General features: G+C 44.2%; 1 protein-coding gene across 1 annotated transcript; it reads left to right on the plus strand.

The window, feature by feature from the left end:
• The first annotated feature begins 9,675 nt into the window (after positions 1 to 9,675).
• RHAG (Rh associated glycoprotein) lies at positions 9,676 to 100,478 on the plus strand. The gene is made up of 10 exons (XM_073586422.1): positions 9,676 to 9,908; positions 59,591 to 59,774; positions 77,499 to 77,646; positions 85,151 to 85,298; positions 90,342 to 90,508; positions 92,795 to 92,932; positions 93,111 to 93,232; positions 95,633 to 95,706; positions 98,590 to 98,663; positions 100,158 to 100,478. The coding sequence occupies exons 1-10, from the start codon at positions 9,743 to 9,745 to the stop codon at positions 100,224 to 100,226; spliced, it is 1,290 nt and encodes a 429-aa protein (XP_073442523.1). The 5' UTR covers positions 9,676 to 9,742; the 3' UTR covers positions 100,227 to 100,478.
• The last annotated feature ends 43,701 nt before the right edge of the window (positions 100,479 to 144,179 follow it).

A 144,179-nucleotide genomic window follows, 5' to 3' on the forward strand; every position in this document is an offset into this window, starting at 1 on the left:
GAATCTCACTTTGGGATACGGTGTACACAGGTGTTTCTGTGGCTGCTGTGCTTTAATACCTTGTCCCTGGGTGCTGGTCTTCTCTGTTCCGGAGGAGTAGGAACCTCCATGGCCATTTCTCTTCAGGCCTGCTTGCTTCTCCATGTTTGCTGATGTCATCACAGCAGCAGACAAAGGAGCTGAATCACCGGCTCTCACCCAATCCTTCCTTTGTCCAAATAAAGTATTTTTTCTTCATTAAATTCACTTGATTTCCATTAAATATCATTCCTGGCATGCTCCAGAAGGTTTTCCAGTACTTTTAGTCCAAATAAATCCACTTTAATGTAGGCTAAAGAAGCTTTTTTTTAGATGAATCACATGAGCGCTTGCAGAACATGTCTGCTCCTGACCTCTCCAAACCAAACCCCCCACCAGGTGGACACAGGGACAACTGAAGACAGAATATGTACATGATGCATTTGCTTGTTTACCTTGGTACCTCACAGAGATGCTCCCCAGCAAGTTACCACCTGCTGTTACATTATCCCATCCATTCTTATCTCCACTGTTTCCCCTTGCTATGCCAATCAGTGATGGCAACTACACATGTGTTTGCCTTACCATAGGATTACACCATTTTCAATTGATCTTGATAAAGGTTCACATTAACATGCTCTAGGCACTTTAGCTAGCTATCTTATTGCTGTATTGGACAGCTTTCTTCTGGGTCCATCCTTATCTTGGATCTATTATGCCACCTCTTGTGCTAACAGAACAGTTTACACTTACTAAGAAGAATTCTTTGGAGGATAGGATGTCTGGATTCATATGTGTTGGAAAGCATATCCCTGTGTCTTTCACACTAAGAGCACATTGTTTTAGCATGTTCATGTTTTTCATATGTTAATGTTCTATTTGTACATATATTGTCGAAATTAATCACTGTGTACACCTGGTCTGTGTGCGATAATACCCCCCCAGATGTTACACTTTTGATTTTATTTCATCAGGTCTTGGCACAAACAACACTGCAAAATCTGATACCTGCATTTTTGGAGCATTTTTATCAGTGTTTCTTCTCCACTCATTACTTTCAATGGGTGAAAAACACTGAAAAAAAACGCTAAAAGAAGTGGCATGCTCCATTCTGCAAAAAAAAAAACCTAAGCAAAGCACAAAATACTGAGTATACAAAAAACATGCTATGTGCGTGAGATTTCTGAAACGGTCCTGAAAAACGCCTAGTGTGAACATAGCCTTTTACACTATCAATTCTAATAGTGGAATCACCGAGATGTTCTATGGGCACAAGTCCTGGCAATTTTGAAGTGACTTCTAATATTCTCCACTTTCTTTCTGTACTGGTTACATGATTCTTGATACTAGATTGTCCAAATTAAAGGGCGTTTTTTTAAAGGGTTTTCAGAGAGAGAAAATCATGGTTGAATCCATTTCACACCTGTCCATTCATTGTTTTTGGTACTGCACTGCAGCTCAAAATATATTGCAAAGGTTTGTTTTAATACATATTTTCCTGGTGGATAGGAATTCCCTGGCATTGTACTGGAAAATAATGGATGTGCCAAAGTTTTCAGACATTTTGGAGAAAATCTCTTCGCACTACTCTTTGTAACGACTGTGATGAGCGTCGGCTTACGCTGAGTCGTTTCTTCTTTGAATGAGTGGACCCTCTGGGCCGTGGCACCCATCCACCTAGGGCGAGCTAACCTAGTGAGAACCACCCCCTATACAGGGAGTGTCAGGGGCAAGACCAAGGGGGTGAGCCACCACGGCAGCTGGACCAGATGGCCGGCTCAGGGAAACAAGACAAGGCGAAACAAGACGTTCATTTAAGGAAGGCTTCAGGGATAACATCAGGTACAAACATAACCAGAACAGGGACAACATAGCAAGGTGCGTGCAAGGGCACGCCAAGGTCCAAGCATGGTACGTGCAGATGGTAGGCGGAGGCACAATGACATCAGACTCCGGATAGCAAGCGAAGACCAACCGCGACATCAGGTTCTGAAGCTCTGTAGGCAATCATCAGGATCTGGACATCCGAAAGTCAACCAGGGTTCCATGCAAGGAAACAAGACAGGGTTAACGACATGATGCAAGTCAACGGACACGCCAGGTTCGGGTTCACAGGACAAGACCTGCGCATGCCAAGGAGCATGCCAGGGAGAGACACATGGATGGTGGGGTGCGCGTGCAAGAGCACGCCAGGGAGAGACACAAGGATGGTGGCCTGCGTGTGCGAGGGCATGCCAGGGACAGGTACAATGGCATCGGAAACCGAGGTACTGGCATCGACCGACAGGGTCCAGGTATCTGGCTACGGACATCAGCTCCAGGACATCAGGTCGCAGTCATCTAGGTCTGGACCTCTCGCAGCGGTCGGCAGGTTATGGATTTCGGCAGGCAAACTAGGGTTAAGAGCAGAGCAAAAGAGGCAAAAGGCTTTGTGCAAGAGTAGCACGACAAGGCACAGTGCGAGAACCAGCGTGCGTGCAAGAGAGCACGGAGACCACGGCGGGGGCACTGGCAGGCGGTACCGACTATGGCAGTTGCAGGCAGGCACTAGAGGCGACACCGCTGCAGGGCCACACAGCCGGGAACCACTTTAGCACTGGACGGGGGCACGGCAGAGGCACACAGGCAAGCATGGCTAGAGGCGGCACGGCTGAGGCACACCAGGCACAGATGACCAGGCACGTGCACGGAGGCACGGAGCCACAAGGCAGGGCTAGGAAAAGGTACAGGACAGAGACGAGTGCGATACCGCACGGCAAAGCCTAGTATGAAAAGTGCAAGAGCGCACGAAACATCAGGGACAAGACAAAGAACGTGGCAGAGACCTGCGCATGCAGAGAGCATGCCAGGGACAGGGACAGTCTAGCAGCGGAGCGTAGGCCGAAGCCCAGAGCCGGGCTTAGGGAGAATCTTGGGACTAGACAGGGTACAGAGCGAGGCCTGCACGTGTAGAGACACGCCACGGAGAGGTTCAGAGCGGAGGCCTGCACGTGTAGAGACAAGCCAGGGACAGTCTAGCATCGGAACGTAGGCCGAAGCCCAGAGCCGGGCCAAGGGAGAACCTTGGGACTAGACAGGGTACAGAGCGAGGCCTGCTTGTGTAGAGACACGCCAGGGAGAGGTTACAGAGATGGGGGCCTGCACGTGTAAGGAGACACGTCAGGGACAGGGAACAGAGACGAGGCCTGCACGTGTAGGGAGACACATCAGGGATAGGGTACAGAGACTGAGGCCTGCACGTGTAGGGAGACACATCAGGGACAGGGTACAGAGACTGAGGCCTGCACGTGTAGGGAGACACGTCAGGGACAGGGTACAGGGAGGGATAACTGAAGCCACAAAGCAAAGCGAGACAGGAAACATGGAAAGAAACACGGAACAGAATCAGAGCAAACAAGGACTACAAGGCAAAGCAAGGCAAAGACAAAACATGGCACGAAGGACAAACACAAGACAAGGCACGAGACAAGAGACGGAATATGAGCACGGAACATGTGCAGAGACACACTACAGAGCTAGGTGCAAGGGCACAGAACAGAGGGAGCACCCCACAGACCAAGCAGCCATGCAGGGACACAGCACAATACTCAGGCCTTGAGCATAGGAAGGGGAGGCCTGATATAGGGCACAGCACCTCCTCTTCTGGGTCAGGACCAGGGGAGAACTTCCTAGTTCAGATGCTCCAGGATCACAGAGCGCAGTCACATGATCAGGGTTTCAGACATGACGAGATGATCGCCAGACAGTGCAGGATCCTAGGAAGGACATATGATCAGGGATTCAAGACATGACGAGATGATTGCAGAACCAGACAGTGCAGGATACTAGGAAAGGTCACATGATCAGAGTTTCAGACATGACGAGATGATGGCAGAACCAGACAGTGCAGGATCCTAGGAAAGGTCACATGATCAGAGTTTCAGATATGACGAGATGATTGCAGAACCAGACAGTGCAGGATCTTAGGAAACGTCACACGATCAAGGTTTCAGACATGACGAGAAGATCACAGAAGGCAAAGCAGAAACGCAGGCATCTTGCAGCTCAGCAGACATGAGGTGAGTGTGCACACTGCTCTAGGGAACAAGCAGGATAGCAGACAAGATATGCGCATGCACATCGCTCCAGGAGTTCTTGAGACAAAACAGACATGGCAGACATGACAGACATGGCGGACATGACAACTACGCTTCACTTATTCGCTCCTCACCAAACTGCCTCCAAGACTTCTCCCGAATAGCCCCCATCCTCTGGAATTCTTTGCCCCAACATGTCTGACTATCAACCACATTTGTATCCTTCAGAAGGAACCTGAAAACCTATCTCTTCAGGTAAGCTTGCAGCCTGCAATGATCCCCGCTACCTCCTCACCAATACTGGAGATATCACCTCAACCAACACCGGAACTGCTGCAACCCCCCAACCTACTGTCTTCTTCCCCATCATCCTGTAAAATGTAAGCCCGTAAGGGCAGGGTCCTCTCCCCTCTATATCAGTCTGATTGTTAGTTTGTTTACTGTAAGTGATATCTGTAATTTGTATGTAACCCCTTCTTATGTACAGCACCATGGAACCAATGGTGCTTTATAGATAAATAATAATAATAATAGTAATCTACTATATAATCATCTAATTCTATCCTTCTGTCTGTTTGTAACGGAAATCTCGCGTCGCTGATTGGTTGCGCATGGGGGGAGGGGGGCGCGACCAATCAGCGACAGGCATAGTCCGGCCGCGAATTCTGGTACGCCACCAACGGGAGGAAGGAAGGAGAGAGAGAGAGAGAAAAACTACATACATATTCTAGAATACCCGATACATTAGAATCGGGCCACCATCTAGTTGTTAATAATAACTTAAAGAAATGCGCAGAGAAATGGGACAAATTTAAATCAATTCCTGTTACAGCTTAAACCAAAGATATACTTTAATGTTCAAATAATAAACGACATCTGCGCTACGGTATGGCTGAGGGAATACTCCCACAGATCAGGTCAACACAACATATGGTAGCCCCTTTTTTTTTTATTATACTGGTCATTAAGTGTCTACAGTTTTTTTATGATATATAATTAAGTTAGATACAGTTTACATCTGCATTACATCATATGCAAAGCTATGGAAATCTATATTTGGAGTTTTCTAGCTTTTATTTTCACCCCATTTCCCTTCCCTTCCCTCTCCTTCCCCTATCCTAATTGTACCCCCTCCACCTTTTCCTAAAACCTTTCATTTCCCTCCTCACTCCTCCCCTTATTAAAATTTCCATATCAATAAACACAGTTAAAAAAAAAAAAAAAAAAAATATATATATATATATATATATACATATATGTATATATATGACCCGTTGAAGTGCTGTTTCAGTGCGAAACGGCCATTGTCAGCTTTCTGTTCACTCCTGCTCTCACTCCCCCGGCCAACATGTATCGCATGTGCCAATAAAGTAGCAGCATTTCTTCGCCAGCCGGATTAGTGCTGTCCTTCTGTTTTCCTTTGGATTTGGATGTTGCTGTGGTTTTCCAGGATGAGCACTCATGGCTGCAGGCTAGCCAGCATTCCAACTACCGCACACAACTTGATCCTGCAACGGTAACAGCGGTGCCATCCGCGTTTTTTCCTTTTTTTATGCATATATATATATATATATATATATATTGCAATACCACACACAACCTGTAGACATGTGTGGCGCTGTGTTTGGAAGTGAACAGCCTTGACTTAATTGCTGTCAGAGAAGCATTGTGCATTAACAACTTCTCGTAGAAAAAAAACAGTTCATCTGCACTGCTCCAATGAATAACATTATTCAGATCGCGGTCCGCTTTTTCAAGGACAGCACTCGGACCAAAAATACAGTTGTGTGAAAAAGCTCCAATATTGATATTAAACTTAGAGCGCAAGAGAGTGAAGAGGGTCAAAATGTATTTAATCTCTGGTCACCCGGGCTACCTCACAGTTGCAGGGAGGAGAGACACTGAGGAGCTGTCAGTCATACTATGTGGGCAGAGATTCAACAGCACGGAAGGCGTTAAAGAGATGTCAATCAGGCTAAGTGGGTGGAGATTAACCAGAGAAATGGACCTTATCAATCAGGCTGGGTAGTGGGAGACTCAGCAGCAGAGGAGGAGCTGAGGAGCACTCAGTCAGGCTAAGTGGGTAGAGATGCAGCACAGAGGAGGAACACTGAGGAGCTTTTAATCAGGTTCAGTGCATGGAGATTCAGTAGCAGGAAGGAGATTAGTGGTGTTCAATCAGGCTAGTAGTGTGGAAATGCAGCAGCAAGGAAGAAGGACACGGATAAAGAGTCAGTAAGCCATAAATATGGAGATTTGGCAGTAGAAAGGACACCTATGAGCAGTCAATCATGTTTGGTAGACAGAGATTCAGCAGCAGCAGCTGGAAGGTGAGACACTGAGGCAATAGCAATACGGCTAGGTGGGAGGAGAATCAGCAACAGGGAGGAGGAACATTAAGGAGATGTCAATACTGAGGGGTGCTAAACAGGTGGTTTTAATGGTTTGGCTTAGGCGTGAAGATAGATATGTAAAGTGGACCAGAGAGGAAGGCATGACAGAGCTGCTGTCTGATTATGCTGTGGCAAATAACAGACAAACTGTGTCCCAGTCCCAGTGTGCTATGAGGTGTGTGGTGCAATGGACTAATTTTTAGGCTGCAGGCCTCTGCTGTCTCCAGGCCTCCATCCTCCAGAGGAACCAAATACACAATTCAGGGGTCACCAAGTTCTTTACAACAGGCAAACATTTACTGGTCAGTTAAAGTTCATCAGGTGGTGACATGTGGGAAAGGGCACAGCATTACATATTTCTTCCTTTCTCAGTACAACTACTCCAGCCCTACCACTCGTTCTTCCTGGACTATCTCTAAGCTCACTGACTCTGTCTGCTTCAGGAATTTCCTGTTCACTTCAGCAGTGCACCTGGGATTCTCCACCTTCTATCGCCATGGGTCCTTGCCCATCTTCCACTGCACGCCAGAGGACATGATGTGTCCGGTAGCCCCTTTTTCAGACCTTCTGCTCTGGATGCAACTAGGGATTCCATTAGGAATTCCCACTGTCTGTAACGACTGGTGCATGTTGACCCTAGCAGTTGACCCTGCACTTCTCGATCTCCATTACTATCAGGAAGTGCCCACCTTTTATTAATGCTAGTTCCCACCCATTCATTAACTGCATCATAGCTGAGATACTAAACCTATTGTCCTTATTTTATATCCTATGCTATTGCTAAAATGCTTACTATATAAAGTAAACTTATGCTATCCCAAGTTTAATCCTGTGCTTATGACTCGCCCCAGAGGCCGTGGGGTACTCGGTGCTGGGCCCGTTGATGTCAATGGGAGATGTCACAGCGGCAGTGACCCAGTCCGTGGCCTCAGGCGGTCAATGTAAAAGGGGTAGAGTGATGGGGATAAAGTTATTGAGATGATTCGTGACGCCACCTGTGGTCTCTGGTCAGTTTGACCATCACTGCAGGGTTGCTTCTCAGGGACAGATGTTGTGGTGCAGCAGTGATGTTGAAGCTCCCCACAGGTGGAGCTGTAGTCCCAGGGCAGAGTAGATGAAGGTGGTAAATAGGGAGATGGTGCAAAGACGTAAATGTAGCAGAGCCGGGTGTAAGGTGCAAGAATAAGTTGAGGACACAAGGGCATGTAGTTCCAAGGCTTTACTCACAGTCTGGTGCACACAGATGCCCGCTTCGGTGCCGTGTCCTCCAGGTCAGGGGCTCAGCCAACTTCCAGGCAAGGTAATGTACACCTTTCCAGCACTCCTCCATCATGTGCCTTCTCTGAACATCTCCACACTAGCGCCTAATCTGAAGTACTTGCAGTTGCGTATTAAACTCAAGTTCCTCCTTCTTGATGTTACTTAGAACTCTACTTGTATGGCAGACAGCTGTAGCCTGCTTCGAGGACTTCTTGCTATCATGTCCCGGCTCACCCACATTGCTGTTGTGCCCCCAAGTCTTAGATGGGAATAAAGTGGTGACGACTTCTATTACTCCGGTTTCTGCTGCAGGAACATCAGTATCCATACAACCTCGGAGACCGGACTCCGGCCATGCGCTTCAAACTTGAGGATGGGCTCTGCTCTGACCCTAGTCCTTAGTTCTCTTCTTCTCCTTACGTTCCGTACTAAATTATCTTCCTTCTGAAGAATCTGGCTTTCTATGGCTCTTTCCTGTGCCAGCAGCTCCAGGTCACAGGAATCTGCTGCAGCACCTCCTTCACTTCATCCCTCTCGGGGGATCTCCTCTCACAAACTGACCTTTTCCTAATATTCTCCCACTCTCTTGTGCAGTCTAAGCTCCACCCACCTCCCAGCACTCTTTGTGTTCCAAGCAAGGAGCCACCAAGGTTGCTCTGCTACACTACTGGTGTGCGTGTGGGATGTGAGTGTTGGAGTGTGGTCAGGCGTCTCCACCTTACCTGGATAGTGGGGTACCACATCTCAGAAGGAGGTGCAGTACCTCTGTAGTGACTGAACCCTCAGGGGCGCCACACTTCCCCGGCACTATTCACATTCGACATGACTTATACGCTGTACTTTACCATAACACATGATACAAGACGCACATCACTATTCACATTTCATGTAAAACCACATGACACTGTACACATAGCACGATTTTTGTCTTCAGGGGCAGGAACAGAGTAAGACAGTCCACCATTATTACAGATATACAGTATGTCACGAAATCAAGGTGATGATGCCTTTCTTAAAGGGATCTGTCACCCCATTTTTGCCCTATGAGCTGCGGCCACCGCCATAAGGGGCTTATCTACAGCATTCTGTAATGCTGTAGATAAGCTCCAATGTAACCTGAAAGATAAGAAAAACGAGTTAGATTATACTCACCCGGGGGTCCGGTCCGGTCCGATGGGTGTCGCGGTCGAGTCCGGCGCCTCCCATCTTCTAGTGATGACGTCCTCCTTCTTACTTCTGCCGCGGCTCCTGTGCAGGCATACTTTTTCTGCCCTGTTGAGAGCAGAGTAAAGTACTGCAATGCGCAGGCGCCGGACCTCTCTGACCTTTCCCGTTGCCTGCGCACTGCAGTACTTTACTCTGCCCTCAATAGGGCAGAAAAAGTACACCTGTGCAGGAGCCGCAGCAGAAGTAAGGAGGACATCATCGCTAGAAGATGGGAGGCGCCGGATCGGACCATGACACCCATCGGACCATGACACCCATCGGACCGGACCGGACCCCCGGGTGAGTATAATCTAACTCGATTTTTCTTCTCTTTCAGGTTACATCGGTGGCTTATCTACAGCATTACATAATGCTGTAGATAAGCCCCTGATGGCAGTGGCAGCATCTCATAGGCCAAAAATGAGGTGACAGATTCCCTTTAATACATGACTTAGTGAAGAAATGTTTTAGTATCTCCTGGAACTTTTTTCCACCTGTAAGTCATGAATTAATAAAGGCATCTTTACTGTTTTTACTTGGACATTGGAGAGCTGCCATTTTTTAAATATATCTACTAAATATGTTTTTTCTATGTTGTTCCTTTTCTTATTACTTTTCTTTGTATTATTCATCACGTCTTATCTCGGAGGGAGTGTCTCTCTGACCAGACCCCTTTTCTTTCTGCAGTGTCATCCATATCTAGTGAAACCCATTAAATAGAGGCTGCACACTCTCCCTTTATCAGTTTCTTGCAGGACTTGACAAGAACAAAGTCACGTCACCGTCATCATGGCATACGACACTAATATGAGGTTTAAATTTTCCATCTTGGCCATCGGACTCCAGATCCTGCTCATTGTATTATTTGGAATATTTGTTCAATATGACACACAAAGCCATTCACCTTCTCGCAACGCCACGCACAGGGAAGATGAATTCATTGACTTATATCCATGTAAGTATCACTTTAAATTCTTGTTTGATTATTCGGAAATAAGTGAAAAAGTTTGGATTTTTGTTCAAATATTTTTTTTTACCTTATAGTTACTTCATAATTTTCTATTATTGTTGTTTATTTGTAAATATTAAGACTTATAAAAATACATGATATATGAATAAAATTAATAAAATAATGCAGGTTGCACATTTAGTAAATACTTATAGACATATTGATATTGTATAGAGCAAAAAAGTTTTTTTCAGTTTCATTACAATTATATATATATATATATATATATATATATATATACTTGTTTACATTAATTAAATATTGTATTAATTTATTTAATATTATATTTATGATTAATTACATTATTTATTTATTCATTTTAATTTCTTCTGTTATTTTTTTTTATTGTTGGTTAAATTAATACATCATGTTTGACTGCCAAAAAGAAAAAAAAATACATTCTTATCACGGGAAGTATTGCAGAAGAGAATAGTCTGACTGTGTCTAATTACATCCATGAAGCAGGATTTCCTCTTATATGACACCTTTCCAAAGTCTGAAATTTATATTAAGATAAAAGCCGATAAGTGATAACCTATGTTAGTAGCAAAACAATGAGTGATTTTTTTTAAAGCTACTGTAAAACAAAAAAACAAAACTAAAATTAAGAGACTACTGGTGGAAAGCATGCCAAGACGCATGAAAGCTATGATTAAAAATCTTGGTTATTCCACAACATATTGATTTCTGAACTCTTCCTGAGTTAAAACATTAGCATTGTTGTTTCTAAATGATTATGAACTTGTTTTCTTTGCATTATTTGAGATCTGAAAGCCCTGGGTTTTTATTTAATTTTGAACATTTTTCTTTGTTAGAAAGTAAATACAAAATTTTTTGCTTGGAAATTCGGAGACATGTTGTCAGAAGTTTATAGTATAAAAGGGCAATTTACATTTTACACAAAAATATACCTATAAAGAGAAAAATCAGACAAACTGAACATTTGAAAGTGGTCTCTTAATTTTTGTATATACTTTATATATACAGTGGGGGAAATACCGTATATACTCCAGTATAAGCCAACCCAAGTATAAGCCGACCCCCCTAATTTTGCAAAAAAACCTGGGAAAACTTATTGACTCGAGTATATGCCAAGGGTGGGAAATGCAGCAGCTACTGGTATATTTCAAAAATTAAAATAGATACCAATAAAAGTAAAATTAATTGAGACATCAGTAGGTTAAATGTATTTGAATATCCATATTGAATCAGGAGACCAATATAATGCTCCATACAGTTCATGATGGGCCCATAAGATGCTCCATACAAAATACACCCCATATAGTAATCCACAAAGGTTAATAATGACACCATAAGATGTTCCATGCAATAATATTCCCCATATGCTGCTCCATAAAGGTTATGGCCCCATAAGATGCTCCATACATTATGCCCCATATGCTGCTCCATAGATTATGCCTAGGGATGAGCGAGTATACTTGCTAGGATACGGTACTCCGCAAGTAATGCGGTACTCGCGGTACTCGAATCCTCGCGAGTATTTCACTACTCGCCTCGCAATATTCGGCACAGCCCGCACAGTCCCCGCACAGCCCAGCACAGTCCCGCACAGTACCTGCACAGCCCAGCACAGTCCCACACAGCCCGGCATAGTCCCTGCACAGTACCTGCACAGCCCAGCACAGTTCCCGCACAGCCCAGCACAGTCCCCGCACAGCCCAGTACAGTCCCGCAGAGTACTTGCACAGCCCAGCACAGTTCCGCACAGTCCCCGCATAGTTTCACACAGTCCCACACAGTATCTGCACAGCCCAGCACAGTCCCACACAGCCCAGCATAGTCCCCATACAGTACCTGCACAGCCCAGCACAGTCCCGCACAAGCCAGCACAGTCCCACACAGCCCGGCATAGTCCCCGCACAGTAGCTGCAAAGCCCGGCACAGTCCCGCACAGTACCTGCAAAGCCCAGCACCGTCCCACACAGCCCGGCACAGTCCCGCACAGCCTAGCACAGTCCCACACAGCCCGGCATAGTCCCCGCACAGTACCTGCAAAGCCCAGCACAGTCCTGCACAGCACAGCACAGTCTTCACACAGGCCAGCACAGTCCTGCACAGCCCGGCACAGTCCTGCACAGACCGGAACAGTCCCCGCACAGGCCAGCACTGTCCCACACAGCCTGGCACAGTCTTCACAGTCCCCACCCAGCCTAGCACACACTCACAGCCCATTAATCGCATTTCCCATAGACTTACATTGGACTCGCTACTCGTCACGAGTACCCGAGTATTAGGAGGTACTCATAATGAGTACAGCAAGTCCAAATACTACACTACTCGCTCATCCCTAATTATGCCCCATAAGATGCTCTATAGATTATGCCCATATGCTGCCCCATATACTGCTTCATAGATTATGCCTCATGTGCTGCCCCATAAGATGCTCCATAGATTGTGCCCCATATGCTGCTCCATAGATTATGCTCCATATGCTGCCCTATAAAATGCTCCATAGATTATGTCCCATATACTGCCCCATATAATGCCACATAGATTATGCCCCATATGCTGCCCCAATTACTGCTCCATATATTAAGCCTCATATGCTGCCACATAAAGGTTATGGCCCCATATGCTGCTCCATATATTATTCCCCATATTATTCTCCAAATATTCTGCCCCATATGCTGCCCCATAAGATGATCCATAGATGATGCCCCATATGCTGTCCCATAAGATGCTCCATAAATTATGCCCCATATGCTGCCCCATAAAGGTTATGGCCCCATATGCTGCCCTATATGATGCTCCATAGATTATGCCCATATGCTGCCCCATATACTGCTTCATAGATTGTGCCTCATATGCTGCCCCATAAGATGCTCCATACATTATGCCCCATATGCTGCCCATAAGATGCGCCATAGATTGTGCCCTATATGCTGCTCCATAGATTATGCCCCATATGCTGCCCCATAAAATGCTCCATCTATTATTTCCCATATACTGCCCCATATAATGCCCCATAGATTATGGCCCTTATTCTGCCCCATATACTGCTCCATAGATTATGCCCCATATGCTGCCACATTAAGGCTATGGTCCCATATGCTGCTCTATAGATTATTCCCCATATACTGCTCCATAGATTATGCCCCATATGCTGCCCCAAAAGATGCTCCATAGATGATGCCCCATATGCTGTCCCATAAGATGCTCCATAAATTATACCCCATATGCTTCCCCATAAAGGTTATGGCCCCATATGCTGCTGCAAATAAAAAAAAAGACATACTCAACTCTTGTCGCTGGGGACCAGGCGCTGGTGTTGCCGCTGGCTCAGGGCCCTGGCACCTGCAATATTCACCTGCGCTTGTTCCACCGCCACGTGCCTCTCTGTGTTCCGGGTCCTCTGTCAGTGACTTTTCAGCCAGAGGGCGCACACTAAACACATCATCGTGCCCTCTGACTTGAACGTCACAGACAGAGGATGCAGAGGACAGAGCGGCGCATGGCAGTGGAACAGGGACAGGTGAATAACTCATATACTTACCCCCTCCTGGCGTGTCTCTGCAGCCCCTGCTTCTCCCACAGTCTTCGGCACCTCAGCTCTTCCTTCCTTCAGCGGTCACGTGGTACCGCTCATTAAAGTCATGAATATGCGCATATTCATGACTTTAATGAGCGGTACCATGTGATTGCTGTACTCAAAACACCCCAGTCCAGTGTCCTTCTATCAACCAGCATCTAACTGAAGCCCTGCACAATCTCATTAAAGAGGTTTTTTGAAGAATATTCTTCAGTGGCGCAAAGGCTTACTGCTTGCCAGAAAGGAGTACAATCCTACATGATTGACAGTTCAGGCCAGTGGGATGATGGAGCCTCTAGGTTGAACTGCGTGTGCATACAAAATGACTGTGAATTGACATTGATCTGGGGCACCATACAAAATCTCACCTCATGGGGTATCCTTGATCATGAGGAAGGTTAGAGATCAGGCTAAAACTACACGGGGGAACTTGTTAATGATCTCAAGGCAGCTGGGACCAAAGTCACCAATAAAACCAGTGGTAACATTATGCCGTAAAGGTTTAAAATCCTATACATATATATTCTATATATATATATATATATATATATATATATATATATATATTTACTGCTCAAAAAATAAAGGGAATACATAATACATCCTAATACATTGTGTTGTTTAAGTGTTCCCTTTATTTTTTTGAGCAGTACCACAGGCTGATTGTCTCCATGCCACGCCGCATTGATGCAGTAATTGATGCAAAAGGAACCCAGACCAAGTATTGAGTGCATTTACTGATCATACATTTCCGTAGGCCAACATTTCGGATTTTAAAATACATAACAGCAGAGGAAGCTACAGGAGCTTCTCACAAAATTTGAATATCATCAAAAAGTGAATTTATTTCAGTTCTTCAATACAAAAAGTGAAACTCGTATATTCTATAGAGTCATTACACACAGAGTGATCTATTTCACGTTCTTATTTCTGTTAATGTTGATGATTATGGCTTACAGCCAATGAAAACCCAAACGTCATTATCTCAGTAAATTAGAATACTTTATAACACCAGCTTGAAAAAATTATTTTAAAATCCGAAATGTTGGCCTACGGAAATGTATGATCAGTAAATGCACTCAATACTTGTTCTGGGCTCCTTTTGCATCAATTACTGCATCAATGCGGCATGGCATGGAGGCGATCAGCCTGTGGTACTGCTGAGGGGTTATGGAAACCCAGGTTGCTTTGATAGCAGCCTTCAGCTCGTCTGCATTGTTGGGTCTGGTGTCTCTCATCTTCGTCTTGACAATACCCCATAGATTCTTTATTCTCTATGGGGTTAAGGTCAGGCGAGTTTGCTGGCCAATCAAGCACAGTGATACTGTTGTGTGTCCAGGTATTGATGCTTTTGTTCGTGTGGACAGGTGCCAACTCCTGCTGGAGAATTAAATTTCCATCTCCAAAAAGCTTGACGGCAGAGGGAAGCATGAAGGGCTCTAAAATTTCCTGGTAGACGGCTGCTCTGACTTTGGTCTTTTTGTAAAACACAGTGGACCTACACCAGCAGAAGACATGGCTCCCGAAACCATCATTGATTGTGGATACTTCACACTAGACCTTTGAAATCAATGTCCCAGAGTCTGGAGGAAGAGTGGAGAGACAGACAATTCAAACTGCTTGAGGTCTAGTGTGAAATTTCCACAATCAGTGATGGTTTGGGGAGCCATGTCATCTGCTGGTGAAGGTCCACTGTGTTTTATCAAGACCAAAGTCAGCGCAGACATCTACCAGGAAATTTTAGAGCACTTCATGCTTCCCTCTGCTGACAAGCTTTTTTGGAAATGGAAATGTCATTCTCCAGCAGGACTTGGCCCCTGTCCACACGAACAAAAGTACCAATACCTGGTGTACACACAACAGTATCACTGTGCTTGATTGGCAGGAAACTCACCGGACCTTAAACCCATAGAGAATCTATGAGGTATTGTAAAGAGGAAGATGAGAGACACCAGACTCAACAATGCAGACGAGCTGAAGTCTGCTATCAACCCAACCTGGGCTTCCATAACCCCTCAGCAGTGCCACAGGCTGATCGCCTCCATGCCACGCCGCATTGAGGCAGTAATTGATGCAAAAGGAGCCCCGACCAAGTATTGACTGCATTTACTGATCATACATTTCAGTAGGCCAACATTTGGGATTTTAAAATCATTTTTTCAAGCTGATGTTATAAAGTATTCTAATTTACTGAGATAATGACTTTTAGGTTTTCATTGGCTGTAAGCCATAATCATCAACATTAACAGAAATAAACACGTGAAATAGATCACTCTGCGTGTAATGACTCTATATAATATATGAATTTCACTTCTTGCATTGAAGAACTGAAATCAATTAACTTTTTGATGATATTCTAATTTTGTGAGAAGCACCAGTATATAATAAGGGACAGCATCATACAGTATATAACTAGAGAGGATGGTACATAACAAGGGACGGTGTTATACACAATAAAAGAGGAAACTATGTAACTAAGGATGGTGTTATACAGAATTAGTGAGTACACTATAGGACTGTGTTAGGCTGGTTTCACACTTGCGTTTTTTTCCCTATACTTTACATGGGTGCGCATACACATGCGTTTGTACGCGTTTGTATGAGCATGCGTTTTTTTGTAGTGTGCGCTCGGGCGCACAAAATGCATCCTGTTGCATTTTTTGTGCGTCCGAGTTGTCCCAAAAAAACGCATGCCCACGCAATGTGCACAAAATTCACCCAAACACCCATTATAGTCTATGGGTGCGTTTTAAGAAAACCATGCGCAAAACCGCAAGAAAACACAGACAAACGCATGATGCATTTTTTATGTGCTTTTGCACTGCGCACAATGCGCAACGCAAAAAAACGCAAGTGTGAAAGTAGCCTTAGACATAATAAATACATATACTATATACTAAGGGACTGTGTTAGACATAATAAGCGATATTAATGTCTTCCTCCACCCCCTGCTCCTAAGTCCATTATTAGTCTCCCTTCCTTCTATCCCAATTCCCCACACCCCTCATTGTCCTCCTCCCCCCACATCCCGTTATTGTCCTCTCCCCCACCCCATCATTGCCCTCTTCTCCACCTCCATCATTGCCTTCTCCCCACCACTATCATTGCTTTCTCCCCTGCCACCCCTTCATTGCCCATTCCACCACCTCCATCATTTCTCCTCCCCATCACTCCCATCATTGTCTCTTCCCCACTACTCCCATCATTGCCCAATCCACCACCACCACCATTATTGCCCTTTCCACCACTATCATTGCATTCGCCCCCACCACTCCCATCATCATTGCTTTTTCTCCCACCACCCCATCATTGCCGTTTCCACCACCTCCATCATTGCCTTCTCCCCTACCACCCCATCATTGCATTGTCCATCACCCCATCATTGCCCTTTAGCCCCTGCATGTCCCCCCTCCACCTCCAGGCCCCGGTGCAGCCGCACAGGCTGCACAGGTGGTATCTTCGCCCATGGTGTGTTTGTGTGTTTGGCATTAGGCCCATGTCTTAATGCTGTCATTCTCTATACTCACTGCTGACTGAACCCCCGCTGGCATGACTCAAACCCAAACGCTATGTTCATTTCCTCCAGGTAGCAGGGCTTTAAATGCAGGTGCCGGGCTGATCAGAATGCTAATTTACCTGCTGATTAACCTCATGTCTGTCTGTAGATTAATACCATTTTTTCATATGACCGGTTTCCTGTATAGTTTTCTCAACACCATAAATGGATAAAATTGCAAAGTGCTTGCATAAATAAGTACCTTTTTATTTTACCTCTTATTAAAAATCCTTCTGTTTTCAAGAACAGAAGGATTTTAAATTTTATAGTGTACATATTGTTGCCTGTGGTACCGACCATTCTTCGGTATACCAATGCTTGGCCAGTTTTCAAGGCATGGAGCTCACAAATAAAAGATCTTTGCTTTAGTACTTGCCTTCACTGCTCTAGATATGTCCATCTTCAGTCTCCCGGTGCGCCTCCGGTGCTACGAAGAGCACACGCAGTTCAACCTAGTGGCTCCATCATCCCACTGGCCTGAACTGTCAATCATGTAGAATTGTACTCCTTTCTGGCAAGCAGTAAGCCTTTGTGCCACTGAAGAAAATTCTTCAAAAAACTCTTTAATGAGATTGAGCAGGGCTTCAGTTAGATGCTGGGTGATAGAGGGACCCTGGACTGGGGTGTTTTGATGCAGGGTAAGAGCAGGAATCACTAACTGTTACCAATGGGAAATCTACAGTATATAATCTATATCTCTCTTATTAATATGTTAGTGTAGACATATAGTCATTACCTATGGCCCGAGAGATGGATGTGGCCCTTACAATGGCTACTGGCTTGATTATATCCTGCACATTAATATTTATATCTTCCTATAATTGTTGGGTGGGGGGAGTAACAACAAAAAGGTCCACTATTTTTTCTATTCCTTAAGATCCATATTTCTCAGACAACATTATTGTATTTTTTTTGCATTGGACGCAGTACAAAGTTAATGATTTGAGATGTTTTTTCCCATCCACCGAATTCTTTGAATAATAAAGCAATTAAGTCGTAAGGTCTTTCGGTTCTTATCATTAATTCTTGGAATGAATGTGGGTAATTTAAGCCGCATCCCTTACAAATGAATTTCCTTCCCTTTCTGGCACCAGGACAAGGAAACTCTTTCAGGGACACAATGGCTTCTTTTTTTTTTTTTTTACTAAGGTCTTTCCTAAAAACATTAATCATGACGCCCAAGAATTATGACATGAGTTTCATAGATTACTATAATCAGGTGTATACAAACAAGTTATAGATATAAGCTCCTGCAATGATACAGCTGCAGATACACAGGAGTGGACACCTTGAACATCCTACACAGTTAAAGCCTATCTGCCAACCATTCCAGATGCATCAGAACTGTCCTGATTAGAGTGAGCTGTGCTAGGCATCAGGTTCCTGCCTCTGCACAGGAGGAATCCTGAGATTTGCCATCTGCAGTCTCCCATTCCTCTCCAGCCGCAGAAGAGCCTGCTCAGCAAAGATATCATTCTTGGTGTCTTGCTCAGTCTACTACTGTTGGCTTGGTTACTGCTGCTTATCAGGGTTCAGCTATTGTAACCTGCAATAGCCAGCAGCGAGCAGTCCATCTTTCGGTTCACTGAGCATGCCCATGGGAAGTCCTCTCAGTGGAGGTCTGAGGTCACATGCTCAGGTCCTATTGCTGCTCCCATTGGACCACTAGGAAGGTCCCAGAAGGACGCTGCTATAAAAGAGTCCGCCATGTGTTAGTATAGACTCTTATGGTATTTTGTGTGAGTGATGATGGATGCATGTATCTGGTGACTGACTCATTAAGACTCCCCTCCCTTGTATACGTATGGTTTAGGGCTATTAGAGTCAGAGTCAGCGCCTTGTAGTGGCTAAGTCTAGTGCCACATCACTCCCAGTTCACAGCACCTCTCTTAAAACCATATTGTGCCATCCTACCTAAGGCACTACCGTACAGCATGTACAGCAGCTCCCATTTGAGCGACGCCGTGCGCAACAATAGCGCTTTCCAGTCCTAAGTTTAGGCTGGTTAGTGGCGTCCACCAGAGCTGCGCTGTACATACCTAGTGTGGTACGCGTCTTTCTGCTGCACCCTGTTAAAGCTAACAGGGCACAGCGTCCATAGCGTCTTTCCCTGGCGCCACAGTAGTGGCTCCTTGCGCAAGTGGGTCTAGAAGCCCTCAATCCCCGTGTCCTTGGGGCCGAGTCCTGTGACCTCGTCACTTGTGCTCATCTTATGCCACAGCAGCCCTGTGAAGTAGCAGAGTTCGCCTCTTATACACCGGGTCAGTGGTTACTCGCCGGTGTTCATTTAGTTCTCCGCCATTACCGAGCAGCAGCTTTCCATCTCTGCACGGTGGACCCCAGGCTGCAAACGCACCTTATACCATTTTCATTATTTGGTGCGTTCCGCTAGCCCTTAACAAGCTGTCTCACTGTCCAGAGCTATATTGTAAATTTCATTTACTCTGTGCATAGTTACACGGTTATATAGGCTGAAAAAAGACCTCAGGCCATCAAGTTCAACCTTTCTCCACCAATTATACATTTTGTCACTAAATTAACTATGACTCGCAATGTTATCTGTATTGAGGAAATCATCCAGCTCTTTTTTAAAAGCTGTTATAGTGTCGGCTATTACTACCTCCTGTGTTCGGCATTCAACAGTCTGAATTCACTAACTGTAAAGAACCCTTTCCTATTTAGCTGTCGGAATCTCCTTTCTTCCACCTGTAATGAGTGCCCCCTGGTCCTCAGTATGGTCGTTGTAAGGAATACGTTATGTGCCGTCCTTTGTACTGACCACACATATATTTATACATATAAATGAGATCTCCTCTTAGACGTCTTTTTTCTAAACTGAACAAGTCCAACTTTTCCAACCTTTCATCAGATGAGCGCCATCTGTTGTAATAATCTAGTTGCCCACCTTTGAACTGATTCTAATTCCTTAATATCCTGGATCTCATATTCTAGATGTGGCCAGTGATTTATACAAAGGTAACAAATTTTGTAATTGCAGGAGTTTGTCTCTTTTTAAACATCCTAAAATCTTGCTTGCCTTTTCGGCTGCTGCTTGATATTGAGTGCTGCTGCTCATCTTCCTTGAAACAAGAACCCCCCATCCTTCTCATGTTCTGTATCCTGAGTATTCTTCCATTTATTGTATATGCAGCAATAGGATTACTCCAGTCTAGATGCATTAATTTACATTTATCTACATTACACCTTATTTGCCAGGTGCTTGCCCATTCAGTCATCTTATCCAGATCATTTTATCATTTTGCAATATTGTAATGTCAAGGTCAGATTTTAATATCCTAAATAGCTTGGTGTTATCAGTAAAGACTGACACTTTACTCTCAATCCCAACCACAAGGTCATTAATAAAAAGATTAAAAAGATTTGGTCCTTGCACAGATCCCTGCAGTCCTCACTGATCCCAGTACAGATCCCTGCGGTCACCACTGTTCCCAGTAGAGATTCCTGCAGTCCCCAGTGCTGACTATATCCCATTTAGAGAACGTACCATTTATGATGACTTTTCGTCTCCTGTCATTTAACAATTCCTTACCCATCTGCATATAGTCTCCCCAGTCCTTGCATTTTTAGCTTAGTTTTTGAAGCAGCAGTTATGCATCAAAAGTTTTAAGCCAGACTTGGTTGAATCTCAATAGCATCACTATATTGCTCCTGCAGTGTAACCAATCCATCTGAGGTGTGCAAATTTTCCTGCAATAGAAATACTGCAATTTTTTTTCAGCAGTGCAATTTTATGCAGCATTTATTGTTCTCAAGTTGTGCCTCAAAACACTCAAAAAATTGTTTGGTTACAAATAGCATTGCTATATTGATACTGTGGTCTTATGCGTCCATCTGAAATGGGCACATTTTCCTGGCACTGTAATACTGCATTTTTTTCATCAGTGAAATTTTATGTGGCATTTATCATGCTAGAAAAAACTTCACCCCCCCAAAAATATTTGTTATATAAATTGCATTGCTATATTGGTATAAAATGACAAATATACACCGGCACTTCCTAATGCAAGTGGGGGTGGATATGCGCAATACAGCCGCTGCTGGTAAATGTCCTGGGTCTGTGCACACCCAAAGGAAAACCAATTGCAAATAGAAAAAGTAAAAAATACCTGCGCTGGCTGATTATATCCTGAGGCCACCCATACAAATGGATGTAAATGAGTGTACCACTTACTTCATGCAAACTGTAGGGCTGCAGATGGATCCAGCGTGCGCCACGTGTGGAGATGGCTGTACCATGGTGGTGAAAACAGAGACGCAGCACCAAGGAGGCGTCCCTCCTATGAGTGGTGGTGCAGTAGCGTCTCTGAAGCTGACAGCCGCTGGGCGCAATAGATAATGGCGGCTGAGGATGAGGTGACGTCACCGGGAGGAAAGGGAAGGGAGCGCGTGCCAGTTTGGCCTGCACGCGCTCCCTTCCCTTTCCTCCCGGTGACGTCACCTCATCCTCCCCCTCCTCAGCCGCTGCACGCCAGCGGTGCCTCTCGGCCGGAGAGCGCCGCCATTATCTATTGCGCCCAGCGGCTGTCAGCTTCAGAGATGCTACTGCACCTCCACTCATAGGAGGGATGCCTCCTTGGTGCTGCGTCTCAGTTTTCACCACCGTGGTACAGCCATCTCCAGATGTGGCGCACGCTGGATCCATCTGCAGCCCTACAGTTTGCATGAAGTAAGTGGTACACTCATTTACATCCATTTGTATGGGTGGCCTCAGGATATAGTCAGCCAGCGCAGGTATTTTTTACTTTTTTCTATTTGCATTGCTATATTGATACTGCAGTCTTTTAGCTGCAGTATTAATATACGTCCATTTGAAGTGGGCACGTTTTGCTGGCATTGTAATACTGTAATTTTTGTCTACAGTGACATTTTATATGGCATTTATCGTGCTAGAGTTGTGACTTGAAACACACAAAAATATATTTTTTTCTACAGTGACATTTTATACGGCATTTATCGTGCCTTATAACACACAAAAATGTTTTGCTTACAAATGGCATTGCTACATTGATACTGCAGTTATATACGTCCATTTGAATTGGGCAAATGTTGCTGACGTTGTAATATTTCCTTTTTTCAGCAGTCAAATATTATACGGCAATTATCATTTTCCTGTTATACCTCAAAACAGACAGAAAACTTCTTTGGTTATAAATAGCATCACAGTAATGATACTGCATGCAATCTTATTCGTCCATCTAAAATAGGAACATTTTGCTGGCATTTTAATACTGCAGCTTTTTTCTGAATTTTTTTTTTGTGTGTTTTGATGCCCAACTCTATCATGATAAATACTATGTAAAATGTCCCTGCTGGCCCCATAAGTTTCAAACTATTTCAATATTAATACAAAAAAGAAAATTTGTCCCTCCTTCATAAATTAAACAGGATGTGTCTGATCAGGTCTCACACACCAAATGGACAGATAGGGTAGTAAAATGATAAAATTACATTTTCTGTAGAATGTTTATTTCACGATTGAAAGCAATGCAAATTTGCAAAAACGCAGCAAGAACACCATGTGTGAACATAGCCCAAAGTATAGAGGAGCATTTTTTTCTATTATTTATTTTGCCTTATATACTTGTCATTCTTCTGGAAAGAATGTTTATTAGCCTGTTTTCCAGTGAATTAAATTTTAACTGCAGTTTTGTTTGTTTTAGTGTCAGTCCATAAAAGTGGACTGACAATCTGGGCAATCTGGGATTCAGCGATGCTTCCAGGGGTCTTTCCCATGCTGTTCCAATGCCATTTCAGCACTGGTTCCATAATTTTTAGAAATTTTTAGACTCCCCCCGACATCCGTGAGTATTATTCATTGAATAACTGCGATAAAAAAAAGTTAAAATAATTTCTCTCTCTTCTGACAATATATACATGTCAGAGGAGAAAGAAATGAGGTCTTTCGAGTGTCCCCTGTACCTCCGTCCCTCCTGCTGTCTCCCTGCCTTCCATGTCATCTTTCTGGAGATAAAAATGGCAGGTGTATGCATCAATATAGAATTTTTCCTGTTGGTTCCTTTTGATCACTGTGATAGACCCTGCACCTCTACACGAGTCAATTGTCCCAGAGCGCTGGCAGGGGATGGGGAGTGGCGGAGCAGGGGGTCACAGGAGGCAGGAGCCAGCGGCTGCGGCTGTAACTGTGCCCAGTGCTAAAGAGAATTGAATATTCATTTTTCTTACAGTGCACACAGTGACACCCTACTCGCCTTCCTGCGTGCCCTCACTGCATCTCATTGGTTCCGGCGACAGCAGCAATTCCGGCTGAGCAATCACGTGGCCCCATTCATTAAGGGTATGAATATGCATGCCTCTCCAATAGGCATGGAGTGAATATTCATTACCTTAATGAGTGGGGCCATATGATCGCTGGGCCACAGGAGCTGCCAGCGCCGGAACGAGATGCTGCAAGGGCCCGCAGGAAGGTGAGTAGGATGTTAGTTTGTTTTATTTTCAATTGGAAACATACATACAAGGAGAGTGGATAAGGATCCATGCGTACAGGGACGGGGAGCAATGCATTCAATGACAGAGACCAGGCAGCCATGCAAACCAGGACAGTGATGGGGGATACATGTATACAAGGATAGGGGATAAGAAACCATACATACAAGGACAGGGATGGGGAAGCCATGCATACCAGGACAGGAATGAGGGGATAATGCATACCCGGCTTATACTTGAGTCAATAAGCTTACCCAGTTTTTCGTGGCAAAACTAGGTGCCTTGGCTTATACTCGAGTATATATGGTAATTTTTAAAGACATTCATTAAAAGTTAATTTTTATTTGAATACGCTATAATTCAGTAGACCGAGCTGGTTATAATAACCGTCTGCTATATCTCACTTTAAGCCAATAGTGTAGCAAAAAACTACACATTTGGTATTCCTGTAATCAAACTGATCTGGAGATTTACAATGAAAATGCAAAAATGAAAATTGGCTGTAGAGAGAAAGGGTTAAACACAGAAATCTCATTGACTTTCAATCCATCCAGTGAGGCTGGCTTCTCCTGAGCCTCACTGACCTGGATCAGGAAACAGGAGCCTGGAACTTGGCTCTTTTGAACACCTAAGAGACCCACACCCTCCATGGAAAATAAACAGAATAAGACCCTGGTGGAGAGGTCTTTCTTCTCAGGAGCACACATCAATCTTCCCAGTGACCATGCCCACAATGAGCAACACCTGGCCAGAGCTGCACTCACTATTCTGCTGGTGCAGCTGTAAGCTGGTGTAAGAATGCAGTACGCAGGGATTGCAGAGCAATGCGGTTTAACAATATTGTTTAATTTTAACAGTAGGAATGCAAGTAATCTCCTCGCAGGGAGTTGATAAACAGTAAAAGAAGAAACAAAGGTTAATGCAACAGTCTGAGGATTAAACGGCACTTATCGTAGTTCCACTGGCCCACATCCACATTCAGTCTGATGGGGTGGTATTATCAGCAACGACCGGCGTGGTGTCCTCAGATGGGGTTCATAATTAACAATCCAACTTCTGGTGGCAATCGGCGGTCACCGGTTTTTCCCGCTGAGACCCTAGTCCATAAGTCTGTGCAGCCAAAGTGAGGAATGCTTCCAGAGTCCCTGCACAGAGCATGGGCGTGGGCACACCTGTCAGCAAAGGAGTACACACCTCAGAGTCATGTAACCAGTCCACGCTTCTCTGCACGAGTGCTGTCCTAAGTGTAGCTGGGCACATGGCGCTCCCCACTCTTACTGTCCCGCTGGAGTGCTCTGGAGATGTCGGCCACAGTACGTCGTGGCGCTGTTGCTCAGGGTGCTGAGTGCGCTGCACACCTTCCTGCATTCTCCCTGATGGCGGAAAACTGACTGCTCCTTCGCGTTCTTTCTGTTCTCAACCTGGCTTAGACTCACCCCCTCTCCCCGGGTGATGGGGCCTGTCCTTTCCCCTATTCCATCCCCCAGGCAACATAGGATGCAGCCTCGACAATTCCAGTCCCGGGATGATGCAGGTACCCGCAGCCCGGTCTTCCTCCTTACACAGTCACTGTGTACATAAATTACAGAGTGGGCCATGTATATGGATACACCTAAATAAAATGGGAATGGTTGGTGATATCAGCTTCCTGTTTGTGCCACATTAATAAATTGGAGGGGTAAAACTTTTCAAGATGGGTGGTGACCATGGCAGCCATTCTGAAGTCGGCCATTTTGGATCCAACTTTATTTTTTCCAATGGGAAGAGGGTCATGTGACACATCAAACTTATTAAGAATTTCACAAGAAAAACAATGGTGTGCTTGGTTTTAATGTAACTTTATTCTTTCATGAGTTATTCACAAGTTTCTCTTTGTTTACAGCAATTGACATGTCGCAGAGGTTAACACGTGAGGAGCGGACAGAAATTCTGTTGATGTCTGGTGAACGCAGTACCTGGGTCATTGCAGCAGATTTCAATGCAAGACACCCTACGCAAGAAAACTGTCACCATTCCCGTTTTATTAATGTGTATCCATATAAATGGCCCACCCAAAAATGTTTGCTTCATCACTGAACATAATGTTCTGTGTAAACTGAGGGTCCTGTTCCAATTTTTGTTTTGCCCATTCTGCAAAGTCCAGGGAGCTGATCTGGGTCATCCTCGTTGAGATGCTGCCGCAGCTGGATTTTGTAAGGGTAGGTACCATTTTTGAGTAGCTAATATCCGCTGAAGGGATGATTAACTGAAGCCAGATCGGCGCGTTGAAATTGCAGAATGGGCAAAACAAAAATTGGAACAGGACCCTCAGTTTTCACAGAACAATATGTTCAGTGATGAGGCAAACTTTTTTGGGTGGGACATTTATATGGATACACCTTAATAAAATGGAAATGGTGACAGTTTTCTTGCATTGAAATCTGCTGTAATGACCCGGGTACCGCTTTCACCAGACATCAACACGTGTTGACCTCTGCGACATGTCAATGGCTGTAAACAAAGAGAAACTTGTATATAACTCTAGAATGAATGAAGTTACGTTAAAACCAAGCACACCATTGTTTTTCTTGTGAAGTTTGCAATAAGTTTGATGTGTCACATGACCTTCTTCACATTAGAAAAAATAAAGTTGGATCCAAAATGGCTGACTTCAAAATGGCTACCATGGTCACCACTCATATTGAAAAGTTTCCCCCCTGCCATATACTAATGTGCCACAAACAGGAAGTTGATATCACCAACCATTCCAATTTAATTTAGGTGTATCCATATACGTTGTACACCCTATACATTACTTATCCTGCACTGATCCTGAATTACATCCTGTATAATACCCAATACCCAAGAGCTGCACTCACTATTCTGCTGGTGCAGTCACTGTGTACATACATTACTGATCCTGAGTTACCTCCTGTATTATACCCCAGAGCTGCACTCACTATTCTGCTGGTGCAGTCTCTGTGTACATACATTACATTACTGATCCTGAGTTACATCCTGTATTATACTCCAGAGCTGCACTCACTATTCTGCTGGTTCAGTCACTGAGTACATACATTACATTACTGATCCTGAGTTACATCCTGTATTATACTCCAGAGCTGCACTCACTATTTATCACGTTGCCATCAGACACTTGGGGCCTGCTGTCCTGGCCTCGGCCACTAGGAGGCACCGGACGGTCACGTCGCCATCAGACTCGGGGCCTGCTGTCCCGGCCTCGGCCACTAGGAGGCACCGAATTGTCACGTTGCCTTCAGACTCGGGGCCTGCTGTTTCTGCCTCGGCCACCGAGAGGCGCCGTGGTTCGCCCCCGAGTGATGGCGGCGATAGAGAAGGGGCTCCTGCGCAGGCATCTGATGGACGCAGGCTCCGCTCCTCTGTCAATCATGAAGGGGTTGGTGCATCACCATCTGGCCTGGTCCTGGGGGTGGTCCTGATGACATCTTCAGTCCGGGAGCCTGTGAGGGATGACCTGATCCCTCAAATACCTTGGGACTGGTCTTGCAAGCCGCCGGATATATTCTTGGTTCCCCTATGTGCTACTGAGTGAATTGCTATTGTTTGACTCTGACCTCAGCCTGGATTTCTGACCCCTCTACTGCCTGACAATTTTGTACCTCTGCCATTCTCCTGGTTTGTGACCTTCGCCTGGAAATTCAACTCTGCTACTGCCTGCCATTTTTGTACCTTGCCGCCCTCCCGGTTTATGACCTTGGCCTGGTATTCGACTCTGCTACCGCCTGCCGTTTTTGCACCTTGCCGCTCTCCCGTTTTGTGACCTTGGCCTGGACTGTCTACTCTGCCACTGCCTGCCATTTCTGTACCTCCGCTGCTATCCCGGTTTCTGACTACGTTTTTGGTTCCCCGCCTTCTTCCCTATTGGCGACAGTCCTGCTCTGGCGCACTGCTCCACCAGACAGCCACCCCCTGGGCCTTGCTACAATTCCAGATCCCTGTATAGGGGTTAAGGGTCTCGGGGTTTCTCGGCGTGCTGTCCCTACTGCAGTCCAGATTCGGGAAGGACGTCACACTATTCTGCTGGTGCAGTCACTGTGTACATACATTACATTACTGATCCTGAGTTGCATCCTGTATTATACCCCAGAGCTGCACTCACTATTCTGCTGGTGCAGTCACTGTGTACATACATTACATTACTGATCCTGAGTTACATCCTGTATTATACTCCAGAGCTGCAGTCACTATTCTGCTGGTGCAGTCACTGTGTACATACATTACATTACTGATCCTGAGTTACATCCTGTATTATACTCCAGAGCTGCACTCACTATTCTGCTGGTGCAGTCACTGTGTACATACATTACATTACTGATCCTGAGTTACATCCTGTATTATACTCCAGAGCTGCACTCACTATTCTGCTGGTGCAGTCACTGTGTACATACATTACATTACTGATCCTGAGTTGCATCCTGTATTATACCCCAGAGCTGCACTCACTATTCTGCTGGTGCAGTCACTGTGTACACACATTACATTACTGATCCTGAGTTACATCCTGTATTATACCCCAGAGCTGCACTCACTATTCTGCTGGTGCAGTCACTGTGTACATACATTACATTACTGATCCTGAGTTACATCCTGTATTATACTCCAGAGCTGCAGTCACTATTCTGCTGGTGCAGTCACTGTGTACATACATTGCATTACTGATCCTGAGTTACATCCTGTATTATACCCAGAGCTGTACTCACTATTCTGCTGGTGCAGTCACTGTGTACATACACCACATTACTGATCCTGAGTTACATCCTGTATTATACTCCAGAGCTGCACTCACTATTCTGCTGGTGCAGTCACTGTGTACATACATTACATTACTGATCCTGAGTTACATCCTGTATTATAACCCAGAGCTGCACTCAGTATTCTGCTGGTGCAGTCACTGGGTACATACATTACATTACTGATCCTGAGTTACATCCTGTATTATAGTCCAGAGCTGCACTCACGATTCTGCTGGTGCAGTCACTGTGTACATACATTACATTACTGATCCTGAGTTACATCCTGTATTATACCCCAGAGCTGCACTCACTATTCTGCTGGTGCAGTCACTGTGTACATACATTACATTACTGATCCTGAGTTACATCCTGTACTATACACCAGAGCTGCACTCACTATTCTGCTGGTGCAGTCACTGTGTACATACATTACATTACTGATCCTGAGTTACATCCTGTATTATACCCCAGAGCTGCACTCACTATTCTGCTGGTGCAGTCACTGTGTACATACATTACATTACTGATCCTGAGTTACATCCTGTATTATACCCCAGAGTTGCACTCACTATTCTGCTGGTGCAGTCACTGTGTACATACATCACATTACTGATCCTGAGTTACATGCTGCATTATACCCCAGAGCTGCACTCACTATTCTGCTGGTGCAGTCACTGTGTACATACATTACATTACTGATCCTGAGTTACATCCTGTATTATACCCCAGAGCTGCACTCACTATTCTGCTGGTGCAGTCACTGTGTACATACATTACATTGCTGATCCTGAGTTACATCCTGTATTATACCCCAGAGCTGCACTCACTATTCTGCTGGTGCAGTCACTGTGTGCATACATTACATTACAGATCATGAGTTACATCGTGTATTATACCCCAGAGCTGCACTCACTATTCTGCTGGTGCAGTCACTGTGTACGTACATTACATTACTGATCCTGAGTTACTTCATGTATTATACCCCAGAGCTGCACTCACTATTCTGCTGGTGCAGTCACTGTGTACATACATTACATTACTGATCCTGAGTTACAGCCTGTATTATACCCCAGAGCTGCACTCACTATTCTGCTGGTGCAGTCACTGTGTACATACATTACATTACTGATCCTGAGTTACATGCTGGATTATACCCCGGAGCTGCACTCACTATTCTGCTGGTGCAGTTACTGTGTACATACATTACATTACTGATCCTGAGTTACATTCTGTATTATACCCCAGAGCTGCACTCACTATTCTGCTGGTGCAGTCACTGTGTACATACATTACATTACTGTTCCTGAGTTGCATCCTGTATTATACCCCAGAGCTGCATTCACTATTCTGCTGGTGCAGTCACTGTGTGCATACATTACATTACTGATCCTGAGTTACATGCTGTATTATACCCCAAAGCTGCACTCACTATTCTGCTGGTGCAGTCACTGTGTACATACATTACATTACTGATCCTGAGTTACATTCTGTATTTATACTCCAGAGCTGCACTCACTATTCTGCTGGTGCAATGACTGTGTACATACATTACATTACTGATCCTGAGTTACATGCTGTATTATACTCCAGAGCTGCACTCACTATTCTGCTGGTGCAGTCACTGTGTACATACATTACATTACTGATCCTGAGTTACATTCTGTATTTATACTCCAGAGCTGCACTCACTATTCTGCTGGTGCAATGACTGTGTACATACATTACATTACTGATCCTGAGTTACATTCTGTATTTATACTCCAGAGCTGCACTCACTATTCTGCTGGTGCAATGACTGTGTACATACATTACATTACTGATCCTGAGTTACATCCTGTATTATACTCCAGTGCTGCACTCACTATTCTGCTGGTGCAGTCACTGTGTACATACATTACATTACTGATCCTGAGTTACATCCTGTATTATCCTCCAGAGCTGCACTCACTATTCTGCTGGTGCAGTCACTGTGTACACACATTACATTACTGATCCTGAGTTACATCCTGTATTATACCCCAGAGCTGCACTCACTATTCTGCTGGTGCAGTCACTGTGTACATACATTACATTACTGATCCTGAGTTACATCCTGTATTATACCCCAGAGCTGCACTCACTATTCTGCTGGTGCAGTCACTGTGTACATACATTACATTACTGATCCTGAGTTACATCCTGTATTATACCCCAGAGCTGCAGTCACTATTCTGCTGGTGCAGTCACTGTGTACATACATTACATTACTGATCCTGAGTTACATCCTGTATTATCCTCCAGAGCTGCACTCACTATTCTGCTGGTGCAGTCACTGTGTACACACATTACATTACTGATCCTGAGTTACATCCTGTTTTATACCCCAGAGCTGCACTCACTATTCTGCTGGTGCAGTCACTGTGTACACACATTACATTACTGATCCTGAGTTACATCCTGTTTTATACCCCAGAGCTGCACTCACTATTCTGCTGGTGCAGTCACTGTGTACACACATTACATTACTGATCCGGAGTTACATCCTGTATTATACCCCAGAGCTGCACTCACTATTCTGCTGGTGCAGTCACTGTGTACATACATTACATTACTGATCCTGAGTTACATCCTGTTTTATACCCCAGAGCTGCACTCACTATTCTGCTGGTGCAGTCACTGTGTACATACATTACTGATCCTGTTCTTTTTGTTAAGTACACTCTGTTTATACCCTTGTTGTGACTGCTTTGTAGACATCTCCCATAACTATATCTCTAGTTTTTGCCAACATCTTACCCTAAAATAACGAGCCTCCCACATTGAGCAGGTGTAGAGCTAAAGTGGGAAGGGTGGTAATAGGTCATGTGCCACATGTCCAACATTAAGCAACAACCCAGAATATTATGGCGCAGGATTAGGGCAAGTCCTCTCGTCATGTGACAGGTGACAGTGTTGTCTGCACATTGACAAAATAAAAATATGATGCCTCTAGAGTTTATCTCCTTGTTAGTTACAAACCAATCAAATGGGGTCTCCCTCCAGCTTTGGTTCTTGAGAAAGGAGAGCGAGACGCTCCCAGTGTTTGGCGCATGGCGGGAGCTGCATACTTCAAATGCACGAGAAATATATCTTGATTTTGTATAAACAAAGATATCAGTTATCAGCGAGATACAGGTGGGAGAGCTCTCTGCTTGCAAAGCGATAAGGTGTTATTCCCCTTTCATTACTGCAGTCATCTCATGGGTTTTACAGCTATGTAAAAACATTACGATTTTGTACTTCAGTGTTCTGCAGGTTTCTGAGACAGTTTGATTCTTGATTCTTCCTATTTTACTCTATTTATTGGAGATAAGACGGGAAATGTATCAATGTTTTGCACAAATTAGGCTCGAAAAGTTGCAAATTTCATCACGCATCAATTTTTCATGAAATGTGACTTTCTGCTATTTTTTTACCACTATCATTACTTTTAAAGGACAAGATGACTTTAATTATGCAAGTTCCTCAGATTTATGAATTATGACATTTTAAAAATTCCACAAGAATTCACAAGATCACTCCAGTATGGGGAGTGGAGAAAAAGTGGAATAGCATCTCTAGTCTGAATTGTCATATGTAATGAATGCCAAACTTATCGGACTTGGTTTAACACTTTTTTAAAATTTTGACGCAAATTATAGAAACAAGCAATCATAGAATCATAAAATCATAGAATCATAGAATGGTAGAGTTGGAAGGGACCTCCTGGGCCATCTGGTCCAACCCCCTGCTCAAAGCAAGATTCATGAAATCATCCCAGACTGATGTCTGTCCAGCCTCTGTTTGAAGACTTCTATTGGAGGAGAACTCACCATCTCTCGTGGCAGCCTCTTCCACTCATTGATCACTCGGTCAAAAAGTTTTTTCTAATATCTAATCTGTGTCTCCTCCCATTCAGTTTCACCCCATTGCTTCTAGTCTTTCTTTGTGCAAATGAGAATAAAGATGATCCTTCTACAATGTGACAGCCCTTTAGATATTTGTAGACAGCTATTAAGTCTCCTCTCAGTCTTCTCTTCTGCAAGCTAAACATTCCCAAATCCTTCAACCTTTCCTCATAAGACAGGGTTTTCAGACCGGTCACCATTCTGGTCACCCTTTTTTGAACTTGCTCCAGTTTGTTGATGTCTTTTTTAAAATGTAGCGCTCAGAACTGGACACAGTATTCCAGATGAGGTCTGACCAAAGAGGAGTACAGGGCAATAATGACTTCACGTGATCTAGACTGTATGCTTCTGTTTATATATCCTAGAATTGCATTTGCCTTTTTTGCTGCTGCATCACACTGTTGACTCATATTCAGTCTGTGATCCATTAGTATACCCAAGTCTTTTTCACATGTGCTGTTGCTTAGCCCTATTCCTCCCATTCTGTATATACTTTTTACATTTTAATTGTCCAGATGTAGTACTTTGCATTTTTCCCTATTAAAAACCATTCTGTTAGTTTATTGTTTTTAAAAATTGTCCTCATGACAACTTCACGCTACAGTTGAATCTTGGTTATTTTTATTGAATACGATTTGTAGTTAGTTTTATTTAGTCCTTATCATTTTTCAGCAAATTCATGATTTGGGAATTTTTCAAATGTAGCAAAAATACTGTGATCTAGTTCCCTAGGGGAGTACAAATGTTTGTACTTTTTTTCACATTTACGAAAATGTCCAAAAACATATTACTGCACATATATAGGGACCCTCACCATAGAAGAAACAACCACAATGCATAGAATTATAGGGGTGTGTGAGACTATGAACACCATAAAAACGGATACAAAGTATCCAAACCCACCATTCACAAAGAGTGTTTTAAAAAATAGTGAATGTTATTGCAAAATACAATTCACCAAAAATATCAGAGTCATAGAATGACATCTAAATACACATAGGGAGGATATGAGTTTTTACCCAAGTAAAGTGCACAAAATAGGATAGAGGGAATACATGCAGGCTTCAGGGACTATGTGATGCTTGTAAAGACACCAGCATATTAGAATGCATAAAAATGTCATGCCCATCATAGTCATTTAAAGTGAAGAAGTGCAAAATGCAACAATAAGTCAGTAAAGATATAGTTGCTAACACATACCCACAGTCTGTCCACAATATCACTGCTGCCCCGACGCGCGTTCCGCTTTTTCAAGAGGGAGTCTGCATGTCATGTCTCAGAGGAGGTCAGATATATATGGCATTCATACTCACATATGGGCCAATGATGTGTCGCTCATGGCTCCACCGCCCCCGGGTCTCAGGAGGAGGAAATCCTCCATGACGTCACATCAGCATTGCCGTCAATGTAAGAGGCCTTCAACCAGATGCAAGAGAATCGGGCGCAGTGCGCATGCGCGTCGCCATATTCTTGGAGCCCGATCTTGTATATGGGAAAATCTACCTAGCACCACTGCGCCTGTGTAACGCAATAATAGCACAGGCTAAACCCACAGAATGCAATGATAACAAGTCACTTAATAGTCTATCCAAAAGAATATAATGGGACTCAGTATATTTATAAGAGTATCATACTAATAGCGCTTTTAGCAATTAATCATATACATATATACAGTATCAGCGATGTTAACAGCCCATTATTGCAGCAATACACCACCCATATAAAGTATAACACAAAAGTAAATAAAATTAATCAAAAAATAATAACATGGACCTACAAAATTAATATACAACATAAATGTATACAAAAATAAAACATAATATGCAAAGGTAGGAAGTACTAATGCAAAGTCCAACACTTGAAGACTGAAGTGTGATAAAGCAATGTGCAGAATTTTACTCTAAAAATATGCAAAAGAAGGAAACAAACATCTTTAAACTTTCTCCAAATTTATCTAACATTGTTCACCGGTTGGGTGGATTTGATGCGAACTCCACCATTAGAAATAGAAAAACAAGGTAGAAAAATGACTTTAGAAAAAGAAATCAATGAATGAATTTTTTCCGTTTGTGTTAATTGTTCTGCATTTTTTTAATTACTTGCTGCCATTAAATGAGAACACTCTTATTTATTTCCTTAGGCTTGAGTCACACACAATGTATAAAAAAAAATCGATCTGTTTTATATGGACCAGAATCGCAGAAATATTCCCTGAACAGTGTGTTAGCACCGCTCCCCGTTCCACGGTCCCCGCTGCTGTACTCACCGCCTCCGCTTCCGGCCCGGCTTCCTCCTCTGACACTGCCTTGACGCGCGCCCCCGCTCCTCTCGCTTTCCGGCAGCCGGCTTCCCGACGTGCTCCTCCACTTCCCTCGGCCGCGCGCATGGTACCTCTGCGCACGCACTGGAGGGTTAGATCGTGCGCCTCTGCCATCAGCCATCTGCCTGCATGACCTGACCCGGACCCTTCTCCTAACCTATCAGAGCCTACCACCAGGTATTTCAGGCCGCCCTCCCTCAGTGGAGGCGCCTGACTATTGAGTTATTTCTCACTTGTCTAGGCCGTGCTCGCTGCTGCTTGCAGCTTGCTCCGTTATCTCTCTGTGTTTCCTGCCAGTGCCTCCTGTTAACCCTCTGTGTCTCCTGCCTGTGCCTTGCCTCCTGTTAACCCTCTGTGTCTCCTGCCTGTGCCTTCTATTAAGCCCCTGTGTCTCCTTCCCTTATTCAGTGCGCCACCATTCCTGCCTCCTGCTGGTTCCCGCTGTCCTCCCTCCGTCTCCAACTCCATCCGCCTCTGGACCCTGGTTATCCCGTCTCCTCTCCGGACCTCCCACCACTCCTCATCTGCTCACCCTCTTGAGCCGACCCCTGGTCCTGGCTGCCGTGGCGCTTGAACTCCTCGAGTCTGTTCCCTAGCGGTCCCTGTTTAGGGGTCGGTCCACTTGGTGAGCTCGCTCGGGGAGGGTTCGGTGTCATGGTCCTGTGGGTCCACTCTCGCTTCCGTGATCCGGAGTGTAACACAGTGCTCTGTATGTCATCGGTGTGCAATGCGAGGATGTGATTTTCTCGCATCTAAGCATCCGTATGACATCCGTACGGTGAGATTTTCACGCCGGTTTGCAAAATGGACATATAATTGATCCATGGCCTCAAATATTCGTGAAAACATATATACAATATATGTTTGGGCACACCTTCTCATTTAAAGAGTTTTCTTTATTTTCATGACTATGGAAATTGTAGATTCACTCTGAAGGCATCAAAACTATGAATTTACACATGTGGAATTATATAATTAACAAAAAAGTATGAAACAACTGAAAATATGTCTTATATTCTAGGTTCTTCAAAGTAGCCGCCTTTTGCTTTGCTTACTGCGTTGCACACTCTTGACATTCTCTTGATGAGCTTCAAGAGGTAGTCACCGAAAATGGTTTTCACTTCACAGGTGTGCCCTGTCAGGTTCAATAAGTGGGATTTCTTGCCTTATAAATGGGGTTGGGACCATCAGTTGTGTTGTGCTGAAGTCTGGTGGATACACAGCTGATAGTCCTACTGAATAGACTGTTAGAATGTGTATTATGGCAAGAAAAAAGCAGCTAAGTAAAGAAAAACGAGTGGCCATCATTATAAGAAATGAAGGTCAGTCAGTCAGAAAAATTGGGAAAACTTTGAAAGTGTCCCCAAGTGTAGTGGCAAAAACCATCAAGCGCTACAAAGAAACTGGCTCACATGAGGACCGCCCCAGGAAAGGAAGACCAAGAGTCACCTCTGCTGCGGAGGATAAGTTCATCCAAGTCACCAGCCTCAGAAATCACAGGTTAACAGCAGCTCAGGTTAGAGACCAGGTGAATGCCACACAGAGTTCTAGCAGCAGACACATCTCTACAACAACTGTTAAGAGGAGACTTTGTGCAGCAGGCCTTCATGGTAAAATAGCTGCTAGGAAACCACTGCTAAGGACAGGCAACAAGCAGAAGAGACTTGTTTGGGCTAAAAAACACAAGGAATGGACATTAGACCAGTGGAAATCTGTGCTTTGGTCTGATGAGATGAGTCCAAATTTGAGATCTTTGGTTCCAACCACCGTGTCTTTGTGCGACGCAGAAAAGGTGAACGGATGGACTCTGCATGCCTGGTTCCCACCGTGAAGCATGGAGGAGGAGGTGTGATGGTGTGGGGGTGCTTTTCTGGTGACACTGTTGAGGATTTATTTAAAATTGAAGGCATACTGAGCCAGCATGGCTACTACAGCATCTTGCAGCAGCATGCTATTCCATCCAGTTTTCGTTTAGTTGGACCATCATTTATTTTTCAACAGGACATTGACCCCAAACACAGGCTGTGTAAGGGCTATTTGACCAAGAAGGAGAGTGATGGGGTACTACGCCAGATGACCTGGTCTCCATAGTCACTAGACCTGAACCCAATCGAGATGGTTTGGGGTGAGCTGGACCGCAGAGTGAAGGCAAAAGGGCCAACAAGTGTTAAGCATCTCTGGGAACTCCTTCAAGACTGTTGGAAGACCATTTCCGGTGACTACCTCTTGAAGCTCATCAAGAGAATGCCAAGAGTGTGCAAAGCAGTAATCAAAGCAAAAGTTGGCTACTTTGAAGAACCTAGAATATAAGACATATTTTCAGTTGTTTCACACTTTTTTGTTGATTATATAATTCCACATGTGTTAATTCATAGTTATGATGCCTTCAGAGTGAATCTACAATTTTCATAGTCATGAAAATAAAGAAAACTCTTTGAATGAGAAGGTGTGTCCAAACTTTTGGTCTGTACTGTACGTTAGATTTATATATGTTCCTCACTAATAATGTTAGTAGTGTGTGTGTTAAATTTTGGAGCTGGAGGTATTAAATTAAAGGATTAATTCACGGAAAAAACTGGCGTGGGTTCCCGTGCAATTTTCTCCACCAGAGAGGGCAAGCCAGTGACTAAGGGCAGATATTAATAGCCTAGAGAGGGACCATCTGTAAGATGCACCTATTTCAGCACTTAGCCTCTCTCTTCCCATTGCCCTGTAGTGGTAACATATGGAGTAATAAGAGGTTAATGTCACCTTGCAATTGTAAGGTGACATTAAGCCTGGTTAATAATGGAGAGGTGTCAATAAGACACCTCTCCATTATTAATCCAATAGTATGAAAGGGTTAAAAACAGACATTAAGAATAAATTTTTTTATTGAAATAATTAAACACATTTCTGCCATCTTTAATAAACTCCCAATCCAACTGAAGCCCTTGTTCTCCTGTAAAAAAATAAAAAATAAAAAACAACACTATCCCATAACTGTCCGCCGTACAGTTATGTCCTCTGCCGCAATCCTTCTTAAGGGGTTAAATAGTTTACAACTGGGAGTGGTGCTAATGCGACCGCCCCGGCTGTAAACTACTGCGGAATGAATGAAAAGCTGCCGGCGCAACCTTCCTGCCTGACCGGACATGAACTCATTAGCGTGGGAAAGTTTCTGAACGTTTTCCCACGCTGCCGAGTTCACTGTGGGTCAGGCGGGGAGTCTGCGCAGCCTCAGTGACTACTAGTGCTGAGCGACTTTTGGTTTTTTAGGGGCGAGTTTCGTTTCATGAAACCCGACTTTTCCAAAAGTCGGGTCGAGCAAAATCGGCCGACTATAGGGAAAAGTCGGGTTCGTCCCGAAACACGAAACCCAATGTAAGTCAACGGAGAATTAAAGTCGGCAGTGAGAGGAGGACAGGAAACACACCAACAGTGCCCATTTGAATGCCAAAAGCATAAATTCTTGTTACTGAAGCTTGTCAACCTTAATTAACTTCATAATACTAGTTACGCACTGAAAAATGGGGGTTATTTGGCTACAGATGTGGGGGGGGAGGGCTGGCTCCAGGTTTTCGTGGGCCCAGGGCCAAAGAGCGCCCCTTTAACACATACCACAACTCATGATGCTCCGATACGGCAGAGAAATAACAGTATAGTACAATGAAAAATACTTCACTTCTTACATCTCATGACTGATATCCATTTTAAATTCTCCAATACCGCCAAAAACGGAAAGTATATAACTCCATACAGTATTATGGCCAGCGCTTAGTGCGCTATACAGAGTAATGAGGCCCATATATTTCTCCATACGGAATCATTATTCCCATATAATGTTTCAAACTGTATATGATGAGCTCCACATAATGCTACAGTATATGTTGGTCCCAATGGATGAAGCTCCACTGTCTTATGGGCCCATGCTCCATATATAATGGGCCCCATTTCTACTGCTCTAGTGTATAATGGGCCCTGTAAATGCTGCTCCAGTGTCTGATGTCCACCTTTGGAATGCTCCAGTGTATGGTGGGCCCCATCTATCATTCACCAGAGTATAGTGCTGTCCCAACATTGAAAACAATTACATAAGTCTCCTTGCTAGGGAATCCCTGCACTACTCTGAACTCCTTGTCGTCCCCATCTTCCATCTCACTGCACTTGGCTGTTTAGGCCCTCCCACCTGCAGAGACACTTTTGCTTACTATGCGGTGCCCTGTGCCAGTGCCATCGCCCATGAGTATGTCCCCCAACCTGCTCAAGGAACCTGCACTTTAATCTGCACCTTCCTCTTTGTCACCGTGTAAGGTGGTATAGTATGCTGGAAGGGGAACCTGAGTTTCCTCTGGGTCCGATTCTGGCTGTGTAGAGTGCGAGGGTAATATAGTGGTCTGGGTCAATGTACCAGCAGCAGCATCCAGCAGTGGCTGGGCCTCAGTGAACTTGTGGTGTCCCCAAGAGTACGGTCGCCATTGTGGCATTGCCTTCCTCCTAGGGAGTGTGTTGTCAAGCTTGGGAGCAACGAAGGATCTCTCTAGCAGTGAAACCAACACACAACACATTTCCCACTCCAGGCCAGCAGGGAGACCTCTGAACCTGACTGCTGAGGAGCTGCTCTCTGTGGTCAGGAGGAGGTAAGTTAGGGCACTCTGTGCAGGGAAGGGGAAGTGTGTGGGCGTGAGAAGGGGAGCTGGAGGATGAGCAGAGTTAAGGCTCACTCCTAGCTGGAGCGCATGGTCCGGATTCCGGTCTCCGAGTTTGTAGGGACACTGACGTTCCTGCAGCAGAAACCGGGGGAAGTAGCAGCTATAAATGCTCTGTACCCAACTAAGGCTCGGAGGCCCCTGCATCGACGTGTGCGAGGCAGAAGGAAAAGGCTACAGCTGTCTGCCATACAAGTAAAGTCTGAGGAACATCTGTTAGACAGGAGGCGTTTCAGTGAACCACGGTCCTGTGAGTGCTTCCCCCACAAGCACTAGAAAGGAGACGTCCAGGAAGGTACATGTTGGCGGAGTGTTGGAAGGGAGCTTTCCATTCTGGTCCCGGAGGTTGGCAGAGGTCCTGACCCGGAGGACACAGCACGGAGGCAGGCATCTGTGTAACCTGCAGACTGTGAGTAAAGCTTTGGAACTGCACGCTCTGGTGTCCTACAGTTAATCCAGCACCGCTACATCTGGGTACCAGCACCTACTCCGCCTGTGCCTTTCCCCCATCACTACATCTACACTTCCCTGGGACTCCAGCTCCACTTGTGGGGAGCTTCACCATCTTTGCTGCACAACACCATCAGTCCCAGAGGATCTGCATGCAGCGTCGGCCTAACATCTATGTTGCCGAACACCACAGGTGGCGTCAAACTATCTATATTAACTCTTTACCATTATACCACGCCATTTACATGGGCGCCCAGGGCCACCGTCCGGGTCACCGCTGCTGTGACACATCCCACTGACACCGGCCTGGTACCGAGTACCCCACAGCCCTGGGAGGGCGACCCATATGCCGACTGCTGATCGGGCGGCGTTATTCCCACGAACCTCCAAACAGCGTCCCTGAAAACAAAGTTTTTGGTTTCCGGGGGCAGTATGATTGCAAAGCTGAACCTTAAAGGAATGTCCAAAAGGGCACCACCAGGAGTGGAGCCTGTGGCTTAATTGGACGGCACCCAGGAAACCACTACCATACAAGCTACAGAAAAGATGGACAGATTGCAAGCTTTGTCGATTCTGTGTGTGGTGTGGTGTGTCCATTTGTAGTTGTGCTAGCGATTTCTCAGCTTTATTCCGTTAATGACCGAGACTCGGGCATGGCCCCGCGGTACGTGTCAAGCTTACTAGAGGGATACGCGAGGCTGTGGCACGTGAGATCGAGCAATAACAGGTCTAGCATTCCAGTACATGTCCGGGGCTGCATGCACGCTACACTGAAAGGACCAGCTTTTGTCGCTTACAGGTGCAGATAACCTGCTGAACTCCGTTAGTGATGGGGATCTGGGATTCAGATTATTCCCCGCGAACGAAGATTTCCCAGTAAGTTCAGGTCAACCGCAATTCCGGAGTTAGGCCTAACCGTCATTCCTGAAAAAATTACGTGTCCAAACCACAGGTGCTGTAGCTTGCTTAACAGCTCGGCAGCCATTCTCAGGCCCAGTATGGATTCAACAACATTGTAGAAAGTTGATAAAGGGTACAGTTTCACCGGATAACACGTATATATGTAGCCTAGTTTACACATTAAAAATATATGTCTATAGATCAGGAGGCAGACTCAGATGTTCTCAGGCCCAGTATGGATTTGACCAGATTGAACAAAGTTGAGAAAGGGTACTTTATCACTGGATAGCAGGTATATATAGCATAGTTTAAACATGTAAAATCTCTGTGTTCTCAGTATGGATTACACAGCAATCTAAAAAGTGGAAAAAAGGAAATGCATTTGAGGCGTACACAACTATATACTTTTGGTGTTATTTTTAAATCTTCATATATTTTTCTGTCTCAGTAATACAGTCCAGCCTCTCCGCAAGAGGAAATGAGATGCATACAATTAGTGACATAAAGGCTATTGATTGCAGAAATCTAGGAATTATTATTCACGGGAAAAACTTCCGTCACAATTCTCATAGGCGATGCTGACCCTCAATTAATTTGTGTGTTGAGACAGTGAAAACATTTTTTTGTGAATAAAGTCTTGCTGTATCGCACTTCCGTTAATTCCATCACTGTTACTCATCTCAATCCAATTTTTATCACAGGGAGCGATGCAAACATGGTGCTCACTGGCTATCATGATCTGTCACGTAACTTTGGAGTGCAAAAGACAGAAGCCACAGGCCATAGGCGATTCTATTTGATTGGCATGAGAGGGCACATTTTGAAATGTGCGCTGGAATGTCACACGTTTGTGAGTAGGAAAACTGTGAAAGCTGATGATAAACCACCACTGCATGTAATTGTGAGTCGACGTCCATAAGAAATGGAAGCCACTGATCATCTGGAGCTAGAGCCCGGCCAGCAGGACAGGGCATAGCTACATATTAACCATCATCTTTCAGTTCAATCAATTTGTAGTGGCAGTCCCAGTGAAGGATTTGACAGCCCAGACTACACAGCGGAGGAGCAGGGAGAGGTAAACTTTGCAAATCCTGGGGCCCTGCCCAAGCAAGGGGGGCACACTCGTGGGCGTCGGTACTAGCACTGGGCCCCTCATAGTACGGCGGTGTGTCTGACGGCAGGTGTGCACCACCACTGTCAGAGACACTTGATTGCACTATGAGGGACCCTATGCCAGTGCCCGCGCCCAAGAGTCAGCCTACCCACCTGTCCTAGGCAATGGCACTCGCACGGTTTTGTGCGCTAGTGGTGACCCCGCCCACTTAGGGAGGTTTACAAAGTGGCATATGTAGATGTGGGTCATTCAGCTGCTGCAAAAGGCGAAATAGGTCAAGTTCGCGGAATAGGAGGAGGACCAAAGCAAGCCATTTTTCTGGCAACCTATGTATCATCAAGGGAAGGTGGGACAAAATCCTTGGAAGCCCATGCATGGTTCATTTTCATGAAGGTTAGATCATCCACATTTTGGGTTGACAGACGGGTCCTTTTTTCTGTCAGAATTGATCCAGCTGCACTGAAGACTCTTTCCAATAGCACACTTGCAGCTGGGCAAGCGAGCTCCTGTAAGGCATATTGTGCCAATTCAGGCCAGGTGTCCAGTTTAGCGGCCCAATAGTCAAAGGGGAATGACCTGTGCGGGAGAACATCGATATGGGAGGAAAAGTAGTTGTTAACCATAGTTGACAACTGCTGTCTCCTGTCACTTTCCATCTATGCAGTATTACCAGTTGTGTGAGCGGTCCGTGAAAAATCAGTCCACAACATTGTCATGAAACCCCTGTCTCCAACGCCACTTCTGCTGTGTGCACCACGAACACCTCTGCCAAGCTGCCCCCAGCCCGTACGGCTCGTGTGAGAACCATCACCGCTGCTGTGTGATGGGAATGCCTCAACCAACCGGTTAACCAGAGTTGCTTGTTTAGTAGCCAATATTAGGTCAAGGTTCTCCTGTGGCATGATGTTTTGTAATTTGCCTTTATAGCGTGGATCCAGGATGCTGGCCAACCAGTAGTCGTCATCGTTCATCATTTTGGCAATGCGTGGGTCCCTTTTTAGGATCTGCAAGGCATAATCTGACATGTGGGCCAATGTTCCCGGTGTCAATAATGCACTGCGAGTGCTGGGTGGAGGAGCACTTTCTGGCAAATCCACATCCCTCCAGTCACGTACAAACCCTGTACCAGACCTTGCCACGCCAACATTTTCACTTGCCCCATGAGATGCATCCTCCTCCCCTAAGTAATCATCCACATCATCATCCTCCTCCTCCTCTTCTTCCTCCACCTCGTCCAGGAGAGGTCCCTGAGCAGACAATGGCTGAATGTCATCAAGGATTCCCTCCACCTCTTCCTCCTCGTCAACATTGGCTGCAGACGCCTGCTCCTTAAGGTGTGTCAAAGTTTGCATGAGCAGACGCATAAGTGGGATGCTCATGCTTAGGATGGCGTCGTCTGCGCTTACCAGCCGTGTGCATTCCTCAAAACACTGAAGGACTTTACAGAGGTCTTTCAGCTTCGACCACTGCACACTTGTCAACTCCATGTCTGCTCTCAAAGTGCCTGGCCGTGTATCCTCACACAAATGCATTATGGCCTGCCTCTGCTCACACAGCCGCTCAACCATGTGCAGGGTGGAGTTCCACCTTGTTGCAATGTCGATAATGAGGCGGTGGTTGGGAAGGTGGAGCAATCGCTGCAGCTTCTGCATACGAATGGAGTGTACAGGCGACCGGCGGATGTGCGCGCACAGTCTTCGCACCTTCTGGAGCAGGGCTGCTAACTCTAATTATTGAGGAAGCACTGCACCACCAGGTTCAAGGTGTGAGCCAAGCAAGGTATGTGGCTGAGTTTTGAAAGGGCTATGGCTGCCACAAAATTACGGCCGTTATCACTAACTACCTTGCCTGCCTCAAGATGTACACTGCCCAGCCATGACTCAGTTTGTCGCTGAAAGTACTCGGCCAGCACCTCGGCGGTGTGTCTGTCGCCAAAACACATCATCTGCAACACAGCCTGCTGATGCTTTCCACTAGCTGCTTGATAGGGGGACACCTCGTGTGCAACAGTGGCAGCTGCAGATGGAGTGCTCGTACGACTGCGCTCTGTGGATGAGCTTTTGCTTCTGGAGGAGGAGGAGGAGGAGGAGGAGGAGGGTCGAACGCCTACAGCCAACTGTTTCCTATACCGTGGGCTAGGCAGCACTGTCCCACCACCGCTGTCCCCTGTGTACTCTTCATCCACCACATTAACGCAGTGCGCAGTGATGGACACGTAACGGCCCTGGCCATGCCGACTGGACGATGCATCAGTTGTGAGGTGCACCTTTCCACTCACTGACTGCTTGACTGCATGGACAATGCGGTCTTTCACATGATGGTGGAGGGCTGGGATGGCTTTGCGAGAGAAGAAGTGACGACTGGGTAGGTCATAGCATGGTACTGCATAGGCCATGAGTTCGCGGAAAGCTGCGCTTTCCACCAACCGATAGGGCATCATCTCTAACGAGATTAGTTTGGCAATGTGGGCGTTCAAACCCAGTGTACGCGGAGGAGAGACTGAGTACTTTCTTGACCTACTCATAGTGTCTGGGAGAGTGAGCTGGACTTGAGAGCTGCATATGGTGGAAGTAGCGGTGGACAGGGCGGACTGAGAGAGGGTTGATGATGGTGATGGAGTTGGTGTTCTTTCTGATGGCCTAGATTCAGTCTTTCGTTGATATAATAGTGGGATTCCCTGACTGCTGTGGCCTTGCAATGACACCTCAACATTTGCTGCTGTGCTAACCGGTGGGCTTACAGTGGGGGAAACAATGTAGCGTTGCTGACTACCTTCTTTGTGATCAGTTGCACATGTGGTACTTGAGGTTTGGTGTTGTGTCCACGCTTGCAAGTGCATGCTGGTTAAATGTCTAAGCATGCAACTGGTATTCAAATTTTTCATATTTTTCCCTCGGCTAAAGGTCTTTGCGCACTTCTTACAGATAACCTTGGCCTGATCATGAGGATTTTGTTCAAAAAAATGCCACACTGCACTCTTCCTACTTTGGCAGACATTTTGCGGCCTAGCACGCTGTGATATTTTGACCCTCTGGACAACCTGTCCAGCAACTCTTTTGATTTTTGGAACCTGTCTTTGGAGTGCTACGGGCCTGCCAGATAACAGCTGTTGTGATGTCGATGTCTGCTGTGGATGCTCCTCCTCCTCATCTGAGCTATTGGAAGCAGCACCCTCTTCCCCCAATGGATGCCAATCTGGGTCAACAACTGGGTCATCCATCACCTCCTCTTCAATGTCATGTGCACCTTCCTCTGTGTCACCGTGTATGGTGGTATAGTGTGCGGGAAGGGGAACCTGAGTCACATCAGGGTCAGAATCTGGCTCTGTACACTGTGAGGACAATGTAGTGCTCTGAGTGAATGTACCAGCAGAATCATCTATCAGTGGCTGTGCATCAGTGCACTCCATGTCAGATTCATCTTGGCCTGGGTAATTCACCATTTCACTTGATAATCCAGGCATGGTATGTGAAAACAGCTCCATGGAGTAATCAGTAGTATGGCCTGCGTCATCCTTCAATCTTGGTTGGGGTGAAGGACACAAGGAAAGGTGTGGTTCATGAACATGAGCCTCCAATGACGACTCAGTGCTTTTATTTTTTACAACTTCAGAAGAGGAGGCGATAGAGCTGGAGGTTGAGTCAGCAATGTAAGACAAAACTTTTTCCTGAAGCTATGGCTTTAAAAGCGGTTTGCCAACTCCTAGAAAACTAAGCCTTCGAGGCCTTGTGGAGTCAGACGATGACGCAGGCTCAACACCTCCTGCATTCGGTCCTATTTTGCTTTTGCCACTACCATCAGATCCACCACCAACACCATCATTACCAGCTGCCAACCCCCACCCAATTCCACGGCCTCTTCCACCAGCCTTCCTCATTTTTGGTAGAAATGTAGACAAAATCCAACAAACTATATAGTAATGTAAAACAAGGTACAAGGTGTCTATAGGACAGGGGAGATTTTGAATTTATGCACACACTTGTGGACACTGGACACTTTTGGATTGTGTGAGGCCCACTGAATATCACAGCGCTATGTCACAGGCTCGATGTCGTAGGTGTGAAAAATGTCACTAGAGGATAACGGAGATTTTGAATTTCTGCACACACTTGTGGACACTGGACACTTTTGGATTGTGTGAGGCCCACTGAATATCACAGCGCTATGTCACAGGCTCGATGTCGCAGGTGTGAAAAATGTCACTAGAGGATAATGGAGATTTTGAATTTCTGCACACACTTGTGGACACTGGACACTTTTGGATTGTGTGAGGAACACTGAATATCACAGTGCTATGTCACAGGCTCGATGTCGCAGGTGTGAAAAATGTCACTAGAGGATAACGGAGATTTTGAATTTCTGCACACACTTGTGGACACTGGACACTTTTGGATTGTGTGAGGCCCACTGAATATCACTGCGCTATGTGACAGGCTCGATGTCGCAGGTATGAAAAATGTCACTAGAGGATAACGGAGATTTTGAATTTCTGCACACACTTGTGGAGACTGGACACTTTTGGATTGTGTGAGGCCCACTGAATATCACAGCGCTATGTCACAGGCTCGATGTCGCAGGTGTGAAAAATGTCACTAGAGGATAATGGAGATTTTGAATTTCTGCACACACTTGTGGACACTGGACACTTTTGGATTGTGTGAGGCCCACTGAATATCACTGCGCTATGTCACAGTCTTAATGTCGCAGGTGTGAAAAATGTGACTAGAGGATAACGGAGATTTTGAATTTCAGCACACACTTGTGGACACTGGACACTTTTGGATTGTGTGAGGCCCAGTGAATATCACAGCGCTATGTCACAGGCAGAAATTGGCTAGTGTATGACAAACTACAAGGTGTATATAGAATTGGGCAGAATAGGAATCTCCCTAGAGTGTAGGTCTGTAAGAACGGAACAAGTCCTCGACTTATCCTTACAGAGCGACACACAGCTTCACTGTGGGCGTGATACCAGCCATTACACGGTACTGACAGAGGAGCGTGCACGTACACGGCTGTCCAGTGTACGTAAATTTGTCAAGCTCCATGTTTTTTAAGTATACGGACTGACACACGCTGTCTCTCTATAGTTTTGAATGTGATCAAACAGCAAATATATTTAACTGTTTGAATGCTAGACAAAACTAGAAGGTGCAGGTCTGTAAGAACGGAACATGTCCTCGACTTATCCTTACAGAGTGACACACAGATAGCACTGTGGCTGTGATAACAGCCGTTACAAGGTACTGTGTGAGGAGTGTGCACCGCTGTATGGTGTGAAAAAATGCACACTCAGTACCTCACCAGGACAAAAAAAAAAATTGTGATTGCTTTTAAAAAAGCAGTTTGCACAGCAGTGGGTAAACAGCAATGCAGCCGTCAGGAAGCCTTAGAATGCAGCCTAACAACCAACACCGCTGATCCAGCAAAATATAGCCTCCACTTGCACTGCACACACAGTGACTGGTGTGTTGTACAGGCTAAATCGCTAGCAGCAGAAGCAGTTTTTGGTGTCTTCTTCCCTGCCTAACGCTCTCCCTACAAAATCATCATCAGCAGCAGCTCTCCCTATTCTGAGATCAGCATGAGTAATATGGCGGTCGGTGTGCACGCCCTTTTATACCCCCTGAGATGCCCACCAAAGCAAGCCAATCGCTTGCAAGCCCTTCTGAAAGATGGTGGTGACCCCTGCCTATGTCATCACATTGCCCACAGTGTCCGTGGATCCTGATTGGCTGAAAAAGAGCGCAAAACAAACTTTTGAAACGTGACTTTGGCGCTTAAGTCGCCAACCTCGTGGCCGACCTCATCCTTAGGTCGGGTTTTGTTTCATGAAACCCGACTTTGCCAAAAGTCGGTGACTTTTGAAATTTTTCGACCCCTTTTCGCTCAACTCTAGTGACTACCGTTAATGAGGCTGCACAGACTCCCTGCCTGACCCGCGGTGAACTCGGCAGCGTGGGAAAATGTTCAGAAACCACTCAAATGCTGTGAGTCGTATCTTTGTGGTCACATTCATGATGTTATACAGCTAGGATTACGACAACTAATGATCCTGGCAGTTAAGAATGGAGTAGGCTGTTACTGCTGATATTTCAGGATTAATGATTTCTCCTAAGAAATTAGCTTGACAAAGATGTATATTACAAAGTGATACAGGAAAGATATATATCTTTGTACTGTGTTAGCCAGTAGATAGAAAAATATTCAGAATTGTGAGTCCTCAGTGGTTGATACCTTTTAATGGCTAACTAACAAGATGGTAACACATTGCAAGCTTTCGAGACTACTCAGGTCTCTTCATCAGGCATTGACTAATACAAAATCTGAAGAATCACATATTTATACACAACACAGCACAGAGAAAATGCAATAGATAAGGCAAGTGACGTGAAGCAGAACTATCATTATGGGAGAGGGAGAAACATAAATATTGCACCAGTTCATAGATATGGAGACTGGATGTTTTATAGTCCTCTGATTGGGGTCTCCCTAATGTGTTGTGATGCCCCCACAAGGTCTTAGGAGCAAATTCCTTAATTGATGTAAAAAGACATAAATCCATGCGACACATTCATGATGACCTTTGACATTCCACTTTGGACTCGTTCAAGACCATGACCCGCATTATCGTCAGCCACTTTGGGCTCTTTTGTTCGAGACTGTGAGGAGAGTTGTGCAGGAGACACGTCGGGCTTAAACAGTACAGTGGCCCTTACCCTTGTAGGCATCTTGAGTGTATGGACTAGGGGCAGTCGAAGGTACCGGAGACCAACCACTGTCACCAGAAGATGGGGTATTGTTATTTGCTTGACCCCATTAATAAGGACACCACTTCGGGCGTTGCTGGCGCCATCGAGTTCACAGCAGGGGCTGCAGTTTAAGGACCGCCTTACATTTGGGCTAACAAACTGCCGTCACCTGAACCGTTGTTATATCCTTTGCCTTAATGTACCGTTTGTCTCCCCTTTCTAACCTTTTATCTCCCGACATCCTTTTCCATTTATGCTGTTTAACTCTTTACCTCCCTGTGAGGAGTATTCCCCTGTAGATAAACCTGTTATCCCTTTCTCTGCCTGCATCCCGTCACTGCACCCCGCGTTCCTGCTAGAACCTTACACCCCCATACACATTAGACACCTATAGGCCACACACACAACCAGCGATCTATGCTGACTTCCCATATGCATTCACTTGACTTGGCCGAATGTCCATGTGTTCCCTGTGGGGAGACGAGAGTAGGTAATTGCTCAAGGGCCGGATCGTTCACTCCCCGAATATCTGCCATCAGAGAAGAGTCAAAGGGTCCTCATCAATACTTGATGGTCAGCCGGTCCTATACAAAGGGCTAACACTGATGTAAAGCCTCTGACCTGCATAATATGAAGCTGGAATTTCATTACTTGATTTTCTCATGTCAACAGAGATCCAGACAAGAGTGAAAAAATGTAAAATTTTGGGGGGGCTTTCCATGCTATCTGTGTGTAGGAGGCAGAGAACGCATGGAGTCTGAGTCAGTAACTTACTCACAATGTCCTCTCATCCATAATACTCTCCAGATGGAGAAACTAGCAGACCCACTATAACAACCAGGCCACGGTACCATTATACATCAGGTCTCTAGGGTCTCGCACTGAGCTGCCAGGAACAGGTTACATTTTAGTGGTTTACTATTTCCAATAAATACGATGGCTAACCAACAGGGAAAGTCAGGGATGGATTCCCAAAAAGGTTTATGAGTCATTAACCAAACCTCTGCAGTATTTTACACAAAGTCAGAGAAGGATTCAGGGGAAAGAGGAGTATAAGATCTTCAAATCTAGTTTTTATATTTTCTTACTTTCAGAAATAACTTGTTACTTTGGCTCAAAAATTTACAACAAGCACCACAATGGAATTTTTTTTTGCTTTTTCAGCAATTTTTTTTTCAAAATATTAAATTAAATTTAAATGAATTACTAATATAAAAGTATCAAAACAAAGCTCCCACTTCAGAAAAAAATAATAAAAAAATAATAAAGGGACTATCAGAATACAAGAACACAAAGGTGTATATATATACTGCATATATACTGTTTAAAAAAAAATAAAGGAAACTGAAGTGCTAGTCGGGGCGAAACGGCCGTCGTCAAGTTTCTGTCCACTCCCGATCTCACTCCCCCAGCCAACATGCTTTTTTATTGTCAATAAAGAGTGGAATTTCTTCAAAAGAATGGTGAATGCTTTCTTCTTTTCTTTGGAGTATATATATATATATATACAGTATATATATACAGTTTAAAAAAATAAAGGAAACACTAAAATACCACATCCTTTGTTATAGTGTTCCCTTTGTTTTTTTAAGCAGTAAATATATATATATATATATATATATATATATATCTGAGTTGTATTTAGCCTGGCCCTCAAATGGAAAAAAAAATCTATTCTTAAAGAGGTTTTCTAGGATTTTAATAACAATGACTTTCTAAAGGCAGGGTGAAATGGCTCTTACAAAAGACACTTCGGCCAGAGTGTGATCACAGTGTGCTTTGGTTCTCTCGAATGAAAAGAAGATGGAGAAAAAAATTCTCCATTGTGTCAGTGCACGGAAATCGGACTGCACTCAGATGTCATCCGAGTGTGGTCCAATGGTTTCCTCGGATTCATTGACTTGCATGATCGAGTGCAATACGATAATCAAATGCATCAAAATATTTTCCGCAGACCGAGCCTAAGAAATCTGACATGTGCACAGCCCCATAGAATAACATTGGTCCCAGTGCGATCTGATATTTTGTCAGATTGTACTGGGATCAAAAATAAGGCCATGTGCACAAGGCCACAGGAGAGCTCATCAAGATCAGATCAGTGGAGGTCTGACTTTCAACCCCCCCCAACAATGAGTTGATTGAATGAGAAGTGTCACAGCGCCACACATTTGTAGTGGCTGTGAATGGTACTGCAAGCTCTCTCCTTTACATGTGAATGGTAAAACTGGGAAGAGAATGTCACAGAAACTTTTAATAATTGGTCACTGATAAAATTTGAGTAAAAGCGTTGGTGCGACAATAAAAGATGTGTCTGAACAAAAATGCTTTTGATCCCTCACTAGTCAGGTTCAGGAGGTCATGAAGTTTGCTGTTTAGTTTTGTTTTCCAGTTTAATTTCAATTTTTGCTGCTAACAGTAAGGGCAAGGGTCATAAAAACATATAAAATAACTTTTTTTTCATAAACCGTTGCACATAAATGCTTCAGCACAAACGTTTCCCTATTTCATTGATTTTATTTGATTTAATTAATTTCAGAACTTTAGTGAATTCGTTTATTTGCTTCTGACATATCTATTCGACGTCTGATACACGCGTGCCTGGTGCGTATCGTTATTTTTTAAGAAGGTGCTGCTGACATCACACTGTGCAATATAAATGCAATTCTCTTTTGGATTAACATGCAGAGTTTCAGAAAAGCTGGGTGAGATGTTTTCAAAATGAATAGGGATGTAGTACCTGCATTTGACCACTAGATGTCTGTGTTACAATGGAAAACCTTTGTATTCCCCTGTATAGTTACAATTAGTGATGAGCAAACATGCTCGGATTAGGTGTTATCTAAGCATGCTCAGGTGCTAACCAAGTGACTTCGGCGTGCTTGAAAAATATGTTTGAGTCTCAGTGCCTAGAGATTGCTAAGGTCTAAGGGGTAACGTTTCTCCTTGTGGAGAGTGACATGCCAGCTCTGGCTTGTCAAGGTAAGGAGGCTTATTCGCCGTGCAATGCTCCTCTGGGAAAATAATATGCAAATAACCTCTTCAGAAAGAATGAGGACTTTTACTCTACAGCGCCACCTATTGGTAGTAGCGATCCTACAAGTCACAATCAACCCTTTAACGAGTCTATTAATATGACTTATCCTAAGTCATAGTAAAAGACTCGTTAAAGGGTTGATTGTGACTTGTAGGATCGCTACTACCAATAGGTGGCGCTGTAGAGTAAAAGTCCTCTTTCTGAAGATGCAATTTGCATAGAGATTGCTAACAAACACTGTATCTATATGCATGAGAATCCAAAAGTTTTCCATTGTTACAGTGGCATCTAGTGGTCAAATGCAGATACTACAACCATATTAATTTTGGAACTGTCTCACTCATTTTTTCTACAGGAAAGATAATAATAATAATAATAATAAATTTTATTTTTATAGCGCCGACATATTCCGCAGCACTTTACATTTCAGAGGGGATTTGTACAGACAATAGACATTACAGCATAACAATAATCACATACAGTAGATTATAACAAATACCAAGAGGAGTGAGGGCCCTGCTCGCAAGCTTACAGTCTATGAGGAAAGAGGTAGACACGAAAGGTGGGTGGTAACAGTTGCCCTGATTGTATGGACCAGCCATAATGTTAAGTGTGTAACAGTACAGACACAGAGGGCTAATGGATGCATAAAGCATGTGGGAACATGATGCTGGGAACCTGGTTATGGTAAAATTTTTGGCTCTGCCACACAGGGATAGGTTAGGTTAATGTGTTGAGGCGATAGGCCAGTCTGAATAAATGCGTTTTCAGGACACGCTTAAAATTGTGGGGACTGGGGACTAATCGTATTGACCTGGGAAGTGCATTCCAAAGAATTGGCGCGGCACGTGTAAAGTCTTGGAGACGGGAGTGGGAGGTTCTGACTATTGAGGATACTAACCTCAGGTCATCAGCAGAACGGAGGGCGCGGGTAGGGTGGTATACTGAAACAAGGGAGGAGATGTAGGGTGGTGCTGAGCCATGGAGGGCTTTGTGGGTGAGGGTAATAAGTTTATACTGAATTCTGGAGTGGATGGGTAGCCAGTGTAATGACTGGCACAAGGTAGAGGCATCGGTGTAACGATTGGTGAGGAATATGATCCTGGCTGCAGCATTCAAGACAGATTGGAGAGGGGAGAGTTTTGTAAGAGGGAGACCGATTAGAAGAGAGTTACAATAGTCGAGACGAGAATGAATAAGAGAAACAGTAAGAGTTTTTGCAGAGTCCAAAGTAAGAAAAGGTCGAATTCTAGAAATGTTTTTGAGGTGCAGATGACAAGAGCGAGCCAGTGATCGAATGTGGGGGGCAAAGGAAAGCTCGGAATCAAGTATGACCCCAAGACAGCGGGCATGTTGCTGGGGAGTAATAGTGGAACCACAGACGGAAATGGCAATGTCGGGTGTAGGTACATTAGTAGCGGGAGGAAACACAAGGAGTTCAGTCTTTGATAGGTTCAGTTTCAGATATAGTGAGGACATGATATTAGACACAGCGTTTAGACAATCGCCAGTGTTTTCTAGAAAGGCTGGCGTGATGTCAGGAGAAGAAGCGTATAATTGGGTGTCATCAGCATAGAGATGGTACTGGAAACCAAATCTACTGATTGTTTGACCAATAGGGGCAGTGTACAAGGAGAAGAGGAGGGGGCCTAGAACCGATCCTTGAGGAACCCCAACAGTAAGAGGAAGGTGAGAGGAGGAGGAACCGGCAAAAGAAACAGTAAAGGAGCGGTCGGAGAGATAGGAGGAGAACCAGGAGAGAACGGTGTCCTTGAGGCCAATGGAACGGAGCATAGTGAGGAGGAGCTGATGATCCACAGTGTCGAATGCTGCAGAGAGATCCAAGAGAATTAGCATGGAGTAATGACCATTTGATTTAGCTGTTAGCAGATCATTAGAGACTTTAGTGAGGGCAGTTTCAGTGGAGTGTAAAGAGCGGAAACCGGATTGGAGAGGGTCGAGAACAGAGTTTTCTGAGAGATAGCGGATAAGACGGGAGTGGACCAGGCGTTCCAGGAGTTTAGAGATGAAGGGAAGATTAGAGACAGGTCTATAGTTAGCGGCACAGTTTTGGTCGAGGGATGGTTTTTTAAGTAGTGGATGTATGATGGCATGCTTAAATGAGGAGGGAAAAATACCAGAAGAGAGAGAGAGGTTAAATATTTTAGTTAGGTGAGGGGTGACAGCAGGGGAAAGGGACTGGAGGAGATGTGACGGAAATGGGTCACTGGTGCAAGTAGTTGGGCGAGAAGATGCAAGGAGCCTGCTTACTTCTTCTTCTGTGACTGGTTCAAAATCAGAGAGTGAGTTAGATGCAGTGGGTGAGGGAGGACAGTGCATGGTATGAGGGGATTTGGAGATAATTTCCTGTCGGATCTGGTCAATTTTTTCTTTGAAGTAATTGGCCAGATCGTCAGCTCGGAGCTCAGTGGTTGGGGCCTGTACTCTTGGATTGAGTAGAGAATGAAAAGTGTCAAAGAGACGTTTCGGGTTATTGGACAGTGAGATGATGAGGGTGTTGAAATAGGTTTGTTTGGAGAGGTGAAGGGCAGTGTTGTATGTTCTAAGCATAAACTTAAAATGGATGAAATCTTCGGGTAGATTGGATTTTCTCCACAGACGTTCGGCGCACCTGGAGCACCGCTGCAGGAAACGTGTTTGCACCGTGTGCCAGGGTTGTCGCCGTCTGCGTTGTGGTGTTCTATTTATAGGGGGTGCAAATTCATCCAGGGCAGTTTGAAGTGTTTCATTGTAATGCTTCAATGCAGAATCAGGACATGAGAGGGAGGAGATAGGGGCCAATGAAGACTGCAAGTTCTTCAGAAGTTTCTGGGTGTTAATGGCCTGTGTGTTTCTATAAGTCTGGACAGTGGGGGTGACCTGAGCAGCCTGGCAGTTCTTTATAGAGAATGAAAGAAGATTGTGGTCAGAGAGCGGGAGAGGGGAGTTTGCAAAATCATCCACTGCACAAAGCCGAGAGAAGACCAAGTCGAGGGAGTTTCAAAGATGTATATCTTTGTACCTGTTAGCCAGTAGATAGAAAAATATTCAGAATTGAGAGTCAGGACACAACTGACCTATTGAATAAACTAGCAGCAATAGGTCCTCTACCAGAAGGAACCATCCTGGCCACCATGGATGTGGAATCTTTGTACTCTAATATCCCACACCAAGATGGATTAAATGCCTGCAAATTCTTCATGAAAAACACAGGGACTGATGCTGATGCTGTGGTGAAACTTATAAAATTCATCCTCACCCACAATTACTCTGAATTTGACAACAAGATCTATCTTCAGGAGACTGGCACAGCTATGGGAAGTAAAATGGCTCCACAATATGCAAGTCTTTTCATGGCCAAGCTTGAAAGTGACTTTTTGTCCTTATGTCACATCAGTCCCCTGGTCTACTACCGCTACATTGATGATATTTTAATCATCTGGACGGAGTCTGAGCAACAGCTAAAGACGTTCCACGAACAGTTTAATCAATTTCATCCCACCATCAATTTAACACTCAACTACTCCAGTACTGAGATTAATTTTTTGGACACCATCATTAAGCTAAAAAACCATGAAATAGAGACATCCCTGTATCAGAAGCCAATCAACCGTCCAACATACCTTAAATGGGACAGTTTCCATCCAAAACACATAAAGAACTCGATTATCTATAGCCAAGCCATCAGATACAATCGTATATGTTCCAGCCCCATGGATAGAGACAAACACCTTGGTTGCCTTTTTGAATCAGGGCTACCATCTAAGAACAATTGAAAACCAAATTACAAGAGCCACCAGAATGTCAAGGAATCACCTGCTACATTACAAAGCTAAAGAAGAAAATAACCGGGTGCCTCTAGTAGTCACCTACAACCCAAATCTGGAAGTGCTAAGGGGAGCTGCACGGAAATTACATCCTTTACTGCAAAAAGATGCCCGATTACAATCCATTTTTCCAGACCCTCCACTACTGTGCTTTAGGCAGCCCCCAAATCTAAGAAGCATCATTGTCAGAAGCTCCCTGTCTTCTCCAACAGCTGCAGGAACCTCTCCTTGCAGCCAGAAAAAATGTAAAACTTGTCCATTTATAATGACCACAGACAAGATAAAGATCCCCAACTCACATCAGGACTACAAGATCCCAGGTACTTTCAGCTGCATTACATCTAATGTGGTGTACTTAATTATTTGTACTAAATGTCCTACTGGGGTCTGTATATGGGGGAGACCGGGCAAAAGCTTAGAACAAGGATGAATGCTCATCGTCACACAATAAGAGAAAAAAGAATGGATATACCTGTGGCAAAACATTTTTGTATGATGGACCACAACACCAGGGATATGAAATTACTGGTATTGAAAGGTAACTTCACATCTCAGAGAGAGAGAAGAGTCTGTGAGTATAAATTTACGATGACCTTTGACACTCTCAATGCTGGAATGAATGTGTCACATGGATTTATGTCTTTTTACATCAATTAAGGAATTTGCTCCTAAGACCTTGTGGGGGCATCACAACACAGAACTAGACCCCAATCAGAGGACAATAAAACATCTGGACTCCTTATCTATGAACTGGTCCAATATTTATGTTTCTCCCTCTCCCATAATCATAATTCTGCTTCACGTCATTTGTCTCATCTATTGTATTTTTTCTATGCTGTGTTGTGCATAAATATGTGATTCTTCAGATTTTGTATTAGTCTATGCCTGATGAAGAGACCTGAGTAGTCTCGAAAGTTTGCAATGTGTTACCATCTTTTCAGTTAGCCATTAAAAGGTATCAACCACTGAGGACTCTCAATTCTGAATATTTTTCATTTTTTCTACTACCCAAAAAAGAACGGCATCTATATTACATAGTGTGACATCAGCACATACCAGAAAAAAACCCGTCAAACTATACACACCAAGCGCGTGTGCATCAGACGTCAAATAGACACGTTAGGAACAAATAAATGAATTCACTAAACTCTTGAGATTAATTAAAATAGGGAAGCATTTGCACTGCAGCACATATGCATAGGGGATATGTTTTTGTGAAAAAAAAAGTTCTTTTATACTTTGTTATAGATCTTTTATAGAACCAAGATGGATAACTTTTCAACTTAATGTTAGCACCAAAAAATTGATTGAAACAGGGAAATTAAACCACAATATTCATAACTTATTGACCTTAATGAAAATCCTAGTGCAGGATCAGAAAATGCTTTTTTTCAGACACATCTTTTATTGTTATCAGTATCAGATCCAAACTTTAAACATCATATAGCGATATCAATAAATCTCCTAACTATACGTACAAGATTAACTAGGATACATAGCACTGGAAACGCCACATAAATATAGATCCTAAAAGAGACTCAGAGCGTCAACCAAAGTGTCATGAAAATACAAAATTTATTAAGAATAAACTCGTACAAGGCAAAATTACACATTAGACAATCGCTTTCGTCATGGTGTCAATAAACCTGCACATCCATACATATAAAAGTAGCAAGCATGGGAATGAGCCAATTATATCAGATACATAATTATTGGCAAGGTCCTAAATAATGTATCAATGTAAAAAGATGACCGCCATAAACCATACATAGGAAGACTAATAGGATGATATAGTCCATAGAAAATCAAAAGACAAATAGTATAAAGTAGTCAGAATAAATATATATCTCACCCTTGGTAGCCTGTGTGTTTTGGAGTGCAGACAGCAACAGCCCCAATGCGCATTTCGTGTGGGCTTCCTCGGGTGGCTGTGACTCCCTTTGTGTCCTTTTCACTGGTTTGCACATGTCACTTTAATTATATAAAGATGTACGGTCCTTTATATCATGTATGGAGTTTTCTCCATTTCTAATGAGCTTCCCAGGAGGACATAGCATAGTTCCTGTATTCCACTTTTGCCAGATATTTTGCCCCTAGTTAAAATTGTGGATGGATAGGACGCATGCGCGGTGTACCAGAGCGTCATTGATGCCGCCGATGGCACTTATTTTTGACGCATGGGTCTTTTGAATTCCCCCAGACCCATTGCGTCTCTGTACTGGCGCCGGTTGTCGCGGCGCATGCGCCGTCATTATATCCGCCCCCTAAACTCTGTATGATTGCTAGGTTACTGGGGACGCCGTGGATCACTGGTCACGCAGTGCAGCTGATTCCACCATGTCCCTAATCATTTGTCTCTATATAAAGTTGTCCAGACACTCATGGAGTCACAGCTCCCCAAGGAAGGCCACACGAAACGCGCGTTGGGGCTGTTGCTGTCTGCACTCCAAAACAGTCATCTTTCTACATTGATACATTATTTATGACCTTGCCAATCATTATGTATCTGATATAATTGGCTCATTCCCATGCCTGCTACTTGTATGTGTGTGGATGTGCAGGTTTATTGACACCATGTGTCCTTTGCCAAAAGCTATTGTCTAATGTGGTATTTTGCCTTGTACTTTATTCTTAATAAATATTGTATTTTCATGATACTTTGGTTGATACTCCGAGTCTCTTTTAGGATCTACATCTTTTATTGTTTCTCACACCATCGTTTTTACTGAGGTTTTATCAGTGACCACTAATAAAAGTGGTTTAATAGCAATAGACAGCGCCAATGATGCTTTTATTTTTCCTGAGGCTTTCCCCTATTAATGTGAGTGGGAGAGAGCTTGCAATATAATGTAAGGCCCCCTTCACACCTCAGTGTCTCCAGTACATGCGGTGACAGTTTTAATGTGTACTAGAGACACTTTCACACATAGGCCCATTTAAATCTATGGAGCTGAGCACATGTCCGTGTGTTCACAGGGACCATGTGTCTGTGTATCCCACACATGAACATGTCCATTTTTATCCAGCAGCACAGTCGTCAATGCGTCTCTCACAAGTGCACATGGGTGACATAAAAGTGTGTCATCCATTTGCCGTCCATGTAACATGTACTGGAGCAAAATGCAGAATAGAAATGACAGATGTTCAGGTGTTAGATGTGAAAAGATAAAGAATAGATAGATAATAGATAGGTAGATAGATAGATAGATAGATAGATAGATAGATAGATAGATAGATGTCCATGAGATATATAATTACTGCAAAGCATGTGTAGTTTTCTGTACATGCATTTAGCTAAACCAAAAAGGCATGGGGTCGCCTTTATTTTTAATAACCTGCCAAGGGTAAGCAGACAGCTGTGAGCTGATGTTATTAATCTTGAAAGGGCCCAAAAACCATAGAGCTCCCCAGTCTATTAATGTCATCCCTCAGCTGCCTGCTTTGCATTTACTGGTTATTAAAAATGGGGGACCCAAAAAAAAGAAATATAGTCTCCTTTATTCTTAATAACCAGAAAAGGGTAAGCAAACAGCTACAGCTGTGGGCTGATATTCACAGGTTGTGAAGGTTCATGGATATTCGCCCCTTTCCAACCTAATATGATTAGCTCTCAGGCGCCCCAGAAATGGCGTATCCATTAGAGATGCCAATTCTGGCGCTTAACCTTGGCTATTCCCAATTGCCTTGTAATGGTATTGGTTTTGGGCTAGATATCAGCTGTGTAACATCCGCTGACATCAAGCTCAGGAGTTAGTAGTGGAGTGGAGTCTGGAAAGTCCTTTATTTGTAAAAAATACTCTATGTGACTGCAGACTTGTGAATTCTCACATAGCGTACAGCTGTGAGGATTCTCCGGTACCGGCGGCAGGAGCTGGTGTTCATATGACCACAAGTATGCTATTTGCATGATTACAACCACATTCAGACTAGATTGTTTCTGTCCTTTCTCAGTACACTTGCATTGCGTGAGGCTGCGCCCATCTAGTTGGCAAATGACCGCATGAATGCAAATCACATATTTATGTCACACGCCCACTCCTCCTAGCACCAGAGTGCACGATGCGAGGATTCACAAGTCTGTAGTCGCATTTAAGACCCGACAACCTCTTTAAATCAGCTGATTGGTGGGTGAAGTAGAAGTCGGAGCCAAACAATCTGTTGTTGATGAATCATTGATATTAAAAAAAAAAGAGAAAGAAATGAAAAAAAAAAAACAAAATGGCTAAAATGTAGAACATGGTTTGGTCAGTAAAGTAGATGAATGGACATAGTATGCGTGATCTGGTAATCGAGTCTTCTTTTTCTCTACTCAGTTTTTCAGGATGTGCACGTCATGATCTTCGTTGGTTTCGGATTCTTGATGACTTTTTTGAAAAGATATGGATTCAGCAGCGTCGGCATCAACTTACTTATCGCAGCTTTCGGTCTTCAGTGGGGAACATTAATGCAGGGATTTTGGCACTTACATGGAGGCAAGATTGAAATCGGCATCAAAAGGTAATTTGTGTAAATAAAGCGCCTCCTTGTGGTGGCTTCAGTTAGACAGAATGTTATTATTTTTATCTAAGCTAATGTGAAGGAAACAAGCCGCATGATCTATGGAAGAGTAAACATTAGATTTTCAAGGGGAAACGCTGCCCATAATAATTTTATGATATATAAATATTTTTTACTCACTTGTATGGCACCATTAATTCTACAGCACTTTACAGACATTATTGGCACTGTCCTCATTGGGGCTCACAATCTAGATTTCATCGGCTAACATGTGCCCATAACAGCTGCGGGAGGAATCGTGATCCACCCGCTGCTGTTAATTTGTTAAATGCCGCTGTCAATCTTTGACAGCGGCATTTAACATGCTCACGGCCGAAGCGCATCTCTAATGCCTCCCAACAGTGCTTGTGTCACATGTCCGTGGGTTGCCAATGGGTTGGCATGACAACCTGGGGTGTGTGGTTGTCATAGCCAGATAGCTATGAGTGCTGCCTAGCCATCAATTCTCATAGCAAGTGAGCATTTCTGCCAAACAGGGCAGGGCTAAAGCCAACAGGGCAGGGCTGAAGCCCTCCTATGTGCAGCATAGGCAATCGGATGATCACAGCTCCTAGTCTCTCAAGGAGACTATTGAAGCTTGTAACAAGTAAAAAAAAAGTTTTTAAAAATATAGAAAAATATGTAAAAGTTTCAATAACCCCCATTCGTCCTATTCAAAATAAAACAATTAAAAAAAATACACATATTTGATATCACCGAGTCCTGAATAACCCAAACTATCAAAGTATAAAAATAATTAATATGATCGGTAAACGACGTAACAAGAGAAAAAATCAGAACACCAGAATTGGTTTTTTTTTGCTTGCCGCAAGATTGCATTAAAATGCATTAACAGGCGATCAAAAAATTGTATCTACACCAAAAAGAATGGAGACCAAGAAGGAAAAGAGCGCAAATAATATTGGACACATAGCCCAAATCAAAGATAAAAAAGGCTTGATTCAGACAGAAATGTCAGGAAGGCAATGATGCATTAAAAGCAATTGAAACCATACAAAAAAGACATGCAGGAAAAACAAATGATGAAGAGCAGGCAAGTGAAAGAAAATAATTATCCTATTAATGTAGAGTCAAATACTACAAATCCGCAATGCTAAACACACCAACAGGGTAATAGTTAGCATTTGTGAAATGAATGAACCTCCGGAAGGAATCATACATCTCATGCCCTAATATTTCATATGATATGCTCAATAAGTGGCAAAGTCACAGCAGATTCATCAATGAAAAGTACATAAATATGGTATATCACTCAATGGCATGAGCAGAGACTGAATCAAATATTTACTAGCAAAGAAAAAGTCTATATACTATGAAATATATATGCAACCCTGTTCCCTTTGAAGGTTCACTTTGTAAATCAATGAAACACATGATTATAATTATCCAATGAAGTGTCACAGTGCCTGCTCTGCCCAATGTTTGTTGCTGCCTACAGCAGCTTCATCATTTATGTAATTTTCATTGATGAATCTACTGTGGCTTTACCACTTATTGAGCATATCATATTTCATTACTGCATGGGCAGATACCCTCATGTCTGGGGTGAAACGGATGAGAGAATATCTGAGTGTAATAAGTCTGAACAGTGAGGACGCTGTGGTATCAGGTGAGATGGTACGACTCGGGCACGTACTGAAGGATGTTGGAAAGAGTGCAGGGAAAGTGGAGAATGTGGACTGTATGGAAGCCTATGCTAATGTTGTATCTAGTAAGGATGTGGTGCGAATAGAAAGAAGTAAAGATCTAATGTTTTAAGTTACAACTGGACCGTGTCTCTGTTTGTGCGCAATCATGTGAAAGGGGTCTTCAGCAACTCAGAGGAGATCCTGAAGGTGCAGAGAGGCATGTAAACTAACAAAAGGACATTGTTTGTTTGTGAAGGGAGACAAGTGTGCACAAGAGCCATTAGTCTCAGCCACGACTATGGCTCTGGCGCTCCCTCACACTTACTCACCTCCTGCCACTCCAATGGCATCTTTCTGCTTCTTCACATTCAACTCTTTTGACTTGTCTACAGTAATGACATCATTTCAACACCATGTGACCACTGAAGCCAATCTCTAGGCTTTGCTTTCTTGTGCTGTCTACGATCATCACTGAGCCTACTGCCTCAAGTGTTGATGAACTCTCGGCATGTCATCACTCCTGCCATGCCTACAAAGTCCGATGGGAAGGAGTGGAGAATGGTAATAATGCTATTGATATTTCTAAAACAATTAAGTCGTTGCAATAGTAAAATGTTTCAAAGGTAGGAAATCCCTTAACTAGTAACTACCAAGCTCTATGTTTAATACTATGTATAACGATCCTACTTAGAGCCACATTGGCAGATTGTAACTAGTGATGCGCGAGCACTAAAATGCTCAGGTGCTCGTTGCTCGGGTCGAGCATATTGGAAAGCGCAGGTGCCCGACCCGAGCACTGAGCCCAATGTAAGTCCATTGGAAACTCGTGCATTTCTACCGCGGCCGCCCCGGCAGTCTTTAGAGGGTCTAGAAATAGCAAAAATCAATGGGATCAGTGCTCTAATGACATGGGAACATCATGGGGAAGACCCCTGCAAGCATTTCTGACTCCCAGTGAACTACGTTGTCAGAGTCTTACACCACTTTTACAAACTCACAATAAAACATACAACAACGAAATCATAATGGATTTTCCTGGGAAATACTGTATGTTAAGGAGCATCTTTTCCAGGTCAATGACTTGCACAGTATATAAGGCTAAATAAATAACCAAAAACAGAAATGCTCCTCCACACCTTGGGCTATGTTCACATGTAGCGTTTTTGATGCATTTTTGAACTTTAGCATTGCTTTCTGTCCATGTGGTGTGTGACACATCATCAGACATATCCTGTTTCATTTGTGAAGGAGGGACTCTGAAAGTCACAAAGCCTGTTTTTATAGGGCCATAAGGCGGCCTTTACTATTCATCCATCAGCTGGATAAGCTTTGTTGTTCCCACTATACTGTTATTGCCTATGCAGTGAGTGGCAGGGCTGCCAAAAATTAGGATGCACCCCAATACCCCTTTGAAGAGACATACAGGAGGGCATCCTGAGAACAATGTTCCTATTATTATGAAGTGGTTCTCCCATATTGTTTGTCTATGTGGTGAATGCAAGGCCTGCCCCAAATTCGGATGCACCCCAATAAACTTTTGAACAGATGTACAGGAGGGCCACATGAAAGCAATGTTCCTATTAGGAAGTTGGAGCTCCCAAACTGTTTGTGCATTGAATGCAAGGCCTGCCCTGCACCAAATTTAGATGCAACCAAAAACCCATTTAAAAAGCCATGCAGGAGGACCACCTGAAAGCAATATTCCCAGTATTAGGAAGTTGGTAATCCCATACTGTTTGCCTGTGCAGTGAATTGCAGTGTTGAGGCTGAAGAACCTGCAGTGGAGCATTGCAGTGTTGAAGCTGTAAAACAAGCAGTGGAGAATTACAGTGTTGAGCCTGAAGAACCTGCATTGGAGAATTGCAGTATTGAGCCTGAAGTACCTGCAGTGGAGAATTGCAGTGTTGGGACTGAAAAACGTGCAGTGGAGAACTGCATTGTTGAGGATGAAGAATCTACAATGGAGATTTGCAATGTTGAGGCTTTCATGACGGTGTTTGAAATGGTCGCCAAGAGGAGGAAACTCCTGCCAGAGCAGTGGACAGAGTTACTGGTGCCATACTAGATGGGGGAACCCCAGAAAGCATACTCTGATTTAACTTTGCAAGACGCTAAAGAGAATTGCAATCTAAAAAGGGAGATTCTTGCACGCTTTGGGGTAACAATGACTCTCAGGGCACAGTGGGTTCACTGTTGGGCGTATCACCGGGACAAACCACCACGCTCCCAAGTGTTTGAAATGTTGCACCTGGTCCAGAAGTGGATGCAGTCACAGTCCTCTACGCCTGTGCAGATGGTAGAATGGATGGTGATGACCGGTATGTGCAATCCCTGCCAAGGCCTGTACAGTCTTGGGTTGCCGAGGGTGATCCCCGGAATGCCGATGAATTGGTCGGACTGGTCGAGAGATAACAGGGGATGGAAGGTTCTGTGGAAAAGCAGCCCCCTCCATACTGTGGGTTCCAACAGGGGGGAGGCCCAAAAGGGGGTGGGGCACCCATACTGCTTGCAAGATCTGCCACAAATTTGGACACACCCCAATACCCCTTGGAAGAGACATGGAGGAGGTCCCCATAAAACGATTTTCCCATGATTGTGAAGTGGCTCTCCCACAGTGTTTGCCTGTGCAGTGAAGGCAAGAGCTGTCAAAACTTTGCATGCACCATAATACCCCTTTGAAGAGACGTTCAGGAGGGCCTAGTGAAAACAATTTTCCCATTATTAGGAAATCGGTCTCCCATAGTGTTTGCCTATGCACTGAATGCAAGGGCTGCCAAAAATGCGGGTGCACCCCAATACCCCTTTGACCAGACATGGAGGAGGGCCTCATAAAAAATATTCCTATTAAGAAGGAGCGGGTTTCCTAAGCTTGTAATGCCCATGCACTAAATGTATGGGCTGACAAATAATTGGTACGGACATCATAAGCACCCTTTAAAAAAATTATGTGGATGTTGCATTACAGACCACTGTCACCCTGGTGATCTGGTGGTGTAGGATGAGGATGAGGAGAAGGAGGAGGACAAAACAAAATAGCCACAATCAGGAAGTGTATAACCATGTGTGGGTGTGAAGAGGTGCATGGGAATAGCCCTCCCAAAAAATGACAATGGATTTGAGTTTATGTTACGCTGCTATCATTCAGTGGTGTAGAGAATTCTGGCCCTATCCAACCCTTAGCATTTTCAGTTGTCAGGTGGTTGCGCTTATCAGTTATAATTCCGCCAGTGACACTAAAAACCCGCTCTGACAAAACGCTAGCAGGTCAGGCTGGGACCTCCAAGGCATAGAGAGCCAGTTCATGCCACATGTCCAGCTTGGATACCCAATAATTATAAGGCACAGAGGAATCACGGAAGGCATTGGTACGGTCAGCAATATACTCCCTCAACATCTCCCAAAATTTTGCACTCCTTGTGAGAGTACCCCACGCCTCAGGGCCTGTGCGATGTAAGGATCTGAGAAAACTCTCCCAGAACTTTGCCAGTGTTCCTTTGCCTCTGCTGCTAAATTGAAGTTGTGTCTCTCTTCCCTGTACTGCTTGGTTGTCCAGCAAACTGTGACCTCTGCCGCCAGCGTTTTCAGATTGGAATTTTTTTAATAATTCCACAAGGGCCCTCTGGTACTGCCCCATTTTAGTAGACCTGTCTGCATTTGGAATAAGAGACAGAAAGTTCTCCTTGTAGTGTGGGTCTAGAAGCGTCACCAACCAGTAATGACAGTCACCCAAAGTTTTGAGAACACAAGGGTCACGGGAAAGGCAGGATAACATAAACTGAGCCAAGCATGCCAGACTGCTAACAGGTAAGATTTCCATGTCCTCACCAAACGGACGACTGATCATGCTCTACTCCTCATCCTCTTCCTCCACCTCCTTGTCCTCAGGCTATCCACACTGAACAGACGGTATGACAGTTGTGCTTGTAGTACCATCTACAGCGCATGAAAGTAGCTTCTGTTCTTCCTCCTCCTCCTCAATGTCACCTAATCCACATTGGGATGAGATGAGGCTGGGCTGTGTGTAATCATCCTATATGGTTCCTTGGCCCATTTCATCATGCTCAACCTGCAATGCATCCTCTTAGATTGTGAGCAGAGAGAGTTTCATAACACACAGAAGCGGGATGGTAATGCTAATTATGGCATCATCGCCGCTCACCATCATGGTGGAATTGTCAAAGTTTTGGTGGATGGTTCATATGTCTGACATCCATGTCAACTCCTGAGGTCTTAAGTGTGGAGTCTGAAATGAATATTGACGGCCATGTTGATGCTGGTAGTCAACAACTGTCCTCTTCTGCTCACAAATCCTTGTAAAAATCTGAAGTGTAGAGTTCCAACGAGTGGGGACATCACACAACAGTCAGTGAGCCAGAAGCTGCAAACACTGCTGAAGCACGACAAGGGCAGCGGAAGCTGTAGCTGACTTTCTAAAGTGGGCATACAGGTGGCATATTTTGACAAGCAAATCCGGCAGCTCTGGGTAGATTTTGAGAAATCGTTTAACAATGAGGTTAAGCATATCGACCAGGCATGATTCGTGGGTCGCCCCTCACACCCAGGGCAGCGGGGTTACTCGGTACTGGGCCAGTGTCAGGGGAATGTGTCACAGCAGCGGTGACCCAGTCCGTAGCCCTGGGCGCCCAATATCAATGGCGGTGATGTTAATGGTGTTAAAGTTTATTTAGCACCTTGTTTGGCAAGGGAGATGGTAAGCCAACGCTGCGTGCAGATCCACTGGGACTGATGGCGTGGTGCAGCAAAGATGGTGTAGCTCCCCACAGGTGGAGCTGTAGTTCCAGGGCAGTGTAGGTGCAATGGATGAGGAAAGGCACAGAATAGTATAGATGCTGGTACCCAGATGTAGCGGTGCTGGAAGTGTTAGCGGCGAATGAATGGAGGATACCAGGACTTGCAGTTTCAAAGCTTTACTCACAGTTCTTGGTAATCACTGGTGCCCGCGTCCATGCCGTGTCCTCCGGGGCAGAGACTCAATCAACCTCCCGGGCAAGTCAGGCTTCTCCTCTCCAACGCTCCGCCAACATGTGCCTTTCTGAACGACTCCTCCAATGCGCCTCTGGGGCGAAGCACTCCAGTACTCAGTTACCCTGGATTGCCTCTCTCCAGGTGTTTCTAGTCTCTACTTGTATGACAGACAGCTGTAGCCTCTATCGGGGACTCCTCTCAGAGTCCTGGCTCGCGAATCGGTTGTTGTTGTGTCCCAAGTCTTTGATGGGAATAGTACATTTACAGCCAACTACTCCACCGGTGTCTGCTGCAGAACCATAAGTGTCCATACAACCTCGGGGACCGGGCCCCGGCCTTGTGCTGAGAACCTATAGGCAGGGTACTCTCTCTCAACCCACAACTCCTCTCTGTTCTCCTTCTCCTTCGTTCCACGCTGTTCCTTCACTCTTTTATGGAAGCTTAGGTTGCAGGTCTACTTCTTTCTCCTTCTCTTCTCTTTCCCGTGCCAGCTGACTCAGATCACTGAGGCAGCTGCAGCACTCTTTCTAAACTGAACTCAAACTGAATGCAAGCTAACTTCAGAACTGAACTCCTTCTCGCCTGACCTTCTGTCAGACTGACCTGTAATTCTAAACTTTCCCTTTCTTTTATACTAACTCCACCCACCTCCCAGCACATCTCGTGTTACGAAGCAGGGTTCCACGAAGGGTGCTCTGCTACCCCCAGCTTGGAGCTGCTATGTGGACCTACTGAACTATCCTGTGTGTGGGATGCAGATGTTGGAGTGTGTAAAGGAGTTTCCAACATACCTAGGTGGTGGGGCACTACACCTTAGAAGAAGGTGCAGTACCTCTGTGGCAACTGAGCCTCAGGGGCGCCACATTCGTGTGTGAGCTCACCTCGCTTCAGAGCTGCCACCAGGTTTCAGGCATTGTTACACACGACCATGCCTGGCTGTAGGTTCAGCGGTGTCAATTACAAATCTGCCTGCTCTTTCAGAGCTGTCCACAACTCTTCAGCATTGTGTGGTTTGTCACCAAAGCATATTAGCTTCAGCACAGCCTGTTGCCGCTTGGCTGAAGCAGTGCTGCAGTGATTCCAGCTTGTGACTGATGTGGTCAATTCGGAGATGGAGGCTGAAGAGGAGGAGGATGAGGTGCAGTAGCTGTAGACTGGAGAGCCAGGGATTGCAGAAGCAGGAAACTCATCTGCTTATTTCCGGTGCATTCTGGGAAGAGGAGAAGAGTCGCCTTAAGCTGATCGATCGCTGGGACTTGCCGGGTCTCGCTGTTTGAGGACATCGTAAAACCAGGGATTGGAGAAGCAGGAAGCTCATCTGCATATTTCTGGTACATTCTGGGAAGAGGAGAAGAGTCGCCTTAAGCTGATCGATCGCTGGGACTTGCCGGGTCTCGCTGTTTGAGGACATCGCAAGTTGCCACCCATCATAGACTGCATAAGTAAAAGCAATATGGAAGAGAAGAAAATCCACATGGTCACCTGCAACACATGCTACATGTTCACGGATCTTCTGGCCCAAAAACTCAACTTTACCTGTCAGAAGTGCCAACTTGTTGCCCTCTTAGAGGAAAAGGTGCAGGGACTGGAAGAAAGAATAGCAACATTGAAGGTAATTAAAGAACATGAGGACTTCTTGGATGAAGCAGAAGCAACCATTCAGGATTCGGAAAGTGAGAAAAGCTTCAGAGCACATACAGAGGCTGAAAAATGGAGCCATGTGACGAAAAGAAGCAAACGGATCAAGTGGTCATCACCACCCACACAGCTTAGCAACCAATATGAAGCCCTCTTGCTGGAGAATGAAAATGGCACAGCTCAGGATGATACCGTATCTACAAGAGAAGACACACTATCAACAAAAGAAGTTACTCTGTCAACAAAAGCGGAAACAAATGACACTCAAAAACACTCACGAGCAACAAGCAGTGCATCCGGAAAGAAAAGAAGAGTGGTAGTTATGGGTGACTCACTACTAAGAGGCACGGAGGCAACTATCTGCAGGCCGGACATAACCGCACGAGAAGTATGCTGCCTCCCAGGAGCAAAAATCAAGGATGTGGCCAACAGGATACCAACTATCCTCAAATCCAAGGATGACTACCCTTTCCTACTGATACATGTAGGCACAAACGACACGGCAAGAAATGACCTACCAACTATCTGCAAAGACTTTGAAATTCTGGGGAAGAAAATAAAGGAACGGAACGTACAGGTTGTTTTCTCATCAATCCTCCCAGTCGATGGTCACGGCATCAGAAGATGGAATACGATACTAAAGGTGAACAACTGGCTACGACGGTGGTGCAGGCAGCAAGGATTTGGATTCTTGGACCATGGCATCAATTACCTCTATGATGGACTTCTCGCAAGAGATGGGATACACCTCACAAAACCTGTGAAACACACATTCGCCAGAAGACTTGCCACACTCATCAGGAGGGCTTTAAACTAGAAGAAGAGGGGATGGGAGGGAAAACAGCAGACAAGAACATGCAGCAGAAGGACAAACTAATCAAGGATACTAGATGTGGTACAGAGGACCCAAGACAGGGTACTCAGAAGGAAGCTAAGAAAAAGGAAGCAAAACTTCTTTCCTGCATGCTGACCAATGCAAGAAGTCTGACCAATAAGATTGAAGATCTGGAGTTGGTAATGTATGAGGAAAAATACGACATAGTAGGAATAAATGAGACATGATTAGACGACAGCTATGACTGGGCGGCTAACTTGCAAGGATATGATTTGTTTAGGAGGGATCGTAAAAAAAGGAAAGGGGGTGGAGTCTGTCTATATATAAAGTCCACTTTAAAGCCCACACTAAGAGAAGATATACAAGAGGGAAATGAAGACGTGGAGTCTCTATGGGTGGAGATACAAGGAGGGAAAAGTAATAAAATCCTCATAGGGGTTTGTTATAATCCACCAAATATAACAGAAACCATTGAAAATGTATTATTGAAACAAATAGACAAAGCAGCAAATCACAATGAGGTGATTATTATGGGGACTTCAACTACCCCGACATAGACTGGGAAACTGAAACCTGCGGATCTCAGAAAGGAAACCAATGTCTGTCAGTGACCAAGGATAATTATCTGTCACAACTTGTGCAGGGCCCAACTAGAGGGACAGCCCTTCTGGACTTAATTTTAAGCAACAGGCCAGATAGAATAACAGAAGTACGAGTCGATGGCACCTAGGGAACAGTGACCACAATATAATACAATTCCACTTGTCCTTCAGTAAGGTGCCCTGGAAAGGGGCTACAAAAACGCTGAATTTCAGGAAAGCAAAGTTTGATCAGCTTAGAGAGGACCTTCACCGAATTGATTGGGTCAATGTCCTCAAAAATAGGAGCACAGAAAATAAATGGGAAATATTTAAATCAGTTTTACACACCCACTGCGAGCCTGCCATACCGTACAGAAATAAAAGGGCTAGGAACAGGAGAACACCAATGTGGCTAAATAAGGATGTAAAAAGGGCAATAAATAACAAGAACAAGGCATTTAAGAAGCTAAAACAAGAAGACAATGAAGAAGCATTTAAAAGTTATAGAGAAAAAAATGTGTAAAAAACAAATACATTTAGCAAAAGTGGAAACTGAGAGACTCAGTAAAACAAACCCCAAACTATTCTTTAATTATATAAACAGTAAAAAGATTAAAATTGATGGTGTCGGCCCTTTAAAGAACAATGAGGGTGAAATCATAGAGAGCGATGTGGGAAAAGCAAATGTTTTAAATACTTTCTTCTCAACAGTGTTCACACAGGAAAAGGATTTGCCAGGGGAACTGCAGAGTGATAATGTAAACTCCCCATTAAGTATTACCTGCCTAACCCAGGAAGAAGTGCAGAACCACCTTGGTAAGATTAAAATGGACGAATCACCAGGCCCTGATGGAATTCACCCTCGGGTATTAAGGGAGTTAGGTAATGTGATAGACAGGCCTCTATTCCTTATATTTAAAGACTCTATAGAAACAGGGTCTGTTCCTTTTGATTGGCGGCAAGCAAATGTGGTACCAATATTCAAAATGGGGTGTAAAAGGGAACCTGGAAACTATAGGCCGGTAAGCTTAACATCTGTTGTAGGTAAAATTTCTGAAGGGTTTCTAAGGGATACCATTATGGAATATCTCAATGTTAATAAATGTTTAACTCCATATCAACATGGATTTATGAAGGATCGCCCCTGTCAAGCTAACCTGAGCAGCTTCTATGAGGATGTAAGCTCTCAAATGGACCAAGGAGAATCATTGGATGTCATTTATCTCGACTTCTCTAAAGCATTTGACACTGTCCCACATAAAAGATTGGTAAGTAAGATGAGAAAGCTTGGGCTAGGGGAAAATGTGTGTAGATGGGTAGGTAGCTGGCTTAGTGATAGAAAACAAAGAGTGGTTATTAATGGCGCATACTCAGATTGGGCCAGGGTTACTAGTGGGGGACCACAGGGTTCTGTATTGGGCCCCCTACTATTTAATATATTTATTAATGATCTAGTGGATGGCTTACACAGTAAAATATCAGTATTTGCAGATGATACAAAACTATGTAAGGCAGTTAACACAAAGGAGGACAGTTTGCAACTACAGACAGATTTGAGTAAATTGGAGAATTGGGCTGAAAAATGGCAAATGAGGCTTAACACAGATAAGTGTAAGGTTATGCACATGGGAAGGAGAAACAGATGTTACAATTACTTACTAAATGGGAAACTGCTGGGGAAATCAGACATGGAAAAAGACTTAGGCATCTTAGTCAATAAGAAGCTAAATTGGAGTGCCCAGTGTCAGGCAGCTGCCACCAAAGCAAATAGGGTCATGGGATGCATCAGAAGAGGTCTGGGGACACGAGATGAAAACATAATTCTCCCTCTGTACAAATCACTCGTCAGACCACACTTGGAGTATTGTGTGTAATTTTGGATGCCAGTGCTTAAGAAAGACATTACTGAACTTGAAAGGGTTCAAAGGTGGGCTACTAAAATGATAAATGGAGTTGGTTCACTACAATACCCAGAAAGGTTATCAAAATTAGGTCTATTTATTCTAGAAAAGAGAAGACTTAGGGGAGACTTAATATATATGTACAAGTATATCAGAGGGCAATACAGAGATCTCTCCAATGAACTGTTTGTACCAAGGACTGTGACAAGAACAAGGGGGCATTCTCTTCATTTGGAGGAAAGACAATTTCTGCACCAGCATAGAAGAGGGTTCTTCACGGTAAGAGCAGTGAGGCTCTGGAATTCTCTTCCTGAGGAAGTGGTGATGGCCAACTCACTGAATGAATTTAAGAAAGGAATGGATGCTTTTCTTCTGAGTAACAGTATAGAATGTTATGAATAACAGAATATTATAGGTAGATAGTTGACCCAGCTTAAGGGAAGGAATTTTTTTTCCCTATGGAGAAAATTGGCTTCTACTCTGTGGGTTTTTTGCCTTCCCCAGGATCAACAATGCAGAAAAGCTGCACTAAAAATAGGCTGAACTAGATGGACATAAGGTCTTCCTTCAGCCTTCAAAACTATGTTACTATGTATGTTATTGTGGGGGCAACCATGATTGATGTAGGGCCCACAATCCTTGGCGTGGGGAGGACGTGTTCCATCCCAAGGTCTGACTGGGTCCCGGCTTCCACAAGGGTAACCCAGTGTGTCATCAGGAAGATGTTCCATCCCTGCCCACAAGCACTTAGCCACATGTCAGTGATTAGGTGGAGTTTCTCAGCATTTTTGAGGGCATGGCTAATGTTGTTGAACACGGGCTTGTGTAATGCGGGGACGGCACATCGGGAGAAATAGTGGCGGCTGGGGACCGAGTACCGAGGGATGGCCTCCATCATCGGGTTGCAGAAAGCTTCCATGTCCACGAGCCTATAAGGCAACATTTCGAGAGCAAGCAGTCACGAAATGTGTGACTTTAGTAGTGTGGCATGTGGGGCGTTGGCTGTGTATTTGCGCTTGCATTCCAAGGACTGGGGAATGGACAGCAGAACAATGCTCTGGGACAAGGACGTAAAAGTGCTTGATGATGGTGCTAGTTGAGTGTGTGCAATGACAGGTGCAGGGCAGGAGGCATCTTCGCATGCACCATGGACAGGGAATTGACTTGCATGCACAACAGCGGAAGAAGCAGTGGTGTCACTTGCAGACACTGTTTCTGGACCCTTGGGTTCGTCCCACAAAGTCGGGTGCTTTGCTGCCATGTGCCTGATCATGCTGGTGGTGGTCAGGCTGGTAGTTTTGCTACACCTGCTGATGCTGGCCTTGCAGGTGGTGCAAATAACCCCAAAAAGGCTATCGGCAGAGTCTTTAACAAAACAACCAGACTCGGGAAGACCTAACAGTTGGACTGGCAACTTCCGTCATGCTGGTGTTACGAGGAACAGTTGCCCGCGTTCTGTCGGCAGCCACCACACTGCTTCTTCCTGCCTCTTGGGGTGCTACACCTCCCTCCCCCTGTGTGCTGCTGTCCTCACTCTGCATGTCCTCCTGTCAGCTTGGGTTAGTTGCTATATCATCCACCACCTCGTCCTCCACTTCCGCTCCCTGGTCCTCCTCCTGACTTTCTGGCAAGTGTGTCTCATCATCGTCCACCTCTTGTGACACATTCCCTCCGCTGCCTTCATGTTACCGTGGCTGCTCAAATATTGGGGCATTGCTACATGCAATCTCCTCTTGCCCTGCTTCAAGTGGATCAGGTGAGAGGCCCGAATCTATAAATGGAAAAGTGAACAGCTCTTCGGAGTGTCCAATTGTGGGATCAGTCGTCTCTGAACACTATGCATGGTGGGCGGAAGGAGGATCAGGGTGAGGAATATGCGGTCCAGACTCACAGCTACTTAGACCACTGTGTGGAAAGCAGGGTGGTGGTGGTGGCAAAGTGACTGGAAGCATTATCCGCTATCCAACCAACAACTTTTTGACACTGCTCTGGGTTGAATAGTGGTGTGCTGCTGCAGTCCCCTAGTAATTGGGACAGGACGGTAGGGCGAGAAGATGTGGGTGTTTTTTGTGGCACAATTTCAGCTTGGCCTCAACCTCTGCATTCACCATTACCATCACTGCAGCAAAATTTAAATTGAGGCCTGAAATGGCACAATTTTGACCGACTGATATGCGATCCGTGTAGCGGACAAATATATCTGGCTTGCAGGTAATTTTTTTTTTTTTTCACCAAACTGGAGTCAATAACTTACCTAAGACACTTCCACAAAATTTAAATTGAGGCCTGAAATGGCACAATTTTGACCGCACTGATATGTGATCCGTGTGACAGAGAAACCTCAGTTTAAAATATCTGGCATGTATTTTTTTTAGCAAACTGGTGTCAATGACTTAAATAAGACACTGCAACAAAATTTAAATTGAAGCATGTAATGGCACAATTTTGACCACACTGGTATGTGATCCGTGTGGTGGACAGACCCAGTGTAAAATATCTGGCCCGTATTTTTTTTTCAGCAAACTGGTGTCAACAACTTGGCTAAGACATTGCAACAAAATTTAAATTGAGACTGAAATGGCACAATTTTGAGCGCATTGATATGTGATCCATGTGACAGAGAAGCCCCAGTTTAAAATATTTGGTCTGTATTTTTTTTTCAGGAAACTGGTGTCAATAAATTGGCTAAGACACTGCATGGGATAGATCGCAAGCCTTATCTGCAGTCCCCCATTCGTGTCCGGCCGCTTAGATTGCTGCTCAGCGCAGATGTCGGTCCCAGCGCCTTGCTTAGACTGGTGCTACACACTTGGTTGCTGCTGTCTCTTAAGCTAAGTCTATGGGAGCCAGTGATATGCAGATGCAGTTCTGCGCTCTGAAGTCTAAGGCTATGTGCACACGCTGTGGATTCACCTGCGGGTTTTTCCGGACGGATCCGAAGGTAAAACCGCAGGTAAAGTGACCTGCGGTATTCCTGCGGATTAGCCTGCGGTTTTGCCCTGCGGTTTCACACCTCTACTATGTTAAAGGTGTGAAACCGCTCCGAATTCCGTACAAACAATTGACATGCTGCGGTTTGTAAACCGCAGCAAAACCGCGAGGAAAAAACTCCAGCGTGAGCACAGCGGATTTGAAATGCCATAGGCTAACATGGTACTGTACCATGTCTGCGGAACTGCTGCATTTCCACAGGGCCAAAAACGCTGCGGAAACGCAGCAGAATCCGCAGCGTGTGCACATAGCCTTAGTCCAGAGATCACTTTACTGAGCATGTCAGTGATGTGGCGTCTTCTCACCTGCTCAGGTGATGTGGCAGCTCTGGATTGGCCTGCGAGCGATGTCACGGTTGGTTGGGCGTGAGTGTTTGGGGTTGAGCCTAGTGTATAAAAGGCTCTAAGAGGTGCACGCCGGTGTGCTAGTATCATTTTGAGATTGTGTGTGTGAGTGGATATGCTACCACTCTGTTTGCACGTGTGTGTGTCGCTGTCGCTCTATATCATCAATGACTGTTTGTCTGTTCATGTGAAAAATGAGGACAAATGAACTCATGGAGATCAACATCCAACACTGCAGAGACACCATCACATGTTTCTCAACCCAGTGATTCTAGCGCAATGCCCCCATCCCTTATGGGAAATATGTAAAAACATGCAAAACACAAGCCGCGGAGACACCATCACATGCTTCTCAACGCAAGCAATGACTAGCCAGGTCTTTCCCCGGGAAGGAACAACCATGGGAAGGGCAGTCTCCAATGAAGGAAACCACCTATGCCAAAACATGGTATCCATCCACAGACAGCTGTTTCGGGGTATTGCCCCTCATCAGTGTGGAGTAGGAAACTGGCCTGTAGGAGCAATGCCTAGTAGAAGACTGTGAAAAATGAGGATGAATGAACTCTTGGAGATCAACATCCAACACTGCGGAGACACCATCACATGTTTCTCAATGCAGCGATTCTAGAGCAATGCCCCTATCCCTTATGGGAAATATGTAAAAACATGCAAAACACAAGTCGCGGAGACACCATCACATGTTTCTCAACGCAAGCAATGACTAGCCAGATCTTTCCCCGGGAAGGAACAACCATGGGAAGGGCAGTCTCCAATGAAGGAAACCACCTTTGCCAAAACATGGTATCCATCCACAGACAGCTGTTTGTCTGTTCAGACAGTATAGGGGGGAAACTCTCGCTTGGCTTAGCATCAGTTTCCGTTGTGTGTGTTGTTAGCACAGCTGAGTTAAAATGCAAGTCCACCCATTAGCTTAGACTACCCTGGGAGAGCGATAGGGTCCCACACCTAGTGTCATATTTGCTTTATCCCTGTGATGTTTAACAGGGTATTGCACTTAGTATTCTTTTGTTCAGTACCGCTCAGTGAAGTAACGGAGCGGGGTGCTCAGTATTCCGTTCACACTGTCTGGTGTTAACAGTGTGTTCAAGCAATCGCTCGCTGTTTATGTTCCATCATTGCTCTCTAGCAGCAGTTAAACATCTCTGCATGGTGGACCCCAGGTTTGCGATAGTACTTTATAATTTATTTTAATTTAGTGCAATCCGCCAACATTAACAGACACTGCAACAAAATTTAAATTGAGGCCTGAAATGGCACAATTTTGAGCGCACTGATATGTGATCTGTGTGACGGAGAAACCTCAGTTTAAAATATCTGGCCTGTATTTTTTTTTTTCAGCAAACTGGTGTCAATAACTTGGCTAAGATCCTTCAACAAAATTTAACTTGAGGCCTGAAATGGCAAAATGTTGACCACACTGACATGCGATCAGTGTGGCAGACAAAAATATTTGGCTTGTAGGTAACTATTTTTTTTTCACCATACTGGAGTAAATAACTTACCTAAGACACTGCAACAAAATTTAAATTGAGGACTGAAATTACCCAATTTTGACCGCACTGATATGCGATCCGTGTGGCGGACAAACCTCAGTGCAAAATATCTGGCCTGTAGGTAACTATTTTTTTTCACCAATCTGGTGTCAAAAAATTGCGTAAGACACTGCAACAAAATTTAAATTGAGGCCTCAAATGGCACAATTTTGACCGCACTGATATGCGATTCATGTGGCGGACAAATCCCAGTGTAAAATAACGGTCCTGTAGGTAACAATTTTTTTTTCACCAAACTGGTGTCAATAGCTTGCCTAAGACACTGCAGCAAAATTTAACTTGAGGCCTGAAATGGCACAATTTTGACCGCACTGATATGTGATCCGTGTGGCGGACAAACCCGTTTAAAATCGGTGTTCTCTGGAATGCTTTTAAAGCATAAAAACAGGATTAAGATCGAAAAAAATTATTCTTGGCCCCTGATACCTGGGGCTATGTCTATTTATATCTGTGATAGGCAGCAGCAGACAGAACTGGAATGGACCCTATTGCTATATGCATTGCAGTCTCTACATACACGGCCTACCTGCCTAGCACTGCATGCCTAGCATGTACGTTGACGAGATCTGAATCTGAGCTTGTCCCAGAGGCCACCGCATAGCAGCAATGGATCTGCGGGGGCCTCCGGGCTTTCATGAAATGCCGGTGGAGCCCCGCCGCCCCACAGAGGAGCATCACCACCGCACATGTCGCTAAATGCCGGCGGAGCACACCGCACCACAGAGCACCACCGCCGCACCAGCCTGGGATGGGATTTCCCGGAGGCCACTGCACCAGCCTGGACCACCGAACAACCTTTGTGACCACTCCTCCACCTGTGCCGATACCCCCCTGGTAAGCTGAATTTGGACTTTAAGACGGACCCCCATTTGACACATAATATTTTTTTCCCTATTTTCCTTCTTAAAATTTGAGGTGCCTCTTATGGTCCAGTGCGTCTTATAGTCCAAAAATACGGTAATTTTTGTCTTTGAAAGCAGCAAGACGGTCAACATGGCCATTTACACAGTACAGTCACCCCATCAGTGTCTTACTTCAATCCATTTATAATCGTCCATTTCACAGTTGAACTTGATGGACATGAGTATTTTTTTAACCGTTTAAACTATGTAACAATGTAATAATATTATGCATAAGTTAAGGTAAATCTGTACATTTTATATTTTTTTATCTTTTTATTTTCTAGTATGATTAATGCTGACTTCAGTACTGCGACTGTTCTCATTTCTTTTGGAGCTTTGCTTGGAAAGACGAGTCCTTTGCAGATGCTTATTATGGCCATCCTTGAGATTGCCATATTTGCATGTAACGAACATCTTGTAAACTTCTTGGGGGTAAGTGTTGTCTTCATGACTAGTAGATAGACTGGAGAAAAAATTGCGCAATAGGGTTTTATGTCATAACTAAGCATTCAGAATTAAGAATAGCAAATTATACAAATCTGATCCATAGAATTGTGCGTTTCAGAATGCTATTCAGCTTCCGTTGATCTATGGGTTGTCAGACCACTTGCAAAAAAACCCAGGAAGGATTTGTTGACTTTTTCATGCTGCTGATTATTGAAGATGGCAATTTCAGAAAATTAATTAGACATATTGCTTGTTTGACACTAGAGATGGGCAGACCCCTGGATGTTCTGGTTCGGTGGGTTCAGCCGAACACTTAAAAAAATGTTCTGGTTCAGGTACAAGAACAGTACCTTGATCCAACTCTGAACTTGGATCCCATTCACTTGAATGGGGTGCCCGAACATCCAGTGTTTACCGTGCTGTCATGTGCATGACAGCGCGGAAAACACTGCTTCTAATCAGCGGTAAAATCATTACTGCCAGTCAGACAGCCGCAGTTCCCACACTGTCAAATGACAGCGTGAGCCCGCAGCTGTAATCAGAGGTAAAAAGTTTACCTCTGGTCACTGGAATCGGCTGATGGGACTACTGCTCCCATCAGCCTACGCCTGCTGCCGCTAATAACAGCAAGAGCAGGAGCAGATGATGGGAGTATTCATCAGCCAGTATTCTCAGGTTGGTAAGGGGCCATGGATATTGGCTCCCCCCAGCCTAAAAATAGCAGTCCGCAGCTGCCTAGAAAAGGTCCATCTATTAGATGCGCCAATTCTGGCACTTTGTCCAACTATTCCCACTTGCCCTGTAGCGGTGGAAAGTGGGGCTCATATTTGTGGGGTTGATATCACCTTTGTATTGTCAGGTGACATGAATCCCATGGCTTAGTAATGGACAGGCATCTATAAGACACTAATCCATTACTAATCCTATAGTTATATTGTAAATATACACACAGCCAGAATAAAGTCCTTTATTTGAAATAAAAAAATACACTTTTACTTTTTTAGTTAAAAATAACAAACACAGCTATACTCAACTAAAGCCCACATTTCAAAGTATCATTCACTTCTTCCTCAAGAAAAATGATACAGGCTTTTATGAGTAGCGCATAGAATAATGGCCTGTGGTGTTGTCATAGTTTTCCTTAACCCTGCTGTTCTGTTCATAGTGACCCGTAGAGAATTTTTTGTGGCCCTGTAGATATTTTTCTATAAGTTTCTAAAACTTGAGGTTGGGTCTATTTATTGCATCTACTATTGTATATCAATTTATTTATTTTCTCAAGAAAAATCATACAGGAGCACATAGAATAATGGCCTGTGGTGTTGTCAGTTTTCCTTAACAGGAGTCTTTAGTTTATAATTATACTATAAGTCTAACAATGTGTCGGGCTTATATGGAACGGTATGGTCATTGATAAACATTGCCGCTCCAATCATGTCTATGAGACTGATGGAGATAGCTACAAGCTGTCTCCATCTGTACCAGGAGCAGTCATAGCTGTACCTACATAATTTGCAAAAAGAAAAAAACAAGGAGTAGGTACTAGCTGTGCCTACATGATTACCCGACAAATTGAGCAAGGAAGTACTATTCGTGACTACTTGATTTATATATACAGCGAGAAGCAGCAATTAAGATTATCAATGTAATTATTATTTGTAGAGAGACGGGTCGGTAGTTATATCTGTTTTTCAACATTTTCAGGGAGAGAAGGGTAAGTTTAATTTATGTCTACACCATTTGGATATAGATACAGGAAGGCAGTACTACCTGCATCTTCAAAATGTGGAAATAGAGGCATTAAATATAATACCTTTGTCTATATTATATGTTGGGTGAGGCAGCAAGTCAGCTGTATCTGTGCCTACATGATATTCAGAAATACATAGGAAATAAGGTGTATGTGTGCCTACATGCCATGGTATACAGATAGAGGCAGGGATCTGTGCCTATATGATATGTAAAAACAGACAGAGTGTCAGTTGTATCTGTGCCTACATCTGTGCATGACATACAGAAAGAGACAGGCAGTTGGTTGCATCTGTGCCTACATGACATACAGAAAGAGACAGGGAGTTGGTTGTATCTGTACCTACATGACATACAGAAAGAGACAGGGAGTTGGTTGTATCTGTGCCTAAATGATATTCAGAAATATACAGGGTGTGAGTTGTATCTGTGCCTAAATGATATACAGACAGAGACTGGGAATTGGTTGTATCTGTGCCTAAATGATATACAGAAAGAGACTGGGAATTGGTTGTATCTGTGCCTAAATGATATACAGAAATATGCAGGGTGTGAGTTGTATCTGTGCCTACATGATATACAGAAAGAGACAGGGAATTGGTAGTATCTGTGCCGAAATGATAAACAGAAATATACAGGGTGTGGGTTGTATCTGTGCCTACATAATATACAGAAAGAGACAAGGACTCAGTTGTATCTGTTCCTACATGTTATATGGAAAGAGACAGAGAGTCACTTGTGTCTGTGCCATCATGATACAGAAAGAGATAAGGAGTCAGTTGTATCTGTGTCTACATTTTATACAGAAAGTCTTTGCTTCATTATACACAGAAAGAGACAGGGAGTTGGTTGTATCTGTGCCTATGTAGAGTTCGGGCAGATTCTCAGGATGCAGTGACGAGACATGAGACAGGGTATGACTTGTGTAATCAACTTTTATAAACTGGCGCCACTTGGGCTATGCTGAGCAGGCAAAAGAAGGGATAACACCAATCTGTCCTCGCAGGGACTCAATAAAATAAACAATACTTTTCTAAGTAGTGGGAAGTACCCGGCTAGTCCAGGTGACAAAGACCGAAATATGGCCAAACTATGGTACTTATTGCTATAGTCCACTTATCCTTCCTTGCGTCACTCGGGATCACAGAGGCGGCCGCTTTGAGATCGTCAATGCGGCTGTCTTGATGACTCGATATTCCGGGAAGACTTGGGCACAACAGGACCTGAAGAAGCTGTGCCGTTGCGGCACAACACCCCCTGAAGAAACGGTGATGCCGGGGAGCAACAGGCCCTGAAAAAACAATGCCAGTGGTGCGCAACAGGCCCTGAAGAAACGATGCTGGTAGGGCGCAACAGGCCCTGAAGAAACGATGCCGGTGGGGCGCAACTGGCCCTGAAGAAACGATGCTGGTGGGGCGCAACAGGCCCTGAAGAAATGATGCCGGTGGGGCACGGTAATGACGCAGTTCCCCTAAATGTCCAGCGGCCGTCCTCCGCAAAGGGTCCCTCCGTAGCCGGGACAAGGGCCTCTAATGTCACCTATGCCGAGGTGGCGTCCCCTGAGGCCGGTGATGACAGGGTCACCGTGGTGGGAGAAGGCTGGGGGCAGTGTCCAAGCCTCTGTGGCCGTTTTATGCATAGCCGCAGCCGCGACCTGAGGTAAGGGTTCTGTCTCACAAGGACGGGGGACGGCAGGCATGGCTCTCTGTGAACGTGGGCGGGGAGCGGCCTCCGGTAAAAGTCTCTCACGTCTCACTTGTCGGTGAGTGCGCAGTATCCTCCTCACAGGCCCCTGTCTGTGTCCCCTCAAATCACCCGGCTTCCTGCCTCCTGTCACACTCTCTCCCAACTGCCATTTGAGCGCGCCCCCTGCTCCTTTTGTCCTCGCCCCGCCCCCTGTTGCCCTGACAACTCCAGTCATGTCTCTCCCTTTACTGTTCTCCCAGTATTGTTCCCTCAGGAACCCTGATGGCGGTTCCCTGGGTATCGGCCCAGTCACTGTCTGGGAGTCCTCCTCCCCACACCTACATTTTATACAGACAGAGACAGGGAGTTGGTTGTATCTGTGCCTACATTATATACAGACAGAGACAGGGGGTTGGTTGTATCTGTGCCTACATTATATACAGAAAGAGACAGGCAGTTGGTTGTATCTGTGCCTACATTGTATACAGACAGAGACAGGGAGTTGGTAGTATCTGTGCCTACATTATATACTGACAGAGACAGGGGGTTGGTTGTATCTGTGCCTACATTATATACTGACAGAGACAGGCAGTTGGTTGTATCTGTGCCTACATTATATACAGAAAGAGACAGGCAGTTGGTAGTATCTGTGCCTACATTATATACAGAAAGAGACAGGCAGTTGGTTGTATCTGTGCCTACATTATATACAGAAAGAGACAGGCAGTTGGTAGTATCTGTGCCTACATTATATACTGACAGAGACAGGCAGTTGGTTGTATCTGTGCCTACATTATATACAGAAAGAGACAGGCAGTTGGTAGTATCTGTGCCTACATTATATACAGAAAGAGACAGGCAGTTGGTTGTATCTGTGCCTACATTATATACTGACAGAGACAGACAGTTGGTAGTATCTGTGCCTACATTATATACTGACAGAGACAGGCAGTTGGTTGTATCTGTGCCTACATTATATACAGAAAGAGACAGGCAGTTGGTTGTATCTGTGCCTACATTATATACAAATAGAAAAAATAAAGACGCGCACTCGTGCTGTAGGAGGAGGTGCTGACTGAACGTGGATATACCACAGGTAAAAGTCAACGGGTAGACAGTCGCACTCAAAATTGAATGTCACTTGCATCAGCGTCATTAAAGGAATTATTATGAATTTTATTAATTTTTTTTTTTCAATAAATCAAGAAAAGTGAAAAAACACTGCAAACAGAGATCAGATTCCAAACAAGAGTATTACACGGTTACGTTTCGACCTATACCTAGGTCTTTCTCAAACCATACTGCCAGATAAAAATGCAAAGAAAAATTATTTACCACACTAAACAAAGTGATCAAGATAATGTACAAAAGGCTAGAGACATAGTGGACATAAATATATACAAAATTAATAAAATTTCAAAAGGGTGTATGCTGAAAAACCCTATAGATACAAAATATATAAACATCTATATATGCACACATAGGACTACACATGGATCTGCGCAATAACAGGAATGCAGTGTAAGACAAGAAGATGGTCATAGGAGATATTGCAGACTATTGGCAAACAAATATACAGTACTAATCATAATGTGCTTGGATAAATGGAAAACGAAGCTGGGTGGTGGAGAGAGCGGCTGGCTCAGGAAAGTATAGCAAACATGAGATACTAACCTCAATAGGAGTGTCAAGGTATATGGAAAGAGGACAATTTTTCAGAGTCCCAAAGTCATGTCTCTCCCTTTACTGTTCTCCCAGTATTGTTCCCTCAGGAACCCTGATGGCGGTCCCCTGGTTACCGGCCCAGTCACTGTCTGGGAGTCCTCCTCCCCACACCTACATTTTATACAGACAGAGACAGGGAGTTGGTTGTATCTGTGCCTACATTATATACAGAAAGAGACAGGCAGTTGGTTGTATCTGTGCCTACATTATATACTGACAGAGAGAGGCAGTTGGTTGTATCTGTGCCTACATTATATACTGACAGAGACAGGGAGTTGGTTGTATCTGTGCCTACATTATATACAGACAGAGACAGGGAGTTGGTTGTATCTGTGCCTACATTATATACAGAAAGAGATAGGGAATTGGTTGTATCTGTGCCTACATTATATACAGAAAGAGACAGGCAGTTGGTTGTATCTGTGCCTACATTATATACAGAAAGAGATAGGGAATTGGTTGTATCTGTGCCTACATTATATACAGACAGAGACAGGGAGTTGGTTGTATCTGTGCCTACATTATATACAGACAGAGACAGGGAGTTGGTTGTATCTGTGCCTACATTATATACAGAAAGAGACAGGCAGTTGGTAGTATCTGTGCCTACATTATATACAGAAAGAGATAGGGAATTGGTTGTATCTGTGCCTACATTATATACAGAAAGAGACAGGCAGTTGGTAGTATCTGTGCCTACATTATATACAGAAAGAGATAGGGAATTGGTTGTATCTGTGCCTACATTATATACAGACAGAGACAGGGAGTTGGTTGTATCTGTGCCTACATTATATACAGAAAGAGATAGGGAATTGGTTGTATCTGTGCCTACATTATATACAGAAAGAGACAGGCAGTTGGTTGTATCTGTGCCTACATTATATACAGAAAGAGATAGGGAATTGGTTGTATCTGTGCCTACATTATATACAGACAGAGACAGGGAGTTGGTTGTATCTGTGCCTACATTATATACAGACAGAGACAGGGAGTTGGTTGTATCTGTGCCTACATTATATACAGAAAGAGACAGGCAGTTGGTAGTATCTGTGCCTACATTATATACAGAAAGAGATAGGGAATTGGTTGTATCTGTGCCTATATTATATACAGACAGAGACAGGGAGTTGGTTGTATCTGTGCCTACATTATATACAGAAAGAGATAGGGAATTGGTTGTATCTGTGCCTACATTATATACAGAAAGAGACAGGCAGTTGGTTGTATCTGTGCCTACATTATATACAGAAAGAGATAGGGAATTGGTTGTATCTGTGCCTACATTATATACAGAAAGAGACAGGCAGTTGGTTGTATCTGTGCCTACATTATATACAGAAAGAGACAGGCAGTTGGTTGTATCTGTGCCTACATTATATACAGAAAGAGACAGGCAGTTGGTTGTATCTGTGCCTACATTATATACAGAAAGAGACAGGCAGTTGGTTGTATCTGTGCCTACATTATATACTGACAGAGACAGGCAGTTGGTTGTATCTGTGCCTACATTATATACAGACAGAGACAGGCAGTTGGTTGTATCTGTGCCTACATTATATACAGACAGAGACAGGCAGTTGGTTGTATCTGTGCCTACATTATATACAGACAGAGACAGGGAGTTGGTTGTATCTGTGCCTACATTATATACAGAAAGAGACAGGCAGTTGGTTGTATCTGTGCCTACATTATATACTGACAGAGACAGGGAGTTGGCTGTATCTGTGCCTACAATATATAAAAATAGAAACAGGAATTCTGTTGCATCTGTGCCTATATGATAACCAGAAATAAATAAATAATCAGCACTATTTGTGCTAATATGAGAGGGGAGATTCAGGGAGTCAGCACTATCTGTGCCTACAGCATTCACATGGAAAGTCAATGAGGCAATACTATGTATACATCATTCAGATATTTGGAGTTAGTACTATCTATACTAATGGACTTCAGTAGGCATTGTGACTTCATTTTTCTCTATATTATTCTATATTTTCTATGTGTAATTTTTCAATATTCAATGATGGTCTGATACCTGTATATCGTTTTTAGACAGATTGTCTTAAAGATTAATATATGCAACAATGCACTAGATAAACCTCTCTGCAGCCAACAGGGAATGTACAGAGATTTCATTTCTGAAAACGGCAGAATTATAAATGCAGCTCTGGAGTTCAGCGCAGGTTCTATCTCCGGATCAGTAGGGCGCAGAGGTTTTCATAGTGACTTAGCTTCTTTATGTGCGTTATACAGTATATATAAACTATATATGTCTCAGTAGAAATTCCCTTTAAATATAACATCATCCAATCTTTTTATCTTGAAGGCGACAGATGTTGGGGCATCTATGGTCATCCATGCGTTTGGAGCTTATTTCGGGCTGGCTGCTTCCGCTGTACTATATCGCTCTGGACTGAAAAAAGGACATGAACATGAAGGCTCTGTTTATCACTCTGATTTATTTGCAATGATTGGTAAAGTAACTTAATTTAAAAATCCACAAATCTTTATTTTATCAGTCCTTCCTCACCCTCCACCCTGGTAGTCACAGATGGTCGGACTCTTGGATAGGAACAGGGGCAGGTTATGATCTTCTCAAATTTACTTATCACTAAATTAAAATAATGTAAAAGAAAATGTAAAGTAAAAAGAATAACAAAACTTCAAAATACTGTACAGTATATGCCCTAGATCAAAATTACAGTATCAACTTTGTACTACATGAAAATATGTAGTTAAAAATTGGAAAAACTTTTTTACATGTATACCCCTAAAATCAACAAAAAAACATACTGTACATACAAACATAAAGCTCCTACATCATGAGAAAGAGACAATAGTGTAACAAACTTGCTAAACTTATAGTGTACTTGTTGCCTCTTCATCTTGCCATTGGATGTCAGGCATTGCAAAACTTAACTGCAGAAAAGCATTACATGGTCTATAAGTCTCCTTACACTGGCATGTCACTCTCCACAAGGAGAGGAATTACTCCTTAAGTCCCAGTCAGAGGCTTCGCATACAGCCAAATTACTCCTTATTTCCTTGTCAGAGGCTTCTCTCACAGCCAAGTCAGATCTCTTGCATTACCCTGAGGAGGGGCAAAAACTACAAAACAAGTGTTAGCAAGTAGAGCATCTGCTTTAGCTTTTATACTAAGTCATATATCAAGACTTGTTAAAGGGTAGACATTGACTTTTAGGATTGCTACTACCAGTGGGTGGCGCTAGAGTTCTGGTCCTCTTCCTTTCTGAATAGGCAATTTGCATATTTAATTTATCAAATGAACGTTGCATGGCCTATAAGTCTCCTTACACTGGGACATCAGGCATATCACTCTCTAAAAGGAAAGACGCTAGGTATATTCAATAAAGAGGAAGTTTTTTTCTTTAAGCAAAAGTACAAAAGGCTGGAATTTTTCCATTTAATTTTTTTAGATTTTGTGTTAACCTCTTACAGACATTTGACGACTGCTACGTCATATGCCGGCTCCCTCATTATGATGCGGGCTCTCAAGCCGAGCCCACACCTTGGCTGACAGATGATGAATGAGTTATTCAGTCATCATGTGCCTCTAACAGCTGTGGGTGTAGAGTAGCTCTACCTGTTAAATGCCACTGTCCATTTCCGATGCGTCGGTAGGGGGCATGACATTCTATGCGCACATTGGCGTGCCTGAGATTTGCTGAAAGCCCCGATGCCTGTTATCACTGTACTCCTGTGAAAGCTGATGTTCATAGGAGACTGTGATTTTTGCTATATACAGAAATACTGTGGCAATTCTGTATATAGCACAAGCGATCTGGTGATCGCAGGTTCAAGTTCCCTAAAGGGACTGCTGAATGCAATATAAAAATAAAAGAAATGATTTAAAAATTATGAAAATAGAAACCCCAAATTTCAATTCACCCCATTAAAAATAAAGATAATAAAAAAGATGCACACTTGTGATATCGCCGAGCTCAGAAAAGTCCAATATATCAAATTTAAAAATAATTAATCCCATCGGGAAATCGCAGCAAATGGAAAAAAAAAATCAAAATTCGGTTTATTTTTTGGTTGCTGCAGTACCACAATAAATATTGTAACAAGCGATCAAAACATCAGATCTATCCCCAAATTGAATCAATAAAAATAAGAACTCACACAGCTCCATTGATCGAAAAACGTTATCCAGTCTCGAAAAATGGCAACAACTCCCCCCAATTTTTTTTTTTTTTTAAATACAGATTTATTTTTTTCACCACTAAATTAATAAAAAAAACCTAGACCTTTCAATGTATACTGTACACTGCACACTGTAAAAACAAGCCCCGTGAAACAATGTCAGAATTGCGGGGGGTTTTTCACAATGTCACCAAAACTGGAATTTTTTTTTTTTCTGTTTTCCGGTATACTCTATGGTTAAAATGAATGGAGTCATTCAAAAGTACAACTTGTCTGACAAAAAAACCCCAAACCCTCACACGTCTTTGTGCACATCAAAATGTAAAAGTTATGGCACTGGGAAGATGGGGTGAAAAAAATGAAAGCGCCGATATATTAACTCTTAGGTTAGGGCAATTTTTCATCTTCTATGCTTTCATTTTTTACCCTTCTTCAAAGTGATGTAAGTTTTTTATTTTCCCATCAACATAGCCATACGAAGGCTTGTATTTTTTGCATGACGAGTTGTAGCCTTGGATGAGATCTTTAAATAAAAAAAATTAAACAATTTACGAGCAGTTAAGTAATTTCTGCAATTTTTTGTAAAGTCTTCCATGGGATTCAAACTCACAACCTGTAGCTTGGCAGGCAGCAGCTTTACATTTCCATATACCAGTACATCTCTTATATATGTATTTTGTATTTACACTAAATCATTGAATATTCTTTTAAAATTACAAATAAAACTTTCTGGATCTCTGGACCATGATTGGCTGGAGAGTCAGAGAAAGTAAGGCAAAAGGTAACAATCTAATAATTGACGTTTCGCCAATCGTTTGGGTACACCTTCGGAATTTCTTTCTGTAGCTCTTTCCCTACATAAAGCTCAGTCAGGGTAAACACGACGTGTTTATTATTTGTGAAAGCTAAAGTTTGTACATTCTTTGAGTTCTGTTAATGTCCAAAAGGAAAGCAGCCAGGACATTCAAAGTAAACTCTGTGACCTGTTTCAACACATCACCTGCATCCCTGTCTTCACCACAAACTCCCTGCGGTCACTATCTCCGGAAGGTTCAGATCATTCATGATTTCGCTTCAGCGTATTCTATCACTTTCTGTTGTACACACCGTATTTCTCATCTTCATAAATGGGTAAAATCGGAAAGTTCTTGCAAAACGAATCAACTTTACAATTTACCTCTAATTAAAAATCCTCTCCGTTCTCACGAAAGGAAAGCTTTTTAATACTTTTGGGTACTGCAAGTGATTCTATGAAGTTTTATGGATCTCTGCTTAATAGAGTGCACAATTCGGGCCAGTGGCTTAACCAAAAGGTAGGAAGCTGGGAGGCAAGGGAGCTGAGAGCCACTGAAGTTGTATGTCCTTTCAATACATAACGACAAGACTGGAGTAGTCACTACCTCCCGTAACATCAAAACAATCATCTTCTGCTGCTATATTAATTTGACTGGAAAAGGAAATAGGATGTGAACCAGAGGTGTAAATAAGAGCAACTAACATATATAAACCTATAAAATAATATATCTTTATTTATTACTTTTTAAAAACAGGAGGGATAATTATCCCGAACAGACATAACACATACAGTGGGGAAAAAAGTATTTAGTCAGCAACTAATTGTGCAAGTTCTCCCACTGAAAAAGATGAGAGAGGCCTGTAAGTGACATCATAGGCAGACCACAAATATGAGAGTCACAATGAGAAAACAAATCCAGAAAATCACCTTGTCTGATTTGGCAAGATTTATTTAGCAAATTATGGTGGAAATTAAGTATTTGGTCATTAACAAAAGTTTATCTCAATATTTTGTGATATATGCTTTGTTGGCAATGACAGAGGTCAAATGTTTTCTGTAAGTCTTCACAAGGTTGGCACACACTGTTGGTGGTATGTTGGCCCATTCCTCCATGCATCTCTCCTCTAGAGCAGTGATGTTTTGGGCCTGTCGAAGAGAAACACGGATTTTCATATCCCTCCAAAGGTTTTCTATGGAGTTGAGATCTGGAGACTGGCTAGACCACTCCAGGACCTTCATATGCTTCTTATGAAGCCACTTCGTCATTGCCCTGGTGGTGTGCTTGGGATCATTATCATACTGAAAGACCCATCCACGTTTCATCTTCAATGCCCTTGCTGATGGAAGGAGGTTAATACTCAAAATCTTGCGATACATGGCCCCATTCATTCTTTCATGTACATGGATCAGTCGTCCTGGTCCCTTTGCAGAGAAACAGCCCCAAAGCATGATGTTTCCACCCCCATGCTTCACAGTAGGTATGGCGTTCTTTGGATGCAACACAGCATTCTGTCTCCTCCAAACACGGCGAGTTTTGTTTCTACCAAACAGTTCTTCTTTGGTTTCATCAGGCCATATGTCATTCTCCCAGTACTCTTCTGGATAATTCAAATGCTCTCTAGCAAACTTCAGACGGGTCCGGACAAGTACTGGTTTAAGCAGGGGGACACATCTGGCACTGCAGGATCTGCGTCTCTGGCGGCATAGTGTATTACTGATGGTAGCATTATCAGTGGTCTTGTATGTTTTATATTTTCTTATTTCTTATTTATATAAAATCATGTCCCTTTCTCGCTTAACCGCACTGTTTTCTCGTAAGCCATGCAATTGTATTTAGATTTGTAATCTTTCCTCACTTATCTCCCACAAGAATGGAAAACTCATCCCCAGATGCTACAATTATTCCCATAATTAGTTTTATTGAATACAGTATGTGCTTTCCTTGACATTTCTTTATACTATACCTGTCACGTATTGCCACTTGAGTGAATTGGTCACTGCCTTCTATAAGATCAGATCACTAATCTTCCGCTACTACAATGATTCCCATAGGAAATTCATTTGGTACAGTATATGCTATCCCTATGCATTTTTGGATTTTGTGTCTGTGACATGTAGCTGTCTGAGTGATATGGCTATTGCCTTCTGTAAGATCAGCAAACTCATCTGTTGCAGCTACAGTTATTTCTGTATTGGCTTCAGCATATTTTATTCCCACTGTGACATGCAGCCTTAATTTTCTATAGTAAAGGTCACTTTCTCCTTTAAGTTCAGAAAGCTCATACAATTCTCAGTTTCTTTGTGTACATTATAATGTAGCCCACACATATTTTAGAATTTTCCCTTTCATATTCATGCATGCCTTCAAAGAACCATATTTGTGGAAAAGTCACTGCCCCAACAAGATCAACAGACTCTTCTTCCTCTGCTGAAATTCTTTTTTATATAAATTAACTGACTGAATGTATGACTCAATCAATGAATCATTGCTAAAGCAATGAATCCTCACCCACAAATGATGTGCTCTTATTATTGAAAACTCATGTATTCTCAGGAACCCTCTTTCTGTGGATGTTTTGGCCAAGCTTTAACTCTGCCATTGCGGCACATGGAGCAGATCAGGAAATGGCCATTATTAACACCTACTTCTCATTGGCGGCCTGTGTGCTCACTGCTTATGCCTTCTCCAGTCTGGTTGAACACAAAGGAAAGTTTGATATGGTAAGAAACTGCATAGGTTATGTCACAATGCTTAGGGTGCTTTCACATTGCATTTCTGCGCCCGCTCAGTGGCCCCATCAGTCCAGACGTCCAAAACGCAAGAATAGGGTTCGGATGTATGCGCCAGCAGAACCATACAGTAGTCTGCAATGGTGACAAAGCATGAGCATGCACTCTGCCGTGCATGATTTTTGGGATTTATGCCTACAGGAAGCGGACACTCAGACACAGTCTACTACAGCTGAGAATCCACCTCCAGCAGGCGTACACTCCAGAAGAAGCGCACACTCCCGAGGCATACACTCCCGAAGAAGGGCACGTTCACTTTGCCTTCACCATTACAGTCTATTGTCCCATAGTCTGACAAACTTAGGCTAGTTTCACACTAGCATATGGAGGAGCTGCGTAGGGATGCGAACTTCCTCCGTGGAGCTCCGCACACTGCCATGCCTCCTCCGTTGAGCTCCACCTACGTCGGCATGCGGCCTGCGTATCCTATCTTTAGCATTGAGTACACAGGCCATGCGGATGTATGCGGATGCCTCCGCATGCATCATTTTGATGGTGCGGCGACCGCATATTGACGTAGGAGGAGCTGAACGGAGGAGGCGCGGCAGTGGGTGGAGCTTCATGGATGAAGTCCGCATCCCTCCGCAGCTCATCCATACGCTAGTGTGAAACTAGCCTTAAAAAGGAATCCTTCACCAGGTTTTTTTGCTATAGAAAAGGGTCATGAGGTACAGAGACTCTGATTATGTCGAACCTACTGGGTTGCTTGCTGCAGTTTTGATCAAATCACTGTTTCCTTTGCTGTAGATCTACCGATTATCTAAATGCTGAGCTTTGTATAACCCCACCCCACTACTGATTGGCAGCTTTCTGTGTGCATTATGCATAGGCAGAAAACTGCTAATCATTAGTGGGGTTATACGAAGCTCATGAATATTAGGATCTACATGGCAATAATCTCCTGCTGATAAAACAGTGATTTTATCAAAATTACACCAACAGGCCATACAATTAATACATTGCTGGAAGTAGGATCTCGGCCCCTACATTACACTGTTCTCAGATTAGGTGGCAAAAACCTGGTGACAGATTCCCTTAAAGCACTGTATACACATGAGAATAAAGAGCCCGTCAAGATAAACACATTTTCCGAACAAGTGACATCAGGGGAAATAAAGTTTGAGGCAGTTTGAATGTTAATGCCTGATATACTGTATTAGTTCTCTTTCTTATAAGCTGTAGCGTATAAATGTACACCTTAGATAGCTGTATGACAATCCCTTGTTTGGCCATCATCATTCCCTCCTGAGGCCTTCATTCGTTTTTAGAATAATAAACCATTCTTGCTCTTATTTTGTGTGTAGAGCTTTTCTTACATAATTTGGAGCAAATCTGAGTTAGGACTGAGACTCAGTCCGAAACATGTAGGAAAAGCTCTGACATACAGTGTATATTTTTTTCTATAGTATTGGTATTATTCTGCTTTTTTTCAATTCTACCAATAAGATTTTTGGACATTTTTTATCCAAAAAACATCTGAATATTCCTACCAATTCCTATTTCACACTGGCTTAGGCTAGTTTCACACTAGCGTATGGCCGAGGTGCGGAGGGCTGGGGGCTTCCTCCGTGAAGCTCCGCCCACGGCCGCAGCTCCTCTGGTCAGCTCCGCCTCTGTCAGCATGCTGACTGCGTACTCTATCTTTAGCATTAGGTACGCAGGCCGTGCCGATGAATGCAGATACTTCCGCATGCGTCTTTTTGACGGCGCGGTGACCTGCACAAAATGCAGCATGTTGCATTTTGGTGCGCTCGCTGTACCGTCAAAAAGACGCATGCAGAGGCATCTGCATTCATCGGCACGGCCTGCGTACCTAATGCTAAAGATAGGGTACGCAGTCAGCATGCTGACAGAGGCGGAGCTGACCAGAGGAGGTGCGGCCGGGGCGGAGCTTCACGGAGGAAGCCCCCAGCCCTCCGCACCTCGACCATACGCTAGTGCGAAACTAGCCTTAATCTTTCCTTAAATGTAGACTATAAAGGATATAGTATGACTCTCCAATGCTTCTTATTCCTTGTTGGCTGCAACACAAATTTGACCATGGAATAGCATTTATGGAACTCCATCTTTCTAAAAATTTAATCTTGGGTGATATATATACTTTTAAGTCCATATTTTTTTTAAATAAGTGATTTAAAAATAAATTAGTTAGATATCATGCTTGATATGTCACAATCAGCAAGCCTGAGACTCCTACTCATTGAGTTGTCCATACAGGTCCATATCCAGAATGCCACCCTGGCCGGAGGTGTAGCAGTAGGAACCTGCGCTGACATGAACATTGGACCCTTTGGCGCAATGATCATTGGTTTCATTGCAGGAACAATCTCTACCTTGGGATTCAAGTTCTTAACTGTGAGTTGACGTCTACATTCTCATTCCTGAGTGACAAGGTCTGCAGCTGATAAGCATAATAATGGTGAAATTTGTAGATTGTAAATTTTACCCCGATCCCTACAATGTTTAGATCACTACTACATTATGTAAATTTGCTCTGAAGTAACTTTGTTCCCATCCATGTTATCTCCTTCAGCCAATTTTTGCTTCCAAGCTCAGGGTTCAGGATACATGCGGAGTGCACAATCTGCATGGTTTACCGGGAGTTATGGGTGGGATGGCAGGCGTTGTGGCCACTGCCCTCGGAGCTAAACCCGGGTGAGTAATTCTCCTACCAATACTAACAATTATTTTTGATCATTTCTGCATTTGGACATATCGCCTTATGAATTTATAAGCACACTGAAAAAATCAAATAAGCGCACTAGGAAAAAATACACTATAGTAATAGTATCAAGTCTGATGTCACAATTAAGGGTATGTAATAAAAGACTAAATGTAGGCCAAACCAATAGGGTAACACAAAAGAGCAAAGGAAAATGGTAATAAGCTCAAAGCAATAATCAATATAGAAAAATAATCTTTATGGAATAAAAACAATCATGGTCTCAGCATGAGAACAATAAGAAAGTATAGGCATCATGGTCATCTGGCCATCATTCTGCTCGTCACATGACGCTTCTGGCGGTTTGGAATTAAACTCATGACTGTAAGTTGCATATTAGGCTACATGAATCCCATGAGGAGAAGTTTGATTGGTGGAGATCCATATTTCTACAGCTTTTTGCCATGGTGTTGCCTCCCCAGATGGAGACAATTTTACACCAGCGAAACGCGCTTTGGGGCTGACATCATTCCAGAAAGAGAGGACAATTATGAGTATGTGGTTTGTTAGTTGATTCAGTATCACTGCTGATTTTAGATCTGTTATTTAGTTTATTGAACCCATTTCAGCTTGTCACCAGAAAACGCATGCCCCATTATGTGTCCTCGCTTGCCATATGTGCTGCCCATATTCTACTATTAGAATCATGCTGAGACCATGATTGTCTTTATTTAATAGAGATTAATTTTCTAAATTGATTATTATTTTGGGATCATCCTTACCACTTATTTCTTTCCCTTTGCTCTTTTGTATTTACAAGCACACATACGATCAAATTAATGTAAATATATGTACAATCATGGCCGAAAGCTTTGGCACCCTTGAAATTGTTCCAGAAAATGAAGTATTTCTCCCATAAAAGTTTCATGAGTAAGCCAAAATACAACTGGAAAAGCGTCTTGTAAACAAATGAGACCAAAATTATCATGATCCAGGCCAGGTTTTGAGTCCTGTATCCCTCTTTCCCAGTTTGGTCATGTCAGGGATTAACTTTTCTCTGCCTCGTTCAGGTGTCAGGTCAGGTCGGCTATTTCTCTCCACTGCATCCTGCATGTGGTGTCAGTTATATTTTCTACCTACGGCATGAGTAGCTGACTTCATGTATATCCTGATTTGTCCTGCTATGTTTTGCTAACTGAGCCTGTGTCTTTTCATTCCCCTCTTACCTTACTCAATGTTTCCCTTTGTGTTTGGACTGCCCGGTATCCGACTCTGCTTTGACTCTGACTTGCTCTAGCCTCTTGCTTTTAGTATTTCTGCTTCTGACCAGTAATGACTTTTTTGGCGCTCCTCTGACTCTGTGTTTGATATTTCACTTGGTACTGCGCTACTCTCTGGTATCGACCTGGCTTGTTTGACTATTCTGCTGAAACCTGGTGGTAGCTATGCTGCAGTGCTGCTGGACTGCTCTAAGTAGTATTTTAGTCTCCCCTCCACAATTTTCATAAACCCAAATTTTGCATACCTGTGTAATTTCCTGCCTTTAAAACATTACTTGAAGTACAACACACAGCCTAAAAAGTGCACATCCCTGGAATCAGGATCTCCTGCTTAATATTATGCTGTTTTCAGATCAAACAGCAAAAGTCTACTGATAAATTACCTTTAACACTTCCATAGAATCTACAAGGTCAGTCAGCCATGGAATCTACCTGTCAGGCTGTGCTACTGAGGGTTACTGCAGGATAACACAAACTCCACTAGATGGCAGCAGTGTGGAGAATGAACTGAATCCTGCAATGAAGCAAACCAGCAGTCACACAGCGAAGCAACCACTAGGTGGCAGCGGAATAGTCAGAGAGCCAAATTGATACCAGAGAGTAGCGCAGTACCGAGGGGAAATGCAAAGTTGTAAGTCAGGTCACATGCTAGGGTGAGAATGCCAGAGAAACAGCGGATAAGCAGACGAGCAATCATAAATGGGTAGTCTGAACATGGTCCAAAGGTAAGCAATGGAATATCAGATACAAAGGGGCAATGACAAACGGGTAGTCTGAAAACAGGCAAAAGGTCAGCAAACACTGGTCGGGTCAGACGAACGCAGCACGTCAGTTCAAGAACCCACCAGAAGGTAAGCAGTATAACTTGGCACTGCACACAGATTGCAGCACAGAGATATGGCAGACCGGACACAGGAACGAGACAGGGAATATTAACCGCTGACATGACTAGACCGAGAAAGAAGAGACAAGACAAAAATCTGGCCTGAATCATGACACTACCCAGGTTTTTCTGGGGTTGATGTCAGGCCTGTATATATAACATTCCTATTTAATTCTTATTCTATAAAATTACAATTGCTGCATAACAACAATAGTTTTCACATTTTCCAGGTTTTCTCCTGTTACTCAAGGAGCTGCTTTAGCCGCAACCTTCGCTATTGCTGTTGTCGGAGGCGTCATCACAGGTGTGTAACATCATCATATTAAGTGATCCCTTTCTGTATATGATAACTAAATTCCCACACAGCTTTTACCATAAAGTGAGACTAGGGACATTTTTTTTTAAGTGGCAGAGGAATACAGTGCGGAAGGATACCTACCTTCCGTCATTGGATTCCTGCAGCCCGTAGAGAGCGGCAGCATCAGCTGATGCTGCAGTTCTCTACCCAAGATCGTCGTGGGACACACTCATGGACTGCTTCGGATCATGGGTATTTTTGTGGTTTGTTATGTTAATATTTATTCCGTAAAAGACAATGGCTTCGGGGAACAATGTGACAAGTATTTGTAAGTATGTTACTCTATGTTATATGTACTGTATGTCTATGTATGTATTGTATGAATGTATTGTATGTAGCATGCATGTAGTATGTATGTAGTATGTATGTAACATGTATGTATGTAGCATGTAGTATATATGTAGCATGCATGTAGTATATATGTAGTATGTATGTAGCATGTAGTATGTATGTAGCATGTAGTATGTATGTAGCATGCATGTAGTATGTATGTAGTATATATGTGGTATGTATGTAGCATGTAGTATGTATGTAGCATGCATGTAGTATATATGTAGTATGTATGTAGCATGTAGTATGTATGTAGCATGTAGTATGTATGTAGCATGTAGTATGTATGTAGCATGCATGTAGTATATATGTAGTATGTATGTAGCATGTAGTATGTATGTAGCATGCATGTAGTATATATGTAGTATGTATGTAGTATATATGTAGCATGTAGTATGTAAGTAGCATGCATGTAGTATATATGTAGTATGTATGTAGCATGTAGTATGTATGTAGCATGCATGTAGTATATATGTAGTATGTATGTAGTATATATGTAGCATGTAGTATGTATGTAGCTTGCATGTAATATGTATGTAGCATGTAGTATGTATGTAGCATGCATGTAGTATATATGTAGTATGTATGTAGCATGCATGTAGTATGTATGTAGTATATATGTGGTATGTATGTAGCATGCATGTAGTATGTATGTAGTATATATGTGGTATGTATGTAGCATGTAGTATGTATGTAGTATGCATGTAGTATATATGTAGTATGTATGTAGCATGTAGTATGTATGTAGCATGCATGTAGTATGTATGTAGTAGGTATGTAGCATGTAGTATGTATGTAGCATGCATGTAGTATGTATGTAGTATGTATGTAGCATGCATGTATGTAGTATGTATGTAGTATGTATGTAGCATGTAGTATATATGTAGTATGTATGTAGCATGCATGTAGTATGTATGTAGTATGTATGTAGCATGTATGTAGTATGTATGTAGTATATATGTAGCATGTAGTATGTATGTAGCTTGCATGTAGTATGTATGTAGCATGTAGTATGTATGTAGCATGCATGTAGTATATATGTAGTATGTATGTAGCATGCATGTAGTATGTATGTAGTATATATGTGGTATGTATGTAGCATGCATGTAGTATGTATGTAGTATATATGTGGTATGTATGTAGCATGTAGTATGTATGTAGTATGCATGTAGTATATATGTAGTATGTATGTAGCATGTAGTATGTATGTAGCATGCATGTAGTATATATGTAGTATGTATGTAGCATGTAGTATGTATGTAGCATGCATGTAGTATGTATGTAGTATGTATGTAGCATGCATGTATGTAGTATGTATGTAGCATGTATGTAGCATGTAGTATATATGTAGTATGTATGTAGCATGCATGTAGTATGCATGTAGTATGTATGTAGCATGTATGTAGTACGTATGTAGCATGTAGTATATATGTAGCATGCATGTAGTATGTATGTAGCATGTATGTAGCATGTATGTAGTATGTATGTAGTATGTATGCAGCATGTAGTATGTATGTAGTATTTTTTTTTTTTTACATTTAACACATTAGCCGGATGATGGGACTACTACTGTCCCATCATTGGCTAATGTGTCAATCACTGTCATGGTAGCAGGCATCGCCAGATGGGACTTGTAGTCCCATCGGACGATGCCTGCACAGACCCCCGGACATCAGCACAGACCCCCGGCAGGCCGGCACAGCTCCCCGGCAGGCCGGTACAGACCCCCACAGGGTGCTCAGCCCCCCAGCAGGCCGGCACAGCCCCCCGGCAGGCCGGTACAGACCCCCACAGGGTGCACAGACCACCGGCAGGCTGGCACAGCCCCCCGGCAGGCCGGTACAGACCCCGGGCAGTCCGCACAGCCCACCGGCAGGCCGGCACAGCCCCCCGGCAGGCCGGCAGAGACCCCCGGAAGGCCCGTACAGACCCCCGAGAGGCTGTACAAGGGCAGGAAAGGGTTTTTCCAATTCCGATACCGGAAGTCTCATAGACTTGAATGGGACTTCCGGTATCGGCATCGGCGATACCGATACTTTTTTTAAAGATCGGCCGATCCATTCCGATCCGATATTTTGAAGTATCGGACGGTATCGCTCAACTCTAATGATAACATTAGCTTTTCAATGTTTTTTTTAAATAATGGGATTTATAGCGCTAATATTAAGCATCATTTTCTGACCCATGGGACCCTTTTAGCATGATGTATTCGGTTCTCTGCACAGTGGGTATCTGAGTGCAGCCACATCCCCATTGACGTACTGTATGTGAACTGTTAGACAGCCTGGAATTGGCACAGTGGAGTCATCAGGCCACATTTCCCTGCATCCATCATGCAGTTATGGCGCATCTCGTGAATATCCCATAAATGTCTAAGTTGGGAGTATCAATTTAAGTTCAAATCCAGCTTTGTTCATAAAGGATTTTTGGCTTTAAATGTGTGTCTAAAGTTATTTTTCTGGCCATGACTTCTCTGTTATTTTGTGCCCTATTTTATAGGCTTCATCCTAAAATGTCCGATCTGGGGCCAACCACCTGATGAGAACTGCTACGATGACACCGTGTACTGGGAAGTAAGTAGAGTTACCCTATTAATAAAAGGCATTACATCAAGGGTTCAATATCTCCCTCACTGTTTCCCCAGCTCCCAGACTGCTCTGACAAGATATTGGTTCCGGAATCTGATATTGTAGATTAAGAGAGATTCACATTCCCAGAAAACACTGCAACTTTCCTGTGAATTAAATGACAGCATATACACAAACACCAATGTCTTTCCACTTCCTTATTTTTCTTTCCCTCTCCACGCCCCCTTCCTTTTGCTCTACCACTTTTTCTTTTTTCATTTATTTTCCTGTTTCCCTTTTACTATTTTCATCTTTCTTTCTACCTTTTGCATCTTTCCTTTACTCCTGTTCCTTCTCCCTTTCCCTTCTGTTCCTTTCTCTTCCAATCATCCCCTACTTTTCATCCTTCTCATTCCCATCCCTGAATCTTTATTTTCTACACTTCCTTTAATACCTCTCATCTCTTTTTTCCTTACCTCTCCTCTCTTTCTCACCTTTCCTCTCTTTTTCTTTATCTCTTCTCTCCTTTTCATTACGGGGTTATTCCTTTCCACCAGCTTCACACTCCTTCTTATTTTTTTCCAACCCCCACTCTACACTTTATCTCATTTTCTCTCCCCCACTTACCCCTCTATCCATTTTTATCTCTTTTCTCTATTTCTTCCCTCTAGTCATCTATTTTTACCTCCTCTCTTTAGCTCTCACCTCCTCCATTCTCACCTTTTTATCGCTCTTTTCCCCTTCCCACCTACGGTGGTACTTTTTCAACTCTTCACCCTCTTACCCCGTTAAATTCTTCTCTCTTTCTAACCTCCCCTCTACTCTTTCACTTTTCTACACCTTTTAACACTCATTTCCCTTTTTCATCTCTTTTCACTCTCTTTTATTTCTCTTCTTTCTTTTTACCTGCCACCACTATTCTCCCTCTTCTCCCCTTTTTTGTCACTCTATCACATCTTCTCTCCCATTTTCACCTTTTCTCTACCTCTCTTTCCTCTATCTCTCTTACCTCTCCTCTCGTGTTTTCACCTTTTCTTTCCCACCCTTACCTCTCTTCTCCCTTTTGCACCACCTTTTCTCTCCCCATCTTACCTTTCCTCTATTTTACCTCTTCTTTTTCTTCTAACTATTCTTCTAATTTTTTTTATTGTCCTCACTAATTCAGGTTCTACTGTTTTTTATCCCTTTCTCTTCTTGGATCCAACCTTTCCTCTCCATACTCTCCTTCATCTATCCCGTTTTCCCTCTGTTTTTTGACTACTAACCTCTCAACCTTCTCCCTCTCTCCTCTACCGTCTCCCCTTACCACCTCTCCCACATACCCAACCCCTTCACATTTCAAAAACTTTCCTGATATTGATGAAAACAGATTAGACTGAAAATATTGCAAATGATTGTAAAATTATCATCAATTCAGCTAAGCAAATGGAATAAAAGAAATGATAAATGGACAGCATAGTCTTTGCATGTCTTTCATTGGAACTATATGATTTCATTTAGGTTCCCCTTGAAGAAGAATCGGAAAACCATTACCAAGGAGAACATGGAAAAATCCGTGTAGATGCATAAAGTCACCATTGTCACTTTTCTAAAAAAAAAAAACCAAAAAAAAAAACAATTACACAATAGATAAGACTCTGTGCCAGGGATGAGATTGTTATATGGGACACATGACCTGCAAGTCACCATAGGTACCCTACATCATGATCCTTTGTATTGATTCCATTGAACTCTACATTGGCAAGTACTTTACAATATTTCAGGAGTATATTGAGATTCATCCATTGTGTATAAAGCTTTTAAATAAATCATCAACCATCACCTTTAGGTTCAACAGTCTGTGATTTATTTTAAAACATGATTTTTTCGGTCAATTTGAGCTTTGTTTTTCTATTACAGAGCTAAAAATCCCCATAATGAAAATTGAAATGATTGACAAAATTTGTGATGCTTTACGTCACCACTAGGGGAGGCACCGCAGCAATTGTTACAATGTGTACGCAGTATGCAGTAAACTCCAGAGCTCCCTCTACTGGTGACTTCACAAAGTAGGAATTTTATCATGTAACTCTATGACTATGCTGGGGATTCAGAGATCTTTATCAGAAAAATGGAGATCTGATCCCCTAAAGATATATTACAAAATTAATCAGCACAATATTTTGAATGTATTTAGCAAAAATGATTAATAATACTATAGCTACTATTTTCCACACTCATGGCCATACATCATTGTCACATTTATAGATTATGTTCCTAATGCTTCATAGTCATACATGTATTTCAGGGAATCCTAACTTGTTTTTCTCTCAATATTAGTCACAATGTATTTTATTTTTTATGACACTTTTAACATGTAGTATAATGTTTCCTACAATTAAGTTACAGTATAATATAATTGACTTTATTGTAGTCGCCCTAAAATTTTTTTACGACCTTCCTAATATTCTAGTTTTTTTTTTTCTTAGTTGTGATGCCCATATGTAAATGACTCAATATTTTAGCCAGATGCCATGATTGGGTCAATGGTAGTGATGAGCGAGTATACTAGTTCCTCGGGTTTTCTCGAGCATGCTCGCGTGTCCTCTGATTATTTTGGCGTGCTCGGAGATTTAGTTTGTGTCGACGCAGCTGCATGATTTGTGGCTGCTGGACAGCCTGAATACATGTGAGGCAGCGGCGTAGCAACCGGGGGGCAGAGGGGGCGGTGGCCCCAGGCCCCGCGCTCTGATGTGGCCCACCCGAGCTATGCTATGTAACTATATCAGCGTGCAGATCGCGCCGCTACAATTACATGCTACAGCAGGGAGTGAGTCATGTGACCGCTCTTCTGCAGAGGAGAGGGGGAGGGGAGATCACTCACCCAATCCTGGCTGAGCGCGCTCTCCTTGAAAGCTCCCTGCTGCAGAGAAGTCATCATCTCCAGCAGCAGCCTGGACGCAGGGGGCTCTGCCTCTGCCGGTGAGCTGAGTTCACTGTCTGCTCTGCACTTGATTGCTTCTGAGAGGAGCCTGAAAGCTGAGGAGCGTGCTGCTCCCGGACCAGTGGACACTGCACACAGCATGGGAATTGATGAGTATCTATGTTAATTACTATTTGAAGTGTCTAATCTGTTGCTTTGGATATATACATACAACTTACTGCTATTTGGGTGTAATATTACATGATGCTCTCCTTACGTGTTACATAGTGTTCAGGCACTTTGCAGCGGTCACGGATGCGCTATATGGCGATGCTTTGTCTTGGCCTGGGAATTTACTGCACTTTGGGACTGAGAAAAAAACAGGAAAACAGCAAACTAGAGATCGCACTGCTGGCTGCAGTCATTGAGCTGTGCAGAGAAAGCGGCGCATCCTCCCTGGCAGGCAGAGGGAGGGTTAAACCAGTGTGTCGATCACCTTATCTCGGCTGTTTGTGCTGGCGTGTAATTATTAACCTACCCGTTACCAGGCTGACAGCGAGTCCTGGAGGATTAGGGGATGTGCACACGTTGTGGTAAAATTACTCTGCGGATTTGGTCAAATCCACAGGTAAATCCGCAGGTTAAATGACCGGCGTTTTACCTGTGGATTTAGTGCAGATTTTGTGCGGATTTCCCCTGCGGATTCCTATAATGGAGCAGGTGTCAAAATGCTGCAGATTCCGCACAAAGAATTGACATACTGCAGATTTAAATCTGCAGAAAATCCGCAGCATGTGCACTGTGTTCTTCATTTCTCATAGACTGTACTGTACAACGCAGCAGAAACTGCTGCAGATCCGCAGGACCAAATCCACTGCGGATCCGCAGCAGAATCCGCAACGTGTGCACACAGCCTAACTAGTGTTTGCTGCTCCCAGAGTAGAGCTCCTACTGGGAAGTGAAGTCTGGCACTTGTAGTGCCACAGCAGCAGTTAGTGCTTGATGACAAATAGCTGTGGAATAGTGTGTTTCTATACAGCGATTGTTAGTGGCATGGACATGTTACTAGTCTGATATAATATATTAGTATCAGTAATGCAGGTGACTTATTGTTGGAGTGAATCCTACAATGTGGTGAGCTACAGGGGGGAGGGAGGTCACCTCGAGACCAGCACTTTGAGGGGACCCACCCACAGCACGCCGAGTGTGTTACATTCTGCGGCAGATCAGGCTGAATCGATCTCCCTGCTCTGCCACCCGGCCGCTATGGGGCCCCTGAGCAGGCGCAGGGGCTCTGTGCCAGCAGTGGGTCCCCACCTGCTGTCATTACAAAATCAACTGTGTTGGATGGATGCCATTTCAGCTGACTCCATTGATGAGAGAAGGAGCATTACGCTCCCTCTCCCATCATCCCCCTCTCATCAGCTTCTGATGTCACTAACGCCAACACTGACAAGGGGTCGCAATGACGTCACTACTCGGAGCCTACAGTCCGGAGATGTGCGGGAGCTCGCAGCAGTGAAGAAACCAGGAGGAAAGGTGAGTTTTGGATTTATTTTTTATGAGGCTGCCTATGGGGAGTGCATTATACTATATTGAGGACTATAGTGAACTTGTCTGGCACATTATACTATATGGAGGCTATCTAGCGGGCCATCATACAGTGTGGAGATTACAGTGCTGGTGCTATCAAACAATTTGGGGACTAATAAGTGGTCAGTATATATACAGTGAGGGGGGATTAGACTGTGTATAAGAGAGCATCATACAGTGTATAGGGGAGCATCATACTGTGTATAGGGGAGCATCATACAGTGTATAGGGGAGCATCATACTGTGTATAGGGGAGCATCATACTGTGTATAGGGGAGCATCATACTGTGTATAGGGGAGCATCATACTGTGTATAGGGGAGCATCATACAGTGTATAGGGGAGCATCATACTGTGTATAGGGGAGCATCATACTGTGTATAGGGGAGCATCATACTGTGTATAGGGGAGCATCATACTGTGTATAGGGGAGCATCATACAGTGTATAGGGGAGCATCATACAGTGTATAGGGGAGCATCATACTGTGTATAGGGGAGCATCATACAGTGTATAGGGGAGCATCATACTGTGTATAGGGGAGCATCATACTGTGTATAGGGGAGCATCATACAGTGTATAGGGGAGCATCATACAGTGTATAGGGGAGCATCATACAGTGTATAGGGGAGCATCATACAGTGTATAGGGGAGCATCATACTGTGTATAGGGGAGCATCATACAGTGTATAGGGGAGCATCATACTGTGTATAGGGGAGCATCATACTGTGTATAGGGGAGCATCATACAGTGTATAGGGGAGCATCATACTGTGTATAGGGGAGCATCATACAGTGTATAGGGGAGCATCATACTGTGTATAGGGGAGCATCATACAGTGTATAGGGGAGCATCATACTGTGTATAGGGGAGCATCATACAGTGTATAGGGGAGCATCATACTGTGTATAGGGGAGCATCATACAGTGTATAGGGGAGCATCATACTGTGTATAGGGGAGCATCATACAGTGTATAGGGGAGCATCATACTGTGTATAGGGGAGCATCATACTGTGTATAGGGGAGCATCATACAGTGTATAGGGGAGCATCATACTGTGTATAGGAGAGCATCATACAGTGTATAGGGGAGCATCATACTGTGTATAGGGGAGCATCATACAGTGTATAGGGGAGCATCATACTGTGTATAGGGGAGCATCATACAGTGTATAGGGGAGCTGTACAGGGGGGAGACTCATGACATTATTAAATGTAAAGTGGTCACTTATTGCTATGGGGAACTCAGGTAACTGTGACTGACAAAGGGGCACAAATGGCGCTATTACTTTCTAGGGGACAAAATATGGGCACTGTTTACGAGAGTTGCTTTAGAATTTAGAAGGCACAGAGAACCACACAGCAGGTACAGTTAAAGGGACACAAACAGCTGCAGCAGCTCAGCATAGGGGTATCAGCAGGGTAAGAAGTTTATGCAGGTAGGGAGTAGTCCCATTGGTGACAGTGCTGAAAATATCAGACATGACATGAATCCTTGCTATAATCTCTGCAGACGAGTCCTGGCTGGAAGAAGTTGTCATGTTGGTCTGGGCCAGATGGAAAAGTGAACGATTCCATCAGAAAGAACGTCAGCTGTAAGTTACCATCTGTAACTGTGCTGTGATCTCTTATACGGTATGTTGTGTAGGACAGGTATCTACCACTCACTATATGGCGGTAATATCAATATTGGTCTTTATTTAGAAATTATATTCAGCAACAGCGCGGTCCTCTGCTGAGGTTCTCCTCCACTATTATTGTGCGTCACCGAGCTGTAATCAAGGTTACCTGGTTGGGGGCCCACTCAGAAGTTTCGCCCCCCCTGAACCAAAACCCTAGCTATGCCTCTGAGTGAGGAAGGCCTGTTTGTTAGGGAATTCCCACATGTATTCAGGCTGTCTAGCAGCCACAAATCATGCAGCTGCGTCGACACAAACTAAATCTCCGAGCACGCCAAAATACTCGGAGGACACCCGAACATGCTCGGGAAAACCCAAGCAACGAGTATACTCGCTCATCAGTTGTCAATGGTCATGTCACATTAAAGGGGTATTCTGGTTGGAACAAGTAGTCACTTATCTATAGGTTGTATCGATGGGGGTCCAATCCAATTGATTGCCTGTATGGTGTACTGTTATCCTTATTAGAATGGTAAATATCTTAATCAGACCTTATAATAGGAACTAAAATGTTTTATTAAAACAATAATGTAAATTTGAATTGAATCTTTTCGTCAATAAAGTTTATTTCTTTTGAATTATGTCTTTTAATTTTTTCAAGTTACTGCATAGTAAGAATACAATAATTTTTATTTCTATACCGCCAACATATTCCGCAGCATTTTACAATTCAGAGGGAACTTGTACAGACAATAAAGACATTACAGAAAGCACATAATTCCACAAATAACAAGAGAAGCTGCAATCTATAAGGAAAGGAGGGACACAACACAGCAGCTTGCGAAAATATTCACCCACTTGTCATTTTTCGTGTTTTGCTACCTCACAACCTGGAATTTCACTGTTTCTTTTTGAGAGTTTGTATTAGTTCATGTAAAGACTTTGCTCACAACTGAGAACATTTGGTTTTCTTTTTAATGTGACGCAAACAACAAATAGAACAAAATAAGTGAAAACTTTAGTATGCATAACTACTCACCCCCACCTAAAGTCAGTACTTTGTAGAGCCTCCTTTTGCAGCATTTACAGCTGCATGTTGATTTTCATAAGTCACTATGAGTTTTCCACATCTTGTTACTGGAATTTTTGCCCATTCCTCAAGGCAAAACTGCTCCAGCTCCTTCAGGTTAGATGGTTTCCTCTGGTGAACAACAATCTTCAAGTCTGACCAGATTCTTAATTGGATTAAGGACTGGACTTTGAATAGGCCATGCCAAAACATTAACACATTTCCCTTTAAACCACTTGAGTGTTTGTATAGTAGTATGCTTTGGGTCATTGTCCTGTTGGAAGTTGAACCTACGTCCCAGTCTCAAATCACTGACAGACTGAAATAAGTTTTGCTAAAAAATATCCCTGAATTTATCACATCTTCAACTCGGACCATATCCCTGCTGCTGAAAAACACCTGCAAGGCATGATGCTGCCACCACCATGTTTAACTGTGGGGATGGCGTTCTTGGGGTAATAAGCTATGTTGATTTGGTGCCAGACAGTTCAATTTTGGTCTCATTTAATCACAATACTTTTCTATATACAATTTATTGAATCTCCTACATGCATTTTGGCAAACTCAAAATGAGCCTTACAATTTTTGTGTGTAAGTAAAGGCTTTTTTCTGGTCACTCATCCATAAAGTCCACCTCTATGGAATGTACTACTTATTTTGGTTGTATGGACAGGTACTCCAGTCTCTGCTTTGGAACTCTGCAGCTCCTTCAGGGTTATCTTTGGTCTCTGTAATGCCTCTCTGATTAATGCCCTCCTTGCCTGGGCTGAGTGTTTTAGTGGATGGCCCTTTCTTGGCAGGTTTGTTGTAGTTCTATGTTCTTTCATTTGATGACCATTCTGTTTGAGTGTACTCCGAGGCATCATCAAAGATTGGGTTATTTTTTTTTAACAACTTTGTCCCTGATTTGTTTGACGATCTCCTTGGTCTTCATGGTGTTTCATAGTGGTGCCCCTTGATTCATGGTGTTGCAGCCTCTGTGGCCTTTTAGAAAATGTAAAGTGCATATACTGACAGCCCATGTGACACTTAGATTGCACACATGTGGACTTCCTCTCACTTCTCATGTGACTTATGAAGGCAATCGCATGCACCAGAAACAACACAGGTTGTAATCTAAAAAATAGGCAAAAAATCCAAGGAGGTGAATACTTTTGCACTCCACTGTAGATAAAAAGTGCTTGTATTCTAAGGTTCAGACATCAGTATAATAAATAGGGCATTCACCTAAAGCTGAATGAACCCGTCACCAGCCAGTATCTATCTGTATAATTACCGATAAAAAGTGCTAATGAGTGCATAGAGGGTATGGAAACAAATGATAGGAGGGACCAGATTAGTAATATTGAGCACTGGAGATTACAATTGATCACTGATCTATAGGTCAGTCAAAATGTGGTCTGAAGGACACGATCATTATAGAAATGGTCTGCAATAGGGGTCATGACATGAGAAATGCTGATTAACTTGTTAGTCATTGTTAGCCATATGAACAATCCCTGTGGCGCTTTGCATTTTTATCCATTGTTTGGTTATAACTTACGCCAACCTTAATGGCTTGTTAGACGACACACCATTGCTTAAAATAGACAGTTGGCCTCAGGCCTGTGTCATGAATACTTGTCCTGGGTGAAAGGGCATGTTCACATAAAGATGACCTGAGATGATGATCCTTTTGATAACTTTGTAAATGACCCTTGGCTCTAATCCATTTTGGATACAAGTGTTACATTAGGAAGAGTTTTAACATCAGCCGCCATATACATGTTCCTGAATAACTTGAAGAACCTAGAGACAGAAACTTGATTGTATGGTACTACTGTGAGGAGCGGTTACACAGGGATGGGCCATGTATGGACCATATTTGAGTGTGCGGCTGATGTATAAAAGTAGTACACATGGCAAGTTAGGCACTTTCCACCTTCCTCTATCCTCTCCTACATTTTCCCTTCCTTTATACCTTTATCATTTAGTTAGAAGTCCTTTAGGTATGTTCTTGTAAGTAGCCTTTGTCATAAATGTTATTTTAAAGATACATTAGATCTTGTTGATAAGTATTATTAACTGGCAACCCATTCCTACACTTGGTGTAAATGTGAATGTCCACATGAATCTGCCATTGTGTCTCTTTTGTTCTTACTCTTCCATTCCCTCTGATATAGTCTTGTTTAGCCAAGTAGTCTACTGAGCTCTTCTCTGTGGGCATCTTCTTTAAGACAATGCTCACTAGGCTAGCAAGACTAGATTTATATACAAGGGAGAGGAAGACATATCTCAGGATCGGAGAGGAGCAGGAAAAAAAATCAATAACAGATTCAAGAGAATGGCCAAGTTCAAAATGGCCGCCATGGTCACCACCCATCTTGAAAAGATTCCCCCTTTCCATATACTAATGTTCCACAAACAGGAAGTTGATATCACCAACCATTTCCATTTTATTTAGGGTAATCGTATAAATGGCCCACCCTGTGTCACGATCCATTTTTGGATCTGTGTCAGATTCTGGATTTTCTTATATAAACCTTTTTCCTTTCAGACCATCTGGGGTTAATATTAGTTTTTGCCCCCGGCGGCCGCTGGTGTTACCACAAGTTTAGTTAGTCTGCTGGTGGGTTTTTGCCCCTGGTGGCCACTGGTGTAGTTGCATGGCTGGTCTATCTGTTGGACCAGGTGGAAACCACTCCCACCTTCCTATATAAGCTCACCAGGTGCACCAGCTAACTGTTGGTGATATTATTCCTCTTTGGAGACCAACCAAGCTGGAGTTCAGGAGCTGACAGAGTTCTGTGGTGTTTCAGTTGTATGCTGTTCTCAAGTGGCTAACTCTGCTGTCCTGGAGCATTGCAGCAGAGCAAGCTAAGTTTTGTTTTGTTTTACCCTGTCTGTTGGATCTTTCCTTTGGTTTTGGTGCAGTGCACCTTTTTCCGTCTCACCTCCTGGGGAGGGGGTTGGGGGTTTAGCTCAGGGCTAAACAGGAGACAGGGACAGGTCGGGGACTTGGGCCCTACTCCCAAGTTAAGGAAAGTCAGGACACCCCCCTAGCCTTTGGGGCAGCTCAGGGGCCCTGGTTCCACATCCCCTGTTTTCCCCTTTCTGCCCCGTGACACCCTGTATATTTATGGCAATTGACAGGTTCTCTTTAAAGGGAATGTACCTTAAAAAAATTCTCAACAATTGAAAAAAAATTAAAAAATTTAAAGTATTACTTTTTTTTCCACGTTTTTGACATCGCACGCCAGGTGATGAGATGGAAGTTGCAAACGCTGCTGCAGCACTGCCAGGGTGGCGGCAGCTGTAGCTGACTTGAAGAAATGGGCACACACATGCAGCACACTTCCACAAGTAGCTCAGGCAGATCTGAGTAGATTTTGGGAAACCGCTAAACCACAAAGTTGAGGACGTGGGCCACGCATGGTAAATGTGCAAGGTTGCCAAGCTTCAGAGCTGCCACTGTTACGACCATTGTCACCCATGACCATAGCTCTTTGTATGTTCAGGGGCGAGAGCCACAGTTCATTCTGGTCTGATAGACCTTGGGACAACTCCGCAGATTATCTTCACCAGAGCTTGTTGCTGCTTGGTCGAGTCAGCGCTGCAGTGCTTCCAATTTGCAGATATTGAAAATTCTGAGTTGGAGGGTGAGGGGGAGGAGATGCAGAACCTACTGTAGTAGGTGAGGGTAACCATGATTGAACCAGGACCTGTAATCCTCATTGTCTGTAGCACGTGTTCGATCCCAGGGTCTGACTGACTTTCTACTTCCATCATCTTCACCCAGTGTGCCGCCAGGGAAATGTAGCATCCATAGTCACATGCACATGTCCAGGTTTCCGTGGTTAAGTGGACCTTCCCAGTTGCAGCGTTGGTTAGGCCATGGCTGATGATATGGGACACATGCTTTTGTAAGGTGGGGACGACAAACAGTGGAAAATAGTGGTGGATGGAGACTTAGTACCAGGGGACTGTCACCACCATGAGGCTGTGGAAAGCCTAAATGGCAACATTTCTAGGGCAAGCAGTCTGAAAATGTGGCCATTTAGTATTGAGGCCTGTGTGTGTGTGGCTACGTGTTTACGCTTGCATACCAAGGACCAAAGTAGGTACTACTGAACGCTACTCTGGGTCAAAGACATGGACATGGCTGCAGACGGTAGTTGCAAGTGTGCAGCAACAGGTGCATGGTGGGAGTCATCTGCGCTTACCTCATATACAGGGGATTGAAATGCACACAGAACAGGTGAAGAGGCAGTGGTTTCACCTGCAGACGCTGTTTCTGGACCCTGACATTTAGCCCAAATAGTCAGGCACTTTGCTTGCATGTGCCTGTGCAGGCTGGTGGGTTCAGGCTGGTAGTTGTGCTGCCGCTGCTGATGCTGGAATGGCAGATGTTGCAAAATGGCCTCTTGTGGATTAAATGGAATTTCTTTAAAAAAAACGCCAGACTCGGGAACACCTAACCCTTGGCTTGGCAACTTCACTAGTGTTGGTGCTCTGGGGAACAGTTGCCCACCTTGTGTCTCTGGCCACCCACTGCCTCTTCCTGCCTGTAGATCCCTCCTACTGTACTGATGTCCTTGCTTTGCATGTCACCTTCTCATGTAGGATCAGGGACTTCATCATCCACTACTTCGTCTTCCACTTCTGAACCCTGGACTTCCTGCTGACTTGCTGATGTACAAACATCACTTCTTGGCAATTGTATCTCATTATCATCCACCTCTTGCAACAGTAATTACATTTTCCCACAATCACTGTCTTGTGACCCTGGCTGCTCAAATATTTGTGAATTACTACATGTGATCTCCTCATGCCCCACTGAAATGGGCAGGGTGAGAGGCAAGAATCTATAAATGTAAATGTGAACAGCTCTTCAGAGAGTCCATGTGTGGGATCACTAGACTCCGGGAACTCGACATGGTGGGAGAAAAGAGGATCAGGGTGAGGATTATATGGCTACTGAGACTGGACCATGTGGAAGATAGGTGCTGGCAAAGTGGATAGAAGCATTATCTGCTAACATCCAACATTTTCACACTGGTATGGCTACAAAAGTGGTGTTCCGTGCCCCTCTACAAAGTCGGACAAGGAGCTAGATCAATATTATGAGTGTGTTTGTTGTGCTTCCACAGCTGGCACAGTTTCACCTTGCCCACGGCCTCTGCATCTACACTTACCATGAGCAACACATCTACTTTGCCATCCCTTACCATGAACCTTGCCCATTTTGAATTACATATGATAAATCACTGTTCAGAAAATGTTGCAGCATGCAGTATTACTATTGCAAAAAAATTGATCCTCCTCAGATGGGCTTCTTATGATGCAGTCTGGCTTTTTTGTTTTGAGGCAACACTGGAGCAGAATAAATGCTGTCAAATATTTGACTGCTGAAAAAATTGCAGTATTACAATCGCATGAAAATTTGCCCACTTCAGATGGATTTATTACACTGCATTGTAAATGTTATTTGTAACCAAAGTAAGTTTTTTTTGTTTTGAGGTCCAGTTGAAGCGTGATAAATGCCTTATAAAATTTCACTGCTGAAAAAATTTGCAGTATTGCTATTGCAGGAAAATTAGCACAACTCAGATGGACTGATTACTCTACAGGAGTAATAATAATTTTATTTCTATGGTGCCAACATATTCCGCAGCACTTTACATTATAGAGGGGACTTGTACAGACAATAGACATTAAAGCATAACAATACACAAAGATCAAAACATATACCAAGTAGAATGAGGACCCTGCTCGCAAGCTTACAATCTATGAGGAAAAAGGGGAGTCACCAAAGGTAAATGGTAGCAATTTCTTTCATTGTTCGGAATAGCCATAGTGTATGAATCGGTGTTGATGTAATGCTGCATGAACCAGTTATCAGCCTAAGTATATAACAGTACAGACACAGAGGGTTATTAGCTGCATAAAGCATGTGAGAACATGATGCGAGGAACCTGAATATGGTAAGAAAAAAATTTGAATGGGCCACACAGGGATAATTAGGTTAATGAGTTGAGGCGGTAGGCCAGTCTGAACAAGTGCGTTTTAAGGACAAGCTTAAAACTGTGGGGATTGGGGATTAATCAACCTGGGTAGTGCATTCCAAAGAATTGGCACAGCACGTGAAAAGTCTTGGAGATGGGAGTGGGAGGTTCTGATTATTGAGGATGTTAACCTCAGGTCATTAGCAGATCGGAGGGCACGGGTAGGGTGGTAGCCGGAGACAAGGAAGCAGAGGTAGGTTGGTGCTGAGCCATGGAGAGCTTTGTGGGTGAGGGTAATACGTTTGTACTAGATTCTGGAGTGGATGGGTAACCAGTGTAATGACTGGCACAAGGTAGAAGCATCGGTATAACGATTGGTGAGGAACATGATCCTGCCTGCAGCATTCAAGACAGATTGAGAGGGGAGATTTTGTTAAGAGGGAGACCGATTAGTAGAGAGTTACAATAGTCCAGACGAGAATGAATAAGAAAAACAGTAAGAGTTTTTGCACAGTTGAAAGTAAGGTTGAATTCTAGAAATGTTTTTGAGGTGCAGATAACAAGAGCGAGCCAGTGATTGGATGTGGGGGTGAATGAAAGCTTCGAATCAAGTATGACCCCAAGATAGTGGGCATGTTGCTGAGGAGTAGTGGTGGAACCACACACGGAGATGGCAATGTCAGTCAAAGGTAGGTCAGTAGAGGGAGGAAACACAATGAGTTCAGTTTTTGACAGGTTCAGTTTCAGATAGAAGGAGTGTCATCAGCATAGACCAAGAGTTAAAGGGTTTATTTACAGGGGGTAATATCTCCATGCAGGGAGAAGCAGTGGGGGTAAAAGTAACATAGAAAAAAAAAATACGGTAATTAGGATAGGGAAAAAATAATTAAACAGTAAAGCAGAACTGTAAGGGTTAAACAGGGGATTCTGGTAACTTATCAGTCCAGGGAAAATCCTGATTGAAGGGTCTCACTATCCCACGTTGGCACCATCAGCAGCGGCGCTTGCAGTCTCTGTAGTCACTCTCTTCCTCTTGGAAGGAAACCAGGAACTCCGGGGTTAAATCTCTGCAGCCTCTTCTACGGGTGCAGCTGGAAGCAGGAAGATGCTGCTGATCCTAGTCTCTCCTGCTTTAAGGGTCCCGTCACACTAAACGATGCACCAGCGATGCTGACAACGATACAACCTTGTCAGGATCGCTGGTGCATTGCTACATGATCGCTGGTGAGCTTTCAAACAGGCAGATCCCACCAGCGATCAGGACCAGCAAGGACACTGGTATCTAAGGTAAATATCGGGTAACTAAGCGAGCGCGACACTTAGTTACCCGCTGTGTACCTTAGATACCTGCGTGCTTGCGCAGGGAGCTGGTAACCAAGGTAAATATCGGGTAACTAAGCGCGCGCGTCACTTAGTTACCCACTGTGTACCTTGGTTACCAGCTCCCTGCGCTAGCACGCAGGTATCTAAGGTACACAGCGGGTAACTAAGTGACGCGCGCGCTTAGTTACCCGATATTTACCTTAGATACCATCTCGCAGCAAGTGCTTAAAGCACTGGGAGCTCGCTGATCGTTGGTCTCCAAAAAATGGCCCAGGACGTTCAAGCACGATCAGCGATACCCGGCGGGGGGGCCAGTCGCTGATGCATGTCACACACAGCGAGATCGCTGTGGCGTCACAAAATCAGCGATCTCACTGTGTGTGATGGGCCCTTAAGTCTCTGTATCTCAAGCTGACAGTCTCTCTGCATTAACGATGCTACGCACACTGGGCAGTCTACTTGCCACTCTCAGGGGTCTCGGCTTGCCACTGCGGTCACCGGGGCTGTGCACTTGGCTCACTGTCTCTGCACTGTCAAGGACGGGGTCTCCTCTGGTCATGGAGGCTCCCGAGTCTACGAACTCACATACAGCTCTCACTATGGCTCATATCTCAGCCTCCTCTCTCTGGGAGCACGGTGCTGCAGCCTGCTTTCTGTCTGGTGCGCTCTCCCCTGTCTCTGGCATGCTGTGCTCTGTGCCTGGCGTGCTCTGCTTTCGCGCCCTCTACCTGCACACCTTCCAGTCCATTGCACCTTCCTACTCCTCCCTGCCCCTGGCAGTCACAGTCACAGTCCGTCCAGGGCAGAAAGTCTTCCCCCCGGCAACCCTCCTGTCTGGCTAAGTGGTTCCGAGTAAGGAGCAGGGAAGGCAACCTCCTTTGGGCTCTTCTTCTTCTTCACCCCCTTACATTTCAATATAGCAAAGCTACTTAGACCCAACCAAGTCTGGCTGTATGCTTTTGACGCAACTGCCACAGTAAAAAGGATGTGTAATATTTCCCTGCTCAGAACAATTTGCAGGATTAAGACCAAATTGAATATTTTTAGCCCTGAGAAAGGGTTTTGGTATCAGTTGAAGGCTGCAGCGTGAAAGACGTGCAATTCACTCTATCCTGTCCTACACAATCCCTTCAGCACAATGTCTCGCTAAGTGCTGCTAACAGCAGTATCATCATTAGCCCTAAGAAGGGTTGTTGTTGTACGTCTCAGAAATGTAAATGTGGTTGAATCCCTGGCCACAATTCTGTCCCTCCTTCACCAGCATCTCTCCCTTCTCTGTCTGTCTTTCAGGATACAGTGTGACGTGAATAGCATCACTGGTCTTATATAGACCTGATGACACTATGCAGCCAGCCAATCACAATAATGTCAAGACCAAGATGCTTACGGCATGGCAGGCAATCCCCACATGTTTATTGGATGCCTAAAAAGCGCCAAACATGTGGGGCTTGGACTCGAGATTTTCCCGAGCATTAAAATATACTTGCGAGTTACGAGTAGTGACGAGCAAGCTCGCTCATCGCTAACATTTTTTCTCCATTTAGGTGGAAAATGGGGAAAGGTGATGTTTTGCAAATGGGGACAAAACTGAGTGCTTGGTAAAATGGTCCCATTCAAATAAACAAATTTGGCTTAAATCAATAGTAGAAGTGAATGTAAAAATCATAGTTATGAGAGCAATCTGCTTCTTTCTCTACTTATGAGTCATTTCTTCACTCCTTTTGCCTCCTTGACTCATTATTCACTCTAAAGACCTACTAAAATCTGTCTTGCTCCAGACAAGACGGCTTCCAAATCATCGAGGGATAATTTTACTAGGCCTACTAAAGTCTATGGAGGAGGAAGAGGTAGCAGAGTGAGAGTGGCAGAGAGACACAAGGTGCTGCTGCTTTCTGTAACGTGTTTTTTTTTTTTTTTTAACCACCACTGTGCTGGATTCATAACTAGACTTCTCAGTACTATAGTATAATCTTCTACAAGCTGCTGTGGATTCTAAAAATGTGCTACATAGAGACAAGGATCCCCCATGTCATTGGGTGTGTTATATACAAACACAACGTGCCAGCAAACAGCGATTAAAAAATACTGTCAATGAATTCCACTAAGGCCAAGTTCATATCATCACACCAGCATATTTTCTGTCATGTGAGAGAATCAGGCCAATTATGCTAATCACACTTATCATATTCAGAGTTTGTTCAAAGTGTGATCATAGTGTGATCTGATTTTGTTGGATATGGGGAAGATGGAAGAAAAAATTCTATATCTTCTCCATTTTGTAAGTCCGTGAAAGTTGGACTGCACTAAGATGTCATCAGATAGTTATTTAACAAATCCATTTTCCATTAGTAACATAGTAACATAGGTTGAAGGAAGACTTTAAGTCCATCTAGTTCAACCCATATCCTGTCCTAACTTGCCCTAACATGTTGATCCAGAGGAAGGCAAAAAAATCCCATGTGGCAAACAGTAAGCTTCACATTGGGGAAAAAATTCCTTCCCGACTCCACATACGGCAATCAGACTAGCTCCCTGGATCAACACAATATTAAGGAAACTAGCGTATATACCCTGTAATATTATACTTTCCAAGAAAGGCATCCAGTCCCTTCTTAAATTTTAGTAGGGAATCACTCATTACAACATCATATGGCGGAGAGTTCCATAGTCTCACTGCTCTTACAGTAAAGAATCCGCGTCTGTGAGTATGCTTAAACCTTCTTTCCTCCAGACGTAGAGGATGCCCCCTTGTCCCCATCACAGGTCTAAGAGTAAAAAGATCATTAGAAAGGTCTTGGTATTGTCCCCTCATATATTTATGCATTGTAATAAGATCGCCCCTAAGCCTTCGATTCTCCAAACTAAATAACCCCAAGTGTAATAACCTGTCTTGGTATTGCAGACCCCCTAGTTCCCTAATAACCTTGGTCGCTCTTCTCTGCACCCGCTCCAGTTCAGCTATGTCTTTCTTATACACCAGAGACCAGAACTGTACACAGTATTCTAAGTGTGGTCGCACTAGTGACTTATAAAGAGGTAAAATTATGTTCTCCTCATGAGCATCTATGCCTCTTCTAATACATCCCATTATTTTATTTGCCTTTGCAGCAGCTGCCTGACACTGGCCACTAAATGTGAGTTTGTCGTCCATCTATACGCCCAGGTCTTTTTCAGTGACTGTTTTGCCCAGTGTTTTACAATTAAGCACATAATTATACATCTTGTTAGTTCTACCCAAGTGCATGACCCTACATTTATCCCCATTAAAGCTCATTTGCCATTTATCAGCCCAAGCTTCTAGTTTACATAAATCCTCCTGTAATATAAAATTGTCCTCCTCTGTATTGATTACCCTGCAGAGTTTCGTGCCATCTGCAAATATTGCAATTCTACTCTCTATGCCCCTGCAAGGTCATTAATAAATATGTTAAAAAGAAGCGGGCCCAAAACTGACCCCTGTGGTACCCCACTGCTAACCGTGACCCAGTCCGAGTGTGCTCCATTAATAACCACCCTTTGTTTCCTATCCCTGAGCCAGCTCTTAACCCACTTACACATACTTTCCCCTATCCCCATTGTTCTCATTTTATGTATCAACCTTTTGTGTGGCACTGTATCAAAAGCTTTTGAAAAGTCCATGTACACCACGTCCACTGCATTCCCTTGGTCCAGTCTGGAACTTACCGCTTCATAAAAGCTTATCAGATTAGTCTGACAGGAACGGTCCCTTGTAAACCCATGTTGATATTGGGTCATGAGGTTATTCTTCTCCAGATACTCCGGTATAGTATCTCTTAGAAAACCCTCCAGGATTTTACTCACAGTTGAGGTTAAACTTACTGGCCTATAGTTTTCAAGTTCAGTTTTTGTCCCCTTTTTGAATATTGGCACCACATTTGCTATATGCCAGTCCTGTGGTACAGACCCTGTTATTATGGAATCTTTAAAAAATTGTTAAAAAAGAAAGGTCCAACTGAAATAATTTTTTTAAAAATGGAGAAAAAAAGTTGTGCCTGCACAACTATTTTGCCAATGGATTGCTGCTGGATCTATTCTAATGGATGACTCCTGGACATGTGAACATAGCTTAAGCTGTTGTGGGTATGTACATAAGGAATAAATCAATTTCTGGTCACTTTGGGACTTTTGATCCCCTCTACAGTCTCCATCATTAATTTTCAGTTGTCCCTGAGCTAATGGATGGAGACTAACCACTACTATGTCTCCCATACAGAGCACACCGTTACATATCTTTTCTGAATGCAGGGCTGGATGATTTATTCTTTTTTCTCTCTGTTGTTTGGTGTGTGTGCACCTCACATAATGCCCCCAGGCCTTGTAGATCGACTCAGGTGGTGAACAGTCACCTAAAATGAAAGGTTCAGAAATAGTGTTGAGCATTCCGATACCGCAAGTATCGGGTATCGGCCGATATTAGCGGTATCGGAATTCCGATACTGACTTCCGATACTTTTGTCATATCGGATACCGGAATCGGAAGTTCCCATCATGCTATGAGCCTGCTTGCTTTGATTAAGCCAATGGGAATCCTCCGAAGTGTGGGCACATCCTGTTAGGCATGTAGGCATGTTAACTATTGGCATGGCTGTGATTGGCTGCCGAAATGATGTCATGATGCACTATAAAAGCCACCCCAGCCGCCATTTCTGGTTCACTCTGCTGTGAATTCAGTTAGGGACAGGCTGCTGTAGAAGACTGTGAGGGACAGTTAGAAATAGCGATTCCACCAAACATCTAGTGCTTTACCCACGCTACATAAACCACCACTGTAGCCTTCTTTGCCCTAGCAGCAGTGTTCACAGTTGTCTGCAAGGGCTGTGTGAGTGCAGCTCACGCTGTGGAGTGGGTCCTGCAGCCACGTCAGGTTGTAGGCTGCCCAGCGTGCCTCACTGCTGCCTCATACATCTTTTAATTTTTGAGCTGCATTTTTTACATAATTTCAATCTAGTGTGCTTCCATCCGTATCCATATATGTTGGTTGCAAACACTAGTAGTAGACAGCGGAGCCTTTCTGCAGCCTTTCAGTGCTAGTGTCCACTTTGCTGCACTGTTCACGGCTGTCTGAGAGGTCTCTGACTGTGTGTGAGTGCAGCTCATGCTGAGTAGTGTGTCCTGCAGCTACGTCTGGTTGTAGGACGCTCAGCGTGCGTCAGTGCCTCACACATATTTTTATTTGAGTGCAGCTCATTTTTTCTTCTATTAGTGTGCATCCATCCGTCTCCATCTACGGTGGTTGCAAACACTATATAGGAGTACACAGCGGAGCCTTTCTGCAGCCTGTCAGTGCCAGTGCCCACTTAGCTGCACTGTTCACGGCTGTCTGAGAGGTCTCTTGACTGTGTGTGAGTGCAGCTCACGCTGAGTAGAGTGTCCTGCAGCTACGTCTGGTTGTAAGACGCTCAACGTGCGTCACTGCCTCACACATATTTGTCTTTGAGTGCAGCTCATTTTTTCTTCTCCTATTAGTGTGCATCCATCCGTATCCATCAACATTGGTTGGTTGCAAACACTATATAGGAGTAGATAGAGGAGCCTTTTTTTCTGGCTTGTGCCCTGCCGGCGCAGCCAGATTAGTATTACCCAATTTTTTTGGAGCCTCATCTTTTGCATTGTAGGTTACCTGCCTGCATTGTAATAGCTCCAAAAAGTTGGTGATACTATCAGTTTCAATTCTTTGTTCACATACTTTGAGTTTGTTTCCAACAAAGAAACCACAAAAAAAGTTCACCAAACACTACATTTGGAACTTGTGTAGGCCACATCAGCTCCTATTAAAGTGTAGTCCACACACACACACTTCATAAAATTAGTGTTTCTTGTACCTGTAACCAGCTGTTCAGGAATAAGCACACTAAGGCCCCCCTTTGTACTTTTCTGCCTATCTTAAGCAGTCTGGCAAGATGAAGAAGGCAGGGAGTAAGGCGCGTGGGCGTGGGCGTGGAGTTTCAGCAGGGAGAGGATGTGGGAATTCTGCAGGGAGAGGACGCGGGGATTCTGCAGGTAGAGGACGTGGGGATTCTGGGCCTGCTGCGGGCACCAGTGAGTCAGCATCCCCCAGTTTTATCAGGCAACAGTCCTTTATGCGCAGCTTTGTAGGACCTCAAGGTACCCCACTGCTGCGGGAGGAACAAATTGAAGCCGTTGTCGGATGGATGGCAGCTAACGCATCGACTTCAATTACTTCCACAGCCTCTCAGGACCAGAGCACCGAAGAGCAACCATCTGTCTCTTCACCACCTGCCAAAGTGCCCAGGCAGTCAGAGAGACATGGACAGGAGCCATCACAGTCTCTACTTCTGTTCTTGGAATCTGTTGGCTTGGAAAGAGGGGGCCAGCCAAGCAGCATTCCTGAATGTGAAGAAGAGGGAGTATGCAGTGATGCGCAACTTCTTTGTCCCTTTGAATCTGAAGAGGCGAGTGGGCCAGTGCCTATGGTCAGCACACCTCAGTACGCATCAGATGATGACGAGACTCAGTTGCCACTTTCTGGTGCGTACGGTGCTGGCGAGACAACCCCGGAGAAGCAGCTGTTTGAAGAGGGGAGGGAAGATGATGAGGTCCTTGACCCATCATGGCGTGAGGAACAGGAAGGTGGTGGGAGCAGCTCGGAGGAAGAGATTCCCCTACCGGCCAAAACAGGAGGCAGAGGGAGGGGGAAGACTTGGTTGCCTGTACCCTCCACTTCGGCACCCGTTAGGAGCATTCCTCATTCCAAAGGCAAAACGGGCGCTCCCAAGACTTGCAGTGCGTGGTCCTTTTTTGACACAGTTGCAGATGACATTTGCTTTGTCAAATGCAGCTGTGTCATCAGAAAGTCAAAAGAGGGAGAAATGTCAGCAACCTCAATACCACAAATATGTGGAAACATGTGCGCACCAAGCACGAGTTGGAGTTGCAGAGACACCCTGAAGACGTAGGCCAACGTACAGCACCACCTACCACCTCTTCAGTTCGTGTTGGGGCCTCTTCCTCCAGCTCACACACTGCTGGTTCGGCTTCCTCACAGGATCGCCAAGGAAGAACCTCTGCCACTGTTGTACGGAGACCCTGTCAGATTCCACCCATAGCAGCACGTTCCCATCCATCACAGCCATCGGTAGCACAGGCGTGGGATAAAAGGCGCCCTTACTCGGCAAACCATCCCCGAGCACAGTCTCTGAATGCTGGCATTGCCAAACTTCTGGCAGTTGAAATGCTGTCATTCAGGCTGGTGGACACTGACACCTTCCGGGACTTAATGGCATTGGCAGTCCCCCAATACAACGTGCCCAGCCGCTTTTATTTCAGCAGGCGAGCCGTCCCTGCCCTGCAGAAACATGTTGAGGGCAAAATAAAACATGCGCTACTAAACGCCGTTAGTAGCAAGGTCCACCTGACCACCGATGCGTGGACCAGTAACCATGGACAGGGACGATACCTTTCCCTCACTGCCCACTGGGTCAATGTTGTGGAGCCGGGTACAGATCTGGAGAGTGGCGCTGTACGTGTTCTTCCAACGCCACGGATTGCAGGACTCCAGTCTGTACACATAGACTCCTCCTCCTACTCAAGTTCCTCAGAAACAGCAGAGCAGGAGCCTGTTACGACCGATATGAGCACAGCCGTGGCCAAACGTCAACAGGCTGTACTCAAATTAATTTCTTTGGGGAATCGAAGCCACACAGCGCAGGAGCTCTGGAATGCTATCAAGCAGGAGAGCGATGTGTGGTTTGGGCCAGCGAATCTCCAGCCAGGCTTGGTAGTGTGTGACAATGGCCGAAATCTGGTGGCAGCTCTTGGCCTAGGCAACCTCACACACATCCCATGTCTGGCACATGTGCTTAACTTGGTCGTGCAGAGCTTTCTGAGGGACTATCCGGATCTTGATGCACTGTTGCACAAGGTCCGCATAGAGTGCGCTCACTTGCGGCGTTCCAGCATGGCAAGATCGCGCCTCGCTGCTCTGCAGCGACGATTTGGCCTTCCGGAACATCGCATCATATGTGACCTACCCACCCGGTGGAATTCAACGTTACATATGTTGGAGCGGTTGTGTGAGCAGCAGGCAGCAGTCATGGAGTACCAGCTGCATCAGGCGCAAACAAGTCGCACTGTGCGCCGTTCACACTTCAGCACCATTGAGTGGGCCTCTATGAAGGACATCTGCCTCGTTTTGCGTGCCTTCGATGAATCCACGCGGATGGCGAGTGCAGATGATGCACTAGTCAGCATGACTGTCCCCCTTATCTGCCTGCTTCAACAAACACTGCAAGCACTAAGGGATGAGGTTTCGGAAGAGGTGGAGGATGAGGAGTCCCAAATGCCATCTGCTTCTGGACAGTCTGCGTTACGTGTTTCCTCACAAAGGCCTAGGCAGGGGACACTTTGTGAGGAGGATGAGGAGGAGTCGATGGAGGAGGAAGACATCTCTCCAGAGGAGGGAGGTACACAAACCTCTACTCAGTATGTACAGCGAGGGTGGGGTGATGCAGAGCAGGCCGAGGTCACGCCTCAAACAGGGGACAGCGGTTCTTTGGCAGTTGGGAGTCTGCAGCACATGGTTGATTTCATGCTGCAGTGCCTGAGAAACGACCGCCGCATCGCCCACATTCTCGTCTCGGCTGATTATTGCGTGTACACCCTCCTAGATCCTCGCTACCGGGACAGCGTACAAAGGCTCATACCAACGTTGAACCGGGAGCGTAAACTGCGGGAGTACGAAGAGTCACTGGTGCAGTCCATAATGTTTTCCATTCCACCCGACAGCATTGTTGCTAGTGCTTTACAAAGCAGCTCTGTGCGTCGAGGCAGTGGAGGAAACTCTGCACAAAGAGGGAGCAGAGGCAGCGCCGCAGCACAAGGCAAGACCACTATGGCCCAAATGTGGCAAAGTTTTGTGTGTCCACCACAATTGTCTACACCATCAGCAACGCCTCGAGTCAGCAGGAGGCAACACTTCCGTCAGATGGTGTCAGACTACATGTCTTGCCCTGTCACTGTACTCCCAGATGGCTCTTCCCCCTTCAAGTTTTGGGTCTCTAAGCTGGATACATGGCCAGAGCTTAGCCAGTATGCATTGGAGGTGCTGGCTTGCCCTGCTGCCAGTGTATTATCGGAACGCGTCTTTAGTGCCGCAGGTGGTGTACTAACAGACCGTCGCACGCGACTATGTTCCGATAATGTTGACCGGCTGACTTTTCTGAAAATGAACAAGGCCTGGATCTCCAAAGACTTTGCCATTCCTCTTACAGACTAAATTAGTGGTTGGCAACTGTATCCAGGTCTGCTGGTGTGTTCATTTTTCTACCACCTGAACTATAATCCCTGTGCTTCAACACAGCCAGTTGTCGCTCAGATGTGTCGTCTGCACAGAGAAACACACTAGCTCCTGTGTTAGTGGGGTTCAGTAACGCCAGCTGATCCCCTGCTGTGTGGACGGCAAAGTCACCAGCTCCATCAACATTCAAACCACTACTGATTTTTAACCGTGCCCAACTTAGGTCTCTGGCTCCACTGTCTCTACTATTTCCCCTGGCCTCCAACCCCGCCATCTACATCTCTGAAGTGGCGTCAGCACAATCTACACTTGTTCCTGTGTTCCTGTGGCTCAGTCCCATCAGTTTATCCCCTGATGTGTGTCCGGCAAGGTCTCCTGCTCTGTCCACATTCCCATAACCAGTAGTGGGAATGAGGACAGAGCTGGCGAACTTGCCGGACAAACATCAGGGGATCAACTGACGGGACTGAGCACCAGTAACACAGGAACAAGTGTAGATTGTGCTGACGCCACTTCAGAGATGTAGCTGGCGGGGTTGGAGGCCAGGGTAAATAGTAGAGACAGTGGAGCCAGAGGCCTAAGTGGAGCATGGTTAGAATCAGTAGTAGTCAACAACCTCCATAAAAACCGCTGCCCATTGGCCTCCGCATGCGGCATGCGTAATCCTGGGCTCCAACAGCGTCAGTTGGTGTTCAGAAGTGTCGTCTCCACAGAGCCAAACACATTCGTTCAAGTGTTAGTGGGGTTCAGCACTGCCAGCTGTTCCCCTGCTGTGGAGATGGCAAGTCTCCTGCTGCCTTCACCTGTCAAAAGCAACAGGCCCCAGCCTGCTCCTCGCCTAATCCTGGGCTCCAACAGCGTCAGTTGGTGTTCAGAAGTGTCGTCTCCACAGAGCCAAACACATTCGTTCAAGTGTTAGTGGGGTTCAGCACTGCCAGCTGTTCCCCTGCTGTGGAGATGGCAAGTCTCCTGCTGCCTACACCTGCCAAAATCCAGTAGGCCCCAGCCTGCTCCACGCCTGATCCTGGGCACAAACAGCGTCAGTTGGTGTTCAGAAGTGTCGTCTCCACAGAGCCAAACACATTCGTTCAAGTGTTAGTGGGGTTCAGCACTGCCAGCTGTTCCCCTGCTGTGGAGATGGCAAGTCTCCTGCTGCCTACACCTGCCAAAATCCAGAGAAAACAAAAAGCAAAAAACACAAATATCCTGAACTAAAAGTAAAAAATATACTGCAAATAATGCATAAAGGTAATAATAATAATAATAATAATAATAAGGGTATTTAGTAAACATAATTTTGATCAAAATAATGTACAAGCCATCCCGCCACGTCACGGCAATCCTTGTGGGACAGTCCCTACTCTAGTAGTTAAAACCTTTTCACTTGCCAAGTGGCGTGAATGTTAATAAGGGTCGAGCGGCTGAACCACTTGTAACAGCTTAGGCCAGACTGGATGGCTTTCCCAGCTCAGAAAGTGTTGCCGTGACGTGGCGGGATGGCTTGTACATTATTTTGATCAAAATTATGTTTACTAAATACCCTTATTATTATTATTATTATTACCTTTATGCATTATTTGCAGTATATTTTTTACTTTTAGTTCAGGATATTTGTGTTTTTTGCTTTTTGTTTTCTCTGGTTAATGGTCATGTGTTAATATGCACTTACATTGTGCATACACATTAACTTACTTTTCTCAGTTCAGATTTGTTTTTTATTCATTTCATTGTGCATTCAGTGCATGTATGGGTGTGACCGCCCTCTTTCTGAGCTGGGAAAGCCATCCAGTCTGGCCTAAGCTGTTACAAGTGGTTCAGCCGCTCGACCCTTATTCACATTCACGCCACTTGGCAAGTGAAAAGGTTTTAAATACTAGAGTAGGGACTGTCCCACAAGGGTTGCCGTGACGTGGCGGGATGGCTTGTACATTATTTTGATCAAAATTATGTTTACTAAATACCCTTATTATTATTATTATTATTATTACCTTTATGCATTATTTGCAGTATATTTTTTACTTTTAGTTCAGGATATTTGTGTTTTTTGCTTTTTGTTTTCTCTGGTTAATGGTCATGTGTTAATATGCACTTACATTGTGCATACACATTAACTTACTTTTCTCAGTTCAGATTTGTTTTTTATTCATTTCATTGTGCATTCAGTGCATGTATGGGTGTGACCGCCCTCTTTCTGAGCTGGGAAAGCCATCCAGTCTGGCCTAAGCTGTTACAAGTGGTTCAGCCGCTCGACCCTTATTCACATTCACGCCACTTGGCAAGTGAAAAGGTTTTAAATACTAGAGTAGGGACTGTCCCACAAGGGTTGCCGTGACGTGGCGGGATGGCTTGTAAATTATTTTGATCAAAATTATGTTTACTAAATACCCTTATTATTATTATTATTACCTTTATGCATTATTTGCAGTATATTTTTTACTTTTAGTTCAGGATATTTGTGTTTTTTGCTTTTTGTTTTCTCTGGTTAATGGTCATGTGTTAATATGCACTTACATTGTGCATACACATTAACTTACTTTTCTTGTTTTTTATACCTGCCAAAATCCAGTAGGCACCAGCCTGCTCCACGCCTGATCCTGGGCTCCAACAGCGTCAGTTGGTGTTCAGAAGTGTCGTCTCCACAGAGCCAAACACATTCGTTCAAGTGTTAGTGGGGTTCAGCACTGCCAGCTGTTCCCCTGCTGTGGAGATGGCAAGTCTCCTGCTGCCTACACCTGCCAAAATCCAGTAGGCCCCAGCCTGCTCCACGCCTGATCCTGGGCTCCAACAGCGTCAGTTGGTGTTCAGAAGTGTCGTCTCCACAGAGCCAAACACATTCGTTCAAGTGTTAGTGGGGTTCAGCACTGCCAGCTGTTCCCCTGCTGTGGAGATGGCAAGTCTCCTGCTGCCTACACCTGCCAAAATCCAGTAGGCCCCAGCCTGCTCCATGCCTGATCCTGGGCTCTAACAGCGTCAGTTGGTGTTCAGAAGTGTCGTCTCCACAGAGCCAAACACATTCGTTCAAGTGTTAGTGGGGTTCAGCACTGCCAGCTGTTCCCCTGCTGTGGAGATGGCAAGTCTCCTGCTGCCTACACCTGCCAAAATCCAGTAGGCCCCAGCCTGCTCCACGCCTGATCCTGGGCTCCAACAGCGTCAGTTGGTGTTCAGAAGTGTCGTCTCCACAGAGCCAAACACATTTGTTCAAGTGTTAGTGGGGTTCAGCACTGCCAGCTGTTCCCCTGCTGTGGAGATGGCAAGTCTCCTGCTGCCTTCACCTGCCAAAAGCAACAGGCCCCAGCCTGCTCCTCGCCTAATCCTGGGCTCCAACAGCGTCAGTTGGTGTTCAGAAGTGTCGTCTCCACATAGTCAAACACATTCGTTCAAGTGTTAGTGGGGTTCAGCACTGCCAGCTGTTCCCCTGCTGTGGAGATGGCAAGTCTCCTGCTGCCTACACCTGCCAAAATCCAGTAGGCCCCAGCCTGCTCCTCGCCTAATCCTGGGCTCCAACAGCGTCAGTTGGTGTTCAGAAGTGTCGTCTCCACAGAGCCAAACACATTCGTTCAAGTGTTAGTGGGGTTCAGCACTGCCAGCTGTTCCCCTGCTGTGGAGATGGCAAGTCTCCTGCTGCCTACACCTGCCAAAATCAAGTAGGCCCCAGCCTGCTCCACGCCTGATCCTGGGCTCCAACAGCGTCAGTTGGCGTTCAGAAGTGTCATCTCCACAGAGCCAAACACATTCGTTCCAGTGTTAGTGGGGTTCAGCACTGCCAGCTGTTCCCCTGCTGTGGAGATGGCAAGTCTCCTGCTGCCTACACCTGCCAAAATCCAGTAGGCCCCAGCCTGCTCCTCGCCTAATCCTGGGCTCCAACAGCGTCAGTTGGTGTTCAGAAGTGTCGTCTCCACAGAGCCAAACACATTCGTTCAAGTGTTAGTGGGGTTCAGCACTGCCAGCTGTTCCCCTGCTGTGGAGATGGAAAGTCTCCTGCTGCCTACACCTGCCAAGATCCAGTAGGCCCCAGCCTGCTCCACGCCTGATCCTGGGCTCCAACAGCATCAGTTGGTGTTCAGAAGTGTCGTCTCCACAGAGTCAAACACATTCGTTCAAGTGTTAGTGGGGTTCAGCACTGCCAGCTGTTCCCCTGCTGTGGAGATGGCAAGTCTCCTGCTGCCTACACCTGCCAAAATCCAGTAGGCCCCAGCCTGCTCCTCGCCTAATCCTGGGCTCCAACAGCGTCAGTTGGTGTTCAGAAGTGTCGTCTCCACAGAGCCAAACACATTCGTTCAAGTGTTAGTGGGGTTCAGCACTGCCAGCTGTTCCCCTGCTGTGGAGATGGCAAGTCTCCTGCTGCCTACACCTGCCAAAATCAAGTAGGCCCCAGCCTGCTCCACGCCTGATCCTGGGCTCCAACAGCGTCAGTTGGCGTTCAGAAGTGTCGTCTCCACAGAGCCAAACACATTCGTTCAAGTGTTAGTGGGGTTCAGCACTGCCAGCTGTTCCCCTGCTGTGGAGATGGCAAGTCTCCTGCTGCCTACACCTGCCAAAATCAAGTAGGCCCCAGCCTGCTCCTCGCCTAATCCTGGGCTCCAACAGCGTCAGTTGGTGTTCAGAAGTGTCGTCTCCACAGAGCCAAACACATTCGTTCAAGTGTTAGTGGGGTTCAGCACTGCCAGCTGTTCCCCTGCTGTGGAGATGGAAAGTCTCCTGCTGCCTACACCTGCCAAAATCCAGTAGGCCCCAGCCTGCTCCACGCCTGATCCTGGGCTCCAACAGCATCAGTTGGTGTTCAGAAGTGTCGTCTCCACAGAGCCAAACACATTTGTTCAAGTGTTAGTGGGGTTCAGCACTGCCAGCTGTTCCCCTGCTGTGGAGATGGCAAGTCTCCTGCTGCCTACACCTGCCAAAATCCAGTAGGCCCCAGCCTGCTCCTCGCCTAATCCTGGGCTCCAACAGCGTCAGTTGGTGTTCAGAAGTGTTGTCTCCACAGAGCCAAACACATTCGTTCAAGTGTTAGTGGGGTTCAGCACTGCCAGCTGTTCCCCTGCTGTGGAGATGGCAGTCTCTCCTGCTGTCTCCGCATTCCAAAGACAGTAGGCCTCTGCCTACACCCTCCTATTTCCTGGGCTTCAACACAGCCAGTTGTAGCTCAGAAGTGCCGTCCACATGGAAAGAGACACTTGCTGCCGTGTCTCAGTGGGGTTCAGTAACGTCAGCTGTTCCCCTGCTGTGTGGATGGCAGTCTCTCCTGCTGTCTCTGCATTCCAAAGACAGTAGGCCTCAGCCTACACCCAGATTTTGCCTGGGCTTCAACACAGCCAGTTGTAGCTCGGAAGTGCCGTCCACACGGAAAGAGACACTTGCTGCCATGTCTCAGTGGGGTTCAGTAACGTCAGCTGTTCCCCTGCTGTGTGGATGGCAGTCTCTCCTGCTGTCTCTGCATTCCAAAGACAGTAGGCCTCAGCCTACACCCAGATTTTGCCTGGGCTTCAACACAGCCAGTTGTAGCTCGGAAGTGCCGTCCACACGGAAAGAGACACTTGCTGCCGTGTCTCAGTGGGGTTCAGTAACGTCAGCTGTTCCCCTGCTGTGTGGATGGCAGTCTCTCCTGCTGTCTCCGCATTCCAAAGACAGTAGGCCTCTGCCTACACCCTCCTATTTCCTGGGCTTCAACACAGCCAGTTGTAGCTCGGAAGTGCCGTCCACACGGAAAGAGACACTTGCTGCCATGCCTCATTGGGGTTCAGTAACGTCAGCTGTTCCCCTGCTGTGTGGATGGCAGTTTCTCCTGCTGTCTCTGCATTCCAAAGACAGTAGGCCTCAGCCTACACCCAGATTTTGCCTGGGCTTCAACACAGCCAGTTGTAGCTCGGAAGTGCCGTCCACACGGAAAGAGACACTTGCTGCCGTGTCTCAGTGGGGTTCAGTAACGTCAGCTGTTCCCCTGCTGTGTGGATGGCAGTCTCTCCTGCTGTCTCCGCATTCCAAAGACAGTAGGCCTCTGCCTACACCCTCCTATTTCCTGGGCTTCAACACAGCCAGTTGTAGCTCGGAAGTGCCGTCCACACGGAAAGAGACACTTGCTCCCGTGTCTCAGTGGGATTCAGTAACGCCAGCTGTTCCCCTGCTGTGTGGATGGCAGTCTCTCCTGCTGTCTCCGCATTCCAAAGACAGTAGGCCTCTGCCTACACCCTCCTATTTCCTGGGCTTCAACACAGCCAGTTGTAGCTCGGAAGTGCCGTCCACACGGAAAGAGACACTTGCTCCCGTGTCTCAGTGGGGTTCAGTAACGTCAGCTGTTCCCCTGCTGTGTGGATGGCAGTCTCTCCTGCTGTCTCCGCATTCCAAAGACAGTAGGCCTCTGCCTACACCCTCCTATTTCCTGGGCTTCAACACAGCCAGTTGTAGCTCGGAAGTGCCGTCCACACGGAAAGAGACACTTGCTCCCGTGTCTCAGTGGGGTTCAGTAACGTCAGCTGTTCCCCTGCTGTGTGGATGGCAGTCTTTCCTGCTGTCTCCACATTCCAAAGACAGTAGGCCTCTGCCTACACCCTCCTATTTCCTGGGCTTCAACACAGCCAGTTGTAGCTCGGAAGTGCCGTCCACACGGAAAGAGACACTTGCTCCCGTGTCTCAGTGGGGTTCAGTAACGCCAGCTGTTCCCCTGCTGTGTGGATGGCAGTCTCTCCTGCTGTCTCCGCATTCCAAAGACAGTAGGCCTCTGCCTACACCCTCCTATTTCCTGGGCTTCAACACAGCCAGTTGTAGCTCGGAAGTGCCGTCCACACGGAAAGAGACACTTGCTCCCGTGTCTCAGTGGGGTTCAGTAACGCCAGCTGTTCCCCTGCTGTGTGGATGGCAGTCTCTCCTGCTGTCTCCGCATTCCAAAGACAGTAGGCCTCTGCCTACACCCTCCTATTTCCTGGGCTTCAACACAGCCAGTTGTAGCTCGGAAGTGCCGTCCACATGGAAAGAGACACTTGCTCCCGTGTCTCAGTGGGGTTCAGTAACGTCAGCTGTTCCCCTGCTGTGTGGATGACTGTCTCTCCTGCTGTCTCTGCATTCCAAAGACAGTAGGCCTCAGCCTACACCCAGATTTTGCCTGGGCTTCAACACAGCCAGTTGTAGCTCGGAAGTGCCGTCCACACGGAAAGAGACACCTGCTGCCGTGTCTCAGTGGGGTTCAGTAAGGTCAGCTGTTCCCCTGCTGTGTGGATGGCAGTCTCTCCTGCTGTCTCCGCATTCCAAAGACAGTAGGCCTCTGCCTACACCCTCCTATTTTCTGGGCTTCAACACAGCCAGTTGTAGCTCGGAAGTGCCGTCCACACGGAAAGAGACACTTGCTCCCGTGTCTCAGTGGGGTTCAGTAACGCCAGCTGTTCCCCTGCTGTGTGGATGGCAGTCTCTCCTGCTGTCTCCGCATTCCAAAGACATTAGGCCTCTGCCTACACCCTCCTATTTCCTGGGCTTCAACACAGCCAGTTGTAGCTCGGAAGTGCCGTCCACACGGAAAGAGACACTTGCTCCCGTGTCTCAGTGGGGTTCAGTAACGTCAGCTGTTCCCCTGCTGTGTGGATGGCAGTCTCTCCTGCTGTCTCCGCATTCCAAAGACAGTAGGCCTCTGCCTACACCCTCCTATTTCCTGGGCTTCAACACAGCCAGTTGTAGCTCGGAAGTGCCGTCCACACGGAAAGAGACACTTGCTCCCGTGTCTCAGTGGGGTTCAGTAACGCTAGCTGATCCCCTGCTGTGTGGATGGCAAAGTCTCCTGCTGCCTACACAGTCCTACTACTACTGATTTTTAACCGTGCTCCAATTAGGCCTGTGGCTCCACTGTCTCTCGTATTTCCCCTGTCCTCCAACCCTGCCAGTTACAGCTCCGAAGTGGCGTCTGCACAATCCACACTTGTTCCTGTGTTACAGGTGTTCAGTCCGGTCAGTTAATCCCCTGATGTGTGTCCGGCAATGTCGCCTGCTCTGTCCACATTCCCATAACTAGTTATGGGAATGTGGACAGAGCAGGCGACATTGCCGGACACACATCAGGGGATTAACTGACCGGACTGAACACCTGTAACACAGGAACAAGTGTGGATTGTTCAGACGCCACTTCGGAGCTGTAACTGGCGGGGTTGGAGGACAGGGGAAATACGAAAATCAGTGAAGCCACAGGCCTAAGTGGAGCTTGGTTAAAATTAGTAGAAGTCTACAACCGATCTTAAAATTTCTTCAATGCAGCCTCAGCCTGCTCTGTGCTTGTCCCTGGGCTTCAACACAGCCAGTTGTTGCTCGGAAGTGCCGTCTTCACAGAGTAAAACACTAGCTCCTGTGTTTGTGGGGTTCAGTAACGTCAGCTGTTCCCCTGCTGTTTTGATGGCAATCTGTCCTGCTGCCTCCCAATTGACAGCACATCAGGCCTCAGCCTGCTAAGTGCTTGTCCCTGGGCTCCAACATCGCCAGTTGCTGCTCATAACTGACTTTGGCACGGGTACTCCCTCCTGCCCTGCTTGGTTCCAGCCCTGCCTGCTGTTTCCGGGAAGTGTCAATGTCAGTTTGCCACCCCAAGTTGCCATGTCGTGTTGCTGTTGGGTTAGCCGAGGCTAGGGTGCCAGCAGTTTAGGTGCTTCCTATGTGGACTGCGGGTTCTGGTAAGAAAGGCTTGTTCCGTAGTGCCAGTAGGACAAGCACCCCCTGTAGGACTGTGTGATTCGGTAACTGCGGCCAGCTTGCGGCATGCCAACTTTGCTTTTCAGGGGTAACTTCAGCTGCCCCTCCGGGTTCCAGCACCGTCAGCTGGTTCTCGGCAGAGCCTTTGGCCTAGGTGCCTCCATCTCGGTATCCGAGTTCCGGCAACGTCTGCTGGTCCTTGGTAGTGCTTTGTAGCACAGGTACCTCCTGTTTAGTAACCGTGTTCCAGCACCGTCAGCTGGTCCTCGGTTGTGCCATTGGCTCTTATTCCTTCTGCTGCCCCTCCGGGTGCCAGCACTGTCAGCTGGTCCTCGCTATTTCCATTTGCTCTTGCAGCTTATGCTACCCATCCGGGTTCCAGCACCGTCAGCTGGTTCTCGGCAGAGCCTTTGGCCTAGGTGCCTCCATCTCGGTATCCGAGTTCTGGCAACGTCTGCTGGTACTTGGTAGTGCTTTGTAGCACAGGTACCTCCTGCTTAGTAACCGGGTTCCAGCACCGTCAGCTGGTCCTCGGTAGTGCCATTGGCTCTTGTTCCTTCTGCTGCCCCTCAGGGTGCCAGTACCATCAGCTGGTTCAAGAGGACAAAGAACAGGAAGACAACCACCAAGATGCAGAACAACAAGAGAGAGAAGACAAAGAAGCATAAAAAAACAAAGCAGAAGAACATTAAGCATAAGACTAATACTCTGAGCAAATGATATTATCTTATTTATAAGCAGAAGAAGACTAAGCAGTGTATGGGGGTGAGTCCGTTCCTCCTCGTGGTGCCCCTGGAAAAGGCCTGCTGCTGCAGGCCAAACTGAACGCGCACAAATCCTGTTGTAAATCTTTTGTGACAGGCAGAACGGAAGGTGTAAACTTCTAACTTTTCTAGATAACAACTACAGGAATGCCTGACACAAATAAGAATATGATGAAGAAGAATAGGAAGAAGATGAAGAAGTTGAATATGTAGAATAATAATTGTTGAATAAGAAGAATATGAAGAATGTAAGAAAAGGAAGAAGAAGAATGTAAAAAAAGAAGTAGAAGAATTTAAAAAAAGGAAGAAGAAGAAGAATGTAAAAAAAGGAAGAAGAATGTAAAAAAAGGAAGTAGAAGAATGTAAAAAAAGGAAGAAGAAGAATAATGTAAAAAAAGGAATAAGAAGAAGAAGAAGAAGGTAAAAAAAGGAAGAAGAAGAAGAAAGAAGAAGAAAGACGAAAGAAGAAGAAGACATACATGTCTGGCAAAATATAAATGAGGCTAACATAGTCAATATCTTTGTAACTCCTAACGTCTTTAAAAAAAAAGTTTAATTCCTGCTATTCCATTTGATTGGGCTAAACCTCTATGGCTTTAATGTCTCCTCCACCTCCCACAATACATTCTACATTATTCTTAGTTGTTTTTCTTCATGTAGAATTAACCTACAAGGAAAGAAAGGTTTTTTTTTAATTCCGATATTTTGGCCCCATTGATTTGCATTGGTTCCCGGTATCGGAATCGGCGATACCGATACTTTTTTTTAAGATCGGCCGATCCATTCCGATTCGATATTTTCAAGTATCGGCTGGTATCGCTCAACTCTATTCAGAAAGCTTAAAAAATAAACTCTACGCACATGACAGATGTGTTCTGTGCCTGGACCAAAAAGAGAATGCCACAAATTTCAGAAACATCTACTCTGATCTCACCATAAATTGGAACAATCAATAAAAAGAGCATGTATGTGTTTACATGGATGATTCGCTGACTTGGCTAGGATGTTGTAATGCCCCATTAACTTGGAGTTACAGTTTTTCAAACAAGAGCGCACTTTTTTATTTTATAACTATGCCCAAAAACACAACTATACATCTTAGCTAGAAACAACTATATTAATATTTCCAGTCAACAGTCTGTAGGATCATGGTGTCAGATTGATATTTGCCGATGTTGGTTTCCCTTAAAGATTACAAAGCAAAGAAAGGAAGCAAGAACGTTTCCATGTAGAGAATGATTAGCCGCTTTGTGAATCATCTTCAGTGAACTGTAAAACAACACTGAGGCTAATAATTTGTCAAGCTTTGTGGTTATGTAATGAACATGCTTCACCTTTATGGAATGGCTTTGGACTGTTCATACTGTACATTGACACTTTATGTACTCTCCTGCTACTTGTACTCAAATACACTGTTGTAAATAAATAGTAATACTACTTGCAAATAACATAGTGTTCTTTGTTAACATAGTTTGGATAAAAAAAGTAAAAGTCATCCCACCACCGCACCCTGGTCCTCCTGACTTCATGACTTAACAACAACAAAACTTAGCGGCAACTGTGTCTCATCATGGTCTTCCTCCTTATCCAAAATTTGCAGATCCTCACTATCATGTTCTTGTGGTCTTGACTGCTCTGTAGTTTGACAATCACTAAACAGCATTTCCCTCTGTCCCTCTAGGAGCATGCAGGTTGAGAGGCCACAATCAAGAAGTTACAAAATAAAGAGCTCCTCAGAGTGTCCTAGTGTGGGATCACTAGTCTCCTGTGACTCAATATGGTGGGAGGAAGGAGGATCAGGGTGAGGATTAGGTGATCAAGACTTTAGGCTGGTGAGACAGGACCATGTGGAAGACTGGGTGGTGCTGTCAAGCTTGCTGGAAGTATTATCTACTATACATAAGACCACCTGTTTGCACTGCTCTGGCTTCAGAAGTGTACCATGCCTACCTGCAAAGTGGGACAGGAACCTATGTATTGTGGATGGATGTGTTTCTCATTTTTGAGAAACAGGTGTAGTCGCACCTGTCCCACATCTGTGGCATCTGCATGCACCATCATCAGCAATTCCACTTCGTTGTTCATTAATGCATGCCTTACGTGTTTTGCAATTGTTAGGTCTCTTTAAATCAAGTTTATTTTTAATAAAAGAAAATAATTTTTCACCTGCAGCAATCAAAGTGGTTTATGGGTGTTTACTACAACGTAATTTAACAGAAAGAACACAAATGTGTGTGGTGACAATCAAAGTCAATCCAAAAATTATGAATCAACTCTTTTTTTCAGTTTGAGATATCACAGAAATGTTCCCAGACCATGTATGGCTGAGAAATTGAACCCTACAAAATTTTTAACACCTCTTTATCAATTTTAGAGATCACAGAAATGTTCCCAGACCACTTAACTCTCTATGGCTGAGAAATATAACCCCACAAAACTTTAAAAAGCTTTTTTGCAGTTTTGTAAATACCAACAATGTTCCCAGACCATGTAACATTGTATGGCTGAAAAATGGAACCATTCAAAATTTTTAAAACCTTTTTCTGTTTTAGAGGTCACAGAAATGTCCACAGACGACGTAACACCGTATGGCTGAGAAATTTAACAATACAAAATTTTTAAAAGTTTTTTTTCAGTTTTATAAAAAACAGAATTGTTCCTAGACCATGTAACTCTGCATGGCTGAGAAATGGAACCCTACAACATTTTTAAAAGCTTTTTCTAAGTTTTACAGATCCCAGAAATGTTCCCAGACCATGTACCCCTGTACAGCGGAGAAATTGAACCCTACAAATTTTTTAAAACTTTTTATCAGTTTTAGAGATCACAGAAATGTTTATAATAACTTGATTCCAGCCTACCCAGTTGCTCTATGCTCATCCACCTGGAGCTCAGACACCAGCCTTGCCCTGGCCTCACATCAAGGAAAATAGAAAAAATTGGTGTCAGGCTCAATAGGACTGGATTTTCCTTTTCTTTTTCAAAAGAAAATATAGTATTTATTTTGTATTCACTATATTTTCTTTTGAATAATGAAAAGAAAAGGAAAATCCAGTCCTGTTGAGTCGAACTCCAATTTTTTCTGTTATAACAGAAATGTTCCCAGACCACAAAACACTGTATGACTGAGAAATGAAATCCTGCAAAAACTTTAAAAAAGTTTTTCATAGTTTTGGATATCACGTAAATGTTCCCAGACCACATGACACTCTATGGCTCAGAAATGTAACCCTACAAAATTTTTAAAAGCTTTTTTTTCAGTTTCAGAGATCACAGAAATATACCTAGACTATGCACTATTGTACGACTGAGAAATAGAAACTTACAAAAATTACACGGATTAGTAATGGAGAGGCGTTTATACGACACCTATCCAGAAGTAATTCTATAGTTGTATGGTAAATAAAGCCACAGCAGGAATAAAGTCCTTTATTAGAAATATAACAAAACACACTTTTCATTTTTTATTTAAAAATAACAATCGCAGTTACAGTGGGGCAAAAAAGTATTTAGTCAGTCAGCAATAGTGCAAGTTCCACCACTTAAAAAGATGAGAGGCATCTGTAATTTACATCATAGGTAGACCTCAACTATGGGAGACAAACTGAGAAAAAAAAATCCAGAAAATCACATTGTCTGTTTTTTTTTCATTTTATTTGCATATTATGGTGGAAAATAAGTATTTGGTCAGAAACAAGCAATCAAGATTTCTGGCTCTCACAGACCTGTAACTTCTTCTTTAAGAGTCTCCTCTTTCCTCCACTCATTACCTGTAGTAATGGCACCTGTTTAAACTTGTTATCAGTATAAAAAGACACCTGTGCACACCCTCAAACAGTCTGACTCCAAACTCCACTATGGTGAAGACCAAAGAGCTGTCAAAGGACACCAGAAACAAAATTGTAGCCCTGCACCAGGCTGGGAAGACTGAATCTGCAATAGCCAACCAGCTTGGAGTGAAGAAATCAACTGTGGGAGCAATAATTAGAAAATGGAAGACATACAAGACCACTGATAATCTCCCTCGATCTGGTGCTCCACGCAAAATCCCACCCCGTGGGGTCAGAATGATCACAAGAACGGTGAGCAAAAATCCCAGAACCACGCGGGGGGACCTAGTGAATGAACTGCAGAGAGCTGGGACCAATGTAACAAGGCCTACCATAAGTAACACACTACGCCACCATGGACTCAGATCCTGCAGTGCCAGACGTGTCCCACTGCTTAAGCCTGTACATGTCCGGGCCCGTCTGAAGTTTGCTAGAGAGCATTTGGATGATCCAGAGGAGTTTTGGGAGAATGTCCTATGGTCTGATGAAACCAAACTGGAACTGTTTGGTAGAAACACAACTTGTCGTGTTTGGAGGAAAAAGAATACTGAGTTGCATCCATCAAACACCATACCTACTGTAAAGCATGGTGGTGGAAACATCATGCTTTGGGGCTGTTTCTCTGCAAAGGGGCCAGGACGACTGATCCGGTTACATGAAAGAATGAATGGGGCCATGTATCGTGAGATTTTGAGTGCAAACCTCCTTCCATCAGCAAGGGCATTGAAGATGAAATGTGGCTGGGTCTTTCAACATGACAATGATCCAAAGCACACCGCCAGGGCAACGAAGGAGTGGCTTCGTAAGAAGCATTTCAAGGTCCAGGAGTGGCCTAGCCAGTCTCCAGATCTCAACCCTATAGAAAACCTTTGGAGGGAGTTGAAAGTCCGTGTTGCCAAGCGAAAAGCCAAAAACATCACTGCTCTAGAGAAGATCTGCATGGAGGAATGGGCCAACATACCAACAACAGTGTGTGGCAACCTTGTGAAGACTTACAGAAAACGTTTGACCTCTGTCATTGCCAACAAAGGATATATCACAAAGTATTGAGATGAAATTTTGTTTCTGACCAAATACTTATTTTCCATCATAATATGCAAATAAAATGAAAAAAAAAACAGACAATGTGATTTTCTGGATTTTTTTTTCTCAGTTTGTCTCCCATAGTTGAGGTATCGGCTCAACTCCCAAATATCAGGTATCGGCTGATATTCGCTGTATCGGAATTCCGAGTACCGATATTTTTTCAATATCGGAATCGGAAGTTCCCATAATGCAAAGAGCCACTGCTGTGGTTCTGATTGGCTGCCGAAATGACGTCATCATGATGAGCGGTCTGTGCGCATCATGATGCACCGTCAGTTCGGACCTTCCGGGGGGTCTATGTCGACTGCCCGGGGGTCTGTACCGGCCTGCTGGGGGTCTGTGCCGACTGCCCAGGGCTCTGTACCGGCCTGCCGGGGGTCTGTGCCGACTGCCCGGGGCTCTGTACCGGCCTGCTGGGGGTCTGTGCCGACTGCCCAGGGCTCTGTACCGGCCTGCCGGGGGTCTGTGCAGACTGCCCGGGGGTCTGTGCGGACTTCCGGGGGTCTGTACCGGCCTGCTGGGGGGCTGTGCCGGCCTGCCGGTGGTCTGTATCGACTGTCCGGGGGTCTGTGCAGGCTGCGGGGGTCTGTACCGGCCTGCCGGGGGGCTGTGCCGGCCTGCCGGTGGTCTGTACCGACTGTCCGGGGGTCTGTTCAGGCTGCGGGGGTCTGTACCGGCCTGCCGGGGGGCTGTGCCGGCCTGCCGGTGGTCTGTACCGACTCTCCGGGGGTCTGTGCAGGCTGCGGGGGTCTGTACCGGCCTGCCGGGGGTCTGTGCCGGCCTGCCGGTGGTCTGTACCGACTGTCCGGGGGTCTGAGCGGACTGCCGGGGGTCTGTACCGGCCTGCCGGGGGCCCGTGCCGACTGTCCGGGGGTCTGTGCAGGCTGCAGGGGTCTGTACCAGCCTGCCGAGGGGCTGTGCCGGCCTGCCGGTGGTCTGTACCGACTGTCCGGGGGTCTGAGCGGACTGCCGAGGGTCTGTACCGGCCTGCCGGGGGCAGTGCCGGCCTGCCGGGGGGCTGTGCAGGCTGCGGGGGTCTGTACCGGCCTGCCGAGGGGCTGTGCTGACTGTCCGGGGGTCTGTGCAGGCTGCGGGGTCTGTACCGGCCTGCCGAGGGGCTGTGCCGGCCTGCCGGTGGTCTGTACCGACTGTCCGGGGGTCTGTGCTGTGCAGGCTGCGGGGGTCTGTACCGGCCTGCCGGGGGGCTGTGCCGGCCTGCCGGTGGTCTGTACCGACTGTCCGGGGGTCTGTGCAGGCTGAGGGGGTCTGTACCGGCCTGCCGGGGGGCTGTGCCGGCCTGCCGGTGGTCTATACCGACTGTCTGGGGGTCTGTGCAGGCTGCGGTGGTCTGTACCGGCCTGCCGGGGGGGATGTGCCGGCCTGCCGGTGGTCTGTACCGACTGTCCGGGGGTCTGTGCAGGCTGCGGGGGTCTGTACAGGATCGTCCGATGGGACTACAAGTCCCATTGGGTGATGCCTGCTACCATGACGGTGATTGACACATTAGCCAATGATGGGACAGTAGTAGTCCCATTATCCGACCTATGTGTTGAATGTACAAAAAAAAAAAAAAATACATACTACGTGCTACATACTACATACATGCTACATACATGCAACATACATACTACATACATACTACATATATACTACATTCATACAACATACATACATACTACATGCTACATACATACTACATACATGCTACATACAATATATACTACATAAATGCAACATGCATACTACATATATACTACATATATACTACATGCATGCAACATACATACTACATATATACCACATGCATGCAACATGCATACTACATATATACTACATGCAACATGCATACTACATATATACTACATGCATGCAACATGCACATATACAACATATATACTACATGCAACATACATACTACATATATACCACATGCAGGCAACATGGATACTACATATATACCACATATATACTACATGCATGCAACATACATACAACATATATACTACATGCATGCAACATGCATACTACATATATACTACATGCATGCAACATATATACTACATGCAACATGCATACTACATGCATGCAACATACATACATCATATACCCCATGCATGCAACATATATACTGCATGCAACATGCATACTGCATATATACTACATGCAACATACATACTACATATATACTACATGCATGCAACATACATATATAATACATGCAACATACATACTACATATATACTACATGCATGCAACATACATATACACAACATATATACTACATGCATGCAAAATACATATATACAACGTATATACTACATGCATGCAACATACATACAACATATATACTACATGCATGCAACATGCATATATACAACATATATACTACATGCATGCAACATACATATATACTACATGCATGCAACATACATATATACTACATGCACACAACATACATATATACAATATATATACTACTTGCATGCAATATACTACATGCATGCAACATACATATATACAACATATAGACTACATGCATGCAACATACATATATACAACATATAGACTACATGCATGCAACATACATATAAACAACATATATACTACATGCATGCAACATACATATATACAACATATGTAATACATGCATGCAACATAAATACATACTACATATATACCACATGCATGCAGCATGCATACTACATATATACCACATATATACTGCATGCATGCAACATACATATATACAACATATATACTACATGCATGTAACATACATACAACATATATACTAAATGCAACATACATACTACATATATACCACATGCATGCAACATACATACTGCATATATGCCACATATATACTACATGCATGCAACATACATACTACATACATACTACATATATATAACATGCATGCAACATGCATACTACATACAGTCATGGCCAAAAGTACTGACACCCCTGCAATTATGTCAGATAATACTCAGTTTCTTCCTGAAAATGATTGCAAACACAAATTCTTTGGTATTATTATCTTCATTTAATTTGTCTTAAATGAAAAAACACAAAAAGAATTGTCCTAAAGCCAAATTGGATATAATTCCACACCAAACATAACAAAGAGGGTGGACTAAAGTATTGGCACTGTTCGAAAAATCATGTGATGCTTCTCTAATTTGTGTAATTAACAGCACCTATAACTTACCTGTGGCACCTAACAGGTGTTGGCAATAACTAAATCACACTTGCAGCCAGTTGACATGGATTAAAGTTGACTCAACCTCTGTCCTGTGTCCTTGTGTGTACCATATTGAGCATGGAGAAAAGAAAGAAGACCAAAGAACTGTCTGAGGACTTGAGAAACCAAATTGTGAGGAAGCATGAGAAATCACAAGGCTACAAGTCCATCTCCAAAGACCTGAATGTTCCTGTGTCTACCGTGCACAGTGTCATCAAGAAGTTTAAAGCCCATGGCACTGTGGCTAACCTCCCTAGATGTGGCCGGAAAAGAAAAATTGACAAGAGATTTCAACGCAAGATTGTGCGGATGTTGGATAAAGAAACTCCACTAACATCCAAACAAGTTCAAGCTGCCCTGCAGTCCGAGGGTACAACGGTGTCAACCCGTACTATCCGTCGGCATCTGAATGAAAAGGGACTGTATGGTAGGAGACCCAGGAAGACTCCACTTCTTACCCCGAGACATAAAAAAGCCAGGCTGGAGTTTGCCAAAACTTACCTGAAAAAGCCTAAAACATTTTGGAAGAATGTTCTTTGGTCAGATGAGACAAAAGTAGAGCTTTTAGGGCAAAAGCATCAACATAGAGTTTACAGGAGAAAAAAGAGGCATTCAAAGAAAAGTACACGGTCCCTACAGTCAAACATGGCGGAGGTTCCCTGATGTTTTGGGGTTGCTTTGCTGCCTCTGGCACTGGACTGCTTGACCGTGTGCATGGCATTATGAAGTCTGAAGACTACCAACAAATTTTGCAGCATAATGTAGGGCCCAGTGTGAGAAAGCTGGGTCTCCCTCAGAGGTCATGGGTCTTCCAGCAGGACAATAACCCAAAACACACTTCAAAAAGCACTAGAAAATGGCTTGAGAGAAAGCACTGGAGACTTCTAAGGTGGCCAGCAATGAGTCCAGACCTGAATCCCATAGAACACCTGTGGAGAGATCTAAAAATGGCAGTTTGGAGAAGGCACCCTTCTAATATCAGGGACCTGGAGTAGTTTGCCAAAGAAGAATGGACTAAAATTCTAGCAGAGCATTGTAAGAAACTCATTGATGGTTACCGGAAGCGGTTGGTCGCAGTTATTTTGGCTAAAGGTTGTGCAACCAAGTATTAGGCTGAGGGTGCCAATACTTTTGTCCGGCCCATTTTTGGAGTTTTGTGTGAAATGATCAATGTTTTGCTTTTTGCTTCATTCTCTTTTGCATTTTTTCATTTAAGACAAATTAAATGAAGATAATAATACCAAAAAATTTGTGTTTGCAATCATTTTCAGGAAGAAACTGAATATTATCTGACAGAATTGCAGGGGTGTCAATACTTTTGGCCATGACTGTATATACTACATGCATGCAATATACATACTACATATATACCACATGCATGCAACATGCTTAGTACATATATACAACATATATACTACATGCATGCAACATGCATACTTCATATATACAACATATATACTACATGCATGCAACATACATATATACAACATATATACTACATGCAACATACATACTACATATATAGTACATGCATGCAACATACATATATACTACATGCAACATGCACACTACATATATACTACATGCATGCAACATACATACTACATATATACCACATACATGCAACATGCTTACTACATATATACAACATAAATACTACATGAATGCAACATGCATACTACATATATACAACATATATTCTACATGCATGCAACATACATATATACCACATATATACTACATGCAACATACATAATGCATATATACCACATGCATGCTACATATAAACTACATGCATGCAACATACATGTATACTACATGCATGCAGCATACATACTACATATATACTACATGCATGCAACATACATACTATATATATACCACATGCATGGAACATGCTTACTACATATATACCACATATATACTACATGCATGCAACATACAACATATATACTACATGCAACATACATACTACATATATACTTCATGCATGCAACATACATACTACATACATACTACATATATACCACATGCATACTACATATATATTACATGCATGCAACATACATACTACACATATACCACATGCATGCAACATGCTTACTGCATATATACAACATATATACTACATGCATGCAACATGCATACTACATATATACAACATGCATGCAACATACATATATACAACATATATACTACATGCAACATACATACTACATATATAGTACATGCATGCAACATACATATATACTACATGCACGCAACATACATACTACATACATACCACATACATGCAACATGGTTACTACATATATACAACATAAATACTACATGCATACTACATATATACAACATATATTCTACATGCATGCAACATACATATATACCACATATATACTACATGCAACATACATAATGCATATATACCACATGCATGCTACATATAAACTACATACATGCAACATACATGTATACTACATGCATGCAACATACATACTACATATATACTACATGCATGCAACATACATACTATATATATACCACATGCATGGAACATGCTTACTACATATATACCACATATATACTACATGCATGCAACATACATACATACAACATATATACTACATGCAACATACATACTACATATATACTTCATGCATGCAACATACATACTACATACATACTACATATATACCACATGCATACTACATATATACTACATGCATGCAACATACATACTACATATATACCACATGCATGCAACATGCTTACTGCATATATAACATATATACTACATGCATGCAACATGCATACTACATATATACAACATATATACTACATGCATGCAACATACATATATACTACATGCATACTACATATATACTACATGCATGCAACATACATACTACATATATACCACATGCATGCAACATGCTTACTACATATATACAACATGTATACTACATGCATGCAACATGCATACTACATATATACAACATATATTCTACATGCATGCAACATACATATATACAACATATATACTACATATATACCACATGCATGCAACATACATACATACTACATACAATACATTCATACAATACATACATATAGACATACAGTACATATAACATAGAGTACATACTCACCATCACTTGTCACTTTGATCCCCGAAGCCATTGTCATCTTTGGAATAAATATTAAAATAACAAAGCACCAATATACTTACCCCTGATCCGCAGAAGTCCACGAGTGTCCCACGACGATCTTGCGTGGAGAACAGCAGCATCAGCTGATGCTACCGTTCTCTATGGGCTCCAGGAAACCAGTGTCGGGAGGTAGGTATCCTTCCACCCTGTATTCCTCCATCACTGTAAAAAAAAAAAAGTCCCTAGTCTCATTTTATGGCATTGCTGTGTGAGAAATTTCCCATGCAGCTTTTGCCATAAAGTAAGACTAGGGACTTTTTTTTTTTTTTTTTTACAGTGATGGAGGAATACAGGGCGGAAGGATACCTACCTCCAGACAATGGTTTCCTGGGGCCCGTAGAGAACGGTAGCATCAGCTGATGCTGCTGTTCTCCACGCAAGATCGTCGTGCGACTCTCGTGGATTTCTGCGGATAAGGGAGTATATTGTTTGTTTGTTATTTTAATATTTATTCCAAAAATGACAATGGCTTCGGGGATCAAAGTGACAAGTGATGGTGAGTATGTACTCTATGTTATATGTACTGTATGTCTATATGTATGTATTGTATGAATGTATTGTATGTAGTATATATGTGGTATGTTGCATGCATGTAGTATATATGTAGTATGCATGTTGCATGCATGTAGTATACATGTATGTTGCATGCATGTAGTATATATGTAGCATGCATGTGGTATATATGTAGTATGTATGTTGCATGTAGTATATATGTTGTATATATGTATGTTGCATGCATGTAGTATATATGCTGTATATATGTAGTATGCATGTTGCATGCATGTAGTATATATGTTGTATATATGTAGTAGGCATGTTGCATGCATGTGGTATATATGTAGTATGTATGTTGCATGCATGTAGTATATATGTAGTATGCATGTTGCATGTAGTATATATGTATGTTGCATGCATGGGGTATATGTTGTATGTTGCATGCATGTAGTATGCATGTTGCATGTAGTATA

Source organism: Dendrobates tinctorius, unplaced genomic scaffold (genome assembly GCF_039654945.1).
Source record: "Dendrobates tinctorius isolate UK_male_01 unplaced genomic scaffold, ASM3965494v1 ptg000093l, whole genome shotgun sequence".
Lineage (NCBI taxonomy): Eukaryota > Metazoa > Chordata > Amphibia > Anura > Dendrobatidae > Dendrobates > Dendrobates tinctorius.

Coding starts and splice junctions, on each gene's coding strand:
- RHAG (XM_073586422.1), top strand. CDS start 9,743: ATGGCATACGACACTAATATGAGGTTTAAATTTTCCATCTTGGCCATC. Junction 90,509..92,794: donor ACAAAGGAAAGTTTGATATG/GTAAGAAACTGC, acceptor TTGTCCATACAG/GTCCATATCCAGAATGCCAC. Junction 98,664..100,157: donor ATGACACCGTGTACTGGGAA/GTAAGTAGAGTT, acceptor GATTTCATTTAG/GTTCCCCTTGAAGAAGAATC.